Raw genomic sequence first — 144179 nt, 5'->3', positions numbered from 1 at the left:
CACGCGCTTTCTCAAGTCCAACAAACCTAACCCTCCCCTACATACCGGCAATGTCACTACCTCCCTTCGCAACCAGTTGCAACCTGAGCCCCACAAAAATTTGAACACCATTCTAAGAATACTCGTGATCGCCGCTCCTGTTAACGGCATCACAGCCGAAACAAACCAGACTTTACTATATAGTAATACATTGATGACGATTGCACGTTGCCTAAGGGTTAAATGGTGAGGTCGCAGCATTCCCAAACGTCGCTGCACCTGTTCCACCATCCTATTCGAATTGCTAATCCTTGCAGCACTCAGGTCAGCCTCATAAACGACACCACAGATTTTCAGACTCCTGGTTCTCCGCTGCACAAAATCACATCCCCAATCTAATCTCCCTGCCCACTCTCCCAACCCCATTATCATTGACTTTTCCAGATTTACCTTCATCCCAGTAGCTCTCCCAAAATTGTGTCCAACTTCCTCCAAAAGTCCTAACCGTGTCTCCTCACTCACCAAAACAGTTGTATCATCAACATAGCCCACCAAACCAGGCCAAGGCTTCTGCTCACCATCCCCATCCCCTGTCCTTAGACGATCCTCCACCATCCTATAAAAGGGATCCTGAACACATGCAAACAAAAGTTGTGATAATGGACATCCCTGCCGAAGACCCCGCTCCATGGTGACTCCCTCCCCCACACACCCATTGATTTGCACCCTTACCTTCGCGTTTGAATACAACGTATCCACCCACCCCACTATTTCTTCGCCAAACCCCTGTCGTAGGAGAATATCCCTCAAAGCCTTTCTTTCCACCCTGTCATAAGCCCCTTGCCAATCCAACGCCACCAACGCCCCTCTTCCTCTTTCCATGTCCTCCAGGAACCCCTTTATGATCCCGTGGCCCTCGCCCATTGACCTACCAGGCAACCCAAACTGAGACTCAAACACGACCCTCCCCACAACACAAAAGACTTGGCAGACGATGCAACATCCCCCCACTGAAAAGCAGGGGTGTCACTAGCACGTTAAGAGACCATACAATAAGTGTCAGGGGCCCGAGACTGTTCAACTGCCTCCCAGCACACATAAGGGGGATTACCAACAGACCCCTGGCAGTCTTCAAGCTGGCACTGGACAAGCACCTAAAGTCGGTTCCTGATCAGCCGGGCTGTGGCTCGTACGTTAGTTTGCATGCAGCCAGCAGCAACAGCCTGGTTGATCAGGCTCTGATCCACCAGGAGGCCTGGTCACAGACCGGGCCGCGGGGGCGTTGACCCCCGGAACTCTCTCCAGGTAAACATAGAAACATGAAACATACTCTAAAATTAATAAAATAGGCCATAATATGAAGAGTTGTCGCAACCGTATAAATTATTACCTTTTCTAAACGTTTTCTTTGATTTTGAGTAAGAAAAAACGGAGAGTTTGTTAGGCTAACTTCACTAGATCGGAAGATATTTATTATTGAGGCTTAATTCAGGGAACTGGAGCACTGATCCAATTCCCTAGATCAAGAGCCCCACTCATCAACGTCAGGAGCCTGGCTGGGTGACCCCGTGGCCTGGCTGGGTGACCCCGTGGCCTGGCTGGGTGACCCCGTGGCCTGGCTGGGTGACCCCATGGCCTGGCAGGGTGACCCCGTGGCCTGGCTGGGTGACCCCATGGCCTGGCTGGCAAGGCTCTCGCTTCACACACGGAGGTCCTGGGTTCGATTCCTGGTGAGGTAGAAACATTTCGACGAGTTAATGGACTGGTGTGGGTCACATCCTGGGTGTTAGTGGACTGGTGTGGGTCACATCCTGGGTGTTAGTGGACTGGTGTGGGTCACATCCTGGGTGTTAGTGGACTGGTGTGGGTCACATCCTGGGTGTTAGTGGACTGGTGTGGGTCGCATCCTGGGTGTTAGTGGACTGGTGTGGGTGGCATCCTGGGTGTTAGTAGACTGGCAGGGGTGTCACTAGCACGTTAAGAGACCATACAATAAGTGTCAGGGGCCCGAGACTGTTCAACTGCCTCCCAGCACACATAAGGGGGATTACCAACAGACCCCTGGCAGTCTTCAAGCTGGCACTGGACAAGCACCTAAAGTCAGTTCCTGATCAGCCGGGCTGTGGCTCGAACGTTGGTTTGCGTGCAGCCAGCAGCAACAGCCTGGTTGATCAGGCGCTGATCCACCAGGAGGCCTGGTCACAGACCGGGCCGCGGGGGCGTTGACCCCCGAAACTCTCTCCAGGTAAACTCCAGGTAAACTGGTGTGGGTCACATCCTGGGTGTTAGTGGACTGGTGTGGGTCACATCCTGGGTGTTAGTGGACTGGTGTGGGTCACATCCTGGGTGTTAGTGGACTGGTGTGGGTCACATCCTGGGTGTTAGTGGACTGGTGTGGGTCACATCCTGGGTGTTAGTGGACTGGTGTGGGTCACATCCTGGGTGTTAGTGGACTGGTGTGGGTCACATTCTGGGTGTTAGTGGACTGGTGTGGGTCACATCCTGGGTGTTAGTGGACTGGTGTGGGTCACATCCTGGGTGTTAGTGGACTGGTGTGGGTCACATCCTGGGTGTTAGTGGACTGGTGTGGGTCACATCCTGGGTGTTAGTGGACTGGTGTGGGTCACATCCTGGGTGTTAGTGGACTGGTGTGGGTGGCATCCTGGGTGTTAGTGGACTGGTGTGGGTGGCATCCTGGGTGTTAGTGGACTGGTGTGGGTGGCATCCTGGGTGTTAGTGGACTGGTGTGGGTGGCATCCTGGGTGTTAGTGGACTGGTGTGTGTCACATCCTGGGTGTTAGTGGACTGGTGTGGGTCACATCCTGGGTGTTAGTGGACTGGTGTGGGTCGCATCCTGGGTGTTAGTGGACTGGTGTGGGTGGCATCCTGGGTGTTAGTGGACTGGTGTGGGTGGCATCCTGGGTGTTAGTGGACTGGTGTGGGTCACATCCTGGGTGTTAGTGGACTGGTGTGGGTCACATCCTGGGTGTTAGTGGACTGGTGTGGGTCACATCCTGGGTGTTAGTGGACTGGTGTGGGTCACATCCTGGGTGTTAGTGGACTGGTGTGGGTCACATCCTGGGTGTTAGTGGACTGGTGTGGGTCACATCCTGGGTGTTAGTGGACTGGTGTGGGTCACATCCTGGGTGTTAGTGGACTGGTGTGGGTCACATCCTGGGTGTTAGTGGACTGGTGTGGGTGGCATCCTGGGTGTTAGTGGACTGGTGTGGGTCACATCCTGGGTGTTAGTGGACTGGTGTGGGTCTCATCCTGGGACAAAAGTGACCTAATTTGCACAAATATACAGATAAAGATATTACCATTATTATGTCAGAGTGTAGCTCCTGAGCCCAGCTACAACATCATGGGAAGGTTAGCATGAGCCACCATTGTGACCTCAAATATAAGTTATCACAGATAATTTTCCGGGAGTCTAATTGTGACGAACTCTAGCTCATGTCCCCTCAAAACTCTCATCATGACTCACGATTGTAAACAAACCACTGGACCGGTGGGGCTCGAACTCGCGGCAAGTGAGTTGTAAAACTTGACACAGACAGCAGAGAAATTTGTGTTTCCTGACTTTTTTGGATTATCCTGGATAATTTATGTTATTATGTATGATAATTTGGTTAACTAATTATTTGTACATTAACAAACTTGTGAAAATAATTATTATATTAGTTTACGATTTAAAATGTTAGCAAATATTTCCAAAAATCTGGAATATTTGTTAAATATTAAATTATCAAAAAGTCCTGATAGTTATAATATTTTTCTTTTATAGAAAAAAAAACAATGATAAGAATGCTAAAAACTACCATAAAAATTTTTGTTAAATTATTAACATTTTTAAGATATTTACATAAAATATTTAAACTATTATAAACTGGGTAAAAAAAATAAATTTATTCTCTCTCACTCTGGAGTTGTTATACATTTAATTTTAATATACCTGGAGAATATACCTGGTATTTTTTAAGGGAATGTTAAATTCCTGTTAATTAGCAAGGTTTAGCGCTTCATGTTGGTTATAATAACGTAGATGATCGCTGGAGCTGATGTGTGAGTTAATTATCACTGTGATTGTCACTTCTCGTTCTTATGTGAGGACGTAATAAGAACTATTGTAGACCTCTGGCTGTCTTCAAGACCCCTGGCTGTCTTTAAGACCCCTGGCTGTCTTTAAGACCCCTGGCTGTCTTTAAGACCCCTGGCTGTGTTTAAGACCCCTGGCTGTCTTTCAGACCTCTGGCTGTCTTCAAGACCCCTGGCTGTCATTAAGACCCCTGGCTGTCTTCAAGAAGGAGCTGAACAGATACCTAAAGCCAGCACTTGATCAGTCAGGCTGTGATTGTTACACTCAAGTATGAGCGGGCATCAGTTTTTTTTATATTTTATTTAAAAACTTCATGTACAGATATTAATAGGTACATATATAAAAAAATGATCAAGGACAACATCAGTAAAACAATATATAAACACAAAACAATCCAGGCAACATCTGACAGTCTACTATATACAAGTTTTTATAACATATCACAATTTAAGAAGGAATAAAGTTATAATAACAAAGGCCACAAAATGGCTATTAATAAAACTCCTAAAATTACAACCTCAACACAATAATGCTCCAAGCTTAATGACAATCACCCATAATACCACTCGCAACAAATACACCAGACCTACAATATGCCTTATTAAGAAACCTGTGCTGCAACACAGGTGACCCATCATCCCTCCCCCCCCCACTCACACACACACATTGAAAACTAACCCCATCACCAACCTGAATAATCATGACATTAATTATCCTCAATTTAGGATTATTATGACACATGTCACTTGAGGAAGCATTATTTACAACCATGAATGGTACAGGACTACCTAAATTACAATACCTTAAATAAGAACAATAATAATAGGTAATTACTACCAAAACTGATGCTGGCCCACGTTACAATAAAACAAAAATAACTCAGTGCTTCAAGGAAATAGTGAAAGGAAAACCCTCTCAAGAAAATTCAAATTCAATTGCAATACCAGTGCAAGTGGAACATAATACTCTACCAAAGAAATATACATGTTATATAATTTATAGGTTATACATTAATACATGTTATATATTTAATCTGCTCCTTACACCTTCCCCATCAAGGGAACTAAGCAAAACTTATCTTGCACAACCTCTCATCTGGTCACACACTAGTACCTCCAATCACACCCAACCACATCACTGCATTCCCAAGGAGGTGAGCCCGTTGAAATCCCCTGAACCCCCCCCCCCTTTTACCAACCCACTCACCCCGGCAGTTAAAGCCCCTTATAACGCCAATAAATTCCCTATTGTTAGTCCTCTATAACCTTCAGAAAAATACTCTTCCCACCTTTTCCCAAAAATGTCTCTGTTGCGACACAAAGTTCGATAAAACGTCGCCGCCAAAGTCCTTCTCAGCACATCCCCACCCACCTTCCCCCTCATACCCCATAAAACATATATGTAGTCCACGATGACATATGCTAAACCTCTTACCACACTCTCCTCCACACCACTCATATCAAGACTCAACGCTCGCAATACCGACACACCTTGGCCCCCCACCCTCACCACTACCTTACGCATCCATACCCTGATGCACTCCAAACCTTCACAAAAATAGACGACATGATACGCAGTCTCTTCCCCACTGCATCTGCCACACCCCCCACCCTCAATAACCCTCCTGTCTCGGAGCATCGCTCCCGTTGGCAAAATCCCATGCAGGAAACGGTACATAACCTCACGCGCCCTAGGTCGTATCCTTAATTTACTAAACCTTCGCCATATTACATCCCATGCATACATGGGGTAGATCCCTTCAACCGGCGCCACTACATGTCTCTCTAACAATTTACACAAAGTTCCCACCTTTACTTTTCCTGGTTCCCTGGCTAACATTAAGGCGCGTAACACTGTCTCGCATTCCTTCATTTCCGCCCCTCCATACCATTTCCTCAGGTGAGCATGTACCTTATCTAGCTGACCCTCCCTCCATCCACCTGCACTCATCACTTCCCTCTTAATAAACACACATTTCACGCGCTTTCTCAAGTCCAACAAACCCAACCCTCCCCTACATACCGGCAATGTCACTACCTCCCTTCGCAACCAGTTGCACCCTGAACCCCACAAAAATTTGAACACCATTCTAAGAATACTCGTGATCGCCGTTCCTGTTAACGGCATCACAGCCGAAACAAACCAGACTTTACTATGTAGTAATACATTGATGACAATTACACGCTGCCTAAGGGTTAAATGGTGAGGTCGCAGCATTCCCAACCGTCGCTGCACCTGTTCCACCATCCTATTCGAATTGCTAACCCTTGCAGCACTCAGGTCAGCCTCATACATGACACCGCAGATTTTCAGACTCCTGGTCCTCCGCTGCACAACATCACATCCCCACTCTAATCTCTCTGTCCACTCTCCCAGCCCCATGATCATTGACTTTTCCAGATTTACCTTCATCCCAGTAGCTCTCCCAAAAGTGTGTACAACTTCCCCCAAAAGTCCTAACCGTGTCTCCTCACTTGCCAAAATAGTGGTATCATCAACATAGCCCACCAAACCAGGCCATGGCTTCAGCTCACCATCCCTCCCCCCCGGCCTTAGACGATCCTCCACCATCCTATAAAAGGGATCCTGAACACATGCAAACAATATTTGTGATAAAGGACATCCCTGCCGAAGACCCCTCTCCATGTTGACACCCCCCCCCACACACCCATTGATTTGCACCCTTACCTTCGCATTTGAGTACAGCGTATCCACCCACCCCACTATTTCTTCGCCAAACCCCTGTCGTAGGAGAATATCCCTCAAAGCCTTTCTTTCCACCCTATCATAAGCCCCTTGCCAATCCAACGCCACCAACGCTCCTCTTTCCCTTTCCATGTCCTCCAGGAACCCCTTGATAATCCCGTGGCCCACGCTCATTGACCTACCAGGTAAACCAAACTGAGACTCAAACACGACCCTCCCCACAACACATTTAAGCCGATTCCCAAGAATTTTCGCAAATAATTTATAATCAGCACAAAGCAATGAAATGGCTCGATAATCCCGAAGGGTACTCTGCTGTTTACCCTTTGGGACCAACACCACCACCGCCGTTGCCTGAGATTCTCCCATCTTACCTCCGTCTTTCATGGCATTCATTAACCTTACTAGGAAACCCCTAAGCAGACCCCAGTGCTGTACATAAAATTCACTAGGTAAACCATCGATCCCGGGTGCCTTACCCTTCATGTCCATAAGGGCTCTCCATATTTCCCCCTCCTCAATGACCCCACCCAGTGCCTCCCGATCACTCCTCCCCAGTTTACACGGCACATACTCACATACCTTCCCAAGAACCTCACCATCCACCCCACTACTTTTCCCATATTCCTCAAACCATCTATCTGCATATGCACTCGTCCCCTTGGTGTCCCTTAATACCTGACCCTCTCTAAAACCCCCCACAGAAGATATGACTTGCAAACCTGGTATTGTAGTCGTTCGCTGTCGTACCTTCTGTCCTCGCAGCACACAAGCTGATGGCTTGTCGCCCCAGAGTACTTCGTCTAACCCCGCCTGTACCCGTACAGCTGCAAAACGTTCTTCTTGCAAATCCCGTATTCTGTCCTTCAACATGTGTATATCCTCCACCGGGTACTCCCCGGCCACCGCCCCCCCCTCGTAACAATTCCGTAATCTAGATTCTAAGTAATTTGACAAACCATACCGCAATTGATTAATGCGTTTGCCCTCCCTCACATAAAAATGACATATTCGTAACTTAGCCACACTATCCCACCATCCTACCACGTCTTCCTCAGTTCTTCTGTCGGCACAGAGCTGTTCCCAAAATATTGCAAACGCTTCCACTCCCTCCCTATCCCCCAAAACCATCGTGTTCAGTTTCCAATAACTTCCCTGCCTACGAGCCAAAGCATCCCATCCCACCTCCACTAATACCGCCCTATGATCAGAAGACACCATCTCTATAGTTTTAAAAGACTCTACCAAAACCCTCCGAGATAAATATAACCTGTCCAAACGAGCCGCATATCCCCTTCTTATAAACGTATGTTCCACCTCCCACAGACCTCCCCCGAAAGCATCACGTAACTGAAGATCTCTAAGCAGGCCCCCCAAGACTGAGGAAAAATATCCCGCTCCTCTGGGTTCCACGTCTGTCTTCTTAATTACACAATTCCAATCCCCCCCCACAATCGCGACAGACGGTAACGTGCGTAGGTAATACACGAGCTCCTCCCGCACAAAATCCATCTTCACTTTCACGTCACTTTCTGCTGGGGCATACACACACACAAACGCCACTCTCTCTCCCATCCACCATCCTTCCACACGTAATACTCTCCCCCCTCCCCCCCTCTTTCCTATGCAATACAAACGGGCCCGCCTCCCTGATCAACACACCCACTCCTCCTTTTAAACGCTCAGACGGCAACACATAAGCCTGATACCCAGGGACCACTAATTCACGACCAAGCTTAAAATTGTGCTCCTGCACAAAAGCTACGTCAACCTTATACCTATTCAAAAACATCCTGAAGCACTCCCGTTTAACACCATCACACAGACCATTAATATTTATTGTTACACACCTGAGGCCAGCTTAAGGTTTCCTTCCCCGCCTCATGTCAAGATTCTTCCCTTTCAGACTGTTCCCCTGGACTGTGCCTTTGCCACAGTTTCCCCCCTCCTTCCCAACCATCCCCCCCCCCTTCTGTTGTGGCCCTCTCGCAGAGTCACTCTGGGTACCAGAACCCCATGTCTTTTTCCCCGGCCTTTGCGCCGGTGTCAGAACATCGTCCGAATCTGACGCTGCTGCCCTTTTCCTTGTAGCTCCCTCAGTTTCCATATCTGAGTCCTGGGAGCCAGCACAATGGACTTCCACCTCTACCACCCTTAATCTGCCTCCATGCCCCTCCATGGCACTCGCACTGTCCACCACAGGTGCCACCTGATCCTCCCCTTCCCCACACACACCTTCTACCCTGATCCCAGGGTCTTGTTCGCTGTAACTCTCCACCTCCGTAGACTGCAACATAGCCTGTATCACCGTCTCCAACTCCTCCTCAATAGCCTTCACTGCTGCGCCCTCCTGTACCTCCTCACTTGACAACTGTACTGTTGATGGGCCAGGTGATTCATGGATCACCACTTCTTCCGATTCCCCAGGAGGAGCCACCACCACTTCACTCCACATGCGACCACGCCCTCCTCCTTGCACCCGTTCTTCCTTAGGCATTGGGTGCTCATGCGCAGGTGCTCCGCCCCTTGCCGGCCCAGGAGCCACTGTTGATGGGCCAGGTGATTCATGGATCACCACTTCTTCCGATTCCACTGGAGGAGCCACTACCTCTTCACTCCACATGCGACCACGCCCTCCTCCTTGCCCCCGTTCTTCCTTAGGCATTGGGTGCTCATGCGCAGGTGCTCCGCCCCTTGCCGGCCCAGGAGCCATACTCCGCTTGCCACAGTCTGCCGCCATATGGTCAAATTCGCCACACAGTCGGCACGTACGTCTCTGCCCCGCATACGCTACCATCACCTGGGTTCTAAACTCTTCGAGATATACATACGAGGGTATAGGATGCCTAAGCGTCATCTTGAGATTAAAAGAACCCTCAGGAAATCCTGTGTAAGCACCTTTTACCCATTTGCCAGGTTGGGCCAGATGTACAGTTCCATAACGTTCGAAAACATTTCGAATATCTACCTCATCAGCCTCAAAAGGCACGTTGCGGAGCTTAACCCACGAATAATGTCGTGATACATCAATCAACTTGACCCTCACTGCCGGTGTTACAGTAATGCTGACATCTTGGTAACGATCAACCAAAGCCTCGTATACTTGAGCAGTTAGCACTTTCACGAAAATTCTATATACACCGTTCAGTGCCACTCCATATAAATCCTCGTCTCTGATGCCATATGTCTCTCGTATAATTTTGGGCAATAACACATCGACTGACGTAGGTGTTAAAGCCCCACTAATAAGTTCAATGCCCACAGTATTCACTCTCCTGCGAACACCTGGCGCCATGTCGTTGACTGATTAGCTCGTCTGGGAAACAGTAGAGGGGTGCAAAGCACATCCGCACTACCTCATCCAGGCAGCGAATGCACAACACCTCCTCGTACCACTGCTGTCAGGTTACTGAGGAGCGTCAGGCAAGGGGGTCTGCACGGCCCAATTGCGATGCAGACAATAAGCGGGCATCAGTAACGGAATGGTAGATCAGGTCCTGATTCACCGGAGGCCTGATCAACGACTGAGCCGCGGGGGCGCTGACCCCCAGAACAGTCACTCCGGACTTCTTATACAACATATGTCAGGTTCAGTTTAGACTATGCAACACCTGCAAGGAATCAACACCTGCAAGGAATCAACACCTGCAAAACATGTTAAGAAACTAGAGAGAGTGCAAAGGTACACAACAAGACTAGTCCCAGAGATAATTACAGGTGTGAGTAATGGTAAATGAACGATACACTGCCTAATTACCACCTCAGCTACCCAGGCCTCAGGCCTAATAATTATTGCAACCATTACAATAAGCCTCCGGAACTGAAACAGTAAGACCACACCTTGATTGCCAGGTACTCACACCTTGATACGCAGGTACTCACGATCATACCACTAGCGTGGTATGATCGTGGGTACCTGCGTACGCAGGCACAGGTACCCACAACAACGTACACGCCCTGTAGAGTGCCATATAATGGTACTTTGTAGGGAAAACCAGGAACTACGCTACCATACACACTAGAACCAGCCCCCCACGTACACCCCACCCCCTTTGAGAGGTGCACACCCCTTTGAGAGGTGCACTCCCGTTTGAGAGGTGCACACCCTTTGAAAGGTGCAAACCCCTTGAGAGGTGCACACACCTTTGAGAGGTGCACACCCCTTTGAGAGGTGCACACCCCTTTGAGAGGTGCACACCCCTTTGAGAGGTGCACACTCCTTTGAGAGGTGCACGCCCCTTTGAGAGGTGCACGCCCCTTTGAGAGGAGCACGCCCCTTTGAGAGGTGCACGCCCCTTTGAGAGGAGCACGCCCCTTTGAGAGGTGCACATCCCTTGAGAGGTGCACATCCCTTGAGAGGTGCACACCCCTTTGAGAGGTGCACACCCCTTTGAGAGGTGCACACACCTTGAGAGGTGCACACACCTTGAGAGGTGCACACACCTTGAGAGGTGCACACACCTTGAGAGGTGCACACACCTTGAGAGGTGCACACACCTTGAGAGGTGCACACCCCTTGAGAGGTGCACACCCCTTGAGAGGTGCACACACCTTGAGAGGTGCACACACCTTGAGAGGTGCACACCCCTTGAGAGGTGCACACCCCTTGAGAGGTGCACACCCCTTGAGAGGTGCACACCCCTTGAGAGGTGCACACCCCTTGAGAGGTGCACACACCTTGAGAGGTGCACACACCTTGAGAGGTGCACACACCTTGAGAGGTGCACACACCTTGAGAGGTGCACACACCTTGAGAGGTTCACACACCTTGACAGGTGCACACACCTTGACAGGTGCACACACCTTGACAGGTGCACACACCTTGACAGGTGCACACACCTTGACAGGTGCACACACCTTGATAGGTGCACACACCTTGATAGGTGCACACACCTTGATAGGTGCACACACCTTGAGAGTGTTTAATGAGATTATTTGTTAAGTCGTGGTGGGTACACAGGCTTGTGTGTTGTGCCCATGGCCAGGGAGGGCCATGCCCACGAGGGAGAGAGAGTAGGCCTTCTTGTCTGCATGATGAGTGTGGCCAGAGTGAGAGCATGGCAAGGGCGGGCAGGCTGGCGTGCCCACCGAGAGGCCTGGCTACAGAGGGCAGCACCTTAGTGCCGTGAAATATGAACTAAGCTGGCAAACAGCATAGGCTGTCTGTGCAGACAGTACAGTCTAAGCGTTCCCAGGCTTGTTTCTCTACATATAACTGCACTCTAAAGGTCTGGAGGTGAAGTGAAACAAATCTTGATGGGAATCGTAGCAGGTACAATTCTGCAGAACATCACGAGCGACGAGCATAAAAGCTTTCTGTACAAGAGGGCTCGGTCACTCGGGGCTGTCTGATAGCTGTCAAACGCACTGGTCACATAGGGTGACTTATAACAGTGGTGCTGCTCAGGTCTGGCTCAGACCTCACTGGACACACGGAAACTTTAAACACACCTGCGGTACATGTGGTACACCAATATGAGAACACTGACTGAGAGGAATTAATTAACACATGACATATATCTTCTCTCAATCTTCTCGACAATACTGAAATATTTACTGGAAACACTCGATGTGACATCATGTGATGTCAGGCGTGATGTCGCGAGTTGACGTCAGCAGCACTGACGTCAGCAGACATCTTGAGGTGACGTCAGGCAGACATCGTGAAGTCATGAAGTCGGGCAGCATCGTGGGTGACGTCAATGTGATGCAGGCAGCAGACCACAGCATGTGGCCTGGGACATCTGGCTCCGTAACTCACGTGGCTCGTAGGTCTACGTGACATCGCCCACACCCACGTGGTGTCGGGATCCACGTGGCGTGCTGATCTACTTGACTTGCTGATCCAGGGGGCTTAGTGATCCACGTAGCTTCGAGTGGTCTCGGGCACTCGGATACACAGCTCTGGCAATGAATTGACATGGAAAACGGCAGAAAACACAGCAGAGGGAGTGGGCAGTGGTGAGTGTATGGTAGTGTGGTGGCGAGGAGCGTGGGTGAGTGGAGGCGAGGGAGGCATATGGCCACTTCCTCCTCTCCCACAAACACGTGGAGAAGCTCACACTGGATGCAGAAATCACCACAAAACTCACCTCTGGCTTGCTGAAACAGCTGTGCTGAGCTGACCAACAACAGCAGCATACAAGTGACGCTGAACACGTGACTTGAGAAACAGCGTGGGACGCTGTAACGTGGGGTCACTGGGATGCCACTTACAAGAGGTGCACACACCTTGAGAGGTACACACACACCTTGAGAGGTACACACACACCTTGAGAGGTACACACACACCTTGAGAGGTACACACACACCTTGAGAGGTGCACACACACCTTGAGAGGTGCACACACACCTTGAGAGGTGCACACACACCTTGAGAGGTGCACACACACCTTGAGAGGTGCACACACACCTTGAGAGGTGCACACACACCTTGAGAGGTGCACACACACCTTGAGAGGTGCACACACACCTTGAGAGGTGCACACACACCTTGAGAGGTGCACACACACCTTGAGAGGTGCACACACACCTTGAGAGGTGCACACACACCTTGAGAGGTGCACACACCTTGAGAGGTGCACACATGGAAAGAATAGATGAGACGGGAGAAAGAGACTACATAGCAGGTACACTTCAGTCTGGGGAACACAAAGTGGTCATTGCAGTGATGTATAATCCACCACAGAACTGCAGGAGGCCAAGAGAGGAATATGAAGAGAGCAACAGAGCAATGGTGGACACACTTGCTGAGGTGGCAAGAAGAGCTCACTCCAGCAGAGCAAAGTTGCTGGTTATGGGGGATTTCAACCACAGGGAGATCGACTGGGAAAACCTGGAGCCACATGGGGGTCCCGAAACATGGAGAGCCAGGATGTTGGACGTGGTGCTGGAAAACCTCATGCACCAACATGTTAAGGACACTACCAGAGTGAGAGGGGAGGATGAACCAGCAAGATTGGACCTTGTGTTCACCCTGGGCAGCTCAGACATTGAGGACATCAAGTATGAGAGTCCCCTAGGAGCTAGCGACCACGTGGTTCTGTGCTTTGAATACATAGTAGAGCTGCAAGTGGAGAGAATAACAGGAGTTGAATGGGAAAAGCCTGACTATAAAAGAGGGGACTACATAGGGTTGAAGAACTTCCTGCAGGAGGTCCAGTGGGACAGAGAACTGGCAGGAAAGCCAGTAAATGAAATGATGGAATATGTAACAACAAAATGCAAGGAGGCAGTGGAAAGGTTTATTCCCAAGGACAACAGTAACAACGGGAAGACAAGAACGAGCCCCTGGTTTATCCGAAGGTGTAAGGAGGCAAAAACAAAGTGCAATAGAGAATGGAAAAAGTACAGAAGGCAGAGAACACACGAAAATAGGGAGATCAGTCGCAGAGCCAGGAATGAGAACGCACAGGTAAGGAGGGAGGCCCAGCGACAGTATGAAAATGACATAGCATCGAGAATCAAGACTGACCCGAAACTGTTGTATAGCCACATCAGGAGGAAGACAACAGTCAAAGACCAGGTGATCAGATTAAGGACAGAAGGTGGAGAACTCACAAGAAATGATCAGGAGGTATGTGAGGAGCTGAACAGGAGATTTAAGGAAGTTTTTACAGTAGAGACAGGAAGGGCTGTGGGAAGACAGCACAGAAGGGAACATCAAGAGGGAATATACCAACAAGTGTTGGATGACATACGAACAACTGAGGAGGAGGTGAAGAAGCTCTTAAGTGACCTTGACACCTCAAAGGCGATGGGACCGGACATCTCCCCATGGGTCCTTAGAGAAGGAGCAGAGATGCTGTGCATGCCTCTAACCACAATCTTCAACACATCCCTTGAAACTGGGCAACTACCTGAGAAATGGAAGACAGCTAATGTAGTCCCCATATTTAAGAAAGGAAACAGAAACGAGGCACCAAACTACAGACCTGTGTCTCTGACATGTATTGTGTGCAAAGTTATGGAGAAGATTATCAGGAGGAGAGTGGTCGAACACCTGGAAAGGAACAAGATTATAAATGAAAACCAGCATGGGTTCATGGAAGGCAAATCCTGTATCACAAACCTCCTGGAGTTTTATGGCAAGGTAACAGAAGTAAGACACGAGAGAGAGAGGGGTGGGTAGATTGCGTTTTCCTAGACTGCAGGAAGGCCTTTGACACAGTTCCCCACAAGAGATTAGTGCAGAAGGTGGAGGATCAGGCGCATGTAAAAGGGAGGGCACTGCAATGGATAAGGGAATACCTGACAGGGAGGCAGCAACGAGTCATGGTACGTGAAGAGGTATCACAGTGGGCGCCTGTTACGAGCGGGGTCCCATAGGGGTCAGTTCTAGGACCAGTGCTATTTTTGATATATGTGAACGACATGATGGAAGGAATAGACTCTGAAGTGTCCCTGTTCGCAAATGATGTGATGTTGATGAGAAGAATTAAATCGGACGAGGATGAGGCAGGACTGCAAAGAGACCTGGACAGGCTGGACATGTGGTCCAGTAACTGGCTTCTCGAATTCAATCCAGCCAAATGCAAAGTCTAGAAGATTGGGGAGGGGCAAAGAAGACCGCAGACAGAGTATAGGCTAGGTGGACAAAGACTACAGACCTCACTCAGGGAGAAAGACCTTGGGGTGACCATAACACCGAGCACATCACCGGAGGCACACACATTACCAAATAACCGCTGGAGCATACTGGCGCCTGGCAAACCTGAGAATAGCGTTCCGATACCTTAATAAGGAATCGTTCAAGACACTGTACACTGTGTATGTTAGGCCCATACTGGAGTATGCAGCACCAGTCTGGAACCCACACCTGGTCAAGCACGTCAAGAAGGTAGAGAAAGTACAAAGGTTTGCAACAAGGCTAGTCCCAGAGCTCAAGGGAATGTCGTACGAGGAAAGGTTAAGGGAAATCGGACTGACGACACTAGAGGACAGAAGGGTCAGGGGAGACATGATAACGACATACAAGATACTGCGGGGAATAGACAAGGTGGACAGAGATGGGATGTTCCAGAGAGGGGACACAGGGACAAGGGGTCACAACTGGAAGCTCAAGACTCAGACGAGTCACAGGGACGTTAGGAAGTATTTCTTCAGTCATAGAGTTGTCAGCTAGTGGAATAGCCTAGCAAGTGAAGTAGTGGAGGCAGGAACCATACATAGTTTTAAGAAGAGGTATGGCAAAGCTCAGGAAGCAGAGAGAGAGAGAGGACCCAGTAGCGATCAGTGAAGAGGCGGGGCCAGGAGCTGAGTCTCGACCCCTGGAACCACAATTAGGTGAGTACAATTAGGTGAGTACACACATTGAGAGGTACGCACACACCTTGAGAGGTACACACACCTTGAGAGGTACACACACCTTGAGAGGTACACACACCTTGAGAGGTACACACACCTTGAGAGGTACACACACCTTGAGAGGTACACACACCTTGAGAGGTACACACACCTTGAGAGGTACACACACCTTGAGAGGTACACACATCTTGAGAGGTACACACACCTTGAGAGGTGCACACACCTTGACAGGTGCACACACCTTGACAGGTGCACACACCTTGAGAGGTACACACACCTTGAGAGGTGCACACACCTTGAGAGGTGCACACACCTTGATAGGTATACACACCTTGAGAGGTACACACACCTTGAGAGGTACACACACCTTGAGAGGCACACATACCTTGAGAGGTGCACACACCTTGAGAGGTACACACGCCTTGAGAGGTACACACACCTTGAGTGGTGCACACACCTTGAGAGGTACACACACCTTGAGAGGTGCACACACCTTGAGATGTACACACACCTTGAGAGGTGCACACACCTTGAGAGGTACACGCATCTTGAGAGGTACACACACCTTGAGAGGTGCACACACCTTGAGAGGTACACACACCTTGATAGGTATACACACCTTGAGAGGTACACACACCTTGAGAGGTACACACACCTTGAGAGGTACACACACCTTGAGAGGTATACACACCTTGAGAGGTACACACACCTTGAGAGGTACACACACCTTGAGAGGTACACACACCTTGAGAGGTACACACACCTTGATAGGTATACACACCTTGAGAGGTACACACACCTTGAGAGGTACACACACCTTGAGAGGTGCACACACCTTGAGAGGTACACACACCTATAGAGGTACACACACCTTGAGAGGTACACACACCTTGAGAGGTACACACACCTTGAGAGGTGCACACACCTTGAGAGGTACTCGCACCTTGAGAGGTACAAACACCTTGAGAGGTACACACACCTTGAGAGGTACACACACCTTGAGAGGTACACACACCTTGAGAGGTACACACACCTTGAGAGGTACACACACCTTGAGAGGTACACACCTTGAGAGGTACACACATCTTGAGAGGTACACATACCTTGAGAGGTGCACACACCTTGACAGGTGCCGTTTCTGGTATTTGTGAACGACATGACGGAAGGAATAAACTCCGAGGTGTCACTGTTTGCAGATGACATGAAGTTGATGAGAAGAATTCACTCGATCGAAGACCAGGCAGAACTACAAAGGGATCTGGACAGGCTGCAGACCTGGTCCAGCAACTGGCTCCTGGAGTTCAATCCCACCAAGTGCAAAGTCATGAGGATTGGGGAAGGGCAAAGAAGACCGCAGATGGAGTACAGTCTAGTGGGTCAGAGACTACAAACATCACTCAAGGAAAAAGATCTTGGGGTGAGTATAACACCAGGCACATCTCCTGAAGCGCACATCAACCAGATAACTGCTGCAGCATATGGGCGCCTGGCAAACAGCATTCCGACATCTTAATAAGGAATCATTCAGGACCCTGTACACCGTGTACGTTAGGCCCATATTGGAGTATGCGGCACCAGTTTGGAACCCACACCTAGCCAAGCATGTAAAGAAACTAGAGAAAGTGCAAAGGTTTGCAACAAGACTAGTCCCAGAGCTAAGAGATATGTCCTATGAGGAGAGGTTATGGGAAATCAACCTGACGACACTGGAGAACAGGAGAGATAGGGGGGACATGATAACGACATACAAAATACTGAGAGGAATTGACAAGGTGGACAAAGACAGGATGTTTCAGAGATTGGACACAGTAACAAGGGGACACAGTTGGAAGTTGAAGACACAGATGAATCAAAGGGATGTTAGGAAGTATTTCTTCAGCCACAGAGTAGTCAGGAAGTGGAATAGTTTGGGAAGCGATGTAGTGGAGGCAGGATCCATACATAGCTTTAAGTAGAGGTATGATAAAGCTCACGGCTCAGGGAGAGTGACCTAGTAGCGACCAGTGAAGAGGCGGGGCCAGGAGATTGGACTCGACCCCTGCAACCTCAACTAGGTGAGTACAACTAAGTGAGTACACCTTGACAGGTGCACACACCTTGAGAGGTGCACACACCTTGAGAGGTGCACACACCTTGAGAGGTGCACACACCTTGAGAGGTGCACACACCTTGATAGGTACACACACCTTGAGAGGTGCACACACCTTGAGAGGTACACGCACCTTGAGAGGTACACACACCTTGAGAGGTGCACACACCTTGATAGGTACACACTCCTTGAGAGGTGCACACACCTTGAGAGGTACACACACCTTGAGAGGTACACACACCTTTAGAGGTACACACACCTTGAGAGGTGCACACACCTTGAGAGGTACACACCTTGAGAGGTGCACACATCTTGAGAGGTACACACACCTTGAGAGGTATACACACCTTGAGAGGTACACACACCTTGAGAGGTACACACACCTTGAGAGGTGCACACACCTTGAGAGGTACACACACCTTGAGAGATACACACACCTTGAGAGGTGCACACACCTTGAGAGGTACACACACCTTGATAGGTACACACACCTTGAGAGGTACACACACCTTGAGAGGTACACACACCTTGAGAGGTGAACACACCTTGAGAGGTACACACACCTATAGAGGTACACACACCTTGAGAGGTACACACAACTTGAGAGGTACACACACCTTGAGAGGTGCACACGCCTTGAGAGGTACACACACCTTGAGAGGTACACACACCTTGAGAAGTACCCACACCTTGAGAGGTACACACACTTTGAGAGGTACACACACCTTGAGAGGTACACACACCTTGAGAGGTGCACACGCCTTGAGAGGTACACACACCTTGAGAGGTACACACACCTTGAGAGGTACACACACCTTGAGAGGTACACACACCTTGAGAGGTACACACACCTTGAGAGGTACACACACCTTGAGAGGTACACACACCTTGAGAGGTACACACACCTTGAGAGGTACACACACTTTGAGAGGTACACACACCTTGAGAGGTACACACACCTTGAGAGGTACACACACCTTGAGAGGTACACACACTTTGAGAGGTACACACACCTTGAGAGGTACACACACCTTGAGAGGTACACACACCTTGAGAGGTACACACACCTTGAGAGGTACACACACCTTGAGAGGTACACACACCTTGAGAGGTACACACACCTTGAGAGGTACACACACTTTGAGAGGTACACACACCTTGAGAGGTACACACACCTTGAGAGGTACACACACCTTGAGAGGTACACACACTTTGAGAGGTACACACACCTTGAGAGGTACACACACCTTGAGAGGTACACACACCTTGAGAGGTACACACACCTTGAGAGGTACACACACCTTGAGAGGTACACACACTTTGAGAGGTACACACACCTTGAGAGGTACACACACCTTGAGAGGTACTGTTGAGAAATGGCATTACCAGCTAAGTTTAAATATAGGGAAAACTTAACTTAGAAAGACAACTCATCGCCTGCACAGCCGCCCCTGCAGACGAGGTCTTGAGAAGCTGTCGAAGTCATTCCTCAACGGGCTGAAATGAGTTATAATTTGTAAGATTATAAATTACCCCTAGGGGGTGTTATGTCAGCATATTTCATTCACTGATGGCTGACAAACTTACTTGTGTGGACTCAAAAGTCCGCCCCTTACTGCCGACTATAGGTTGATTACAAACTCCTTGCGACTCAAGAACTGCGCAGTCCCCCGTACTACAAGAAATTCGTAACCTACCTTGCGCTTGTAGCGTGAGCTATGGTGTTCTTCACACCTTCGACAGATATCGGTGACTTGATAGAAGCTGAAGTGTCCTTGGATGTCCACGTCTTCCATAGTCTAGGAATACGCACACTGGTACACTATGTTCCACAAGATTTGTCTTTATTGTTCACAATCTTATCACTAAAGAAGCTGATCACACTTCTCTTAAGTGTTTATTGTGTTTTATGAGATACTTTGTTCACACTAACACACAGATCGTTCTTTGTTGGTTATCCTGGCGTCAGTGTCACTCTCAGTAGAGTCAAAAGTAATCTGAAGACGCCACAGCACCCCACGCCATTACTACCCCCAGCACAAAGGAAAAGCTGACCTAGTACTTTTGCTTCCTTGCCACTTCCTCGATGAAGCAAAGCAGAAGGTTTAAATCTTGCTGTCTTAAGCATAGACAACAATGTCCACTATCTTTACTATGGTAATAAAATGGGAGCAGGATTTTCCTTAATTGTCCTGCTAAAGTAAGAGATGTACTGTCTCTTATTAAAATACACTCTGCAACACTGGACTGCAAGGAGCAGCGGTCGCTTGACCACGTCACATACTCGTACTGCATCTGCGATCAATTACTCACTGTAGCAGTAAACAAGACTCTTGCCCCTTCTGAGAGGGCTGGGCCCCTTGGGGCTGAAAGGGCTGAAAGGGGCTGAAGGGGGCTGATAACCCCCTCCTGGAGAAAATTTCTCCACAGGTACACACACCTTGAGAGGTACACACTAAGTCACTTACCATGTCTCAACCAACTAATTTAACCACAAAATACTCATTAAATATTGAAGACAGAAAAGACAGTCACTAGAGCGCGGTGTATTTCTGTCAGTAATGAGCTGTTGGGGAGATCGGATGTCAGGTAGTATTTCTTCAGTCTCTGGATGGCTCCTCAAGTGGAGTAACCCATACCCATGGGTGGTACTTACACCACTCACATCCTCTGGGTAGTAGTTACACCATACCCATCCTGTGGGTAGTAGTTACACCATACCCATCCTGTGGGTGGTATTTCACCATACCCATCCTGTGGGTGGTACTCTCACCATACCCATCCTGTGGGTGGTAGTCTCACCATACCCATCCTGTGGGTGGTACTCTCACCATACCCATCCTGTGGGTGGTACTCTCACCATACCCATCCTGTGGGTGGTAGTCTCACCATACCCATCTTGTGGGTGGTAGTCTCACCATACCCATCTTGTGGGTGGTTGTCTCACCATACCCTTCCTGTGGGTGGTAGTTACACTATACCCATCCTATACTCCATCCTATGGAGAGGGAGCATGGACACAGGGGTCGTCCCACAGTTACTAAAAACAACAGACATAGCCCCACTCCACAAAGGGGGCAGTAAAGCAACAGCAAAGAACTACAGACCAATAGCACTAACATCCCATATCATAAAAATCTTTGAAAGGGTCCTAAGAAGCAAGATCACCACGCATCTAGAAACCCATCAGTTACACAACCCAGGGCAACATGGGTTTAGAACAGGTCGCTCCTGTCTGTCTCAACTATTGGATCACTACGACAAGGTCCTAAATGCACTAGAAGACAAAAAGAATGCAGATGTAATATATACAGACTTTGCAAAAGCCTTCGACAAGTGTGACCATGGCGTAATAGCGCACAAAATGCGTGCTAAAGGAATAACAGGAAAAGTCGGTCGATGGATCTATAATTTCCTCACTAACAGAACACAGAGAGTAGTCGTCAACAGAGTAAAGTCCGAGGCAGCTACGGTGAAAAGCTCTGTTCCACAAGGCACAGTACTCGCTCCCATCTTGTTCCTTATCCTCATATCCGACATAGACAAGGATGTCAGCCACAGCACCGTGTCTTCCTTTGCAGATGACACCCGAATCTGCATGACAGTGTCTTCCATTGCAGACACTGCAAGGCTCCAGGCGGACATCAACCAAATCTTTCAGTGGGCTGCAGAAAACAATATGAAGTTCAACGATGAGAAATTTCAATTACTCAGATATGGTAAACATGAGGAAATTAAATCTTCATCAGAGTACAAAACAAATTCTGGCCACAAAATAGAGCGAAACACCAACGTCAAAGACCTGGGAGTGATCATGTCGGAGGATCTCACCTTCAAGGACCATAACATTGTATCAATCGCATCTGCTAGAAAAATGACAGGATGGATAATGAGAACCTTCAAAACTAGGGAGGCCAAGCCCATGATGACACTCTTCAGGTCACTTGTTCTATCTAGGCTGGAATATTGCTGCACTCTAACAGCACCTTTCAAGGCAGGTGAAATTGCCGACCTAGAAAATGTACAGAGAACTTTCACGGCGCGCATAACGGAGATAAAACACCTCAATTACTGGGAGCGCTTGAGGTTCCTAAACCTGTATTCCCTGGAACGCAGGAGGGAGAGATACATGATTATTTACACCTGGAAAATCCTAGAGGGGCTAGTACCGAACTTGCACCCGAAAATCACTCACTACGAAAGCAAAAGACTTGGCAGACGATGCACCATCCCCCCAATGAAAAGCAGGGGTGTCACTAGCACGTTAAGAGACCATACAATAAGTGTCAGGGGCCCGAGACTGTTCAACTGCCTCCCAGCACACATAAGGGGGATTACCAACAGACCCCTGGCAGTCTTCAAGCTGGCACTGGACAAGCACCTAAAGTCAGTTCCTGATCAGCCGGGCTGTGGCTCGTACGTTGGTTTGCGTGTAGCCAGCAGCAACAGCCTGGTTGATCAGGCGCTGATCCACCAGGAGGCCTGGTCACAGACCGGGCCGCGGGGGCGTTGACCCCCGAAACTCTCTCCAGGTAAACTCCAGGTAATAGTACTAAGATCATTCACTCCCCCTAGTACTAAGATCATTCTCTCCCCCTAGTACTAAGATCATTCTCTCCCCCTAGTACTAAGATCATTCTCTCCCCCTAGTACTAAGATCATTGTCTCCCCCTAGTACTAAGATCATTCTCTCACCCTAGTACTATGATCATTCTCTCCCCCTAGTACTAAGATCATTCTCTCCCCCTAGTACTAAGATCATTCACTCCCCCTAGTACTAAGATCATTCTCTCCCCCTAGTACTAAGATCATTCTCTCCTCCTAGTACTAAGACCATTCACTCCCCCTAGTACTAAGATCATTCTCTCCCCCTAGTACTAAGATCATTCTCTCCCCCTAGTACTAAGATCATTCTCTCCCCCTAGTACTAAGATCATTCTCTCCCCTTAGTACTAAGATCATTCTCTCCCCCTAGTACTAAGATCATTCTCTCCCCCTAGTACTAAGATCATTCTCTCCCCCTAGTACTAAGATCATTCTCTCCCCCAAGTACTAACATCATTCTCTGCCCCTAGTACTAACATCATTCTCTCCCCCTAGTACTAAGATCATTCTCTCCCCCTAGTACTAAGATCATTCTCTCCCCCTAGTACTAACATCATTCTCTCCCCCTAGTACTATGATCATTCTCTCCCCCAAGTACTAACATCATTCTCTCCCCCTAGTACTAACATCATTCTCTCCCCCTAGTACTAAGATCATTCTCTCCCCCTAGTACTAAGATCATTCTCTCCCCCAAGTACTAACATCATTCTCTCCCCCTAGTACTAACATCATTCTCTCCCCCTAGTACTAAGATCATTCTCTCCCCCTAGTACTAACATCATTCTCTCCCCCTAGTACTATGATCATTCTCTCCCCCAAGTACTAACATCATTCTCTCCCCCTAGTACTAACATCATTCTCTCCCCCTAGTACTAAGATCATTCTCTCCCCCTAGTACTAACATCATTCTCTCCCCCTAGTACTAACATCATTCTCTCCCCCTAGTACTAAGATCATTCTCTCCCCCTAGTACTAAGATCATTCTCTCCCCCTAGTACTAAGATCATTCTCTCCCCCAAGTACTAACATCATTCTCTCCCCCTAGTACTAACATCATTCTCTCCCCCTAGTACTAAGATCATTCTCTCCCCCTAGTACTAACATCATTCTCTCCCCCTAGTACTATGATCATTCTCTCCCCTTAGTACTAAGATCATTCTCTCCCACTAGTACTAACATCATTCTCTCCCCCAAGTACTAAGATCATTCTCTCCCCCAAGTACTAACATCATTCTCTCCCCTTAGTACTAAGATCATTCTCTCCCCCAAGTACTAAGATCATTCTCTCCCCTTAGTACTAAGATCATTCTCTCCCCCAAGTACTAACATCATTCTCTCCCCCTAGTACTAAGATCATTCTCTCCCCCAAGTACTAACATCATTCTCTCCCCTTAGTACTAACATCATTCTCTCCCCCAAGTACTAAGATCATTCTCTCCCCCTAGTACTAACATCATTCTCTCCCCCAAGTACTAAGATCATTCTCTCCCCCTAGTACTAACATCATTCTCTCCCCCAAGTACTAAGATCATTCTCTCCCCCAAGTACTAACATCATTCTCTCCCCTTAGTACTAACATCATTCTCTCCCCCTAGTACTATGATCATTCTCTCCCCCAAGTACTAACATCATTCTCTCCCCTTAGTACTAACATCATTCTCTCCCCCTAGTACTAAGATCATTCTCTCCCCCTAGTACTATGATCATTCTCTCCCCCAAGTACTAACATCATTCTCTCCCCCTAGTACTATGATCATTCTCTCCCCCAAGTACTAACATCATTCTCTCCCCCTAGTACTAAGATCATTCTCTCCCCCAAGTACTAACATCATTCTCTCCCCTTAGTACTAACATCATTCTCTCCCCCTAGTACTATGATCATTCTCTCCCCCAAGTACTAACATCATTCTCTCCCCTTAGTACTAACATCATTCTCTCCCCCTAGTACTAAGATCATTCTCTCCCCCTAGTACTATGATCATTCTCTCCCCCTAGTACTAAGATCATTCTCTCCCCCTAGTACTAAGATCATTCTCTCCCCCTAGTACTAAGATCATTCTCTCCCCCTAGTACTAAGATCATTCTCTCCCCCTAGTACTATGATCATTCTCTCCCCCAAGTACTAACATCATTCTCTCCCCCTAGTACTAAGATCATTCTCTCCCCCTAGTACTAAGATCATTCTCTCCCCCTAGTACTATGATCATTCTCTCCCCCTAGTACTAAGATCATTCTCTCCCCCTAGTACTAAGATCATTCTCTCCCCCTAGTACTAAGATCATTCTCTCCCCCTAGTACTAAGATCATTCTCTCCCCCTAGTACTAAGATCATTCTCTCCCCCTAGTACTATGATCATTCTCTCCCCCTAGTACTAACATCATTCTCTCCCCCTAGTACTAAGATCATTCTCTCCCCCTAGTACTATGATCATTCTCTCCCCCTAGTACTATGATCATTCTCTCCCCCTAGTACTATGATCATTCTCTCCCCCTAGTACTAAGATCATTCTCTCCCCCTAGTACAAAGATCGTTCTCTCCCCCTAGTACTAAGATCAATCTCTCCCCCTAGTACTAAGATCAATCTCTCCCCCTAGTACTAAGATCATTCTCTCCCCCTAGTACTAATATCATTCTCTCCCCCTAGTACTAAGATCATTCTCTCCGCCTAGTACTAAGATCATTCTCTCTCCCTAGTACTAAGATCATTCTCTCCCCCTAGTACTAAGATCATTCTCTCCCCCTAGTACTAAGATCATTCTCTCCCCTTAGTACTATGATCATTCTCTCCCCCTAGTACTAAGATCATTCTCTCCCCCTAGTACTAAGATCATTCTATCCCCCTAGTACTATGATCATTCTCTCCCCCTAGTACTAAGATCGTTCTCTCCCCCTAGTACTAAGATCATTGTCTCCCCCTAGTACTAAGATCATTCTCTCCCCCTAGTACTAAGATCGTTCTCTCCCCTAGTACTAAGATCATTCTCTCCCCCTCGTACTAAGATCATTCTCTCCCCCTAGTACTAAGATCATTCTCTCCCCCTAGTACTAAGAACATTCTCTCCCCCTAGTACTAAGATCATTCTCTCCCCCTAGTACTAAGATCATTCTCTCCCCCTAGTACTAAGATCATTCTCTCCCCCTAGTACTAAGATCATTCTCTCCCCCTAGTACTAAGATCATTCTCTCCCCCTAGTACTAAGATCATTCTCTCCCCCTAGTACTAAGATCATTCTCTCCCCCTAGTACTAAGATCATTCTCTCCCCTAGTACTAAGATCATTCTCTCCCCCTCGTACTAAGATCATTCTCTCCCCCTAGTACTAAGATCATTCTCTCCCCCTAGTACTATGATCATTCTCTCCCCCTAGTACTAAGATCATTCTCTCCCCCTAGTACTAAGATCATTCTCTCCCCCTAGTACTAAGATCATTCTCTCCCCCTAGTACTATGATCATTTTCTCCCCCTAGTACTAAGATCATTCTCTCGCCTAGTACTAAGATCATTCTCTCTCCCTAATACTAAGATCATTCTCTCCCCCTAGTACTAAGATCATTCTCTCCCCCTAGTACTAAGATCATTCTCTCCCCTTAGTACTATGATCATTCTCTCCCCCTAGTACTAAGATCATTCTCTCCCCCTAGTACTAAGATCATTCTATCCCCCTAGTACTATGATCATTCTCTCCCCCTACTACTAAGATCATTCTCTCCCCCTAGTACTAAGATCATTCTCTCCCCCTAGTACTAAGATCATTCTCTCCCCCTAGTACTATGATCATTCTCTACCCCTTGTACTAAGATCATTCTCTCCCCCTAGTACTAAGATCATTCTCTCCTCCTAGTACTAAGATCATTCTCTCCCCCTAGTACTATGATCATTCTCTACCCCTTGTACTAAGATCATTCTCTCCCCCTAATACTAAGATCATTCTCTCCCCCTAGTACTCTGACCATTCTCTCCCCCTAGTACTATGATCATTCTCTCCCCTAGTACTAAGATCATTCTCTCCCCTAGTAATAAGATCATTCTCTCCCCTAGTACTATGATCATTCTCTCCCCCTAGTACTAAGATCGTTCTCTCCCCCTAGTACTAAGATCATTCTCTCCCCCTAGTACTAAGATCATTCTCTTCCCTAGTACTAAGATCATTCACTCCCCGTAATACTAAGATCATTCTCTCCCCTAGTACTAAGATCATTGTCTCCCCCTAGTACTAAGATCATTCTCTCCCCCTAGTACTAAGATCATTCTCTCCCCCTAGTACTAAGATCGTTCTCTCCCCCTAGTACTAAGATCATTCTCTCCCCCTAGTACTAAGATCATTCTCTCCCCTAGTACTAAGATCATTCTCTCCCCCTAGTACTAAGATCATTCTCTCCCCCTAGTACTATGATCATACTCTCCCCTAGTACTAAGATCATTCTCTCCCCTAGTACTAAGATCATTCTCTCTCCTAGTACTATGATCATTCTCTCCCCTAGTACTAAGATCATTCTCTCCCCTAGTAATAAGATCATTCTCTCCCCTAGTACTATGATCATTCTCTCCCCCTAGTACTAAGATCGTTCTCTCCCCCTAGTACTAAGATCATTCTCTCCCCCTAGTACTAAGATCATTCTCTCCCCTAGTACTAAGATCATTCACTCCCCGTAATACTAAGATCATTCTCTCCCCTAGTACTAAGATCATTGTCTCCCCCTAGTACTAAGATCATTCTCTCCCCCTAGTACTAAGATCATTCTCTCCCCCTAGTACTAAGATCGTTCTCTCCCCCTAGTACTAAGATCATTCTCTCCCCCTAGTACTAAGATCATTCTCTCCCCTAGTACTAAGATCATTCTCTCCCCCTAGTACTAAGATCATTCTCTCCCCCTAGTACTATGATCATACTCTCCCCTAGTACTAAGATCATTCTCTCCCCTAGTACTAAGATCATTCTCTCTCCTAGTACTAAGATCATTCTCTCCCCTAGTATTGAGATCATTCTCTCCCCTAGTACTATGATCATTCTCTCCCCTAGTACTAAGTTCATTCTCTCCCCTAGTACTAAGATCATTCTCACACCTTAGTACTAAGATCATTCTCTCCCCCTAGTACTAAGATCATTCTCTCCCCTAGAACTAAGATCATTCTCTCCCCTAGTACTAAGATCATTCTCTCCCCCTAGTACTAAGATCATTCTCTCCCCTTAGTACTAAGATCATTCTCTCCCCCTAGTACTAAGATCGTTCTCTCCCCTAGTACTAAGATCATTCTCTCCCCCTAGTTCTAAGATCATTCTCTCAACCTAGTACTAAGATCATTCTCTCTCCCTAGTACTAACATCATTCTCTCCCCCTAGTACTAAGATCATTCTCTCCCCCTAGTACTAAGATCATTCACTCCCCCTAGTACTAAGATCATTCTCTCCCCCTATTACTAAGATCATTCTCTCCTCCTAGTACTAAGATCATTCACTCCCCCTAGTACTAAGATCATTCTCTCCCCCTGGTACTAAGATCATTCACTCCCCCTAGTACTAAGATCATTCTCCCCCACTAGTACTAAGATCATTCTCTCCCCTAGTACTAAGATCATTCTCTCCCCCTAGTACTATGATCATTCTCTCCCCCTAGTACTAAGATCATTCTCTCCCCCTAGTACTAAGATCATTCTCTCCACCTAGTACTAAGATCATTCTCTCCCCCTAGTACTAAGATCATTCTCTCCCCTAGTACTAAGATCATTCACTCCCCCTAGTACTAAGATCATTCTCTCCCCCTAGTACTTTGATCATTCTCTCCCCCTAGTACTTTGATCATTCTCTCCCCCTAGTACTATGATCATTCTCTCCCCCTAGTACTATGATCATTCTCTCCCCCTAGTACAATGATCATTCTCTCCCCCTAGTACTTTGATCATTCTCTCCCCCTAGTACTTTGATCATTCTCTCCCCCTAGTACTATGATCATTCTCTCCCCCTAGTACTATGATCATTCTCTCCCCCTAGTACTTTGATCATTCTCTCCCCCTAGTACTATGATCATTCTCTCCCCCTAGTACTATGATCATTCTCTCCCCCTAGTACTTTGATCATTCTCTCCCCCTTGTACTATGATCATTCTCTCCCATAGTACTAAGATCATTCTCTCCCCCTAGTACTAAGATCATTCTCTCCCCCTGGTACTAAGATCATTCACTCCCCCTAGTACTAAGATCATTCTCCCCCCCTAGTACTAAGATCATTCTCTCCCCTAGTACTAAGATTATTCTCTCCCCCTAGTACTATGATCATTCTCTCCCCCTAGTACTAAGATCATTCACTCCCCCTAGTACTAAGATCATTCTCTCCCCCTGGTACTAAGATCATTCACTCCCCCTAGTACTAAGATCATTCTCCCCCCCTAGTACTAAGATCATTCTCTCCCCTAGTACTAAGATCATTCTCTCCCCCTAGTACTATGATCATTCTCTCCCCCTAGTACTAAGATCATTCTCTCCCCCTAGTACTAAGATCATTCTCTCCCCCTAGTACTAAGATCATTCTCTCCCCCTAGTACTATGATCATTCTCTCCCCCTAGTACTAAGATCATTCTCTCCCCCTAGTACTAAGATCATTCTCTCCCCCTAGTACTAAGATCATTCTCTCCCCCTAGTACTAAGATCATTCTCTCCCCCTAGTACTAAGATCATTCTCTCCCCCTAGTACTAAGATCATTCTCTCCCCCTAGTACTAAGATCATTCTCTCCCCCTAGTACTAAGATCATTCTCTCCCCTAGTACTAAGATCATTCTCTCCCCCTAGTACTAAGATCATTCTCTCCCCCTAGTACTAAGATCATTCTCTCCCCCTAGTACTAAGATCATCCTATCCCCCTAGTACTATGATCATTCTCTCCCCCTAATACTCTGATCATTCTCTCCCCCTAGTACTAAGATCATTCTCTCCCCCTAGTACTAAGATCATCCTATCCCCCTAGTACTATGATCATTCTCTCCCCCTAGTACTCTGATCATTCTCTCCCCCTAGTACTATGATCATTCTCTCCCCCTAGTACTATGATCATTCTCTCCCCCTAGTACTATGATCATTCTCTCCCCCTAGTACTCTGATCATTCTCTCCCCCTAGTACTAAGATCATTCTCTCCCCCTAGTACTAAGATCATCCTATCCCCCTAGTACTATGATCATTCTCTCCCCCTAGTACTAAGATCATTCTCTCCCCCTAGTACTATGATCATTCTCTCCCCCTAGTACTAAGATCATTCTCTCCCCCTAGTACTACATGCCCAGGTAAGTGGGGTATGATCACTGAGATCATTAACAATTTTTCAGAGTCTGCCCAGCTGTGTCATACCCTCTCTGGCAGCAACAAGGGCAGTTTGGAATAGGCTCAGCATTCCAGGGATACGATATTTTATAGGCCTAGTCTGCGGGCAGTGTGTTTCAGTGCTTTGGATCGTTGTAATAAGTATGGTTTTTATAGCAGGTATGATTGTTATGGAAATTAGTTGGGTTTACAGCACCTTACTCACTAAATCGTAATAACGCGATTGGAAGCAAACCATACCACGGGCGGGGATAGAACCCGCGGTCAGAGAGTCATAAAACTCCAGACCGACGCCTTAGCCACTGGGTCAGCTGGTTACAATAACATCTAACTAGGTTTATTAATACACCATAGGAAAGTTAGTATAGGCCCCCACTGTGACCAAAAATGCAAGTTTTTACAAGCGAATCTCCAGCTAGCGTGGCCGTGACGAACTCTAGCTCAAGTCCCCTCAAAGCCGTCAACATGACACACGAAATCGTTATGACATGATTGTGGTCACAGTGGTGGCCTATGCTAACCTTCCTATGGTGTAGAAACATACCTAGTTGGATGTTATTGTAGCCAACTGACCCAGTCGCTAAAGCGTCGGTCTGGAGTTTTATGACTCTCTGACCGCGGGTTCTAACCCCACCCATTGTATGGTTTAGAGTACCAGGTTTGAGTGGCAGCTCTAAGTTATTGTTAAAGGTCTCTCAACAGTTACAGTCATAGGAATTATACCAGTCAGTCACATGATCAGCAGGAACATTATACCAGTCAGTCACATGATCAGCAGGAACATTATACCAGTCAGTCGCATGATCAGCGGGAACATTATACCAGTCAGTCACATGATCAGCAGGAACATTATACCAGTCAGTCACATGATCAGCGAGAACATTATACCAGTCAGTCACATGATCAGCAGGAACATTATACCAGTCAGTCACATGATCAGCAGGAACATTATACCAGTCAGTCACATGATCAGCAGGAACATTATACCAGTCAGTCACATGATCAGTGGGAACATTATACCAGTCAGTCACATGATCAGCAGGAACATTATACCAGTCAGTCACATGATCAGCAGGAACATTATACCAGTCAGTCACATGATCAGCAGGAACATTATACCAGTCAGTCACATGACCAGCAGGAACATTATACCAGTCAGTCACATGATCAGCAGGAACATTATACCAGTCAGTCACATGATCAGCAGGAACATTATACCAGTCAGTCACATGATCAGTGGGAACATTATACCAGTCAGTCACATGATCAGCGAGAACATTATACCAGTCAGTCACATGACCAGCAGGAACATTATACCAGTCAGTCACATGACCAGCTGGAACATTATACCAGTCAGTCACATGATCAGCAGGAACATTATACCAGTCAGTCACATGATCAGCAGGAACATTATACCAGTCAGTCACATGATCAGTGGGAACATTATACCAGTCAGTCACATGATCAGCAGGAACATTATACCAGTCAGTCACATGACCAGCTGGAACATTATACCAGTCAGTCACATGATCAGCAGGAACATTATACCAGTCAGTCACATGATCAGTGGGAACATTATACCAGTCAGTCACATGATCAGTGGGAACATTATACCAGTCAGTCACATGATCAGCGGGAACATTATACCAGTCAGTCACATGATCAGCAGGAACATTATACCAGTCAGTCACATGATCAGTGGGAACATTATACCAGTCAGTCACATGATCAGTGGGAACATTATACCAGTCAGTCACATGATCAGCAGGAACATTATACCAGTCAGTCACATGATCAGTGGGAACATTATACCAGTCAGTCACATGATCAGCTGGAACATTATACCAGTCAGTCACATGATCAGCAGGAACATTATACCAGTCAGTCACATGATCAGTGGGAACATTATACCAGTCAGTCACATGATCAGTGGGAACATTATACCAGTCAGTCACATGACCAGCTGGAACATTATACCAGTCAGTCACATGACCAGCAGGAACATTATACCAGTCAGTCACATGATCAGTGGGAACATTATACCAGTCAGTCACATGACCAGCAGGAACATTATACCAGTCAGTCACATGATCAGTGGGAACATTATACCAGTCAGTCACATGACCAGCAGGAACATTATACCAGTCAGTCACATGACCAGCTGGAACATTATACCAGTCAGTCACATGACCAGCAGGAACATTATACCAGTCAGTCACATGATCAGTGGGAACATTATACCAGTCAGTCACATGATCAGCAGGAACATTATACCAGTCAGTCACATGATCAGCGGGAACATTATACCAGTCAGTCACATGATCAGCGGGAACATTATACCAGTCAGTCACATGATCAGCAGGAACATTATACCAGTCAGTCACATGATCAGTGGGAACATTATACCAGTCAGTCACATGATCAGCAGGAACATTATACCAGTCAGTCACATGACCAGCTGGAACATTATACCAGTCAGTCACATGATCAGCAGGAACATTATACCAGTCAGTCACATGATCAGCAGGAACATTATACCAGTCAGTCACATGATCAGCAGGAACATTATACCAGTCAGTCACATGACCAGCTGGAACATTATACCAGTCAGTCACATGATCAGCAGGAACATTATACCAGTCAGTCACATGATCAGCGGGAACATTATACCAGTCAGTCACATGACCAGCTGGAACATTATACCAGTCAGTCACATGATCAGCAGGAACATTATACCAGTCAGTCACATGATCAGCAGGAACATTATACCAGTCAGTCACATGATCAGTGGGAACATTATACCAGTCAGTCACATGACCAGCTGGAACATTATACCAGTCAGTCACATGATCAGCAGGAACATTATACCAGTCAGTCACATGATCAGCAGGAACATTATACCAGTCAGTCACATGATCAGTGGGAACATTATACCAGTCAGTCACATGACCAGCTGGAACATTATACCAGTCAGTCACATGATCAGCAGGAACATTATACCAGTCAGTCACATGATCAGCAGGAACATTATACCAGTCAGTCACATGATCAGTGGGAACATTATACCAGTCAGTCACATGACCAGCTGGAACATTATACCAGTCAGTCACATGATCAGCAGGAACATTATACCAGTCAGTCACATGATCAGCGGGAACATTATACCAGTCAGTCACATGACCAGCTGGAACATTATACCAGTCAGTCACATGATCAGTGGGAACATTATACCAGTCACATGATCAGCGGGAACATTATACCAGTCAGTCACATGATCAGTGGGAACATTATACCAGTCACATGATCAGCGGGAACATTATACCAGTCACATGATCAGCGGGAACATTATACCAGTCAGTCACATGATCAGCGGGAACATTATACCAGTCAGTCACATGACCAGCTGGAACATTATACCAGTCAGTCACATGATCAGTGGGAACATTATACCAGTCAGTCACATGATCAGCAGGAACATTATACCAGTCAGTCACATGATCAGCAGGAACATTATACCAGTCAGTCACATGACCAGCTGGAACATTATACCAGTCAGTCACATGATCAGTGGGAACATTATACCAGTCACATGATCAGCGGGAACATTATACCAGTCACATGATCAGTGGGAACATTATACCAGTCAGTCACATGATCAGCAGGAACATTATACCAGTCAGTCACATGATCAGCAGGAACATTATACCAGTCAGTCACATGACCAGCTGGAACATTATACCAGTCAGTCACATGATCAGTGGGAACATTATACCAGTCACATGATCAGCGGGAACATTATACCAGTCACATGATCAGTGGGAACATTATACCAGTCAGTCACATGATCAGCAGGAACATTATACCAGTCAGTCACATGATCAGCAGGAACATTATACCAGTCAGTCACATGATCAGCGGGAACATTATACCAGTCAGTCACATGACCAGCTGGAACATTATACCAGTCAGTCACATGATCAGCGGGAACATTATACCAGTCAGTCACATGATCAGCAGGAACATTATACCAGTCAGTCACATGATCAGCAGGAACATTATACCAGTCAGTCACATGATCAGTGGGAACATTATACCAGTCAGTCACATGATCAGCAGGAACATTATACCAGTCAGTCACATGACCAGCTGGAACATTATACCAGTCAGTCACATGATCAGTGGGAACATTATACCAGTCAGTCACATGATCAGCAGGAACATTATACCAGTCAGTCACATGACCAGCTGGAACATTATACCAGTCAGTCACATGATCAGCAGGAACATTATACCAGTCAGTCACATGATCAGCAGGAACATTATACCAGTCAGTCACATGATCAGTGGGAACATTATACCAGTCAGTCACATGATCAGTGGGAACATTATACCAGTCAGTCACATGATCAGCAGGAACATTATACCAGTCAGTCACATGATCAGCAGGAACATTATACCAGTCAGTCACATGATCAGCAGGAACATTATACCAGTCAGTCCCGTGATCAGTGGGAACATTATACCAGTCAGTCACATGATCAGTGGGAACATTATACCAGTCAGTCACATGATCAGTGGGAACATTATACCAGTCAGTCACATGATCAGTGGGAACATTATACCAGTCAGTCACATGATCAGTGGGAACATTATACCAGTCAGTCACATGATCAGCAGGAACATTATACCAGTCAGTCACATGATCAGCAGGAACATTATACCAGTCAGTCACATGATCAGCAGGAACATTATACCAGTCAGTCACGTGATCAGTGGGAACATTATACCAGTCAGTCACATGATCAGTGGGAACATTATACCAGTCAGTCACATGATCAGTGGGAACATTATACCAGTCAGTCACATGATCAGTGGGAACATTATACCAGTCAGTCACATGATCAGTGGGAACATTATACCAGTCAGTCACATGATCAGCAGGAACATTATACCAGTCAGTCACATGATCAGCAGGAACATTATACCAGTCAGTCACATGATCAGTGGGAACATTATACCAGTCAGTCACATGATCAGCAGGAACATTATACCAGTCAGTCACATGATCAGTGGGAACATTATACCAGTCAGTCACATGATCAGTGGGAACATTATACCAGTCAGTCACATGATCAGCAGGAACATTATACCAGTCAGTCACATGATCAGCGGGAACATTATACCAGTCACATGATCAGTGGGAACATTATACCAGTCAGTCACATGATCAGAAGGAACATTATACCAGTCAGTCACATGATCAGAAGGAACATTATACCAGTCAGTCACATGATCAGCAGGAACATTATACCAGTCAGTCACATGACCAGCAGGAACATTATACCAGTCAGTCACATGACCAGCAGGAACATTATACCAGTCATATATGGGAAGAAGTGGCTTATATACTGTAGGTAGGTGAGGTACAGCAGTCGTAGGTGATATTACGTTTGACCAATATGGAAGTAGGTCAGATGTAACACCACCTACGACTGCTGTACCTCACCTACCTACAGTATATAAGCCGCTTCTTCCCACATATGCTGTATTCCTTTCAATATTGATGGAGTGACCACATCGACTCAAGGCTGAGGGACTGATTACCTCAAACTCCTCCTGTTGTTCACCATTCTCCTTTGTATGGACTGATGAAGCCACTGTGTGGAGAAACATTTACTAGATAAAGGTACCCAAGAGCTGCACGAGTGTATAATTAATCAACTTGTCGGTTCTATGAACCATTCGTCTACAAGAAACAGTAGATTGAAGGTTATAGGTCAAAAAAAAAAAGAATAATTTAGAGGGTTGGGATTTATAATTTATTTAGTTACCAGTGTTTTACCTAATGTATTAAACTATATTATAGCACCGAGCCAGAGCATAAGGAAGGAGGAGCACTGCAATAGGCCTGCTGGCCCATACTAGGCAGAATAACTGCTACCCAAGCAACAAGCGTTGATGATTCCATTTACTCACGAGTACGACCCACTCATAACCAACCCGTCTCACTCCTGTATTATCTCTGGTTCTTACCTGGTTCCACAACCTCACTACTTTACCAATATCACCTTTGTTTATGCCCATCATCCGCTTATACATAAGAACATAAGGAGGCGCACTGCAGAAGGCCTGTTAGCCCATTTTAAGCAGGTCCTAGTATGGGCTAACAGATATGTCCCTTCACCCTACTTATCTCCAGAGAGACGTAGGGTAGACTTAGTCTATCTTCATATGGGAGATTCCTTATATAGTAAGGGGTCAACGCCCCCGCGGCCCCGTCTATGGCCAGGTCTGGAAACATATACACATACGTAGTTTAATGTGATCCTTTACTGACAACGTTTCGCCCACACAGTGGGCTTCTTCAAGTCACAAACAAATCTACCTAGATCTGTTTGTGACTTGAAAAAGGCCACTGTGTGGGCGAAACGTTGTTAATACACTGCATATGTGTTTATGTTTCCATTGTGTCGGTATTTTATACCATTTATTTCCATCATGACCAGGTCTCATGGTACCATCAATCCCAGACATGATACAGTGAATCAGACGACCTTAGACCTTCATGTTAGCAAGGGCACTGATAATGGTCTTGTAGATCTCAATGCCACGTAGAAATACTTTCTCGTTGAGGAATTCATTGTGGTCGTGAAGAAGAATTGGTGTCCGGTTCATAGGGGAGAAACCAAGAGCTGGAATGTTGACCTGGGGAGAACACGATGCTAGGAATTAGACTCATGGGGGAGAAACCAAGAGCTGGAATGTTGACCTGGTGAGAACACAATGCTAGGAATTAGATTCATGGGGAGAAACCAAGAGCTGGAATGTTGACCTGGTGAGAACACAATGCTAGGAATTAGATTCATGGGGGAGAAACCAAGAGCTGGAATGTTGACCTGGTGAGAACACAATGCTAGGAATTAGATTCATGGGGGAGAAACCAAGAGCTGGAATGTTGACCTGGTGAGAACACAATGCTAGGAATTAGATTCATGGGGGAGAAACCAAGAGCTGGAATGTTGACCTGGGGAGAACACTAGTAATTACCAGCTAAATCTGAAATATTTAAAAATTACCATCTGCAAATATATAAAAAAAATATTCTTGTCAGGTATTAAATTAGATTCTTGTGCAATACATGGGAATCTTCACTGAAGAAACGTTTCGCCACATAGTGGCATCGTCAGTCCAACACAAAGCAGGAAGGTGTAAGCAGAGGAGGAGTTTGAGGTAATCAGTCCCTCAGCCTGGAGTCGATGTGTTCAGTCCACCAGTCTTGTAGAAAGTACAGCATAGTGTCAGTCAGGTAAGTGGAACCCGGAGTAGGCGGGATCACAGTGGAACCTGCCACTAGTAACTAGATGGTCAGACACTGCAACATGATGGGATCTTGATACAAGGAATTCTTCAACACTTGTCCAACCTTTCTGGATTGTATTTGACTGATAAAGCCACTGTGTGGAAATGTTTCTCCAGTAAACATTCCCATATGTTAGATAAGTGTATCTGTCAGACACTGCAACATGATGGGATCTTGATACAAGGAATTCTTCAACACTTGTCTAACCTGTGGACGAAGATCTACTGACACTAGTGGCAGGTTCCACTGTGATCCAGCCTCCTCCTGCTGCCACTCACCTGACTACAGGATATAAGCCACCTCTCTGGCCCTGTGCTCTACTTTCTACAAGATTGATGGACTGAACACATCGACTCCAGGCTGAGGGACTGATTACCTCAAACTACTACTCTCCTTACACCTTCCTGCCTTGTATTGGACTGATGAAGACACTGTGTGGCGAAACGTTTCTTCACTAAAGATTCCCTTATATTGCAAAAGTGTCTCAATTCTTCAAGTCCTGGTATAAAATCTTTGCTTCAAAGAAACAGTCGTGTCTAGATCAATACCATCTCACGTAGTCTAAGCATCCCTTCTCTTCATCTTACGTAGTCTAAGCATCCCTTCTCTTCATCTCACGGAGTCTAAGCATCCCTTCTCTTCATCTCACGGAGTCTAAGCATCCCTTCTCCTCATCTTACGTAGTCTAAGCATCCCTTCTCTTCATCTCACGTAGTCTAAGCATCCCTTCTCTTCATCTTACGTAGTCTAAGCATCCCTTCTCTTCATCTCACGTAGTCTAAGCATCCCTTCTCTTCATCTCACGTAGTCTAAGCATCCCTTCTCTTCATCTCACGTAGTCTAAGCATCCCTTCTCTTCATCTCACGGAGTCTAAGCATCCCTTCTCTTCATCTTACGTAGTCTAAGCATCCCTTCTCTTCATCTCACGTAGTCTAAGCATCCCTTCTCTTCATCTTACGTAGTCTAAGCATCCCTTCTCTTCATCTCACGTAGTCTAAGCATCCCTTCTCTTCATCTTACGTAGTCTAAGCATCCCTTCTCTTCATCTCACGTAGTCTAAGCATCCCTTCTCTTCATCTCACGTAGTCTAAGCATCCCTTCTCTTCATCTTACGTAGTCTAAGCATCCCTTCTCTTCATCTCACGTAGTCTAAGCATCCCTTCTCTTCATCTCACGTAGTCTAAGCATCCCTTCTCTTCATCTCACGTAGTCTAAGCATCCCTTCTCTTCATCTCACGTAGTCTAAGCATCCCTTCTCTTCATCTCACGTAGTCTAAGCATCCCTTCTCTTCATCTCACGTAGTCTAAGCATCCCTTCTCTTCATCTCACGTAGTCTAAGCATCCCTTCTCTTCATCTCACGTAGTCTAAGCATCCCTTCTCTTCATCTCACGTAGTCTAAGCATCCCTTCTCTTCATCTCACGTAGTCTAAGCATCCCTTCTCTTCATCTCACGTAGTCTAAGCATCCCTTCTCTTCATCTCACGTAGTCGAAGCATCCCTTCTCTTCATCTCACGGAGTCTAAGCATCCCTTCTCTTCATCTCACGTAGTCTAAGCATCCCTTCTCTTCATCTTACGTAGTCTAAGCATCCCTTCTCTTCATCTCACGGAGTCTAAGCATCCCTTCTCTTCATCTCACGTAGTCTAAGCATCCCTTCTCTTCATCTCACGTAGTCTAAGCATCCCTTCTCTTCATCTCACGTAGTCTAAGCATCCCTTCTCTTCATCTCACGTAGTCTAAGCATCCCTTCTCTTCATCTCACGTAGTCTAAGCATCCCATCTCTCCTGCCACTTACCACTACCTACGAGAGTGCATGGAAGACCTACTATCAGTCTGCTCCAAAGACTCTTTTTATGTTACAGCCCGAGTTAGTCTACGTGGAAGTTCTTTCCACTTACAACTCTACTGCCAAACCAGTACCTCTCAATAACCTTTCTAAACACAAATTTCTCCACCTTGAATCCATTATTGCGACTCCTATCTTGGTTATTCATGTTGTTATATACTACAGTCACATCTCCCCTAATTCTACGTCTTTCCAAAGATTTAGGTTTGGATTTTGCCACCGAAATGGCTAGTTTATTGTACACTCCCACACTATCTTGTGGACGGTAGCACAAGAGCATATGGATACACAAAAGGTCCAGGAACTAGACTGCAAAAGCGTTAACAGGTGTACATTTGGATTTATATCAACAAATTTAGGAAATTTGCTTGTAACAGACAAGTGAACTGTAGAAATAAATCCAAATGCTACGCAGGTACCTCTATATTCCTCTGTACCTTTCTTAAGACTACCTGTTTAATGGCTGCCGCAAATTCTTGTAAAAATGGCCCCTTATAAAAAAAATCAAATTCCCTGACCATCTCTGCACTTTATCCAGCGTATTTATACTAATCCTGTAACTTGAAGACCAGAACTATACATACAAACAGATTAATCTAAAGTAACAATTACAAAAATAAAGAAAAAATGTAATTATAACGTCTTACCTGCCTCAGAAATTTGCTGTCAGTACCACCAGGAAATATTTGCTTGTCGAGATTTATGTCTCTGAAAGATCAGACCGATATTAGTCATCATGTTGATGTTTACTCTGTTTCTGTCATTGTATCTCTCATGTTGATGTTTACTCTGTTTCTATCATTGTATCTCTCAAGTTGATGACTTAGACACATGTGCAGTGTTGTTTATTGTCTACACAGTAGACTTCTTCAGTCAGACACCGAGGTACCGGCGGTGGTAGTGTGATGTAATCAGTCCCTCGAAATGGCATTTGAGAAATATAATTTTAAATACTGGAGTTTACCAGGAGTTTACCAGGAGTTTACCAGGAGTTTACCAGGAGTTTACCAGGAGTTTACCAGGAGTTTACCAGGAGTTTACCAGGAGTTTACCAGGAGTTTACCAGGAGTTTACCAGGAGTTTACCTGGAGTTTACCAGGAGTTTACCAGGAGTTTACCTGGAGTTTACCTGGAGTTTACCAGTTTACCTGGAATTTACCAGTTTACCTGGAGTTTACTTGGAGTTTACCTGGAGTTACCTGGAGTTTACCAGTTTACCTGGAGTTTACCAGTTTACCTGGAATTTACCAGTTTACCTGGAGTTTACTTGGAGTTTACCTGGAGTTACCTGGAGTTTACCAGTTTACCTGGAGTTTACCTGGAGTTACCTGGAGTTTACCTGGAGTTTACCTGGAGTTTACCAGTTTACCTGGAATTTACCAGTTTACCTGGAGTTTACTTGGAGTTTACCTGGAGTTACCTGGAGTTTACCAGTTTACCTGGAGTTTACCAGTTTACCTGGAATTTACCAGTTTACCTGGAGTTTACTTGGAGTTTACCTGGAGTTACCTGGAGTTTACCAGTTTACCTGGAGTTTACCTGGAGTTACCTGGAGTTTACCTGGAGTTTACCAGTTTACCTGGAGTTTACCTGGAGTTACCTGGAGTTTACCAGTTTACCTGGAGTTTACCAGTTTACCTGGAGTTTACCAGTTTACCTGGAGTTTACCTGGAGTTACCTGGAGTTTACCTGGAGTTACCTGGAGTTTACCTGGAGTTACCTGGAGTTTACCAGTTTACCTGGAGTTACCTGGAGTTTACCTGGAGTTACCTGGAGTTTACCAGTTTACCTGGAGTTTACCAGTTTACCTGGAGTTTACCTGGAGTTACCTGGAGTTTACCAGTTTACCTGGAGTTTACCAGTTTACCTGGAGTTTACCTGGAGTTACCTGGAGTTTACCAGTTTACCTGGAGTTTACCAGTTTACCTGGAGTTTACCTGGAGTTACCTGGAGTTTACCTGGAGTTTACCAGTTTACCTGGAGTTTACCTGGAGTTACCTGGAGTTTACCAGTTTTCCTGGAGTTTACCAGTTTACCTGGAGTTTACCTGGAGTTACCTGGAGTTTACCTGGAGTTACCTGGAGTTTACCTGGAGTTACCTGGATTTTACCAGTTTACCTGGAGTTTACCAGTTTACCTGGAGTTTACCTGGAGTTACCTGGAGTTTACCAGTTTACCTGGAGTTTACCAGTTTACCTGGAGTTTACCTGGAGTTACCTGGAGTTTACCAGTTTACCTGGAGTTTACCAGTTTACCTGGAGTTTACCAGTTTACCTGGAGTTTACCAGTTTACCTGGAGTTTACCAGTTTACCTGGAGTTACCTGGAGTTTACCTGGAGTTACCTGGAGTTTACCTGGAGTTACCTGGAGTTTACCAGTTTACCTGGAGTTTACCAGTTTACCTGGAGTTTACCTGGAGTTACCTGGAGTTTACCTGGAGTTACCTGGAGTTTACCTGGAGTTACCTGGAGTTTACCTGGAGTTACCTGGAGTTTACCAGTTTACCTGGAGTTTACTTGAAGTTTACATGGAGTTTACCTGGAAAGGGTTTCGGGGGTCAACGCCCCCGTGGCCCCGTCTGTGATCAGGCCTTATGGTGGATCAGGGTCTAATCAACCAGGCTGTTACTGCTGGCCGCACGAAAGCTGACATACGAACCACAGCCTGGTTGGTCAGGTACTGACTTTAGGTGCCTGTCCAGTGCCTTCTTGAGGACAGCCAGGGGTCTTGAAGACAGCCAGGGGTCTTGAAGACAGCCAGGGGTCATGAAGACAGCCAGGGGTTTTGAAGACAGTCATGGATCTTGAGGACAGCCAGGGGTCTTGAAGAAAGTCAGGGGTCTTGAAGACAGCCAGGGATCTTGAAGACAGCCAGGGGTCTGGAAGACAGCCTGGGGTCTTGAGGACAGCCAGGGGTCTTGAAGACAGCCAGGGATCTTGAAGACAGCCAGGGGTCTTGAAGACAGCCAGGGGTCTTGAAGACAGCCAGGGATCTTGAAGACAGCCAGGGGTCTTGAAGACAGCCAGGGATCTTGAAGACAGCCAGGGGTCTGGAAGACAGCCTGGGGTCTTGAGGACAGCCAGGGGTCTTGAGGACAGCCAGGGGTCTTGAAGGCAGCCAAGGGTCTTGAAGACAGCCAGGGGTCTTGAAGACAGCCAGGGGTCTTGAAGACAGCCAGGGATCTTGAAGACAGCCAGGGGTCTTGAAGACAGCCAGGGGTCTTGAAGACAGCCAGGGATCTTGAAGACAGCCAGGGGTCTGGAAGACAGCCTGGGGTCTTGAAGACAGCCAGGGGTCTTGAAGACAGCCAGGGGTCTTGAAGACAGCCAGGGATCTTGAAGACAGCCAGGGGTCTTGAAGACAGCCAGGGGTCTTGAAGACAGCCAGGGATCTTGAAGACAGCCAGGGGTCTTGAAGACAGCCAGGGGTCTTGAAGACAGCCAGGGATCTTGAAGACAGCCAGGGGTCTGGAAGACAGCCAGGGGTCTTGAAGACAGCCAGGGGTCTTGAAGACAGCCAGGGGTCTTGAAGACAGCCAGGGATCTTGAAGACAGCCAGGGGTCTGGAAGACAGCCTGGGGTCTTGAGGACAGCCAGGGGTCTTGAGGACAGCCAGGGGTCTTGAAGGCAGCCAGGGGTCTTGAAGACTGCCAGGGGTCTTGAAGACCGTCAGGGGTCTTGAAGACAGCCAGGGGTCTTGAGGACAGCCAGGGGTCTTGAGGACAGCCAGGGGTCTTGAGGACAGCCAGGGGTCTATTGGTAATCCCCATTATGTATGCTGGGAGGTAGTTGAACAGTCTTGGGCCCCAGACACCTATTGTGTTGTCTCTCAGTGTACTAGTGACACCCTTGCTTTTCATCGGGGGGGATGTTGCATCTCCTCCCAAGTCTTTTGCTTTCATGTGGAGTGATTTTCGCGTGCAGGTTTGGTACCAATCCCTCCAGGACCTTCATGTATCTCGCCTGCGTTCCAGGGAATACAGACCAAGGACCTTCAACCATTCCCAGTAATTTAGGTGCCTTATCGCACTTTTGTGTGCCGTGAAAGTTCTTTGAACACTCTCCCTGTACGATCCACAGTAAAACATTTTAATTTTAACAATTGGTTGAGGCCATCAGGCTTCCCCAACATTGTCTCTGGGCCCTGTGTGGGTGGCCGGGAAAACTTGCAACAGCATGTGATGGCTCAGGGGTAATACGGGATGTGCTGCTGTGTTCTCTTGGACTACAATGGTCCTTACTGGTAACTGTTGTGGTGCTGTGGTTGGCGCTCTGGGTGTAACTTGCTGTTGCATTTTGGGGCCCATTGGCTGCCGTTGATGGATGGGAGTTTGGTCAATAGTATCAGAAGCTGGATGAGGAAGGGCGTGACCCAGTCACTCATGTTTCCTGGCCCCTGGATCTACTGCTACTGTAGCCGTTTCTGGACGAGGCTGCTGCTCAGAGGTGAGGGTTCTGGAAATTTAAACACATACGCAGTATAATGTGACCCATTATTGACAACGTTTCGCTCACACAGTGAGCTTTTTCAAGTCACAAACAGATCTACCTGGGTGAAAGGTAAGCGAGTACCCCAGGTTTGTGACTTGATAAAGTCACAGATTTGAGGACACTAATATCTTCAAGTGATATTTCTTCTCGAAGTGAATTATAGCAGAATACGTAGCGTCGTGAAGTTGTTTTCTTATGAACTTAAATTTCTCGCCTGGAAATTACTTGGCTTTCCAGATCTAAGGTATGGAAACTTAATGTCTTCTTTGGGACTTCGGGGCGCCTGTTGCCTGCAGCCTTCTTTATCCAGTATATCTGGGGTTGGGCTGAGCGTTCCTTCGCTGTCCCAAGAGCCCAGGAGTCCAGAGTCCTGAAGCTCCATCGCCAGAACTGCGTCCCACATATCCGAGTCCTCAGTTGAGTCACTGGAACATCGTGTCATCTTCCTTTCGGAAGGAGCCATGTGCTTCCATGTGCCTGTCTGGTGACTCGATGGATGGATGGATGGATGTCTCCTCTGTCCAGAGTGGATGAGCTGAAGCATGATAATGTATTCTTAAATACATAAGAACATAAGAGAGAAGGAACACTGCAGCAGGCCTACTGGCCCATGTGAGGCAGATCCATCTCTTCTACCGGCTTAAGTCAATGCCCTAACCTAGTCAGGTCAGGTCACATTTAATTAAGGAAGGAGCACGGCATCTGACCTAGTAGCACAAGCTAGTCAGGTCCAACTCACATCCACCCACACCCACTCATGTATTTATCTAACCTATTTTTAAAACTACACAACGTTTTAGCCTCTATAGCTGTACTGGGGAGTTTGTTACACTCATCCACAACTCTATTACCAAACCAGTGCTTTCCTATATCCTTCCTGTGAGGTAGAAGATCTCGAAGACACTGTAGGGGCTGGGGCTGACTAGTAGAAGTAAGAAGGCAGGTCCCTCTAGAATCCAACCCTAATCACCAATCCCCTGTAATGTCTTCAAGATCACCCACCTCACCTTCGACGGAACTTAAGACAATGGAACTGAACTCTTCTCCAGGCTGAGGGACTGACCACCTCAAATACCATTTCTCCGAGGTTAATGGACTGATTACACCATCTTCATTTCACTACTACACCTGCTGCCTCTATATTTGACTGAAGAAGCCTATTATGTAGGTGATATGTTACAAGACACAAGTGCACCTACTGTGACTTTTATTGTAGCTACATTTCACATTATATTAGCTGCACTTGTGTCCTTTTACCTAACACATTGTGGGTAATTCTGCCAACATTAGTACATATATATCTTATGTCTTAGGTAAGGTTGGTCAGGAAACAATACAAGTGTCAGCAACTGTCAGCATTCCCCTCAAAATCCTGACAGTTGTCTATAAGATTCCTTGTAAAACATGCGATAAAGTTTACCATGGCCAAACTGGTAAAAATCTTGAACTAAGATTAAACCAACATATATATAGCATTAAAACTGGACAAGATTCTATTGATCTGTTTACTCACATGACAGATTTTAACCATCCGATTGATTTTCAAGAGGCTGGGAAATAACATTCAGTGAGAGTGAACATTCTTCAATGGATCACCATATGGTTGTGATCAACAACACTTATACAAAACACAGAGGAGGAAGAGAAGTTACCTGTAATAACATTAAATTAAATAAATAAGATAAAATAACGTACTCATCTTCACAAGCCTGAGAGAAAGCGTCCCACCAAGGATTCTGACCATCTTCCACACAGGTCAGCTGGTTCTGAAAAGTTAGGTTATACTTTTTAATTCAAATCACATTTTATGTGTTAGGTTAGGTTAGGTTAGGTCAGGTCAGGTCAGGTTAGGTTAGGTTAGGTTAGGTTAGGTTAGGTTAGGTTAGGTTAGGTCAGGTCAGGTCAGGTTAGGTTAGGTTAGGTCAGGTCAGGTTAGGTTAGGTTAGGTTAGGTTAGGTTAGGTTAGGTCAGGTCAGGTCAGGTTAGGTTAGGTTAGGTCAGGTCAGGTTAGGTTAGGTTAGGTTAGGTTAGGTTAGGTTAAGTTAGGTTAGGTTAGGTTAGGTTAGGTTAGGTTAGGTTAGGTTAGGTTAGGTTAGGTTAGGTTAGGTTAGGTTACGTTAGGTCAGGTTAGGTTAGGTTAGGTTAGGTTAGGTTAGGTTAGGTTAGGTTACGTTAGGTCAGGTTAGGTTAGGTTAGGTTAGGTTAGGTTAGGTTAGGTTAGGTTAGGTCAGGTCAGGTTAGGTTAGGTTAGGTTAGGTTAGGTTAAGTTAGGTTAGGTTAGGTTAGGTTAGGTTAGGTTAGGTTAGGTTAGGTTAGGTTAGGTTAGGTTAAGTTAGGTTAGGTTAGGTTAGGTTAGGTTAGGTTAAGTTAGGTTAGGTTAGGTTAGGTTAGGTTAGGTTAGGTTAGGTTAGGTTAGGTTAGGTCAGGTTAGGTTAGGTTAGGTTAGGTTAGGTTACGTTAGGTCAGGTTAGGTTAGGTTAGGTTACGTTAGGTCAGGTTAGGTTAGGTTAGGTTACGTTAGGTCAGGTTAGGTTAGGTTAGGTTAGGTTAGGTTAGGTTAGGTTAGGTTAGGTTAGGTCAGGTTAGGTTAGGTTAGGTTAGGTTAGGTTAGGTCAGGTCAGGTTAGGTTAGGTTAGGTTAGGTTATGTTAGGTTAGGTTAGGTTAGGTTAGGTTACGTTAGGTCAGGTTAGGTTAGGTTAGGTTAGGTTAGGTTAGGTTAGGTTAGGTTAGGTCAGGTTAGGTTAGGTTAGGTTAGGTTAGGTCAGGTCAGGTTAGGTTAGGTTAGGTTACGTTAGGTCAGGTTAGGTTAGGTTAGGTCAGGTTAGGTCAGGTTAGGTTAGGTTAGGTTAGGTTAGGTTACGTTAGGTCAGGTTAGGTTAGGTTAGGTTAGGTTAGGTTAGGTTAGGTTAGGTTAGGTTAGGTTAGGTTAGGTCAGGTTAGGTTAGGTTACGTTAGGTCAGGTTAGGTTAGGTTAGGTTAGGTTAGGTTAGGTTAGGTCAGGTCAGGTTAGGTTAGGTTAGGTTAGGTTAGGTTAGGTTAGGTTAGGTTAGGTTAGGTTAGGTTAGGTTAGGTTAGGTTAGGTTAGGTCAGGTTAGGTTAGGTTACGTTAGGTCAGGTTAGGTTAGGTTAGGTTAGGTTAGGTTAGGTTAGGTTAGGTTAGGTTAGGTCAGGTTAGGTTAGGTCAGGTCAGGTTAGGTTAGGTTAGGTTAAGTAATATTCGTCAATAAACATGACATGTGTTCCCTGACGCTGGTTTTAGCCACACAGTGACCAAGAGCTAGAGCTTTTGGTCAGCTGGCCGAGTTCTTCACCAATTTAAAAACTAAGAACATTAGTTTTTAGATCTTTAAGAAGTATATAGATATTACTCAAATCACTTAACTAATTAAACCCCGTTAGAAAAGATATATTAATACATTTACAAATTTATTCAGTAACACTTCACCAATATTGATCAATATTGATCAGTATTTTGTCTCATATTTCCCACTTCAAGACAATAATCAAATCATTATTTACATCATTAGTTTCGTTCACAGTAATTATAATTAATGAATCTACAGTCATGAAAGAACCGTAAACTGATGACAGATAATTGAAGAATTATCTGTTTATTCCTCTGTAAAGATCACAGTGTTGGGTTTACCTGTTGTAAAATATTAATTACAGTTTGTGGTTTACCTATAAGAGATTAATTACAAAGGTCACTAAGCATGTTGTGCAAGCCGAACAGGGGAGTTTGGCCAATTTGCCATTTACTGTCAAATAGCCAGAGTAAAAAATTTCTATCATCTTTAACTCTGCCAAATTCTATCTGAGGATAACGGTGGACCCTCGCTTTACGACCACCTCCCAATGCGACCAATTATGTAAGTGTATTTATGTAAGTGTGTTTGTACGTGTATGTTTGGGGGTCTGAAATGGACTAATCTACTTCACAATATTCCTTATGGGAATAAATTCGGTCAGTACTGGCACCTGAACATACTTCTGGAGTGAGATAATATCGTTAACCGGGGGTAAATAATATATAAATGAAAATTGACCTATGATATATATAGCAGAACTTAGCTAAAAAAAACTTAGTTTAAGTGAGGTTATGCAAGGCGTCTAAGTTAGTTTTGATCCAAAAATAAAAAAAACTTTATTTTACATCAATGTTTGTAAAGAAAATATCGGTCATTCTGTAAAAAATAATTTTTTAATTATTTTTAAAGGAGCTAGGCCTATTCAGCAAGTTTAGGCTTAATAGGCTGACATACAGAAATTAGGAAGTATAATTTCTGATGAGTTAATTTCTTGCAAAGATAAAGTTCCATTTATCTCCTGTGAAAATTATTCCGTAAAGAAACTACATAAATTACCAAACTATACCACAGGTGGGGTTAAAACCCGCGATCACTCATGAAAGTCCAAACGGACGCATCAACCACTGGCGCAGTGGCTAGCGCAGCAGTCTGGAGCTCCACAACTGTTTGATAGCGGGTTCTAACCCCGCCTGTGATATACAATCGTGTCATCACAGTTTCGTCAGTACATAGATTACCTGTCTCTCTGAAGGTTCGGGGATCTTATTCACCACAAACTCGTAAGTAACATCATCTCCAGCAGCCTTACAAAGGCTCGTTATCTTCTGCTCAAATTCCGTCAAGTCTTGAGAGGGAGTAACACGAATATCAAAGCCAACGCTGAGTTCTGCTGGAACTACGTTATACTGAACACCTCCCTGGAAAATATTCTCAGAGTAATCAATACGATTCTGAAAGTATTTAAGTACATCTGGGAACGGATGGAGTTTGAACCCATGGCAAGTGAGAGCTGTAACACAGAGGCCAGTGTGTTAACCACTGGGCCACCTGGCTTTAATAACCTTCATCTAACTAGATATATTTCTATACATCATATTCAGGTTAGCATGGGCCACAACTGTGACCACAAACACAGGTTTTTTTACACATAAATCCCACTGGCATGTCAGTTTTAGGCCTCACTTGCCTTGGATTCAAACCCCATCCCTTCCCAGATTACCTTACAACCATCTTATGAGTTAATATTGATAGCATAATATTAACCACATGATAACGGAACAATGTAAACACAATAATAATTATAATATCTAGAGTAAACACTGTTTATATAACTTTACCAGCAGAAAATATCATAGATTTTTTTTATCAGGATTTGTACGAATGTTTATTAGTTAGAGATCCAATGTATTACTAAGGGGAAGACTGTAAAAAATGTGTGGTGACCCATTAGACTCGAAACTCCTAGCAATTATTAGCTAGTTTAATATCTTAATTATGTGCCCCATACCCATCCTGTGGGTGGTAGTCACCCCATACCCATTCTGCGGGCAGTAGTAACCCCATTCCCATCCTGTGGGCGGTAGTCACCCCATACCCATCCTGTGGGCGGTAGTCACACTATACCCATCCTGTGGGTGGTAGTCACCCCATACCCATCCTGAGCGCGGTAGTTACGCCATACCTATCCTGCGGGCGGTAGTTACACCATACCCATCATGTGGGCGGTAGTTAAAGATTACCGAGATGTGATGAATGGTTTGAAAAACCGACAAGTTGAAGATTGAGACACTTATGCAGCATATGGGAATCTTTATTCAGGAAACGTTTCGCCACACAGTGGCTTCATCAGTCCAATACAAAGAGGAAGGCAGCATCATGGGGTCTTGTTACAAAGAATTCTTCAACACTTGTTCAACCTTTGGACGAAGACCTACTTCGACTAGTGGATGGTACCACTATAACACCGCCTCCGCCTGCTTCACCTCACCTGACTACTTCGACTAGTGGATGGTACCACTATGACCCCGCCTCCTCCTGCTTCACCTCACCTGACTACTTCGACTAGTGGATGGTACCACTATGACGCCGCCTCCTCCTGCTTCACCTCACCTGACTACTTCGACTAGTGGATGGTACCACTATGACCCCGCCTCCTCCTGCTTCACCTCACCTGACTACTTCGACTAGTGGATGGTACCACTATAACACCGCCTCCTCCTGCTTCACCTCACCTGACTACTTCGACTAGTGGATGGTACCACTATAACACCACCTCCTCCTGCTTCACCTCACCTGACTACTTCGACTAGTGGATGGTACCACTATGACCCCGCCTCCTCCTGCTTCACCTCACCTGACTACTTCGACTAGTGGATGGTACCACTATGACGCCGCCTCCTCCTGCTTCACCTCACCTGACTACTTCGACTAGTGGATGGTACCACTATGACCCCGCCTCCTCCTGCTTCACCTCACCTGACTACTTCGACTAGTGGATGGTACCACTATGACCCCGCCTCCTCCTGCTTCACCTCACCTGACTACTTCGACTAGTGGATGGTACCACTATGACCCCGCCTCCTCCTGCTTCACCTCACCTGACTACTTCGACTAGTGGATGGTACCACTATGACCCCGCCTCCTCCTGCTTCACCTCACCTGACTACTTCGACTAGTGGATGGTACCACTATGACCCCGCCTCCTCCTGCTTCACCTCACCTGACTACTTCGACTAGTGGATGGTACCACTATGACCCCGCCTCCTCCTGCTTCACCTCACCTGACTACTTCGACTAGTGGATGGTACCACTATGACGCCACCTCCTCCTGCTTCACCTCACCTGACTACTTCGACTAGTGGATGATACCACTATGACCCCGCCTCCTCCTGCTTCACCTCACATGACTACTTCGACTAGTGGATGGTACCACTATGACCCCGCCTCCTCCTGCTTCACCTCACCTGACTACTTCGACTAGTGGATGATACCACTATGACCCCGCCTCCTCCTGCTTCACCTCACCTGACTACTTCGACTAGTGGATGGTACCACTATGACCCCGCCTCCGCCTGCTTCACCTCACCTGACTACTTCGACTAGTGGATGGTACCACTATGACCCCGCCTCCTCCTGCTTCACCTCACCTGACTACTTCGACTAGTGGATGGTACCACTATGACCCCGCCTCCTCCTGCTTCACCTCACCTGACTACTTCGACTAGTGGATGGTACCACTATGACGCCGCCTCCGCCTGCTTCACCTCACCTGACTACTTCGACTAGTGGATGGTACCACTATGACCCCGCCTCCTCCTGCTTCACCTCACCTGACTACTTCGACTAGTGGATGGTACCACTATGACCCCGCCTCCTCCTGCTTCACCTCACCTGACTACTTCGACTAGTGGATGGTACCACTATGACGCCGCCTCCGCCTGCTTCACCTCACCTGACTACTTCGACTAGTGGATGGTACCAATATAACCCCGCCTCCTCCTGCTTCACCTCACCTGACTACTTCGACTAGTGGATGGTACCACTATAACACCGCCTCCTCCTGCTTCACCTCACCTGACTACTTCGACTAGTGGATGGTACCACTATGACGCCGCCTCCTCCTGCTTCACCTCACCTGACTACTTCGACTAGTGGATGGTACCACTATGACCCCGCCTCCTCCTGCTTCACTTCACCTGACTACTTCGACTAGTGGATGGTACCACTATGATCCCGCCTCCTCCTGCTTCACCTCACCTGACTACTTCGACTAGTGGATGGTACCACTATGACCCCACCTCCTCCTGCTTCACCTCACCTGACTACTTCGACTAGTGGATGATACCACTATGACCCCGCCTCCTCCTGCTTCACCTCACCTGACTACTTCGACTAGTGGATGATACCACTATGACCCCGCCTCCTCCTGCTTCACCTCACCTGACTACTTCGACTAGTGGATGGTACCACTATGACGCCACCTCCTCCTGCTTCACCTCACTCTACTTCGACTAGTCCACTATGACCCCGCCTCACCTCACCTGACTACTTCGACTAGTGGATGGTACCACTATGACCCCGCCTCCTCCTGCTTCACCTCACCTGACTACTTCGACTAGTGGATGATATCACTATGACCCCGCCTCCTCCTGCTTCACCTCACCTGACTACTTCGACTAGTGGATGGTACCACTATGACCCCGCCTCCGCCTGCTTCACCTCACCTGACTACTTCGACTAGTGGATGGTACCACTATGACCCCGCCTCCTCCTGCTTCACCTCACCTGACTACTTCGACTAGTGGATGGTACCACTATGACCCCGCCTCCTCCTGCTTCACCTCACCTGACTACTTCGACTAGTGGATGGTACCACTATGACGCCGCCTCCGCCTGCTTCACCTCACCTGACTACTTCGACTAGTGGATGGTACCACTATGACCCCGCCTCCTCCTGCTTCACCTCACCTGACTACTTCGACTAGTGGATGGTACCACTATGACCCCGCCTCCTCCTGCTTCACCTCACCTGACTACTTCGACTAGTGGATGGTACCACTATGACCCCGCCTCCTCCTGCTTCACCTCACCTGACTACTTCGACTAGTGGATGGTACCACTATGACCCCGCCTCCTCCTGCTTCACCTCACCTGACTACTTCGACTAGTGGATGGTACCACTATGACCCCGCCTCCTCCTGCTTCACCTCACCTGACTACTTCGACTAGTGGATGGTACCACTATGACCCCGCCTCCTCCTGCTTCACCTCACCTGACTACTTCGACTAGTGGATGGTACCACTATGACCCCGCCTCCTCCTGCTTCACCTCACCTGACTACTTCGACTAGTGGATGGTACCACTATGACCCCGCCTCCTCCTGCTTCACCTCACCTGACTACTTCGACTAGTGGATGGTACCACTATGACCCCGCCTCCTCCTGCTTCACCTCACCTGACTACTTCGACTAGTGGATGGTACCACTATGACCCCGCCTCCTCCTGCTTCACTTCACCTGACTACTTCGACTAGTGGATGGTACCACTATGACCCCGCCTCCTCCTGCTTCACCTCACCTGACTACTTCGACTAGTGGATGGTACCACTATGACCCCGCCTCCTCCTGCTTCACCTCACCTGACTACTTCGACTAGTGGAAGGTACCACTATGACCCCGCCTCCTCCTGCTTCACCTCACCTGACTACTTCGACTAGTGGATGGTACCACTATGACCCCGCCTCCTCCTGCTTCACCTCACCTGCTACTCGACTAGTGGATGATACTATGACACCTCACATGACTACTTCGACTAGTGGATGGTACCACTATGACCCCGCCTCCTCCTGCTTCACCTCACCTGACTACTTCGACTAGTGGATGATACCACTATGACCCCGCCTCCTCCTGCTTCACCTCACCTGACTACTTCGACTAGTGGATGGTACCACTATGACCCCGCCTCCGCCTGCTTCACCTCACCTGACTACTTCGACTAGTGGATGGTACCACTATGACCCCGCCTCCTCCTGCTTCACCTCACCTGACTACTTCGACTAGTGGATGGTACCACTATGACCCCGCCTCCTCCTGCTTCACCTCACCTGACTACTTCGACTAGTGGATGGTACCACTATGACCCCGCCTCCGCCTGCTTCACCTCACCTGACTACTTCGACTAGTGGATGGTACCACTATGACCCCGCCTCCTCCTGCTTCACCTCACCTGACTACTTCGACTAGTGGATGGTACCACTATGACCCCGCCTCCTCCTGCTTCACCTCACCTGACTACTTCGACTAGTGGATGGTACCACTATGACCCCGCCTCCTCCTGCTTCACCTCACCTGACTACTTCGACTAGTGGATGGTACCACTATGACCCCGCCTCCTCCTGCTTCACCTCACCTGACTACTTCGACTAGTGGATGGTACCACTATGACCCCGCCTCCTCCTGCTTCACCGCCTCCTCCTGCTTCACCTCACCTGACTACTTCGACTAGTGGATGGTACCACTATGACGCCGCCTCCTCCTGCTTCACCTCACCTGACTACTTCGACTAGTGGATGGTACCACTATGACCCCGCCTCCTCCTGCTTCACCTCACCTGACTACTTCGACTAGTGGATGGTACCACTATGACCCCGCCTCCTCCTGCTTCACCTCACCTGACTACTTCGACTAGTGGATGGTACCACTATGACCCCACCTCCTCCTGCTTCACCTCACCTGACTACTTCGACTAGTGGATGATACCACTATGACCCCGCCTCCTCCTGCTTCACCTCACCTGACTACTTCGACTAGTGGATGGTACCACTATGACCCCGCCTCCTCCTGCTTCACCTCACCTGACTACTTCGACTAGTGGATGGTACCACTATGACCCCACCTCCTCCTGCTTCACCTCACCTGACTACTTCGACTAGTGGATGGTACCACTATGACCCCGCCTCCTCCTGCTTCACCTCACCTGACTACTTCGACTAGTGGATGGTACCACTATGACCCCGCCTCCTCCTGCTTCACCTCACCTGACTACTTCGACTAGTGGATGATACCACTATGACCCCGCCTCCTCCTGCTTCACCTCACCTGACTACTTCGACTAGTGGATGGTACCACTATGACCCCGCCTCCGCCTGCTTCACCTCACCTGACTACTTCGACTAGTGGATGGTACCACTATGACCCCGCCTCCTCCTGCTTCACCTCACCTGACTACTTCGACTAGTGGATGGTACCACTATGACCCCGCCTCCTCCTGCTTCACCTCACCTGACTACTTCGACTAGTGGATGGTACCACTATGACCCCGCCTCCGCCTGCTTCACCTCACCTGACTACTTCGACTAGTGGATGGTACCACTATGACCCCGCCTCCTCCTGCTTCACCTCACCTGACTACTTCGACTAGTGGATGGTACCACTATGACCCCGCCTCCTCCTGCTTCACCTCACCTGACTACTTCGACTAGTGGATGGTACCACTATGACCCCGCCTCCTCCTGCTTCACCTCACCTGACTACTTCGACTAGTGGATGGTACCACTATGACCCCGCCTCCTCCTGCTTCACCTCACCTGACTACTTCGACTAGTGGATGGTACCACTATGACCCCGCCTCCTCCTGCTTCACCTCACCTGACTACTTCGACTAGTGGATGGTACCACTATGACCCCGCCTCCTCCTGCTTCACCTCACCTGACTACTTCGACTAGTGGATGGTACCACTATGACCCCGCCTCCTCCTGCTTCACCTCACCTGACTACTTCGACTAGTGGATGGTACCACTATGACCCCGCCTCCTCCTGCTTCACCTCACCTGACTACTTCGACTAGTGGATGGTACCACTATAACCCCGCCTCCTCCTGCTTCACCTCACCTGACTACTTCGACTAGTGGATGGTACCACTATAACCCCGCCTCCTCCTGCTTCACCTCACCTGACTACTTCGACTAGTGGATGGTACCACTATAACCCCGCCTCCTCCTGCTTCACCTCACCTGACTACTTCGACTAGTGGATGGTACCACTATAACCCCGCCTCCTGCTGCTTCACCTCACCTGACTACTTCGACTAGTGGATGGTACCACTATGACCTCGCCTCCTCCTGCTTCACCTCACCTGACTACTTCGACTAGTGGATGGTACCACTATGACGCCGCCTCCTCCTGCTTCACCTCACCTGACTACTTCGACTAGTGGATGGTACCACTATGACCCCGCCTCCTCCTGCTTCACCTCACCTGACTACTTCGACTAGTGGATGGTACCACTATAACCCCGCCTCCTGCTGCTTCACCTCACCTGACTACTTCGACTAGTGGATGGTACCACTATAACTCCGCCTCCGCCTGCTTCACCTCACCTGACTACTTCGACTAGTGGATGGTACCACTATAACACCGCCTCTGCCTGCTTCACCTCACCTGACTACTTCGACTAGTGGATGGTACCACTATGACCCCGCCTCCTCCTGCTTCACCTCACCTGACTACTTCGACTAGTGGATGGTATCACTATGACCCCGCCTCCTCCTGCTTCACCTCACCTGACTACTTCGACTAGTGGATGGTACCACTATGACCCCGCCTCCTCCTGCTTCACCTCACCTGACTACTTCGACTAGTGGATGGTACCACTATGACCCCGCCTCCTCCTGCTTCACCTCACCTGACTACTTCGACTAGTGGATGGTACCACTATGACCCCGCCTCCTCTTGCTTCACCTCACCTGACTACTTCGACTAGTGGATGGTACCACTATGACCCCGCCTCCTCCTGCTTCACCTCACCTGACTACTTCGACTAGTGGATGGTACCACTGTGACCCCGCCACCTCTTGCTTCACCTCACCTGACTACTTCGACTAGTGGATGGTACCACTATGACCCCGCCTCCTCCTGCTTCACCTCACCTGACTACTTCGACTAGTGGATGGTACCACTATGACCCCGCCTCCGCCTGCTTCACCTCACCTCTCTACAGTATATAAGCCACGTCTACGGCCCTATGCTGTACATTCTACAAGATTGATGGACTGAACACATCGACTCCAGGCTGAGGGACTGATTACCTCAAACTCCTCCTCTCCTTACGCCTTCCTCTTTGTATTGGACTGATGAAGCCACTGTGTGGCGAAACGTTTCCTGAATAAAGATTCCCATATGCTGCATAAGTGTCTCAATCTTCAACATTACCGAGATATATAATGGGTCCAGGGACTGTACCTCAACATTACAGAGGTACATAATGGGTCCAGGGACTGTATCTCAACATTACAGAGGTACGTAATGGGTCCAGGGACTGTACCTCAACATTACAGAGGTACATAATGGGTCCAGGGACTGTACCTCAACATTACAGAGGTACATAATGGGTCCAGGGACTGTACCTCAACATTATAGAGGTACATAATGGGTCCAGGGACTGTACCTCAACATTACAGAGGTACATAATTGGTCCAGGGACTGTACCTCAACATTACAGAGGTACATAATGGGTCCAGGGACTGTACCTCAACATTACAGAGGTACATAATGGGTCCAGGGACTGTACCTCAACATTACAGAGGTACATAATGGGTCCAGGGACTGTACCTCAACCTTACAGAGGTACATAATGGGTCCAGGGACTGTACCTCAACATTACAGAGGTACATAATGGGTCCAGGAACTATACCTCAACATTACAGAAGTACATAATGGGTCCAGGGACTGTACCTCAACATTACAGAGGTACATAATGGGTCCAGGGACTGTACCTCAACATTACAGAGGTACATAATGGGTCCAGAGACTGTACCTCAACATTACAGAGGTACATAATGGGTCCAGGGACTGTACCTCAACATTACAGAGGTACATAATGGGTCCAGGGACTGTACTTCAACATTACGCAGGTACATAATGGGTCCAGGGACTGTACTTCAACATTACGCAGGTACATAATGGGTCCAGGGACTGTACCTCAACATTACAGAGGTACATAATGGGTCCAGGGACTGTACCTCAACATTACAGAGGTACATAATGGGTCCAGGGACTGTACTTCAACATTACAGAGGTACATAATGGGTCCAGGGACTGTACCTCAACATTACAGAGGTACATAATGGGTCCAGGGACTGTACCTCAACATTACAGAGGTACATAATGGGTCCAGGGACTGTACTTCAACATTACAGAGGTACATAATGGGTCCAGGGACTGTACCTCAACATTACAGAGGTACATAATGGGTCCAGGGACTGTACCTCAACCTTACAGAGGTACATAATGGGTCCAGGGACTGTACCTCAACATTACAGAGGTACATAATGGGTCCAGGAACTATACCTCAACATTACAGAGGTACATAATGGGTCCAGGGACTGTACGTCAACATTACAGAGGTACATAATGGGTCCAGGGACTGTACCTCAACATTACAGAGGTACATAATGGGTCCAGGGACTGTACCTCAACATTACAGAGGTACATAATGGGTCCAGGAACTATACCTCAACATTACAGAGGTACATAATGGGTCCAGGGACTGTACCTCAACATTACAGAGGTACATAATGGGTCCAGGGACTGTACCTCAACATTACAGAGGTACATAATGGGTCCAGGGACTGTACCTCAACATTACAGAGGTACATAATGGGTCCAGGGACTGTACCTCAACATTACAGAGGTACATAATGGGTCCAGGGACTGTACCTCAACATTACAGAGGTACATAATGGGTCCAGGAACTATACCTCAACATTACAGAGGTACATAATGGGTCCAGGGACTGTACCTCAACATTACAGAGGTACATAATGGGTCCAGGGACTGTACTTCAACATTACACTTTTACATAATGGGTCCAGGGACTGTACCTCAACATTACGCAGGTACATAATGGGTCCAGGGACTGTACCTCAACATTACGCAGGTACATAATGGGTCCAGGGACTGTACCTCAACATTACGCAGGTACATAATGGGTTCAGGGACTGTACCTCAACATTATGCAGGTACATAATGGGTCCAGGGACTGTACCTCAACATTACAGAGGTACATAATGGGTCCAGGGACTGTACCTCAACATTACAGAGGTACATAATGGGTCCAGGGACTGTACCTCAACATTACAGAGGTACATAATGGGTCCAGGGACTGTACCTCAACATTACAGAGGTACATAATGGGTCCAGGGACTGTACCTCAACATTACAGAGGTACATAATGGGTCCAGGGACTGTACCTCAACATTACAGAGGTACATAATGGGTCCAGGGACTGTACCTCAACATTACAGAGGTACATAATGGGTCCATGGACTGTACTTCAACATTACGCAGGTACATAATGGGTCCAGGGACTGTACCTCAACATTACAGAGGTACATAATGGGTCCATGGACTGTACTTCAACATTACGCAGGTACATAATGGGTCCAGGGACTGTTTGCCCCTCGGGCTATAATTTGGAATGTCCGTTTTAGCGAGTCACTGTCAACTAAAACGCTGTAAAGTGGGACCCTCCTGCACCTCAAGCAAATGTTCAGAAGATGCTTATAATACCAATAATAATAATAATCATTATTTCTAAATGATATAACTTATACAAACCATAGAAAGTCCCTTAGTAAGCAGAACATTTCCCTCAAATTAGGTTAATTTTGACCCCAGGATGCGACCCACACCATTCGGGTGTGGGGGGTTTGCATCCTACTGTCTGCTAGGTGAACATGGGCAACAGGTGTCTTAAGGAAAGACGCCCTAATATTTCTACCCGTACCGGGGATCGAACCCCGGACATCAATATAAGAGGTGAGTGCGCTACCAACCCAGCTCTGGGACACCTATGTTATTACCTCCGGCATTGTGAGGTTAACAATGTTAACAACGTTAAAATTCTCCTAGACGCAGGAAACTCATTACCTCCAGCATTGTGAGGTTAACAACGTTAACAATGTTAACATCTCCAAGAGGCAGGAAAAGCAGTAATTACCTCCAGCATCGTGAGGTTAACAGTGTTAACATCTCCAAGACGCAGGTTCTTGTTCTCCTTCAGTAAGCGTTCTTGTTCATCTCTATAACCCAGGAAAGAGTCAATGACCTTCTGGAGTGTTTTTCCTGCAGTGTTGGTCAGGAACTGTGACCCGTGACCTGGCTGACCTGGACACTTCACTTTTACCCCTGTAATTGTAACATTAATATATTCAAAATGGTTGGGATCCTCTCCAAGATACGATACTACGTGCCGCAAACTGCCCTTCTCACACTATACCATTCACTTATATATCCATACCTCACCTATGCTATTTGTGCTTGGGGATCAACTGCAGCAACACACCTAAAGCCAATAATAACCCAACATAAAGCTGCAGTAAGAATAATCACTAAATCCCATCCCTGGCAACACACCCCCCCCACTCTTCATAGATCTAAACTTACTCCCTGTTCAGTACATCCACACTTACTACTGTGCAAGCTACATCTACAGGACCTTAAATTCCAATATTAACCTTGACCTAAAATGCTTTCTTGATAGTTGTGACAGAACCCACAGGCATAACACCAGACACAAACATCTCTACGACATTCCCCGTGTCCGACTAAACCTTTACAAAAATTCAATGTATGTCAAAGGCCCTAAAATCTGGAATACCCTACCTGAGAACTCTAGAACTGCAGACACATTCATCACCTTCAAAACTACAGTTAGACAACATCTTATCTCCCTGATCCACCCCGAGAACTAACTACATGATAACCACCTGGTGGTTCACAATTACACTCACTCACCCACTGACTATAAACCCAGAAATACTAATCTTAATCTTAAAATAATAAATCCTAACTAGTCATAAGTTTGTCTATGATACTCCAATATAGACACCTTGTATTGTGCCAAAACAAAATCATTCACATTGCTAAACTCACAAATTATGATGTAGTCACTTAGCCTTAATACTATAACCTGTAAGGATTTAATGTTAAGAATTAATCTAAGTCTGCTGGAAATACCTAGCCATGCTAGGTGTCCTAGTGCCCCCCTCTGTAATACCTAGCCATGCTAGGTGCCCTAGTGCCCCCCTCTGTAATACCTAGCCATGCTAGGTGCCCTAGCGGCCCCCTCTGTAATGCCTAGCCATGCTAGGTGTCCTAGTGGCACCCTCTGTAATTAGTATTTTATAACATGTAAACCACACAATACCCAAAACCTGTAAACTCCACATTGTAACACTTATAGAGAATAAACTTGAATTGAATTGAATTGAATAAAAAAACGTAAACAAAGGCACCCAAGCTGACCATTCTTATAAGATATTTCTGTGAGCTTTCGCGGTTTTTCACATTATCAGAGGATGTAAGAAATGTTGAAAGTTCTTATACTTTCATTATTCTTCGCTGAGATTATTCTGCCTATTGTGATATCACCTATTTAAGGTAATGTTATTGTATATTTCTGTAAGAAATTATTCATTCTGGCCATCACGTATGTACCGAACATTATTGTTATTGTTAGTAGTGTGGGAACTTGTAAGATGTCCACTCTGGCATCACTGTTGGCACTCTGGCATCACTGTTGGCACTCTGGCATCACTGTTGGCACTCTGGCATCACTGTTGGCACTCTGGCATCACTGTTGGCACTCTGGCATCACTGTTGGCACTCTGGCATCACTGTTGGCACTCTGGCATCACTGTTGGCACTCTGGCATCACTGTTGGCACTCTGGCATCACTGTTGGCACTCTGGCATCACTGTTGGCACTCTGGTATCACTGTTGGCACTCTGGTATCACTGTTGGCACTCTGGTATCACTGTTGGCACTCTGGTATCACTGTTGGCACTCTGGTATCACTGTTGGCACTCAAGCATCAGTGTTGACACTCTGGGAGCCACTGTTGACACTCTGGCAGTCACTGTTGGCACTCTGGCATCACTGTTGGAACTCTGGCATCACTGTTCGCACACTGGCATCACTGTTAACACTCTGGTATCACTGTTGGCACTCTGGTATCGCTGTTGGCACTCTGGTATCACTGTTGGCACTCTGGCAGTCACTGTTGGCACTCTAGCATCACTGTTGACACTCTGGGAGTCACTGTTGACACTCTGGCAGTCACTGATGGCACTCTGGCAGTTACTGTTGGCACTCTGGCATCACTGTTGACACTCTGGCATCACTGTTGGCACTCTGGCAGTCACTGTTGACACTCTGGCATCACTGTTGACACTCTGGGAGTCACTGTTGACACTTCGGCAGTCACTGATGGCACTCTGGAAGTTACTGTTGGCACTCTGGCATCACTGTTGACACTCTGGCATCACTGTTAGCACTCTGGCAGTCACTGTTGACACTCTGGCATCACTGTTGACACTCTGGTATCACTGTTGGCACTCTGGCATCACTGTTGGCACTCTGGGAGTCACTGATGACACTCTGGCAGTCACTGTTGACACTCTGGCAGTCACTGTTGACACTCTGGCAGTCACTGTTGACACTCTGGCAGTCACCGTTGTCACTCTGGCAGTCACTGTTGACACTCTGGCAGTCACTGTTGACACTCTGGCATCACTGTTGGCACTTTGGGAGTCACTGTTGGCACTCTGGCAGTCACCGTTGACACTCTGGCAGTTACTGTTGACACTCTGGCAGTCACTGTTGGCACTCTGGCAGTCACTGTTGGCACCCTGGCATCACTGTTGGCACTCTGGCATCACTGTTGACACTCTGGCATCACTGTTGACACTCTGGCATCACTGTTGGCACTCTGACAGTCATTGTTGGCACTCTGGCATCACTGTTGGCACTCTGGCATCACTGTTGACACTCTGGCATCACTGTTGACACTCTGGCATCACTGTTGACGCTCTGGCAGTCACTGTTGACACTCTGGCATCACTGTTGGCACTCTGGGAGTCACTGTTGACACTCTGGCATCACTGTTGGCACTCTGGCATCACTGTTGACGCTCTGGCATCACTATTGGCACTCTGGGAGTCACTGTTGACACTCTGGCATCACTGTTGACACTCTGACATCACTGTTGGCACTCTGGGAGTCACTGTTGACACTCTGGCAGTTACTGTTGACACTCTGGCATTACTGTTGGCACTCTGGCAGTCACTGTTGACGCTCTGGCATCACTGTTGTCACTCTGGCACCACTGTTGACACTCTGGCAGTCACTGTTGACACTCTGGCATCACTGTTGACACTCTGGCAGTCACTGTTGACACTCTGGCAGTCACTGTTGGCACTCTGGCATCACTGTTGACACTGGCAGTCACTGTTGACACTCTGGCAGTCACTGTTGGCACTCTGGCAGTCACTGTTGTCACTCTGGCAGTCACTGTTGACACTCTGGCAGTCACTGTTGACACTCTGGCAGTCACTGTTGACACTCTGGCAGTCACTGTTGACACTCTGGCAGTCACCGATGACACTGGCAGTCACTGTTGACACTCTGGCAGTCACTGTTGACACTCTGGCAGTCACTGTTGACACTCTGGCAGTCACTGATGACACTCTGGCAGTCACTGCTGACACTCTGGCAGTCACTGCTGACACTCTGGCAGTCACTGTTGACACTCTGGCAGTCACTGTTGACACTCTGGCAGTCACTGTTGACACTCTGGCAGTCACTGTTGACACTCTGGCAGTCACTATTGACACTCTGGCAGTCACTGTTGAATCTGGCAGTCACTGCTGACAGTCTGGCATCACTGTTGATACTCTTGCAGTCACTGTTGACACTGTGGCAGTCTCTGTTGACACTGTGGCAGTCACTGTTGACACTCTGGCAGTCACTGTTGACACTCTGGCAGTCACTGTTGACACTCTGGCAGTCACTGTTGACACTCTGGCAGTCACTGCTGACACTCTGGCAGTCACTGCTGACACTCTGGCAGTCACTGCTGACACTCTGGCAGTCACTGTTGACACTCTGGCAGTCACTGCTGACACTCTGGCAGTCACTGCTGACACTCTGGCAGTCACTGTTGACACTCTGGCAGTCACTGTTGACACTCTGGCAGTCACTGCTGACACTCTGGCAGTCACTGTTGACACTCTGGCAGTCACTGTTGACACTCTGGCAGTCACTGTTGACACTCTGGCAGTCACTGTTGACACTCTGGCAGTCACTGTTGACACTGTGGCAGTCACTGTTGACACTCTGGCAGTCACTGTTGACACTGTGGCAGTCACTGTTGACACTCTGGCAGTCACTGTTGACACTCTGGCAGTCATTGTTGACACTCTGGCAGTCACTGCTGACACTCTGGCAGTCACTGTTGACACTCTGGCAGTCACTGTTGACACTCTGGCAGTCACTGCTGACACTCTGGCAGTCACTGTTGACACTCTGGCAGTCACTGTTGACACTCTGGCAGTCACTGCTGACACTCTGGCAGTCACTGCTGACACTCTGGCAGTCACTGTTGACACTCTGGCAGTCACTGCTGACACTCTGGCAGTCACTGTTGACACTGGCAGTCACTGTTGTCACAGATAACACTTGTTAGCGCAAGTACAAATTAAGCAGTCTGTCCCAGCTAGAAATCACCTGATTCTACCCATGCTAGACTGCTAGTAATCTCTCTCTCTCTCTGTCTGTCTGTCTGTCTGTCTGTCTGTCTGTCTGTCTGTCTGTCTCTCTCTCTCTCTCTCTCTCTCTCTCTCTCTCTCTCTCTCTCTCTCTCTCTCTCTCTCTCTCTCTCTCTCTCTCTCTCTTTCTCTCTCTCTCTCTCTCTCTCTCTCTCTCTCTCTCTCTCTCTCTCTCTCTCTCTCTCTCTCTCTCTCTCTCTCTCTCTCTCTCTCTCTCTCTCTCTCTCTCTCTCCCTCTCTCTCTCTCTTGGATGTCATGTGCATGGAGGAATGATCCATGGAAGCAGTTAGTAAATGTTAGTAATCCCAGCATACACTCTAGGGGTCCCTGTGTTCACTAGGGTTTCCTTAATTAATATTTATGCACCCAGAAAGATCACTGGCTTCTGGCCTAATATTTAAAGAATGATAACTCAGCAGTCTTGGCTGCTATGTACCTAGGATTGGGCACTGTGCCCACTCCATAGCTAAATTACCTTGTGTTCCCAAAAGTAACGTCAGTCGAATAATCTTATAATTGGCCTGGAGTGTGACTGAATATCCATGGTATGTCGGGAGGCGTCCACTACATATTCTCAGGCTGCCAGGCAGAGTATTTTGTCAACAGCATGGGATGCTGAGCTGGGAGCTCTTGTGAGTTATTTTCCCAACCATTCCTAATGCCAGAAAAACGATCCTGCATTTTGTAAACCCCATCTCACTTACCTTGCTCAGAGATGCTGGCTTTCACAATATGTCTAATCTCATTACATAATATAACATGATATTAATGTCTAAGCCTACATAATTAATTCTAATATTATTTACAAAAGATTCAAGCCTTCCTGAATCATTCATAAGGCCTAAATCTATCAATTTGTATACTATTCTCTTTGGGTGTAAAGGTGCTACAAGTCTCCCTGCGACTACGATACTGAAATATATACATATGACCCAAGCAATAAGAATATTTGATACAAATAAATTTCTACATCATCCTGCCAGCAAAGGTAGATGCTAAGTCTAGATCAAGTTCACTTCTCACAAGTCCCCCCAAGTGGGCCCTGGACATGAGCACTGTCCGGTCACTCTCATCGAGGAGACGCTGGTCTAACTTTGCCCGTCCAGTTTCCAATGTTTGTATTCTCTCTGACAGAAGCTTCTTAGTTCCGATTGTCTTATCAGCCTTGTTTTAATTTTAACTTCTCGCACATATCTAGCCTTATCTGCACTTCCCCACCCAGTGACTCGTATGCCCTGGTATCTTTCCTTCCCACTAATATGAGCTTCCTGGGTTTAATGACAACCTATTTCTCTTTTGGGGTGCCCCTTAGAAGTATTTTCTCAAGGTGGTTGAGTGTCCGTCAATCCCTCCCTGGTTCGGCTTACCTGGTGGTTGAAGACTGAGACACTTATGCAATATAAGGGAATCTTTACACAGTGTCTTCATCAGTCCAATACAAGGCAGGAAGGTGTAAGCAGAGGAGGAGTTTGAGGTAATCAGTCCCTCAGCCTGAAGTCGATGAGTTCAGACCATCAATCTTGCAGAAAGTAGAGCACAGGGCCAGAGAGGTGGCTTATATATATAGGAGGCGGGATCACAGTGGAACCTGCCACTAGTGTAAGTAGATCTTCGTCCACAGGTTAGAAAAGTGTTGAAGAATTCCTTGTATCAAGATCCCATCATGTTGCAGTGTCTGACAGATGTGATAATTGGTTTAAAACCGACAAGTTGAAGATTGATACACTTATGCAAGATAAGGAAATCTTTTCTGAAGATAAGTTTCCTCAGTAAAGATTCCCATATGTTCCATAAGTGTCTCAATCTTCAGTTTGTCGGTTTTAAAACCATTTATTATACCTGGTGGTTCATCATGTGTTCCAGTACTCTTCGTTATTGTGGTTCCTGCTGTCAGAGTTATGGGTCTCCCATCCTCTCTGGCGTTGCTGGGAATAAGGGTGGAATCTTGTCTCTTCAACTTGGGACCTGTATAATCAAATATCTTCGTAAATAGTCTGTCTTCTGGTGAGGAAGTCAACCACTTGATCGGTTCCCACCAGAATACCAACCTCTCTACTGTGTCAGTGGTAATACCAGATTACTACCAAGACTGTAATACCTCTTCGATGGCCACCGTTAATACATCGTAAGTCCTGGGTGGGTCCTGACTTACAGCTCCTCCCAGAGCCATACTAATTTTAGCCACCAGCTTCTCTGTTATCATAGATACTTGTCTTATGAACTTTAGATTTATCTTCTAATTGTTCAGAGTGATAATCTGGTTCATTATAGGCTGGTGACTCTTCTCTGTCACCTATGCTGGGAGGAGAAACAAGTCTCCCAACCCCTCAGTGATTTGTTTTAGTTAGTCTGATATTTCAGAAGTTACTCACGGTATTTGAAGCTGTGTGTGAGTCTTATGACCTCAGTCCTTGGCAAGCTTGTAATTGGCATCCGTGATTGGGTAGGGTCTGACCAGGTCTAGGGCCCTGGATCGTAAATACTATAGTATGGCAGCATCCGTCATATCCATCCTGTCGTCTATCTGGGCCCTGAACTGCTCGCAAAATGCGAGGTACTCTGTTAGGGTAAATTTTGTTGCAGTAATCAAGGTAACAAATTGACTGGAGTGTGACTGCCTTTACCTCCAGCCGTATTAGTCTCCTTAAACAAACCATACCAATGGTAGGGTTAGAACCCGCGGTCAGAGAGTCATAAAACTCCAGACCGACGCGTTAGCCACTGGACCAGCTGGCTACAATAAGATTAATCCAACTAGGTATATTTCTACATCATAGGAAGGTTAGCATAGGCCACCACTGTGACCACAAATGCAAGTTTTTACAGACGAATCTCCCGCCAGTGTGGCCGTGACGAACTATAGTTCAAGTTCCCTCAAAGCCGTCAACATGACTCACGAAATCGTAATGACACGATTGCAAACAAACCATACCACGGGCAGGGTTAGAACCCACGATCAGAGAGTCACAAAACTACAGACTCTCCTAACCTGAAGTTTTGGAGTCAAATCAATGGGCCTACTGGCCTATGCCAGCCCAGTCCATCTACCCTCAGCAATACTACTGTACTGGTATCACCTCTCTGCACCTCACCCCTGCCACTATATATACCCTCCCTGTGGTTACCTTTGCACCTCACCCCTGCCACTACATAAACCCTGCTTGTAGTTATCTTTGCACCTCACCCCTGCCACTATATATACCCTCCCTGTGGTCACCTTTGCACCTCACCCCTGCCACTATATAAACCCTGCCTGTGGTTACCTTTGCACCTCACCCCTGCTACTATATAAACCCTGCCTGTGGTTACCTTTGCACCTCACCCCTGCCACTATATATACCCTCCCTGTGGTCACCTTTGCACCTCACCCCTGCCACTATATAAACCCTGCCTGTGGTTACCTTTGCACCTCACCCCTGCCACTATATAAACCCTGCCTGTGGTTACCTTTGCACCTCACCCCTGCCACTATATAAACCCTGCCTGTGGTTACCTTTGCACCTCACCCCTGCCACTATATAAACCCTGCCTGTGGTTACCTTTGCACCTCACCCATGCCACTATATAAACCCTGCCTGTGGTTACCTTTGCACCTCACCCCTGCCACTATATAAACCCTGCCTGTGGTTACCTTTCCACCTCACCCCTGCCACTATATAAACCCTGCCTGTGGTTACCTTTGCACCTCACCCCTGCCACTATATAAACCCTGCCTGTGGTTACCTTTGCACCTCACCCATGCCACTATATAAACCATGCCTGTGGTTACCTTTCCACCTAACCCCTACCACTACTTTTTACATACACTAAATAAAAATCAAAGCACCGAATAAGTCTAGCCAGCAGAATACATCTGCTACACTACAATAACATTCATAAATCTTAACCCATAACAGGGAAAACGAGCGGTATCTTTACATAACACGGTTCTCTCTCCGTAGAACACGTAGAAGTTGTCAGTCGGGTTGGCATATCCCTCGTCCAGGGCGAAGCCGACATTCATCTTCTGGAAGGCGTCACTCCTGACGAATTTCTTCATGCCGTTTAGTCCACCAATCTCCTCGTCTGCAAATAAATCCATACTGAAAATATACATTTAATTGCCAACACTTTAGGGTGACCAGTAGGAGTGGGTAAGACTGACAGTAAGATCACCAGTAGGATCAAGCAACACTTACAGTAAGATCACCAGTAGGATCAAGCAGCACTTACAGTAAGATCACCAGTAGGATCAAGCAACACTGACAGTAAGATCACCAGTAGGATCAAGCAACACTGACAGTAAGATCACCAGTAGGATCAAGCAACACTGACAGTAAGATCACCAGTAGGATCAAGCAACACTGACAGTAAGATCACCAGTAGGATCAAGCAACACTGACAGTAAGTCACCAGTAGGATCAAGCCAACACTGACAGTAAGATCACCAGTAGGATCAAGCAACACTGACAGTAAGATCACCAGTAGGATCAAGCAACACTGACAGCAAGATCACCAGTAGGATCAAGCAACACTGACAGTAAGATCACCAGTAGGATCAAGCAACACTGACAGTAAGATCACCAGTAGGATCAAGCAACACTGACAGTAAGATTGGGTAACTGCAAGGTCACAAGGCTACACAGAGAGCACTGCCCATACAATGGAACCTTGGTAGTCGACCTTAATTCATTCCAGAAGGCTGTTCGTGTGCCGATCTGTTCGAGTACCGAATTTTTCCCATAAGGAATAATGTCAATTAGATTAATCCATTTCAGACCCCAAAAATACACTTCCAGCGACTTTGTGGTGAATTTTCGTACGGTATTTATAATTGTATTTTCAATTTCTTGGTCTCATTTGATAGAATGAAAATATTCTACCGATATTGAAATAATTTTGGATGTTTCACATACTGAAAGTACCTTGAAACTGAGCTCAAAGTAGCGGAAATATTAGATTTCAAGAGTAAACAAATCACGCCACGCGTCCAATACACGTCAACTGGTGAGTAATATGCTGTCTCAATTGCGCTGATATTATTTATACCCTTTTTTCAATAACACAGTAGTCTGCATAACAGTAAATCTTCTATTTTTTGTGTGAATAAAAATTTAAAATGGAAGGCAAGTGTAATATAAGAGGGACTCGAAGTGGGAGGAGCTATAAGAGAGGGAGGGATGGGCCAGCAGAAGGAACATTCAGTGTCTGATAAGCCGTCTTGATAGCCTGATACTAGCGGTGGCGCCAATATAATGTTGTGTAATAACGCTAATATTAGTAATAAAGGCTTTCTATCATATTTACTCCAACTTGATATCAGAAACACGATAGATAACTGTTACAAAAAACGCGATTCTAAAAGCTTAGGGATCTCCAGTGAATACTAGAAAGGACTGCCCTTCTAGCATCCAGCCTGTTACTGGGTTTTCGTAACAAGTAGTCAGTATCCTTGTCCAATTATCCATTAAAATTCAGTATGGTTCAATAGTGCTTTAGGATTACAACTGGTAGGCTACTAACTAGAGAAATTAAAATTTAATAAATTTATTGATTAAGTTGTCTAGGCGTATATCAAATTAAATTAAATTAATCACAGTAATCAAAATAATATTAATCACTTCTCTCGTGTACAATATTATTGTGCTGAAAGCACATATCACATTTATAATTCTTAAGTACCGTCTGGTACATTAACATTTAATAAGATATTGCAAATATGTACAAGTAAGTTTGTGTGTATGTGTGTAAGTGCTCTAAGTAGTTCGCTATGTCTCACGACTCGACTAGACTTAAACAAGTGACTGACAAAGTCCTCACATAAGCTAACTTCTTGACCAACTGGCAGTCAGAAAAGTCTGCTTGAACAATAAAAGAATGCTAAGCCCAATAGCAATGTAACAAGCAACTGCGACACAGAATCAGGAACAAGGAGATAATATAACGACACTAAGTAGGGACCATCAGCAGATCCTCCACAAAAGTCACAAAACTCCCATACTACTGAATCTAAGTTCAGCATAAGAAAATCCCCGACTGTGATAATACACAGATACCAGTACAAGTTAGGTCAGAAGCTACAGCTCAGGACCTGAGTTACTCAGAGTGTCTATGAGACACATAACCTCAATACAACATCGAAAATCACTAAGTCTATACAATGTTCTGTGAACAGAGTCTCACAGAACCTATAAGAAAGCTAGAGATGATCTTCCAACAAGGGCCTATAAGGGAGATTTAGGCACTTGTCAGGGATACTACGTCCAACCACCAAGCGAGTCTAGACCAGACTGAATACTTCAAGCGAGGTGTGGACACCCCCCTCGATCACGTGATAGCTCCGTGGACAGCTGCAGCTCAGCAAGAGAAGCCGGCAGAGTAACGAGCCACAAGAGATAATTACAGTAGTTAGACAATCAAGACTTGAACTGAGCACATAATAATATGTTACATCCTACCTAACAAAAGGAAACTAAGTCAAATAATAATATAAAGCAATATATTTACAATTTAGCTATTATCGCAAATATAAGCAATATAAATTATATGAAAAGGTAAGACCTGGGAGTGATCATGTCGGAGGATCTCACCTTCAAGGACCATAACATTGTATCAATCGCATCTGCTAGAAAAATGACAGGATGGATAATGAGAACCTTCAAAACTAGGGATGCCAAGCCCATGATGACACTCTTCAGGTCACTTGTTCTATCTAGGCTGGAATATTGCTGCACACTAACAGCACCTTTCAAGGCAGGTAAAATTGCTGACCTAGAAAATGTACAGAGAACCTTCACGGCGCGCAAAACGGAGATAAAACACCTTAATTACTAGGAGCGCTTGAGGTTCCTGAACCTGTATTCCCTGGAATGCAGGCGGGAGAGATACATGATTATATACACCTGGAAAATCCTAGAGGGACTAGTACCGAACTTGCACACAAAAATCACTCACTACGAAAGCAAAAGACTTGGCAGACGATGCAACATCCCCCCAATGAAAAGCAGGGGTGTCACTAGCACGTTAAGAGACCATACAATAAGTGTCAGGGGCCCGAGACTGTTCAATTGCCTCCCAGCATACATAAGGGGGATTACCAACAGACCCCTGGCAGTCTTCAAGCAGGCACTGGACAAGCACCTAAAGTCGGTTCCTGACCAGCCGGGCTGTGGCGTGTACGTTGGTTTGCGTGCAGCCAACAGTAACAGCCTGGTTGATCAGGCTCTGATCCACCAGGAGGCCTGGTCACAGACCGGGCCGCGGGGGCATTGACCCCCGGAACTCTCTCCAGGTCTCCAGGTATGCATGTAATATATATACATACATTGTAACCCATTCAGGGGTTGCAACAATAACCTAGAAGCTGAAATTAATAATGAAAGGCATATTATATGGAGAGGTGGAGGCGGTGTTTACATCAGGGCAAACACACTCTAACCAATTTTCTGTTTGATTGGCTGTTATCACTAATCTTCTTAGTCCCCATTACCTGGAGTTTACCTGCAGTTTACCCATGGTGACTTATAAAAAAAAGCACCCAAAAAAAAAAAACACGAAATAGTTTACAGTGAAGGTCAGAGGAATATTGCACTGAGTGACAACTACGGGGAGACTGATGCACATGTTCTCACAGGTCGTGTTTGGTCGAGTACCGAACAAAAGGTCGACTACCGAGCGATTTTTTTTTTACCAAGCAAAGCGTTCAAGTACGGAACTATTCGAGTTCCGAGGTTCCACTGTATTTCTAGTGCTCGTCTGTGAGACACAGAAAGTTACAGGTTTGAGAAGATGAATCAAAAAGTATTTAGGGAAATAAAGGTGGCAATTGTATAATAATTGCAAGTATGAATTATTAAGATTTGTCTAATATCTCAATTAAAAATGCCTTGGCAGTGAAAAAGTCGGGATAATTGACCGTAATGGTCAATAAATATTTATCCAACTGTCTCCGTACACCTCAGCTGTCTCTCACTGAGGTAGAGTGACCCACAAAAAGAAACACATGCATCATCACTCAGTCAGTAACCCTGTAAACTGCAACATCCATCCTTCAGAGTGCAGACAATGTACACTTGTGTGCTGGAATATCATGCTTCCAGCTCGCAAAAACCATCCTGGAATGACCTTGCCCATCGTTCCTTTCACCCTAGATTTCTAAACTCTTTTGGCAGTCATGTTCTATTTGCGTGACCCTGTGACCTGCCTGGCAAAGCTCTCGCCTCACACACGGAGGGCACGGGTTCGATTCCCAGCAAGGTGCAAACATTTCGATGTGTTTCCTTACACCTGTTGTCCTGTTCACCTAGCAGCAAATAGGTACCTGGGTGTTAGTGGACTGGTGTGGGTGGCATCCTGGGGGACAAGATTGAGGACCACAATGGAATGTGGTCCTCAATGTTAGCCACCCATTGGGTGGCTAACATTCCGGGGTTAAAAATCCGAACGAAATCTTATCTTAAAAGGAGAAGAGATAAAATTCCATTATCAGTTTTGATGGAGGTAAACTTTTGTATAGGTCAACCATGACTTAATAATCCTGGAGGGCCACAAGAGTCTTGTGCTTTAAACCCACAGGGGCCATAAGTGCCTTAGGAATGAAAAACAGGCAGGTTTAATCCAAGGAAGGAGAAAAATAGCTCCATTACCATAGATCAAAAGCACTTCAATGGTGCCTTGAAGGAGGCAGCATCTCGCAGACACCAGAAAGTAATTCCAGGTAACAGAAAACGGGGAACCGGCACTGATGTTATTTTTTAAGGGGCAACTAAAGTGTTTTGACTACCACCAGGCCTAGTGGTGGTTACTAGGCCTAGTGGTGGTTGCTAGGCCTAGTGGTGGTTACTAGGCCTAGTGGTGGTTGCTAGGCCTAGTGGTGGTTACTAGGCCTAGTGGTAGTTACTAGGCTTAGTGGTGGTTACTAGGCCTAGTGGTGGTTACTAGGCCTAGTGGTGGTTACTAGGCCTAGTGGTGGTTGCTAGGCCTAGTGGTGGTTACTAGGCCTAGTGGTGGTTACTAGGCCTAGTGGTGGTTACTAGGCCTAGTGGTGGTTACTAGGCCTAGTGGTGGTTACTAGGCCTGGTGGTAGTTACTAGGCTTAGTGGTGGTTACTAGGCTTAGTGGTGGTTACTAGGCCTAGTGGTGGTTACTAGGCCTAGTGGTGGTTACTAGGCCTAGTGGTGGTTACTAGGCATGGTGGTAGTTACTAGGCTTAGTGGTGGTTACTAGGCCTAGTGGTGGTTACTAGGCCTAGTGGTGGTTACTAGGCCTAGTGGTGGTTACTAGGCCTAGTGGTGGTTACTAGGCCTAGTGGTGGTTACTAGGCCTAGTGGTGGTTACTAGGCCTGGTGGTGGTTACTAGGCCTAGTGGTGGTTACTAGGCTTGGTGGTGGTTACTAGGCCTAGTGGTGGTTACTAGGCCTAGTGGTGGTTGCTAGGCCTAGTGGTGGTTACTGGACCTGGTGGTGGTTACTAGGCCTAGTGGTGGTTGCTAGGCCTAGTGGTGGTTACTAGGCCTAGTGGTGGTTACTAGGCCTGGTGATGGTTACTAGGCCTAGTGGTGGTTACTAGACCTGGTGGTGGTTACTAGGCCTGGTGGTGGTTACTAGGCCTGGTGGTGGTTACTAGGCCTGGTGGTGGTTACTAGGCCTGGTGGTGGTTACTAGGCCTAGTGGTGGTTACTAGGCCTGGTGGTGGTTACTAGGCCTGGTGGTGGTTACTAGGCCTGGTGGTGGTTACTAGGCCTAGTGGTGGTTGCGAGGCCTAGTGGTGGTTACTAGGTCTAGTGGTGGTTACTAGGCCTGGTGGTGGTTACTAGGCCTAGTGGTGGTTGCTAGGCCTAGTGGTGGTTACTAGGCCTAGTGGTGGTTACTAGGCCTGGTGGTGGTTACTAGGCCTAGTGGTGGTTAATAGGCCTGGTGGTAGTTACTAGGCTTGGTGATGGTTACTAGACCTGGTGGTGGTTACTAGGCCTGGTGGTGGTTACTAGGCCTGGTGGTGGTTACTAGGCCTGGTGGTGGTTACTAGGGCTGGTGGTGGTTACTAGGCCTGGTGGTGGTTACTAGGCCTGGTCGTGGTTACTAGGCCCGGTCGTGGTTACTAGGCCTGGTGGTGGTTACTTGGCCTGATGGTGGTTAATAGCCCTGGTGGTGGTTACTAGCCCTGGTGGTGGTTACTAGGTCTGGTCCACTAGCACCCAGGATGCGACCCACACCAGACCTCTAACACCAAGGATGTGACCCACACCAGTCCACTAACACCCAGGACGTGACCCACACCAGTCCACTAACACCCAGGATGTGACCTGGACCAGTCAACTAACACCCAGGATGAGACCCACACCAGTCCACTAACATCCAGGGTGAGACCCACACCAGTCCACTAACACCCAGGATGCGACCCACACCAGTCCACTAACACCCAGGATGTCACCCACACCAGTCCACTAACACCCAGAGTATGACCCACACTAGTCCACTAACACACAGGATGTGACCTGGACCAGTCAACTAACACCCAGGATGAGACCCACGCCAGTCCAGTAACACCCAGGATGCGACCCACACCAGTCCGCTAACACCCAGGATGTGACCCACACCAGTCCACTAACACCCAGGATATGACCCACACCAGTCCACTAACACCCAGGATGTGACCCACACCAGTCCACTAACACCCAGGATGAGACCCACACCAGTCCACTAACACCCAGGATATGACCCACACAAGTCCACTAACACCCAGGATGTGACCCACACCAGTCCACTAACACCCAGGATGTGACCCACATCAGTCCACTAACACCCAGGATGTGACCCACACCAGTCCACTAACACCCAGGATGCCACCCACACCAGTCCACTAACATCCAGGATGTGACCCACACCAGTCCACTAATACCAAGGATGCGGCCCACAGCAGACTACTAACACCCAGGATGTGACCCACACCAGTCCACTAACACCCAGGATGCGACCCATACCAGACTACTAACACCTAGGATGTGACCCACACCAATCCACTAACACCTAGGATGTGACCCACACCAGTCCACTAATACCCACGATGTGGCCCACACAATCCACTAACACCCAGGATGTGGCGCACACCAGTCCACTAACACCCAGGATATGACCCACACCAGTCCACTAACACCCAGAATGTGACCCACACCAGTCCACTAACACCCAGAATGTGACCCACACTAGTCCACTAACACCCAGGATGCGACCCACACCAGTCCACTAACACCCAGGTGCCCATTATACTGATGGGTGAACATAAACAAGCGGTGTCTTACAGAAACACTCCCTAATGCTTTTCATCCTTACCTGGGATTCGATCTCCGGACCTCAATGTGTGAGTGCGCTTCCGTTCAAGCTGCGGGACACCAGTTAATTAATTCAGGTACAGTCCCTGGACCCATTATGTACCTCAGTAATGTTGAGGTACAGTCCCTGGACCCATTATGTACCTCAGTAATGTTGAGGTACAGTCCCTGGACCCATTATGTACCTCAGTAATGTTGAGGTACAGTCCCTGGACCCATTATGTACCTCTGTAATGTTGAGGTACAGTCACTGGACCCATTATGTACCTCAGTAATGTTGAGGTACAGTCCCTGGACCCATTATGTACCTCTGTAATGTTGAGGTACAGTCACTGGACCCATTATGTACCTCTGTAATGTTGAGGTACAGTCCCTGGACCCATTATGTACCTCTGTAATGTTGAGGTACAGTCCCTGGACCCATTATGTACCTCTGTAATGTTGAGGTACAGTCACTGGACCCATTATGTACCTCTGTAAAGTTGAGGCATAGTTCCTTGAGCCATTATGTACCTCTGTAATGTTGAGGTACAGTCACTGGACCCATTATGTTCCTCTGTAATGTTGAGGTACAGTCCCTGGACCCATTATATACCTCTGTAATCCTTTAAGTACCGCCCACATAATTGGATTGGGGCACATAATACAGCTGTTACTGACTAACTTACCATGGGTTCGAACCTCCTTCTCCTTTCCTGATTTTCCTAGTCAGGAAAGAGGACAAGTGTGTCCTGACGCGGGTCAGAACACACTAGCAGCTACAACTCTAGTCAACTGACCGATACCTTCCCCTGGCTTACCAATCCACCCCCTTTCAAAATTATCATCATAATTATTTCTTGGATAACTGTTCCCCTCAAGGAAGGTTCCTTGATGTTGGTGAGGGGCTCTTGATTTAGGGAATTGGATCTGTGCTCCAGTTCCCCGAATTAAGCCTGAATGCCTTCCACATCCTCCCCCCAGGCGCTGTATAATCCTCCAGGTTTAGCGCTTCCCCCTTGATTATAACAATAATTATTGGATAATTCTTACCTGGTACAAACGAAATGTAAATTGTCCTGAGGAACTTGTGTCCATCTTTCCTGAGACTTTTCAGAGCTTCTAAATACTGGACTCCGACACACTTCATGTCTTGTGTACCACGACCATATATATCACCGTTGTCGTCTTTGTGACCACTGAATGGGTCGTATTTCCAGTGTTCCTGAGCAGGAGATAAAAGATTTATAATCTGCATTAATACATTTTAGCAGAGGTGTCACCAGAGCTGCAGAATTATGTGCATATCAAGCCATATCATGGGTGAGGTTAGAACCAGCGATAAGAGAGTCATAAAACTCCAAACCGACGCCTTAGCCACTGGACCAGCTGGTTACAATAAGATGCATCCAACTGGGTATATTTCTGCATCATAGGAAGGTTAGTATAGGCCACCAGTGTGACCACAATCGCTTCATAATAATTTCGTGAGTCAGGTTGACGGCTTTGAGGGAACTTGAGCTAGAGCTCGTCACGGCCACACTAGCGGGAGATTCGTCTGTAACAACTTGGATTTGTGGTCACAGTGGTGGCCTATACTAACCTTCCTATGGTGTACAAATATACCTAGTTGGATGCATCTTATTGTAACCAGCTGGTCCAGTGGCTAAGGCGTCGGTCTGGAGTTTCATGACTCTCTGACCGCGGGTTCTAACCCGACCCATTTGTAATCGTGCCATTACGATTTCATAAGTCGAGTTATGTACATACACTGTAAATATTGATCAGGGAGACCCTGACGATTAAGGGACAATCTTGCAGGTTGATTACTAACTTAATACTGTTTATGCAGAGGCTGGTAATAATTTACATAAATGTTATTATGTATGAGAGCTTGCCTACCTATGCCTATTAAACTTACTTAAGTAACCTATATAGGTGCTGGGGTTATTATTATTTGATAGGTTTAGGCCTTTCGTGTTGCAATCAACACATCATCAGGAGCTTGCCAGGTTGTTGAGCCCAGATCATGTTGGCTGGGACATCCCCTGGGATCATGTTGGTTGGGACATCCCCTGGGATCATGTTGGCTGGGACATCCCCTGGGATCATGTTGGTTGGGACATCCCCTGGGATCATGTTGGTTGGGACATCCCCTGGGATCATGTTGGTTGGGACATTCCTTGGGTTCATGTTGGCTGGGACATCCCCTGGGTTCATGTTGGCTGGGACATCCCCTGGGATCATGTTGGTTGGGACATCCCCTGGGATCATGTTGGCTGGGACATCCCCTGGGTTCATGTTGGCTGGGACATCCCCTGGGATCATGTTGGTTGGGACATCCCCTGGGATCATGTTGGCTGGGACATCCCCTGGGATCATGTTGGTTGGGACATCTCCTGGGATCATGTTGGCTGGGACATCCCCTGGGATCATGTTGGCTGGGACATCCCCTGGGATCATGTTGGCTGGGACATCCCCTGGGATCATGTTGGCTGGGACATTCCCTGGGTTCATGTTGGCTGGGACATCCCCTGGGATCATGTTGGCAGGGACATCCCCTGGGATCATGTTGGTTGGGACATTCCTTGGGTTCATGTTGGCTGGGACATCCCCTGGGATCATGTTAGCTGGGACATCCCCTGGGTTCATGTTGGCTGGGACATCCCCTGGGATCATGTTGGCTGGGACATTCCCTGGGTTCATGTTGGCTGGGACATCCCCTGGGATCATGTTGGCTGGGACATCCCCTGGGATCATGTTGGCTGGGACATCCCCTGGGTTCATGTTGGCTGGGACATCCCCTGGCATCATGTTGGTTGGGACATCCCCTGGGATCATGTTGGCAGGGACATCCCCTGGGATCATGTTGGCTCTGACATCCCCTGGGATCATGTTGGCTCTGACATCCCATGGGATCATGTTGGCTGGGACATCCCCTGGGATCATGTTGGCTGGGACATCCCCTGGGATCATGTTGGTTGGGACATTCCTTGGGTTCATGTTGGCTGGGACATCCCCTGGGATCATGTTAGCTGGGACATCCCCTGGGTTCATGTTGGCTGGGACATCCCCTGGGATCATGTTGGCTGGGACATTCCCTGGGTTCATGTTGGCTGGGACATCCCCTGGGATCATGTTGGCTGGGACATCCCCTGGGATCATGTTGGCTGGGACATCCCCTGGGTTCATGTTGGCTGGGACATCCCCTGGGATCATGTTGGCTGGGACATCCCCTGGGATCATGTTGGCAGGGACATCCCCTGGGATCATGTTGGCTCTGACATCCCCTGGGATCATGTTGGCTCTGACATCCCATGGGATCATGTTGGCTGGGACATCCCCTGGGATCATGTTGGCTGGGACATCCCCTGGGATCATGTTGGCAGGGACATCCCCTGGGATCATGTTGGCTCTGACATCCCCTGGGATCATGTTGGCTGGGACATCCCCTGGGATCATGTTGGCTGGGACATCCCCTGGGATCATGTTGGCTGGGACATCCCCTGGGATCATGTTGGCTGGGACATCCCCTGGTATCATGTTGGCTGGGACATCCCCTGGGATCATGTTGGCTCTGACATCCCCTGGGATCATGTTGACTGGGACATCCCCTGGGATCATGTTGGCTGGGACATCCCCTGGGATCATGTTGGCTGGGACATCCCCTGGGATCACGTTGGCTGGGACATCCCCTGGTATCACGTTGGCTGGGACATCCACTGGGATCATGTTGGCTGGGACATCCCCTGGGATCATGTTGGCTGGGACATCCCCTGGGATCATGTTGGCTGGGACATCCCTTGGGATCATGTTGGCTGGGACATCCCCTGGGATCATGTTGGCTGGGACATCCCCTGGTATCATGTTGGCTGGGACATCCCCTGGGATCATGTTGGCTCTGACATCCCCTGGGATCATGTTGGCTGGGACATCCCCTGAGATCATGTTGGCTGGGACATCCCCTGGGATCATGTTGGTTGGGGCATCCTCTGGGATCATGTTGGCTCTGACATCCCCTGGGATCATGTTGGCTGGGACATCCCCTGGGATCATGTTGGCTGGGACATCCCCTGGGATCATGTTGGTTGGGACATCCCCTGGGATCATGTTGGCTCTGACATCCCCTGGGATCATGTTGGCTGGGACATCCCCTGGGATCATGTTGGCTGGGACATCCCCTGGGATCATGTTGGCAGGGACATCCCCTGGGATCATGTTGGCTCTGACATCCCCTGGGATCATGTTGGCTGGGACATCCCCTGGGATCATGTTGGCTGGGACATCCCCTGGGATCATGTTGGCTGGGACATCCCCTGGGATCATGTTGGCAGGGACATCCCCTGGGATCATGTTGGCTCTGACATCCCCTGGGATCATGTTGGCTGGGACATCCCCTGGGATCATGTTGGCTGGGACATCCCCTGGCATCATGTTGGTTGGGACATCCCCTGGGATCATGTTGGCTCTGACATCCCCTGGGATCATGTTGGCTGGGACATCCCCTGGGATCATGTTGGCTGGGACATCCCCTGGGATCATGTTGGCAGGGACATCCCCTGGGATCATGTTGGCTCTGACATCCCCTGGGATCATGTTGGCTGGGACATCCCCTGGGATCATGTTGGCTGGGACATCCCCTGGGATCATGTTGGCTGGGACATCCCCTGGGATCATGTTGGCAGGGACATCCCCTGGGATCATGTTGGCTCTGACATCCCCTGGGATCATGTTGGCTGGGACATCCCCTGGGATCATGTTGGCTGGGACATCCCCTGGGATCATGTTGGCTGGGACATCCCCTGGGATCATGTTGGCAGGGACATCCCCTGGGATCATGTTGGCTCTGACATCCCCTGGGATCATGTTGGCTTGGACATCCCCTGGGATCATGTTGGCTGGGACATCCCCTGGGATCATGTTGGCTGGGACATCCCCTGGGATCATGTTGGTTGGGACATCCCCTGGGATCATGTTGGCTCTGACATCCCCTGGGATCATGTTGGCTTGGACATCCCCTGGGATCATGTTGGCTGGGACATCCCATGGGATCATGTTGGCAGGGACATCCCCTGGGATCATGTTGGCTCTGACATCCCCTGGTATCACGTTGGCTGGGACATCCCCTGGGATCATGTTGGCAGGGACATCCCCTGGGATCATGTTGGCTCTGACATCCCCCTGATAATGTGTTGCTCGCATCACGAGAGGTCTAGACCCATCATTCTACACCCCCCTGGAAGTATCGCACTCACCAAATTGTGGTTGCAGGGGTCGAGACTCAGCTCCTGGCCCCACCAGGATATTACAATTACTTTGACTTAAAAGCAACGATAACCCCAGTTATCTGCAGTTCTTATAAATGATAATTTATCAGTTTAATTATGTATAACTGAGGTATACAGTGGACGGTGGATAAAAGATACTTGTCACAGGTGCTGCTTTATTGTCCTGTTTAACAGAAGGTACGTATAAACTGTACAACAAATACTCTTAACATTAATTTTGTAAATACTCTACTGTACCTCATACCTGGAGTATACCTGGAGTATACCTGGAGTATACCTGGAGTATACCTGGAGTATACCTGGAGTATACCTGGAGTATATCTGGAGTATACCTGGAGTATACCTGGAGTATACCTGGAGTATACCTGGAGTATACCTGGAGTATACCTGGAATATATCTGAAGTATACCTGGAGTATATCTGGAATATTCCTGGAGTATACCTGGAGTATACCTGGAGTATATCTGGAGTATACCTGGAGTATACCTGGAGTATACCTGGAGTATACCTGAAGTATATCTGAAGTAAACCTAGAGTATACCTGGAGTATACCTGGAGTATACCTGGAGAATACCTGGAGTATACCTGGAGTATACCTGGAGTATATCTGAAGTATACCTGGAGTATATCTGGAATATTCCTGGAGTATACCTGAAGTATACCTGGAGTATACCTGGAGTATACCTTGAGTATACCTGGAGAATACTTGGAGTATACCTGGAGTATACCTGGAGTATACCTGGAGTATACCTGGAGTATATCTGGAGTATACCTGGAGAATACCTGGAGTATACCTGGAGTATACCTGGAGTATATCTGGAGTATACCTGGAGAATACCTGGAGTATACCTGGAGTATACCTGGAGTATACCTGGAATATACCTGGAGTATACCTCGAGTATACCTCGAGTATACCTGGAGTATACCTGGAGTATATCTGAAGTATACCTGGAGTATACCTGGAGTATACCTGGAGTATACCTGGAGTATACCTGGAGTATATTTGAAGTATACCTCGAGTATACCTGGAGTATACCTGGAATATATTTGAAGTATACCTGGAGTATACCTCGAGTATACCTGGAGTATACTTGGAGTATATCGGAAGTATACCTGGAGTATACCTGGAGTATACCTGTAATATACCTGGAGTATACCTGGAGTATATCTGAAGTATACCTGGAGTATACCTGAAGTATACCTGGAGTATATCTGAAGTATACCTGGAGTATACCTGGAGTATACCTGGAGTATACCTGGAGTATATCTGGAGTATACCTGGAGAATACCTGGAGTATACCTGGAGTATACCTGGAGTATACCTGGAATATACCTGGAGTATACCTCGAGTATACCTCGAGTATACCTGGAGTATACCAGGAGTATATCTGAAGTATACCTGGAGTATACCTGGAGTATACCTGGAGTATACCTGGAGTATACCTGGAGTATACCTCGAGTATACCTCGAGTATACCTGGAGTATACCTGGAGTATATTTGAAGTATACCTGGAGTATACCTCGAGTATACCTGGAGTATACCTGGAGTATACCTGTAGTATACCTGGAGTATACCTGGAGTATATCTGAAGTATACCTGGAGTATACCTGAAGTATACCTGGAGTATATCTGAAGTATACCTGGAGTATACCTGGAGTATACCTGGAGTATACCTGGAGTATATCTGAAGTATACCTGAAGTATACCTGGAGTATACCTGGAGTATATCTGGAGTATACCTGGAGTATACCTGGAGTATACCTGGAGTATACCTCGAATATACCTGGAGTATACCTGGAGTATATCTGAAGTATACCTGGAGTATACGTGGAGTATATCTGAAGTATACCTGGAGTATACCTGGAGTATACCTGGTGTATACCTGAAGTATACCTGGAGTATACCTGGAGTATACCTGGAGTATACCTGGAGTATATCTGAAGTATACCTGGAGTATACCTGGAGTATACCTGGAGTATACCTGGAGTATACCTGGAGTATATCTGAAGTATACCTGGAGTATACCTGGAGTATACCTGGAGTATACCTGGAGTATATCTGAAGTATACCTGGAGTATACCTGGAGTATACCTGGAGAATACCTGGAGTATACCTGGAGTATACCTGGAGTATATCTGAAGTATACCTGGAGTATATCTGGAATATTCCTGGAGTATACCTGAAGTATACCTGGAGTATACCTGGAGTATACCTTGAGTATACCTGGAGAATACTTGGAGTATACCTGGAGTATACCTGGAGTATACCTGGAGTATACCTGGAGTATACCTGGAGTATATCTGGAGTATACCTGGAGAATACCTGGAGTATACCTGGAGTATACCTGGAGTATACCTGGAATATACCTGGAGTATACCTCGAGTATACCTCGAGTATACCTGGAGTATACCTGGAGTATATCTGAAGTATACCTGGAGTATACCTGGAGTATACCTGGAGTATACCTGGAGTATACCTGGAGTATACCTCGAGTATACCTCGAGTATACCTGGAGTATACCTGGAGTATATTTGAAGTATACCTGGAGTATACCTCGAGTATACCTGGAGTATACTTGGAGTATATCGGAAGTATACCTGGAGTATACCTGGAGTATACCTGTAGTATACCTGGAGTATACCTGGAGTATATCTGAAGTATACCTGGAGTATACCTGAAGTATACCTGGAGTATATCTGAAGTATACCTGGAGTATACCTGGAGTATACCTGGAGTATACCTGGAGTATACCTGGAGTATATCTGGAGTATACCTGGAGAATACCTGGAGTATACCTGGAGTATACCTGGAGTATACCTGGAATATACCTGGAGTATACCTCGAGTATACCTCGAGTATACCTGGAGTATACCTGGAGTATATCTGAAGTATACCTGGAGTATACCTGGAGTATACCTGGAGTATACCTGGAGTATACCTGGAGTATACCTGGAGTATACCTCGAGTATACCTCGAGTATACCTGGAGTATACCTGGAGTATATTTGAAGTATACCTGGAGTATACCTCGAGTATACCTGGAGTATACCTGGAGTATACCTGTAGTATACCTGGAGTATACCTGGAGTATATCTGAAGTATACCTGGAGTATACCTGAAGTATACCTGGAGTATATCTGAAGTATACCTGGAGTATACCTGGAGTATACCTGGAGTATACCTGGAGTATATCTGAAGTATACCTGAAGTATACCTGGAGTATACCTGGAGTATATCTGGAGTATACCTGGAGTATACCTGGAGTATACCTGGAGTATACCTCGAATATACCTGGAGTATACCTGGAGTATATCTGAAGTATACCTGGAGTATACCTGGAGTATATCTGAAGTATACCTGGAGTATACCTGGAGTATACCTGGTGTATACCTGAAGTATACCTGGAGTATACCTGGAGTATACCTGGAGTATACCTGGAGTATATCTGAAGTATACCTGGAGTATACCTGGAGTATACCTGGAGTATACCTGGAGTATACCTGGAGTATATCTGAAGTATACCTGGAGTATACCTGGAGTATACCTGGAGTATACCTGGAGTATATCTGAAGTATACCTGGAGTATACCTGGAGTATACCTGGAGTATACCTGTAGTATACCTGGAGTACATCTGAAGTATACCTGGAGTATACCTGGAGTATACCTGGAGTATACCTGGAGTACATGTGAAGTATACCTGGAGTATATCTGGAGTATATCTGGAATATTCCTGGAGTATACCTGGAGTATATCTGGAATATACCTGAAGTATACCTAGAATATACCTGGAATATTCCTGGAGTATACCTGGAATGTACCTGAAGTATACCTGGAATATACCTGAAGTATACCTGGAGTATACTTGGAGTATATCTGGAGTATATCTGGAATATACCTGGAGTATACCTGGAGCATATCTGAAGTATACCTGGAGTATACCTGGAGTATACTGGAGTATACCTGGAGTATATATGGAATATACCTAAGGTATACCTGGATCATATCTGGAATATACCTGAAGTATACCCGGAATATACCTGGAGAATACCTGTTATGTACCTGAAGTATACCTGGAGCATACCTGTAGAGGATATCGATGGCCAACGCCCCCAGGCCCGGTCTGTGACCAGGCCTCCTGGTGGATCAGCACCTAATCAACCAACCTGTTACTGCTGGCCACACACAACTGACGTACGATACATCTGGAGTCAGTTACTAGACTGTAACGTGTCAACTAATCTCTAACCTAACAAAGTGGCTCTCAAAACTGAGAAATAACTTTGAGATTATGGCTAAGGTTGCTAGATATGGACGTCTATGTTGAGTCAGATGTATGATACCCAGGAACATGACTCACGAAATCGTAATGACATGATTGCAAACAAACCATACCACGGGCGGGGATAGAATCCGCGGTCAGAGAGTCTCAAAACTCCAGACCGTCGCGTTAGTTGGTCCAGTGGCTAACGCAACGGTCTGGAGTTTTGAGACTCTCTGACCGCGGGTTCAATCCCGCCCGTGGTGTGGTTTTTTTTACCCAGGTACATGATTACCTGGTACCTGAGTACGGATACCAAGGCGTCTTAGTACGGATACCAAGGCATCTTAGTAGGGATACCAAGGCATCTTAGTATGGATACCAAGACGTCTTAGTAGGGATACCAAGACGTCTTAGTACTGACACCAAGACGTCTTAGTAGGGATACCAAGACGTCTTAGTAGGGATACCAAGACGTCTTAGTAGGGATACCAAGACGTCTTAGTAGGGATACCAAGACGTCTTAGTAGGGATACCAAGACGTCTTAGTAGGGATACCAAGACGTCTTAGTAGGGATACCAAGACGTCTTAGTAGGGACACCAAGACGTCTTAGTAGGGATACCAAGGCTTCTTAGTACGGACACCAAGGCTTCTCAGTAGGGATACCAAGGCTTCTTAGTAGGGATACCAAGGCGTCTTAGTAGGGATACCAAGACGTCTTAGTAGGGATACCAAGGCTTCTTAGTACGGACACCAAGGCTTCTCTGTAGGGATACCAAGGCTTCTTAGTAGGGATACCAAGGCGTCTTAGTAGGGATACCAAGACGTCTTAGTAGGGATACCAAGGCTTCTTAGTACGGACACCAAGGCTTCTCAGTAGGGATACCAAGGCTTCTTAGTAGGGATACAAAGACGTTTTAGTAGAGACACCAAGACGTCTTAGTAGGGATACCAAGACGTCTTAGTAGGGATACCAAGACGTCTTAGTAGGGATACCAAGACGTCTTAGTAGGGACGCCAAGACGTCTTAGTAGGGATACCAAGACGTCTTAGTAGGGATACCAAGACGTCTTAGTAGGGACACCAAGACGTCTTAGTAGGGATACCAAGACGTCTTAGTAGGGATACCAAGACGTCTTAGTAGGGACACCAAGACATCTTAGTAGGGATACCAAGGATACCTGGATAGTGGTAAAATATGAACCAGAATGAGGGTTTCCTGTAGCTGATCTTAGACACGTGAGAACCCACAGCTGGAACTTTTGGTCATCTGACAGAGACCTTCCACCGGCTCTCCTCAGACCCCTTTAAATAATATAATTATAATTATGAAGAAGAATAATAGAAGATAAACATGGGCAGGATAATAGACTCACAGGATAATAGACTCACAGGATAATAGACTCACAGGATAATAGACTCACAGGATAATAGACTCACAGGATAATAGACTCACAGGATAATAGACTCACAGGATAATAGACTCACAGGATAATAGACTCACAGGATAATAGACTCACAGGATAATAGACTCACAGGATAATAGACTCACAGGATAATAGACTCACAGGATAATAGACTCACAGGATAATAGACTCACAGGATAATAGACTCACAGGATAATAGACTCACAGGATAATAGACTCACAGGATAATAGACTCACAGGATAATAGACTAACAGGATAATAGACTCAGAGGATAATAGACTCACAGGATAATAGACTCACAGGATAATAGACTCACAGGATAATAGACTCACAGGATAATAGACTCACAGGATAATAGACTAACAGGATAATAGACTCAGAGGATAATAGACTCACAGGATAATAGACTAACAGGATAATAGACTCACAGGGTAATAGACTCACAGGATAATAGACTCACAGGATAATAGACTCACAGGATAATAGACTAAAAGGATAATAGACTCACAGGGTAATAGACTCACAGGATAATAGACTCACAGGATAATAGACTAACAGGATAATAGACTAACAGGATAATAGACTCACAGGATAATAGACTCACAGGATAATAGACTCACAGGATAATAGACTCAGAGGATAATAGACTCACAGGATAATAGACTCAGAGGATAATAGACTCACAGGATAATAGACTCAGAGGATAATAGACTCACAGGATAATAGACTCACAGGATAATAAACTCACAGGATAATAGACTCACAGGATAATAGACTCACAGGATAATAGACTCACAGGATAATAGACTCACAGGATAATAGACTCACAGGATAATAGACTCACAGGATAATAGACTCACAGGATAATAGACTAACAGGATAATAGACTAACAGGATAATAGACTCACAGGATAATAGACTCACAGGATAATAGACTCACAGGATAATAGACTCAGAGGATAATAGACTCACAGGATAATAGACTCAGAGGATAATAGACTCACAGGATAATAGACTCAGAGGATAATAGACTCACAGGATAATAGACTCACAGGATAACAGACTCACAGGATAATAGACTCACAGGATAATAGACTCACAGGATAATAGACTCACAGGATAATAGACTCACAGGATAATAGACTCACAGGATAATAGACTCACAGGATAATAGACTCACAGGATAATAGACTCACAGGGTAATAGACTCACAGGATAATAGACTCACAGGATAATAGACTAACAGGATAATAGACTAACAGGATAATAGACTCACAGGATAATAGACTCACAGGATAATAGACTCACAGGATAATAGACTCAGAGGATAATAGACTCAGAGGATAATAGACTCAGAGGATAATAGACTCACAGGATAATAGACTCAGAGGATAATAGACTCACAGGATAATAGACTCACAGGATAACAGACTCACAGGATAATAGACTCACAGGATAATAGACTCACAGGATAATAGACTCACAGGATAATAGACTCACAGGATAATAGACTCACAGGATAATAGACTCACAGGATAATAGACTCACAGGATAATAGACTCACAGGATAATAGACTCACAGGATAATAGACTCACAGGATAATAGACTCACAGGATAACAGACTCACAGGATAACAGACTCACAGGATAATAGACTCACAGGATAACAGACTCACAGGATAACAGACACACAGGATAATAGACTCACAGGATAATAGACTCACAGGATAATAGACTCACAGGATAATAGACTCACAGGATAATAGACTCACAGGATAATAGACTCACATGATAATAGACTCACAGGATAATAGACTCACAGGATAATAGACTCACAGGATAATAGACTCACAGGATAATAGACTCACAGGATAATAGACTCACATGATAATAGACTCAGAGGATAATAGACTCACAGGATAATAGACTCACAGGATAATAGACTCACAGGATAATAGACTCACAGGATAATAGACTCACAGGATAATAGACTCACAGGATAATAGACTCACAGGATAATAGACTCACAGGATAACAGACTCACAGGATAACAGACTCACAGGATAATAGACTCACAGGATAACAGACTCACAGGATAACAGACACACAGGATAATAGACTCACAGGATAATAGACTCACAGGATAATAGACTCACAGGATAATAGACTCACAGGATAATAGACTCACAGGATAATAGACTCACATGATAATAGACTCAGAGGATAATAGACTCACAGGATAATAGACTCACAGGATAATAGACTCACAGGATAATAGACTCACAGGATAATAGACTCACATGATAATAGACTCAGAGGATAATAGACTCAGAGGATAATAGACTCACAGGATAATAGACTCACAGGATAATAGACTCACAGGATAATAGACTCACAGGATAATAGACTCACATGATAATAGACTCACAGGATAATAGACTCACAGGATAATAGATTCACAGGATAATAGACTCACAGGATAATAGACTCACAGGATAATAGACTCACAGGATAATAGACTCACAGGATAATAGACTCACATGATAATAGACTCACAGGATAATAGACTCACAGGATAATAGACTCACAGGATAATAGACTCACAGGATAATAGACTAACAGGATAATAGACTCACAGGATAATAGACTCACAGGGTAATAGACTCACAGGATAATAGACTCACAGGATAATAGACTCACAGGATAATAGACTCACAGGATAATAGACTCACATGATAATAGACTCACAGGATAATAGACTCACATGGATAATAGATTCACAGGATAATAGACTCACAGGATAATAGACTCACAGGATAATAGACTCACAGGATAATAGACTCACAGGATAATAGACTCACAGGATACTAGACTCACAGGATAATAGACTCACATGATAATAGACTCACAGGATAATAGACTCACAGGATAATAGACTCACAGGATAATAGACTCACAGGATAATAGACTCACAGGATAATAGACTCACAGGATAATAGACTCACAGGATAATAGACTCACAGGATAATAGACTCACAGGATAATAGACTCACAGGATAATAGACTCACAGGATAATAGACTCACAGGATAACAGACTCACAGGATAACAGACTCACAGGATAATAGACTCACAGGATAACAGACTCACAGGATAACAGACACACAGGATAATAGACTCACAGGATAATAGACTCACAGGATAATAGACTCACAGGATAATAGACTCACAGGATAATAGACTCACAGGATAATAGACTCACATGATAATAGACTCACAGGATAATAGACTCACAGGATAATAGACTCACAGGATAATAGACTCACAGGATAATAGACTCACAGGATAATAGACTCACATGATAATAGACTCAGAGGATAATAGACTCACAGGATAATAGACTCACAGGATAATAGACTCACAGGATAATAGACTCACAGGATAATAGACTCACAGGATAATAGACTCACAGGATAATAGACTCACAGGATAATAGACTCACAGGATAACAGACTCACAGGATAACAGACTCACAGGATAATAGACTCACAGGATAACAGACTCACAGGATAACAGACACACAGGATAATAGACTCACAGGATAATAGACTCACAGGATAATAGACTCACAGGATAATAGACTCACAGGATAATAGACTCACAGGATAATAGACTCACATGATAATAGACTCACAGGATAATAGACTCACAGGATAATAGACTCACAGGATAATAGACTCACAGGATAATAGACTCACAGGATAATAGACTCACATGATAATAGACTCAGAGGATAATAGACTCAGAGGATAATAGACTCACAGGATAATAGACTCACAGGATAATAGACTCACAGGATAATAGACTCACAGGATAATAGACTCACATGATAATAGACTCACAGGATAATAGACTCACAGGATAATAGATTCACAGGATAATAGACTCACAGGATAATAGACTCACAGGATAATAGACTCACAGGATAATAGACTCACAGGATAATAGACTCACATGATAATAGACTCACAGGATAATAGACTCACAGGATAATAGACTCACAGGATAATAGACTCACAGGATAATAGACTAACAGGATAATAGACTCACAGGATAATAGACTCACAGGGTAATAGACTCACAGGATAATAGACTCACAGGATAATAGACTCACAGGATAATAGACTCACAGGATAATAGACTCACATGATAATAGACTCACAGGATAATAGACTCACATGGATAATAGATTCACAGGATAATAGACTCACAGGATAATAGACTCACAGGATAATAGACTCACAGGATAATAGACTCACAGGATAATAGACTCACAGGATACTAGACTCACAGGATAATAGACTCACATGATAATAGACTCACAGGATAATAGACTCACAGGATAATAGACTCACAGGATAATAGACTCACAGGATAATAGACTCACAGGATAATAGACTCACAGGATAATAGACTCACAGGATAATAGACTCACATGATAATAGACTCACAGGATAATAGACTCACAGGATAATAGACTCACAGGATAATAGACTCACAGGATAATAGACTAACAGGATAATAGACTCACAGGATAATAGACTCACAGGGTAATAGACTCACAGGATAATAGACTCACAGGATAATAGACTCACAGGATAATAGACTCACAGGATAATAGACTCACATGATAATAGACTTACAGGATAATAGACTCACAGGATAATAGACTCACAGGATAATAGACTCACAGGATAATAGACTCACAGGATAATAGACTCACAGGATAATAGACTCACAGGATAATAGACTCACATGATAATAGACTCACAGGATAATAGACTCATAGGATAATAGACTCACAGGATAATAGACTCACAGGATAATAGACTCACAGGATAATAAACTAACAGGATAATAGACTCACAGGATAATAGACTCACAGGATAATAGACTCACAGGATAATAGACTCACAGGATAATAGACTCACAGGATAATAGACTCACTGGATAATAGACTCACAGGATAATAGACTCACAGGATAATAGACTTACAGGATAATAGACCCACAGGATAATAGGCTCACAGGATAATAGACTCACAGGATAATACACTCAAAGGATAATAGACTCACAGGATAATAGACTCACAGGATAATAGACTCACAGGATAATAGACTCACAGGATAATAGACTCACATGATAATAGACTCGCATGATAATAGACTCACAGGATAATAGACTCAGAGGATAATAGACTCACTGGATAATAGACTCACAGGATAGTAGACTCACAGGATAATAGACTCACAGGATAATAGACTCACAGGGTAATAGACTCACAGGATAATAGACTCACATGATAATAGACTCACAGGATAATAGACTCACAGGATAATAGACTCACTGGATAATAGACTCACAGGATAATAGACTCACAGGATAATAGACTCACAGGATAATAGACTCACATGATAATAGACTCACAGGATAATAGACTCACATGATAATAGACTCACGGGATAATAGACTCACAGGATAATAGACTCACTGGATAATAGACTCACAGGATAATAGACTAACATGATAATAGACTCACAGGATAATAGACTCACAGGATAATAGACTCACTGGATAATAGAGTCACAGGATAATAGACTCACATGATAATAGACTCACAGGATAATAGACTCACAGGATAATAGACTCACATGATAATAGACTCACAGGGTAATAGACTCACAGGATAATAGACTCACATGATAATAGACTCACAGGATAATAGACTCACAGGATAATAGACTCACAGGATAATAGACTCACAGGATAATAGACTCACATGATAATAGACTCACAGGATAATAGACTCACAGGATAATAGACTCACAGGATAATAGACTCATATGATAATAGACTCACAGGATAATAGACTCACAGGATAATAGACTCACAGGATAATAGACTAACAGGATAATAGACTCACAGGATAATAGACTCACAGGATAATAGACTCACTGGATAATAGACTCACAGGATAATAGACTCACAGGATAATAGACTCACTGGATAATAGACTCACAGGATAATAGACTCACAGAATAATAGACTCACAGGATAATAGACTCACAGGATAATAGACTCACAGGATAATAGACTCACAGGATAATAGACTCACAGGATAATAGACTCACTGGATATTAGACTCACAGGATAATAGACTAACAGGATAATAGACTCACAGGATAATAGACTCACAGGATAATAGACTCACATGATAATAGACTCACAGGATAATAGACTCACTGGATAATAGATTCACAGGATAATAGACTCACAGGATAATTAGACTCACAGGATAATAGACTCACAGGATAATAGACTCACAGGATAATAGACTAGCAGGATAATAGACTCACAGGATAATAGACTCACTGGATAATAGACTCACTGGATAATAGACTCACAGGATAATAGACTCACAGGATAATAGACTCACTGGATAATACACTCACAGGATAATAGACTCACAGAATAATAGACTCACAGGATAATAGACTCACAGGATAATAGACTCACAGGATAATAGACTCACAGGATAATAGACTCACAGGATAATAGACTCTCAGGATAATAGACTCACAGGATAATAGACTCACAGGATAATAGACTCACAGGATAATAGACTCACATGATAATAGACTCACAGGATAATAGACTCACTGGATAATAGATTCACAGGATAATAGACTCACAGGATAATTAGACTCACAGGATAATAGACTCACAGGATAATAGACTCACAGGATAATAGACTAACAGGATAATAGACTAACAGGATAATAGACTCACTGGATAATAGACTCACTGGATAATAGACTCACTGGATAATAGACTCACAGGATAATAGACTCACAGGATAATAGACTCACAGGATAATAAGCTCACAGGATAATATACTCACAGGATAATTAGACTCACAGGATAATAGACTCACAGGATAATAGACTAACAGGATAATAGACTAACAGGATAATAGACTAACAGGATAATAGACTAACAGGATAATAGACTCACTGGATAATAGACTCACAGGATAAGAGACTCACATGATAATAGACTCACAGGATAATAGACTCACATGATAATAGACTCACAGGATAATAGACTCACTGGATGATAGATTCACAGGATAATAGACTCACAGGATAATTAGACTCACAGGGTAGTAGACTCACAGGATAATAGACTCACAGGATAATAGACTAACAGGATAATAGACTCACAGGATAATAGACTCACTGGATAATAGACTCACTGGATAATAGACTCACAGGATAATAGACTCACAGGATAATAGACTCACTGGATAATAGACTCACAGGATAATAGACTCACAGGATAATAGACTCATATGATAATAGACTCACAGGATAATAGACTCACAGGATAATAGACTCACAGGATAATAGACTAACAGGATAATAGACTCACAGGATAATAGACTCACAGGATAATAGACTCACTGGATAATAGACTCACAGGATAATAGACTCACAGGATAATAGACTCACTGGATAATAGACTCACAGAATAATAGACTCACAGGATAATAGACTCACAGGATAATAGACTCACAGGATAATAGACTCACAGGATAATAGACTCACCGGATAATAGACTCACTGGATAATTGACTCACAGGATAATAGACTAACAGGATAATAGACTCACGGGATAATAGACTCACAGGATAATAGACTCACATGATAATAGACTCACATGATAATAGACTCACAGGATAATAGACTCACTGGATAATAGATTCACAGGATAATAGACTCACAGGATAATTAGACTCACAGGATAATAGACTCACAGGATAATAGACTCACAGGATAATAGACTAGCAGGATAATAGACTCACAGGATAATAGACTCACTGGATAATAGACTCACTGGATAATAGACTCACAGGATAATAGACTCACAGGATAATAGACTCACTGGATAATACACACACAGGATAATAGACTCACAGAATAATAGACTCACAGGATAATAGACTCACAGGATAATAGACTCACAGGATAATAGACTCACAGGATAATAGACTCACAGGATAATAGACTCACAGGATAATAGACTCACAGGATAATAGACTCACAGGATAATAGACTCACAGGATAATAGACTCACAGGATAATAGACTCACAGGATAATAGACTCACAGGATAATAGACTCACAGGATAATTAGACTCACAGGATAATAGACTCACAGGATAATAGACTCACAGGATAATAGACTAACAGGATAATAAATTAACAGGATAATAGACTCACTGGATAATAGACTCACTGGATAATAGACTCACTGGATAATAGACTCACAGGATAATAGACTCACAGGATAATAGACTCACAGGATAATAAGCTCACAGGATAATATACTCACAGGATAATTAGACTCACAGGATAATATACTCACAGGATAATATACTAACAGGATAATAGACTAACAGGATAATAGACTAACAGGATAATAGACTAACAGGATAATAGACTCACTGGATAATAGACTCACAGGATAAGAGACTCACATGATAATAGACTCACATGATAATAGACTCACATGATAATAGACTCACAGGATAATAGACTCACTGGATAATAGATTCACAGGATAATAGACTCACAGGATAATTAGACTCATAGGGTAATAGACTCACAGGATAATAGACTCACAGGATAATAGACTAACAGGATAATAGACTCACAGGATAATAGACTCACTGGATAATAGACTCACTGGATAATAGACTCACAGGATAATAGACTCACAGGATAATAGACTCACTGGATAATAGACTCACAGGATAATAGACTCACAGAATAATAGACTCACAGGATAATAGACTCACAGGATAATAGACTCACAGGATAATACTCGCAGGATAATAGACTCACAGGATAATAGACTCACTGGATAATAGACTCACAGGATAATAGACTCACAGGATAATAGACTCTCAGGATAATAGACTCACAGGATAATAGACTCACAGGATAATAGACTCACATGATAGTAGACTCACAGGATAATAGACTCACTGGATAATAGATTCACAGGATAATAGACTCACAGGATAATTAGACTCACAGGATAATAGACTCATAGGATAATAGACTCACAGGATAATAGACTAACAGGATAATAGACTAACAGGATAATAGACTCACTGGATAATAGACTCACTGGATAATAGACTCACTGGATAATAGACTCACAGGATAATAGACTCACAGGATAATAAGCTCACAGGATAATATACTCACAGGATAATTAGACTCACAGGATAATAGACTCACAGGATAATAGACTAACAGGATAATAGACTAACAGGATAATAGACTAACAGGATAATCGACTAACAGGATAATAGACTCACTGGATAATAGACTCACAGGATAATAGACTCACACGATAATAGACTCACAGGATAATAGACTCACAGGATAATAGACTCACAGGATAATAGACTCACAGGGTAATAGACTCACAGGATAATAGACTCACAGGATAATAGACTCACAGGATAATAGACTCACAGGATAATAGACTCACATGATAATAGACTCACAGGATAATAGACTCACATGGATAATAGATTCACAGGATAATAGACTCACAGGATAATAGACTGACAGGATAATAGACTCACAGGATAATAGACTCACAGGATAATAGACTCACAGGATACTAGACTCACAGGATAATAGACTCACATGATAATAGACTCACAGGATAATAGACTCACAGGATAATAGACTCACAGGATAATAGACTCACAGGATAATAGACTCACAGGATAATAGACTCACAGGGTAATAGACTCACAGGATAATAGACTCACATGATAATAGACTCACAGGATAATAGACTCACAGGATAATAGACTCACAGGATAATAGACTTACAGGATAATAGACCCACAGGATAATAGGCTCACAGGATAATAGACTCACAGGATAATACACTCAAAGGATAATAGACTCACAGGATAATAGACTTACAGGATAATAGACCCACAGGATAATAGGCTCACAGGATAATAGACTCACAGGATAATACACTCAAAGGATAATAGACTCACAGGATAATAGACTCACAGGATAATAGACTCACAGGATAATAGACTCACAGGATAATAGACTCACATGATAATAGACTCGCATGATAATAGACTCACAGGATAATAGACTCAGAGGATAATAGACTCACTGGATAATAGACTCACAGGATAGTAGACTCACAGGATAATAGACTCACAGGATAATAGACTCACAGGGTAATAGACTCACAGGATAATAGACTCACATGATAATAGACTCACAGGATAATAGACTCACAGGATAATAGACTCACTGGATAATAGACTCACAGGATAATAGACTCACAGGATAATAGACTCACAGGATAATAGACTCACATGATAATAGACTCACAGGATAATAGACTCACATGATAATAGACTCACGGGATAATAGACTCACAGGATAATAGACTCACTGGATAATAGACTCACAGGATAATAGACTAACATGATAATAGACTCACAGGATAATAGACTCACAGGATAATAGACTCACTGGATAATAGAGTCACAGGATAATAGACTCACAGGATAATAGACTCACAGGATAATAGACTCACAGGATAATAGACTCACATGATAATAGACTCACAGGGTAATAGACTCACAGGATAATAGACTCACATGATAATAGACTCACAGGATAATAGACTCACAGGATAATAGACTCACAGGATAATAGACTCACAGGATAATAGACTCACATGATAATAGACTCACAGGATAATAGACTCACAGGATAATAGACTCACAGGATAATAGACTCATATGATAATAGACTCACAGGATAATAGACTCACAGGATAATAGACTCACAGGATAATAGACAAACAGGATAATAGACTCACAGGATAATAGACTCACAGGATAATAGACTCACTGGATAATAGACTCACAGGATAATAGACTCACAGGATAATAGACTCACTGGATAATAGACTCACAGGATAATAGACTCACAGAATAATAGACTCACAGGATAATAGACTCACAGGGTAATAGACTCACAGGATAATAGACTCACAGGATAATAGACTCACAGGATAATTAGACTCATAGGGTAATAGACTCACAGGATAATAGACTCACAGGATAATAGACTAACAGGATAATAGACTCACAGGATAATAGACTCACTGGATAATAGACTCACTGGATAATAGACTCACAGGATAATAGACTCACAGGATAATAGACTCACTGGATAATAGACTCACAGGATAATAGACTCACAGAATAATAGACTCACAGGATAATAGACTCACAGGATAATAGACTCACAGGATAATACTCGCAGGATAATAGACTCACAGGATAATAGACTCACTGGATAATAGACTCACAGGATAATAGACTCACAGGATAATAGACTCTCAGGATAATAGACTCACAGGATAATAGACTCACAGGATAATAGACTCACATGATAGTAGACTCACAGGATAATAGACTCACTGGATAATAGATTCACAGGATAATAGACTCACAGGATAATTAGACTCACAGGATAATAGACTCATAGGATAATAGTCTCACAGGATAATAGACTAACAGGATAATAGACTAACAGGATAATAGACTCACTGGATAATAGACTCACTGGATAATAGACTCACTGGATAATAGACTCACAGGATAATAGACTCACAGGATAATAAGCTCACAGGATAATATACTCACAGGATAATTAGACTCACAGGATAATAGACTCACAGGATAATAGACTAACAGGATAATAGACTAACAGGATAATAGACTAACAGGATAATCGACTAACAGGATAATAGACTCACTGGATAATAGACTCACAGGATAATAGACTCACACGATAATAGACTCACAGGATAATAGACTCACAGGATAATAGACTCACAGGATAATAGACTCACAGGGTAATAGACTCACAGGATAATAGACTCACAGGATAATAGACTCACAGGATAATAGACTCACAGGATAATAGACTCACATGATAATAGACTCACAGGATAATAGACTCACATGGATAATAGATTCACAGGATAATAGACTCACAGGATAATAGACTGACAGGATAATAGACTCACAGGATAATAGACTCACAGGATAATAGACTCACAGGATACTAGACTCACAGGATAATAGACTCACATGATAATAGACTCACAGGATAATAGACTCACAGGATAATAGACTCACAGGATAATAGACTCACAGGATAATAGACTCACAGGATAATAGACTCACAGGGTAATAGACTCACAGGATAATAGACTCACATGATAATAGACTCACAGGATAATAGACTCACAGGATAATAGACTCACAGGATAATAGACTTACAGGATAATAGACCCACAGGATAATAGGCTCACAGGATAATAGACTCACAGGATAATACACTCAAAGGATAATAGACTCACAGGATAATAGACTTACAGGATAATAGACCCACAGGATAATAGGCTCACAGGATAATAGACTCACAGGATAATACACTCAAAGGATAATAGACTCACAGGATAATAGACTCACAGGATAATAGACTCACAGGATAATAGACTCACAGGATAATAGACTCACATGATAATAGACTCGCATGATAATAGACTCACAGGATAATAGACTCAGAGGATAATAGACTCACTGGATAATAGACTCACAGGATAGTAGACTCACAGGATAATAGACTCACAGGATAATAGACTCACAGGGTAATAGACTCACAGGATAATAGACTCACATGATAATAGACTCACAGGATAATAGACTCACAGGATAATAGACTCACTGGATAATAGACTCACAGGATAATAGACTCACAGGATAATAGACTCACAGGATAATAGACTCACATGATAATAGACTCACAGGATAATAGACTCACATGATAATAGACTCACGGGATAATAGACTCACAGGATAATAGACTCACTGGATAATAGACTCACAGGATAATAGACTAACATGATAATAGACTCACAGGATAATAGACTCACAGGATAATAGACTCACTGGATAATAGAGTCACAGGATAATAGACTCACAGGATAATAGACTCACAGGATAATAGACTCACAGGATAATAGACTCACATGATAATAGACTCACAGGGTAATAGACTCACAGGATAATAGACTCACATGATAATAGACTCACAGGATAATAGACTCACAGGATAATAGACTCACAGGATAATAGACTCACAGGATAATAGACTCACATGATAATAGACTCACAGGATAATAGACTCACAGGATAATAGACTCACAGGATAATAGACTCATATGATAATAGACTCACAGGATAATAGACTCACAGGATAATAGACTCACAGGATAATAGACAAACAGGATAATAGACTCACAGGATAATAGACTCACAGGATAATAGACTCACTGGATAATAGACTCACAGGATAATAGACTCACAGGATAATAGACTCACTGGATAATAGACTCACAGGATAATAGACTCACAGAATAATAGACTCACAGGATAATAGACTCACAGGGTAATAGACTCACAGGATAATAGACTCACAGGATAATAGACTCACAGGATAATAGACTCACTGGATATTAGACTCACAGGATAATAGACTAACAGGATAATAGACTCACAGGATAATAGACTCACAGGATAATAGACTCACATGATAATAGACTCACAGGATAATAGACTCACTGGATAATAGATTCACAGGATAATAGACTCACATGATAATTAGACTCACAGGATAATAGACTCACAGGATAATAGACTCACAGGATAATAGACTAGCAGGATAATAGACTCACAGGATAATAGACTCACTGGATAATAGACTCACTGGATAATAGACTCACAGGATAATAGACTCACAGGATAATAGACTCACTGGATAATACACTCACAGGATAATAGACTCACAGAATAATAGACTCACAGGATAATAGACTCACAGGATAATAGACTCACAGGATAATAGACTCACAGGATAATAGACTCTCAGGATAATAGACTCACAGGATAATAGACTCACAGGATAATAGACTCACAGGATAATAGACTCACATGATAATAGACTCACAGGATAATAGACTCACTGGATAATAGATTCACAGGATAATAGACTCACAGGATAATTAGACTCACAGGATAATAGACTCACAGGATAATAGACTCACAGGATAATAGACTAACAGGATAATAGACTAACAGGATAATAGACTCACTGGATAATAGACTCACTGGATAATAGACTCACTGGATAATAGACTCACAGGATAATAGACTCACAGGATAATAGACTCACAGGATAATAAGCTCACAGGATAATATACTCACAGGATAATTAGACTCACAGGATAATAGACTCACAGGATAATAGACTAACAGGATAATAGACTAACAGGATAATAGACTAACAGGATAATAGACTAACAGGATAATAGACTCACTGGATAATAGACTCACAGGATAAGAGACTCACATGATAATAGACTCACAGGATAATAGACTCACATGATAATAGACTCACAGGATAATAGACTCACTGGATAATAGATTCACAGGATAATAGACTCACAGGATAATTAGACTCACAGGGTAGTAGACTCACAGGATAATAGACTCACAGGATAATAGACTAACAGGATAATAGACTCACAGGATAATAGACTCACTGGATAATAGACTCACTGGATAATAGACTCACAGGATAATAGACTCACAGGATAATAGACTCACTGGATAATAGACTCACAGGATAATAGACTCACAGGATAATAGACTCATATGATAATAGACTCACAGGATAATAGACTCACAGGATAATAGACTCACAGGATAATAGACTAACAGGATAATAGACTCACAGGATAATAGACTCACAGGATAATAGACTCACTGGATAATAGACTCACAGGATAATAGACTCACAGGATAATAGACTCACTGGATAATAGACTCACAGAATAATAGACTCACAGGATAATAGACTCACAGGATAATAGACTCACAGGATAATAGACTCACAGGATAATAGACTCACAGGATAATAGACTCACTGGATAATTGACTCACAGGATAATAGACTAACAGGATAATAGACTCACAGGATAATAGACTCACAGGATAATAGACTCACATGATAATAGACTCACAGGATAATAGACTCACTGGATAATAGATTCACAGGATAATAGACTCACAGGATAATTAGACTCACAGGATAATAGACTCACAGGATAATAGACTCACAGGATAATAGACTAGCAGGATAATAGACTCACAGGATAATAGACTCACTGGATAATAGACTCACTGGATAATAGACTCACAGGATAATAGACTCACAGGATAATAGACTCACTGGATAATACACACACAGGATAATAGACTCACAGAATAATAGACTCACAGGATAATAGACTCACAGGATAATAGACTCACAGGATAATAGACTCACAGGATAATAGACTCACAGGATGATAGACTCACAGGATAATAGACTCACAGGATAATAGACTCACAGGATAATAGACTCACAGGATAATAGACTCACAGGATAATAGACTCACATGATAATAGACTCACAGGATAATAGACTCACAGGATAATTAGACTCACAGGATAATAGACTCACAGGATAATAGACTCACAGGATAATAGACTAACAGGATAATAGACTAACAGGATAATAGACTCACTGGATAATAGACTCACTGGATAATAGACTCACTGGATAATAGACTCACAGGATAATAGACTCACAGGATAATAGACTCACAGGATAATAAGCTCACAGGATAATATACTCACAGGATAATTAGACTCACAGGATAATATACTCACAGGATAATATACTAACAGGATAATAGACTAACAGGATAATAGACTAACAGGATAATAGACTAACAGGATAATAGACTCACTGGATAATAGACTCACAGGATAAGAGACTCACATGATAATAGACTCACAGGATAATAGACTCACATGATAATAGACTCACAGGATAATAGACTCACTGGATAATAGATTCACTGGATAATAGACTCACAGGATAATTAGACTCATAGGGTAATAGACTCACAGGATAATAGACTCACAGGATAATAGACTAACAGGATAATAGACTCACAGGATAATAGACTCACTGGATAATAGACTCACTGGATAATAGACTCACAGGATAATAGACTCACAGGATAATAGACTCACTGGATAATAGACTCACAGGATAATAGACTCACAGAATAATAGACTCACAGGATAATAGACTCACAGGATAATAGACTCACAGGATAATACTCGCAGGATAATAGACTCACAGGATAATAGACTCACTGGATAATAGACTCACAGGATAATAGACTCACAGGATAATAGACTCTCAGGATAATAGACTCACAGGATAATAGACTCACAGGATAATAGACTCACATGATAGTAGACTCACAGGATAATAGACTCACTGGATAATTGATTCACAGGATAATAGACTCACAGGATAATTAGACTCACAGGATAATAGACTCATAGGATAATAGACTCACAGGATAATAGACTAACAGGATAATAGACTAACAGGATAATAGACTCACTGGATAATAGACTCACTGGATAATAGACTCACTGGATAATAGACTCACAGGATAATAGACTCACAGGATAATAAGCTCACAGGATAATATACTCACAGGATAATTAGACTCACAGGATAATAGACTCACAGGATAATAGACTAACAGGATAATAGACTAACAGGATAATAGACTAACAGGATAATCGACTAACAGGATAATAGACTCACTGGATAATAGACTCACAGGATAATAGACTCACACGATAATAGACTCACAGGATAATAGACTCACAGGATAATTAGAGTCACAGGATTATAGACTCACACGATAATAGACTCACAGGATAATAGACTCACAGGATAATTAGAGTCACAGGATTATAGACTCACAGGATAATAGACTCACTGGATAATAGACTCACAGGATAATAGACTCAGAGGATAATTAGACTCACAGGATAATAGACTCACAGGGTAATAGACTCACAGGATAATAGACTAACAGGGTAATAGACTAACAGGATAATAGACTCACTGGATAATAGACTCACTGGATAATAGACTCACTGGATAATAGATTCACAGGATAATAGACTCACAGGATAATAGGCTCACAGGATAATACTCTCAGGATAATTAGACTCACAGGTTAGTAGACTCACAGGATAATAGACTCACATGATAATTAGAGTCACAGGATAATAGACTCACAGGATAATAGACTAACAGGATAATAGACTCACTGGATAATAGACTCACTGGATAATAGACTCACATGTAATAGGCTCACAGGATAATAGACTCACAGGATAATAGACTCACAGGATAATAGACTTACAGGATAATAGACTCACAGGATAATAGACTCACAGGATAATCGACTCACAGGATAATTAGAGTCACATGATATTAAACTCACAGGATAATAGACTCACAGGTAATAGACTCACAGGTAATAGACTCACAGGATAATAGACTCACAAGATAAATAGATTCACAGGATAATAGACTCACATGATAATAGACAGGATAGTTACACTCACAGGATAGTTAGACTCACAGGATAGTTAGGCTCACAGGATAGTTAGACTCACAGGATAGTTACTCACAGGATAACAGACCCACAGGATAACAGACTCACAGGATAGTTAGACTCACAGGATAATTAGAGTCACAGGATAATAGACTCACAGGATAATAGACTCACATGTGATAGAGTCACAGGATAATAGACTCACATGATAATAGACAGGATAGTTACACTCACAGGATAGTTAGACTCACAGGATAGTTAGGCTCACAGGATAGTTAGACTCACAGGATAGTTACTCACAGGATAACAGACTCACAGGATAACAGACTCACAGGATAGTTAGACTCACATGATAACAGACTCACAGGATAGTTACACTCACAGGATAGTTAGAGTCACAGGATAGTTACACTCACAGGATAACAGACTCGCAGGATAGTTACACTCACAGGATAGTTACACTCACAGGATAACAGACTCACAGGATAGTTACACTCACAGGATAGTTAGACTCACAGGATAGTTAGACTCACAGGATAACAGACTCACAGGATAATTACACTCACAGGATAGTTAGACTCACAGGACAGTTACTCACAGGATAACAGACTCACAGGATAACAGATTCACAGGATAGTTAGACTCACGGGATAACAGACTCACAGGATAGTTTGACTCACAGGATAGTTAGACTCACATGATAACAGACTCACAGGATAGTTAGACTCACAGGATAACAGACACACAGGATAGTTACACTCACAGGATAGTTAGACTCACAGGATAGTTAGACTCACAGGATAACAGACTCACAGGATAATTATACTCACAGGATAGACTCACAGGACAGTTACTCAGAGGATAACAGACTGACAGGATAGTTAGACTCACAGGAAACACTGGAACAACGTCAGTGTGAGAGTTAAGCAGCAGTGATGGCAGACTTGGGTCTTGTCCTGCCAGTGTCATCAGCACAACGGGGATCCCAGGAACATATTCCATCACCTCACACTTGGCACCTAATTCCTTGGCTTGTTCCTGCAGGAATCTGGTGCAGGAAGCTGTCCGGGAGAAGCATTTCAATGACAAACTGTAATGAATCATGGAACTGGTGGGGGATAGAACCCATGGCAAGTTAGTCGTCAAACTCCAGCTATGGGTTCTAAACCCAACAGTTCCGTGGGTTGTCTGCAGTTGTGTTGTGATTTTGTGAGACAAAGTGTATTGCTAATATAATATATTGTATTTCAATTCTATATATATATATATATATATATATATATATATATATATATATATATATATATATATATATATATACATATATATATATATATATATATATATATATATATATATATATATACTAAAATAATAAATTATAATTAACATTTGTACAGTAATAATCAACTGTATTCTCTGTGTCACACGACACTCCTACTCTCTGTGTCACACGACACTCCTACTCTCTGTGTCACACGACACTCCTACTCTCTGTGTCACACGACACTCCTACTCTCTGTGTCACACGACACTCCTACTCTCTGTGTCACACGACACTCCTACTCTCCGTGTCACACGACACTCCTACTCTCTGTGTCACACGACACTCCTACTCTCCGTGTCACACGACACTCCTACTCTCCGTGTCACACGACACTCCTACTCTCTGTGTCACACGACACTCCTACTCTCCGTGTCACACGACACTCCTACTCTCTGTGTCACACGACACTCCTACTCTCTGTGTCACACAACACTCCTACTCTCCGTGTCACACGACACTCCTACTCTCCGTGTCACACGACACTCCTACTCTCCGTGTCACACGACACTCCTACTCTCTGTGTCACACGACACTCCTACTCTCCGTGTCACACGACACTCCTACTCTCCGTGTCACACGACACTCCTACTCTCTGTGTCACACGACACTCCTACTCTCCGTGTCACACGACACTCCTACTCTCTGTGTCACGCGACACTCCTACTCTCCGTGTCACACGACACTCCTACTCTCCGTGTCACACGACACTCCTACTCTCTGTGTCACACGACACTCCTACTCTCTGTGTCACACGACACTCCTACTCTCCGTGTCACACGACACTCCTACTCTCCGTGTCACACGACACTCCTACTCTCTGTGTCACACGACACTCCTACTCTCCGTGTCACACGACACTCCTACTCTCTGTGTCACACGACACTCCTACTCTCTGTGTCACACGACACTCCTACTCTCCGTGTCACACGACACTCCTACTCTCTGTGTCACACGACACTCCTACTCTCTGTGTCACACGACACTCCTACTCTCCGTGTCACACGACACTCCTACTCTCTGTGTCACACGACACTCCTACTCTCTGTGTCACACGACACTCCTACTCTCTGTGTCACACGACACTCCTACTCTCTGTGTCACACGACACTCCTACTCTCTGTGTCACACGACACTCCTACTCTCTGTGTCACACGACACTCCTACTCTCTGTGTCACACGACACTCCTACTCTCTGTGTCACACGACACTCCTACTCTCTGTGTCACACGACACTCCTACTCTCTGTGTCACACGACACTCCTACTCTCTGTGTCACACGACACTCCTACTCTCTGTGTCACACGACACTCCTACTCTCTGTGTAACACGACACTCCTACTCTCTGTGTCACACGACACTCCTACTCTCTGTGTCACACGACACTCCTACTCTCCGTGTCACACGACACTCCTACTCTCTGTGTCACACGACACTCCTACTCTCCGTGTCACACGACACTCCTACTCTCCGTGTCACACGACACTCCTACTCTCCGTGTCACACGACACTCCTACTCTCCGTGTCACACGACACTCCTACTCTCTGTGTCACACGACACTCCTACTCTCCGTGTCACACGACACTCCTACTCTCCGTGTCACACGACACTCCTACTCTCTGTGTCACACGACACTCCTACTCTCTGTGTCACACGACACTCCTACTCTCTGTGTCACACGACACTCCTACTCTCCGTGTCACACGACACTCCTACTCTCCGTGTCACACGACACTCCTACTCTCTGTGTCACACGACACTCCTACTCTCCGTGTCACACGACACTCCTACTCTCCGTGTCACACGACACTCCTACTCTCCGTGTCACACGACACTCCTACTCTCCGTGTCACACGACACTCCTACTCTCTGTGTCACACGACACTCCTACTCTCCGTGTCACACGACACTCCTACTCTCCGTGTCACACGACACTCCTACTCTCTGTGTCACACGACACTCCTACTCTCCGTGTCACACGACACCCTCGTCTCTGCGTCGCACACTATCACCCACAGCGTCTTATCAGAGGCCAGTCACATGACACTATTCAGTGTACACTACAACCTGACCATCTTCAGTGTCACACCACACCCTTTTCTTCTCAGTGTTCCACTACGGTCCTGTAGCATATCTCAGTGTGATACTCCATCATACTTCCTTAAGTGTCACACTACGGTCCCAGCCGAGTTCAGTGTCACACTACGGTCACAGCCCAGTTCAGTGTCACACTACGGTCACAGCCCAGTTCAGTGTCACTCTCCAACCTCTTCTTCACGTAGTGTCTGTTGCAACCCCTGAATGGGTTGCAATGTCTATTATTTATATATAATACATGTGTATTACCTTTTCATATAATTTTATATTGCTTATATTTGCGATAATAGCTAAATTGTGATTATATTGCTTTATATTATTATTTGACTTAGTTATGTTGTTAGGTAGGATGTAGCATATTATGTGCTCATAGTTCAAGTCTTGATTGTCTAACTACTGTAATTATCTCTTGTGGCTCGTTACTCTGCCGGCTTCTGTTGCTGAGCTGCAGCTGTCCACGGAGCTGTCACGTGATCGAGGGGGGTATCCTCACCTCGCCTGAAGTATTCAGTCTGGTCTAGACTCTCTTGGTGGTTGGACGTATTCCAGACAAGAAGTGCCTAAATCTCCCTTATTGGCCCTTGTTGGAAGATCGTCTCTGTCTCATTGTTGTAGGTTTTGTGGAACTCTGTTCACAGAACTTTGTATAGACTTAGTGATTTTCGATGTTGTACTGAGGTTGTGTGTCTCATAGACACTCTGAGTAACTCAGGTCCTGAGCTGTAGCTTCTGACCTAACTTGTACTGGTATCTGTATATTATCACAGTCGGGGATTTTCTTATGCTGAACTTAGATTCAGTATTATGGGAGTTTTGTAACTTTTGTGGAGGATCTGCTGATGGTCCCTACTTAGTGTCGTTATATTATCTCCTTGATCCTGATTCTGTGTCGCAGTTGCTTGTTATATTGCTATTGGGCTTAGCATTCTTTTATTGTTCAAGCAGACTGTTCTGATTGCCAGTTGGTCAAGGAGTTAGTTTATGTGAGGACTTTGTCAGTCACTTGTTTAAGTCTAGTAGAGTCTTGAGACAAAGAACTACTTAGAGCACTTACACACATACACACAAACTTACTTGTACATATTTGTAATATCTTATTAAATGTTAATGTACCAGACGGTACTTAAGAATTATAAATGTGATATGTGCTTTCAGCACAATAATATTGTACACAAGAGAAGTGATTAATATTATTTTGATTACTGTGATTAATTTAATTTAATTTGATATACCTCTAGACGATAATTAATAAATTTATTAAATTTTAATTTCTCTAGTTAGTAGCCTACCAGTTGTAATCCTGAAGCACTATTGAATCATACTGAATTCTAATGGATAATTGGACAAGGATACTGACTACTTGTTACGAAAACCCAGTAACAGGCTGGATGCTAGAAGGGCAGTCCTTTCTAGTATTACCTGGAGATCTAAAAGCTTTTAGAATCGCGTTTTTTGTAACAGTGTCCCACTAAAACAGCATCCGATGACTCAGCTCACAGTTGACCAACTAGGCGGTGATTCTGCAGACATCACCTGTCCTGTAAATACTCTCTAAAGCCGGTAAAAGTACACGGTAAGATGGTCTGGTGAGTACTGTCTACCGTCTTCACGACCAGTTGACACACCGCAAGGTGGTCTAGTTAATACTGCTAGCAGAACACCATGCTGCGAGCTCACTGAGTGCGGCCGTCAGTGCTAGCAGAACACCATGCTGCGACCTCACTGAGTGCGGCCGTCAGTGCTAGCAGAACACCATGCTGCGAGCTCACTGAGTGCGGCCGTCAGTGCTAGCAGAACACCATGCTGCGAGCTCACTGAGTGCGGCCGTCAGTGCTAGCAGAACACCATGCTGCGAGCTCACTGAGTGCGGCCGTCAGTGCTAGCAGAACACCATGCTGCGAGCTCACTGAGTGCGGCCGTCAAATAACTGAGCCCATCAGACTCAGTGAGCTGCGGTGAGCGGCTCTTCTAAAATCAGTAGAAGTCAGTAGAATACTCTCTACTGCCAGTAGATATGTACCATTAGGTGTTCTGGTAACTACTGCTTCTAAAGCCGGCTCAGCAGTCCCCACATTGGGTTTGATGACGTACCCATGGTACTGCCGGCCGGCAGTACCGTATATATATATATATGGGAGTCTACTATATATATATATATATATGGGAGTCTACTGCATATTGTGGGGTGGGACTTGTGAGTGTGGGTTGTGGCTAGAGAGAATATAGTTCCTTGATAATATGAGAAGTCACGAAAACGCTTGGAATTTCACTACTCTTTCACAGTCGTTGGTTTGTATATATATATATATATATATATATATATATATATATATATATATATATATATATATATATATATATATATATATATATATATATATATATATATATATATAGATATATATATATACATATATATATATATATATATACACACATATATATATACACATATATATATATATATATACACACATATATATATACACATATATATATATATATATACACACATATATATATATACACATATATATATATATATACATATATATATTATTTTATTTTTTTTATTATCACACCGGCCGATTCCCACCAAGGCAGGGTGGCCCGAAAAAGAAAAACTTTCACCATCATTCACTCCATCACTGTCTTGCCAGAAGGGTGCTTTACACTACAGTTTTTAAACTGCAACATTAACACCCCTCCTTCAGAGTGCAGGCACTGTACTTCCCATCTCCAGGACTCAAGTCCGGCCTGCCGGTTTCCCTGAATCCCTTCATAAATGTTACTTTGCTCACACTCCAACAGCACGTCAAGTATTAAAAACCATTTGTCTCCATTCACTCCTATCAAACACGCTCACGCATGCCTGCTGGAAGTCCAAGCCCCTCGCACACAAAACCTCCTTTACCCCCTCCCTCCAACCCTTCCTAGGCCGACCCCTACCCCGCCTTCCTTCCACTACAGACTGATACACTCTTGAAGTCATTCTGTTTCGCTCCATTCTCTCTACATGTCCGAACCACCTCAACAACCCTTCCTCAGCCCTCTGGACAACAGTTTTGGTAATCCCGCACCTCCTCCTAACTTCCAAACTACGAATTCTCTGCATTATATTCACACCACACATTGCCCTCAGACATGACATCTCCACTGCCTCCAGCCTTCTCCTCGCTGCAACATTCATCACCCACGCTTCACACCCATATAAGAGCGTTGGTAAAACTATACTCTCATACATTCCCCTCTTTGCCTCCAAGGACAAAGTTCTTTGTCTCCACAGACTCCTAAGTGCACCACTCACTCTTTTTCCCTCATCAATTCTATGATTCACCTCATCTTTCATAGACCCATCCGCTGACACGTCCACTCCCAAATATCTGAATACGTTCACCTCCTCCATACTCTCTCCCTCCAATCTGATATTCAATCTTTCATCACCTAATCTTTTTGTTATCCTCATAACCTTACTCTTTCCTGTATTCACCTTTAATTTTCTTCTTTTGCACACCCTACCAAATTCATCCACCAATCTCTGCAACTTCTCTTCAGAATCTCCCAAGAGCACAGTGTCATCGGCAAAGAGCAGCTGTGACAACTCCCACTTTGTGTGTGATTCTTTATCTTTTAACTCCACGCCTCTTGCCAAGACCCTCGCATTTACTTCTCTTACAACCCCATCTATAAATATATTAAACAACCACGGTGACATCACACATCCTTGTCTAAGGCCTACTTTTACTGGGAAAAAATTTCCCTCTTTCCTACATACTCTAACTTGAGCCTCACTATCCTCGTAAAAACTCTTCACTGCTTTCAGTAACCTACCTCCTACACCATACACTTGCAACATCTGCCACATTGCCCCCCTATCCACCCTGTCATACGCCTTTTCCAAATCCATAAATGCCACAAAGACCTCTTTAGCCTTATCTAAATACTGTTCACTTATATGTTTCACTGTAAACACCTGGTCCACACACCCCCTACCTTTCCTAAAGCCTCCTTGTTCATCTGCTATCCTATTCTCCGTCTTACTCTTAATTCTTTCAATTATAACTCTACCATACACTTTACCAGGTACACTCAACAGACTTATCCCCCTATAATTTTTGCACTCTCTTTTATCCCCTTTGCCTTTATACAAAGGAACTATGCATGCTCTCTGCCAATCCCTAGGTACCTTACCCTCTTCCATACATTTATTAAATAATTGCACCAACCACTCCAAAACTATATCCCCACCTGCTTTTAACATTTCTATCTTTATCCCATCAATCCCGGCTGCCTTACCCCCTTTCATTTTACCTACTGCCTCACGAACTTCCCCCACACTCACAACTGGCTCTTCCTCACTCCTACAAGATGTTATTCCTCCTTGCCCTATACACGAAATCACAGCTTCCCTATCTTCATCAACATTTAACAATTCCTCAAAATATTCCTTCCATCTTCCCAATACCTCTACCTCTCCATTTAATAACTCTCCTCTCCTATTTTTAACTGACAAATCCATTTGTTCTCTAGGCTTTCTTAACTTGTTAATCTCACTCCAAAACTTTTTCTTATTTTCAACAAAATTTGTTGATAACATCTCACCCACTCTCTCATTTGCTCTCTTTTTACATTGCTTCACCACTCTCTTAACTTCTCTCTTTTTCTCCATATACTCTTCCCTCCTTGCATCACTTCTACTTTGTAAAAACTTCTCATATGCTAACTTTTTCTCCCTTACTACTCTCTTTACATCATCATTCCACCAATCGCTCCTCTTCCCTCCTGCACCCACTTTCCTGTAACCACAAACTTCTGCTGAACACTCTAACACTACATTTTTAAACCTACCCCATACCTCTTCGACCCCATTGCCTATGCTCTCATTAGCCCATCTATCCTCCAATAGCTGTTTATATCTTACCCTAACTGCCTCCTCTTTTAGTTTATAAACCTTCACCTCTCTCTTCCCTGATGCTTCTATTCTCCTTGTATCCCATCTACCTTTTACTCTCAGTGTAGCTACAACTAGAAAGTGATCTGATATATCTGTGGCCCCTCTATAAACATGTACATCCTGAAGTCTACTCAACAGTCTTTTATCTACCAATACATAATCCAACAAACTACTGTCATTTCGCCCTACATCATATCGTGTATACTTATTTATCCTCTTTTTCTTAAAATATGTATTACCTATAACTAAAACCCTTTCTATACAAAGTTCAATCAAAGGGCTCCCATTATCATTTACACCTGGCACCCCAAACTTACCTACCACACCCTCTCTAAAAGTTTCTCCTACTTTAGCATTCAAGTCCCCTACCACAATTACTCTCTCACTTGGTTCAAAGGCTCCTATACATTCACTTAACATCTCCCAAAATCTCTCTCTCTCCTCTGCATTCCTCTCTTCTCCAGGTGCATACACGCTTATTATGACCCACTTCTCGCATCCAACCTTTACTTTAATCCACATAATTCTTGAATTTACACATTCATATGAGAAGTCACGAAAACGCTTGGAATTTCACTACTCTTTCACAGTCGTTGTTTTGTATATATATATATATATATATATATATATATATATATATATATATATATATATATATATATATATATATATATATATATATATATATATATATATATATATATATATATATATATATATATATATACAAAACAACGACTGTGAAAGAGTAGTGAAATTCCAAGCGTTTTCGTGACTTCTCATATTATCAAGGAACTATATTCTCTCTAGCCACAACCCACACTCACAAGTCCCACCCCACAATATGCAGTAGACTCCCATAGCACCCTGTCAGGGCCAAAAACCCCACCCTTTACAACCTCCTCCCCAGAAATAGTGTTGGAAAGGAGACTCAAGGTATACCAATGGTGTTGGTATAACCAATAAGCGGGAGGAGTGGCACGAAAGAATCACAGACGCATCACCAGACGTCATAGCTCTCACAGAAACCAGAATGATAGCAAATGCCATTTTTCCATATGGATATCAGATTCTGAGGAAAGACAGAAGGAATGGGGTGGGGGAGGGTGGAGGAATGTCACTACTCATCTAAAGCTAATGGGATTTTGAGGAGTTGGAGAGAGAGAAGACAGAGGAGAAGCAAGGAACTACTTAACAGGAACACTTCAGACTGTGGTCCAAAGGTGGTGATTGCAGCGATGTATAACCCTCCACAGAATAGCAGGAGGCCAAAGCAAGAATATGATGAGAATAACAGAGAGATGGTTGACATGCTGGCTGAAGTGGCAGGGCAAAACTGTTGGATTTGGGTGACTTTAATCTGGAGCCAAATGGTGGCCCTGATACATGGAAGGCTAAGATGTTGGAGGTGGCACTGAGAAACCTCATGCATCAACACATTAGGGAGACTACCAGAGAGAGAGAGGAGAGGATGAACCAGCAAGACTGGACCTAGTATTCACCTTGAACATTGCAGATATTGAGGACATCACATATGAAAGCCCCTTCGGAGCTAGTGATTACGTGGTTCTAAGCTTCGAATACACAGTAGAGCAACAAGTGGAGAGGGAAGCAGGAAGGGAAAAACAAATGAACGAAAGCTACAAGAGAAAGGACTAGACGGGCATGAGAAATTTCCTGCAAGGGGTTCAGTGGGTCGGAGATCTGGCAGGGAAATCAGTAAGTGAGATAACAGATTATGTGATAACAATATGCAAAGAAGCGGAGGAGAGGTTTGTGTCCTTGGGCAACAGACATAATGAGAAGGCCAGGAGGAGCCCGTGGTTCACGGGCTCCTCCTGAAAGGAATTGACAAGGTGGACAAAGACGGGATGTTCCAGAGATGTGACACAGCAACAAGGGGACACAGTTGGAAGTTGAAGACTCAGATGAATCACAGGGATGTTAGGAAGTATTTCTTCAGCCACAGAGTAGTCAGGAAGTGGAATAGTCCGGAATATGATGAAGTGGAGACAGGTTCCGTACATAGCTTTAAGAAGAGGTATGACAAAACTGACGGAGCAGGGAGTGAACCTAGTGGCTACCAGTGAAGAGGCGGGGCCAGGAGCTGTGACTCGACCCCTGCAACCACAGCTAGGTGAGTACACACACACAGAAGTGGAATAATCTGGAGAGTGAAGTAGTGGAAGCAAGTTCCATACATAGCTTTAAGAAGAGGATGATAATGCTCATGGAGCAGGGAGAGAGTGAATTAGTATCGACCAGTGAGGAGGCGAGGCCAGGAGTTATGAATCGACCTCTGCAACCACATATAGGTGAATACACACACATATATATACATATATATATATATATATATATATATATATATATATATATATATATATATATATATATATATATATATATATATATATATATATATGTAAGTATATGTGTGTGTGTGTGTGTGTGTGTGTGTGTAAAGAGAGAGAGAAAGAAAGAAAGAGAGAGAGAGAGAGAGAGAGAGAGAGAGAGAGAGAGAGAGAGAGAGAGAGAGAGAGAGAGAGAGAGAGAGAGAGAGAGAGAGAGAGAGAGAGAGAGAGAGAGAGAGAGAGAGAGAGAGAGAGAGAGAGAGAGAGAGAGAGAGAGAGAGAGAGAGAGAGAAAGAGAGAGAGAAAGAGAGAGAGAGAGAGAGAGAGAACACAGCAAGAATGGAACCTACTTCAGGGAGACTGGCAAGGTCCCTCAAGTGACACTTTAGACCACTCCGCCACAACAACCCATAAAATAACCAATTTCCACAATAATTACCTGTTCTTTGCATCACCAGCAACATGACCTTAAGCTTCGTACTCACCAACTGACGCACCTTACTTGCAGTAGTCATTTATAGGCCTAGGCAGTGCAGCCTAGGCATATCAAATTTCTCCTTACTCATTATATCGACAATGTCATTTAAATTCTTATATATTTCTGACTTGTCTGTAATTTTAAAAGTATTTTGAGGTAATATAAATGGTAAGGATTATAAGTTGTATTTAGTGAATTGTGACGAAGTCAAATATAATGAAAATATAATGACAAATATAATGCTTTCAAAATAGACGTCTTAAGAAGCATAAATAAGGTCGAAAGTGGGAGAACACTTGGTTCATTATATCTAAAGTGACAGAACACTTGGTTCATTATATCTAAAGTGGCAGAACACTTGGTTCATTATATCTAAAGTGGCAGAACACTTGGTTCATTATATCTAAAGTGGCAGAACACTTGGTTCATTATATCTAAAGTGACAGAACACTTGGTTCATTATATCTAAAGTGGCAGAACACTTGGTTCATTATATCTAAAGTGACAGAACACTTGGTTCATTATATCTAAAGTGACAGAACACTTAGTTCATTATATCTAAAGTGACAGAACACTTGGTTCATTATATCTAAAGTGACAGAACACTTGGTTCATTATATCTAAAGTGGCAGAACACTTGGTTCATTATATCTAAAGTGGGAGAACACTTGGTTCATTATATCTAAAGTGACAGAACACTTGGTTCATTATATCTAAAGTGACAGAACACTTGGTTCATTATATCTAAAGTGACAGAACACTTGGTTCATTATATCTAAAGTGGCAGAACACTTGGTTCATTATATCTAAAGTGACAGAACACTTGGTTCATTATATCTAAAGTGACAGAACACTTGGTTCATTATATCTAAAGTGGCAGAACACTTGGTTCATTATATCTAAAGTGGCAGAACACTTGGTTCATTATATCTAAAGTGGCAGAACACTTGGTTCATTATATCTAAAGTGACAGAACACTTGGTTCATTATATCTAAAGTTGCAGAACACTTGGTTCATTATATCTAAAGTGACAGAACACTTGGTTCATTATATCTAAAGTGGGAGAACACTTGGTTCATTATATATAAAGTGGGAGAACACTTGGTTCATTATATCTAAAGTGGCAGAACACTTTGTTCATTATATATAAAGTGACAGAACACTTGGTTCATTATATCTAAAGTGGGAGAACACTTGGTTCATTATATATAAAGTGGCAGAACACTTGGTTCATTATATCTAAAGTGACAGAACACTTGGTTCATTGTATCTAAAGTGGGAGAACACTTGTTTCATTATATCTAAAGTGGTAGAACACTTGATTCATTATATCTAAAGTGACAGAACACTTGGTTCATTATATCTAAAGTGGCAGAACACTTGGTTCATTATATCTAAAGTGGTAGAACACTTGGTTCATTATATCTAAAGTGACAGAACACTTGGTTCATTATATCTAAAGTGACAGAACACTTGGTTCATTATATCTAAAGTGACAGAACACTTGGTTCATTATATATAAAGTGACAGAACACTTGGTTCATTATATATAAAGTGGTAGAACACTTGGTTCATTATATCTAAAGTGGCAGAACACTTGGTTCATTATATCTAAAGTGACAGAACACTTGGTTCATTATATATAAAGTGACAGAACACTTGGTTCATTATATCTAAAGTGACAGAACACTTGGTTCATTATATTTAAAGTGGCAGAACACTTGGTTCATTATATCTAAAGTGGCAGAACACTTGGTTCATTATATCTAAAGTGGTAGAACACTTGGTTCATTATATCTAAAGTGGCAGAACACTTGGTTCATTATATCTAAAGTGGGAGAACACTTGGTTCATTATATCTAAAGTGACAGAACATTGGTTCATTATATATAAAGTGGGAGAACACTTGGTTCATTATATCTAAAGTGGGAGAACACTTGGTTCATTATATCTCAAGTGACAGAACACTTGGTCCATTATATCTAAAGTGGGAGAACACTTGGTTCATTATATCTCAAGTGACAGAACCCTTGGTTCATTATATCTAAAGTGACAGAACACTTGGTTCATTATATCTAAAGTGACAGAACACTTGGTTCATTATATCTAAAGTGACAGAACACTTGGTTCATTATATCTAAAGTGACAGAACACTTGGTTCATTATATCTAAAGTGGCAGAACACTTGGTTCATTATATCTAAAGTGACAGAACACTTGGTTCATTATATCTAAAGTGACAGAACACTTGGTTCATTATATCTAAAGTGACAGAACACTTGGTTCATTATATCTAAAGTGGCAGAACACTTGGTTCATTATATCTAAAGTGACAGAACACTTGGTTCATTATATCTAAAGTGGCAGAACACTTGGTTCATTATATCTAAAGTGACAGAACACTTGGTTCATTATATCTAAAGTGACAGAACACTTGGTTCATTATATCTAAAGTGACAGAACACTTGGTTCATTATATCTAAAGTGGCAGAACACTTGGTTCATTATATCTAAAGTGACAGAACACTTGGTTCATTATATCTAAAGTGACAGAACATTGGTTCATTATATATAAAGTGGGAGAACACTTGGTTCATTATATCTAAAGTGGCAGAACACTTGGTTCATTATATCTAAAGTGACAGAACACTTGGTTCATTATATCTAAAGTGGCAGAACACTTGGTTCATTATATCTAAAGTGACAGAACACTTGGTTCATTATATCTAAAGTGACAGAACACTTGGTTCATTATATCTAAAGTGACAGAACACTTGGTTCATTATATCTAAAGTGGCAGAACACTTGGTTCATTATGTCTAAAGTGGCAGAACACTTGGTTCATTATATCTAAAGTGACAGAACACTTGGTTCATTATATCTAAAGTGGCAGAACACTTGGTTCATTATATCTAAAGTGGCAGAACACTTGGTTCATTATATCTAAAGTGACAGAACACTTGGTTCATTATATCTAAAGTGGCAGAACACTTGGTTCATTATATCTAAAGTGACAGAACACTTGGTTCATTATATCTAAAGTGACAGAACATTGGTTCATTATATATAAAGTGGGAGAACACTTGGTTCATTATATCTTAAGTGGGAGAACACTTGGTTCATTATATCTAAAGTGACAGAACACTTGGTTCATTATATCTAAAGTGGGAGAACACTTGGTTCATTATATCTAAAGTGGGAGAACACTTGGTTCATTATATCTAAAGTGACAGAACATTGGTTCATTATATATAAAGTGGGAGAACACTTGGTTCATTATATCTAAAGTGACAGAACACTTGGTTCATTATATCTAAAGTGGGAGAACACTTGGTTCATTATATCTTAAGTGGGAGAACACTTGGTTCATTATATCTAAAGTGACAGAACACTTGGTTCATTATATCTAAAGTGGGAGAACACTTGGTTCATTATATCTAAAGTGACAGAACATTGGTTCATTATATATAAAGTGGGAGAACACTTGGTTCATTATATCTAAAGTGGGAGAACACTTGGTTCATTATATCTAAAGTGACAGAACACTTGGTTCATTATATCTAAAGTGACAGAACACTTGGTTCATTATATCTAAAGTGACAGAACACTTGGTTCATTATATCTAAAGTGGGAGAACACTTGGTTCATTATATCTAAAGTGACAGAACATTGGTTCATTATATATAAAGTGGCAGAACACTTGGTTCATTATATCTAAAGTGGGAGAACACTTGGTTCATTATATCTAAAGTGGCAGAACACTTGGTTCATTATATCTAAAGTGACAGAACACTTGGTTCATTATATCTAAAGTGACAGAACACTTGGTTCATTATATCTAAAGTGGGAGAACACTTGGTTCATTATATCTAAAGTGGCAGAACACTTTGTTCATTATATCTAAAGTGGCAGAACACTTGGTTCATTATGTCTAAAGTGGCAGAACACTTGGTTCATTATATCTAAAGTGACAGAACACTTGGTTCATTATATCTAAAGTGACAGAACACTTGGTTCATTATATCTAAAGTGGGAGAACACTTGGTTCATTATATCTAAAGTGGGAGAACACTTGGTTCATTATATCTAAAGTGGGAGAACACTTGGTTCATTATATCTAAAGTGGGAGAACACTTGGATCATTATATCTAAAGTGGGAGAACACTTGGTTCATTATATCTAAAGTGACAGAACATTGGTTCATTATATATAAAGTGGCAGAACACTTGGTTCATTATATCTAAAGTGACAGAACACTTGGTTCATTATATCTAAAGTGACAGAACACTTGGTTCATTATATCTAAAGTGGCAGAACACTTGGTTCATTATATCTAAAGTGACAGAACACTTGGTTCATTATATCTAAAGTGACAGAACACTTGGTTCATTATATCTAAAGTGGCAGAACACTTGGTTCATTATATCTAAAGTGACAGAACACTTGGTTCATTATATCTAAATATTCGTGTGACCTTGATGCGTTCAGAGAACTTGTGCTTGACGGTGACTGTCACTGTCTGTGTTGAGATGCCAGGGGATGAGAGGCCAGGGGATGAGAGGCCAGGGGATGAGATGCCAGGGGATGAGATGCCAGGGGATGAGACGCCAGGGGATGAGATGCCAGGGGATGAGAGGCCAGGGGATGAGATGCCAGGGGATGAGATGCCAGGGGATGAGATGCCAGGGGATGAGATGCCAGGGGATGAGAGGCCAGGGGATGAGATGCCAGGGGATGAGATGCCAGGGGATGAGATGCCAGGGGATGAGATGCCAGGGGATGAGATGCCAGGGGATGAGAGGCCAGGGGATGAGAGGCCAGGGGATGAGATGCCAGGGGATGAGAGGCCAGGGGATGAGATGCCAGGGGATGAGAGGCCAGGGGATGAGAGGCCAGGGGATGAGATGCCAGGGGATGAGAGGCCAGGGGATGAGATGCCAGGGGATGAGATGCCAGGGGATGAGATGCCAGGGGATGAGATGCCAGGGGATGAGAGGCCAGGGGATGAGATGCCAGGGGATGAGATGCCAGGGGATGAGATGCCAGGGGATGAGATGCCAGGGGATGAGATGCCAGGAGATGAGAGGCCAGGGGATGAGAGGCCAGGGGATGAGAGGCCAGGGGTTGTGGGTGGAGTGAGGGGCCAGGGGTTGTGGGTGGAGTGAGTTGCCAGGGGTTGTGGGTGGAGTGAGGGGCCAGGTGTTGTGGGTGGAGTGAGGGGCCAGGGGTTGTGGGTGGAGTGAGGGGCCAGGGGTTGTGGGTGGAGTGAGGGGCCAGGGGTTGTGGGTGGAGTGAGGGGCCAGTGATTAAGGGCGCAGAGGTTTGAAGGGCTAGAGAATGAGGGGCCAGGGGATGAGGACCCAGAGCATGAGGGGCCAAGGGATGAAGGGCCAGGAGGGGCCATGAGATAAGGAGCCACAAGATGAGGGGCCATGGCTGGAAGTTCATGGGATGAGGGGCCAGGGGATGAGGAGCCATGGTATGAGAGGCTAGGGGTTGAAGGGCCATGGGATCAGGGGCCCCACAGGATGATGAGCCAAGGGTTGAAGGGCCATGGGATCAGGGGCCCCACAGGATGATGGGCCAGGGGTTGAAGGGCCATGGTATGATCGGCCTCGGGATCAGGGGCCTGGGGATGAGCTGCCAGGAGATGAAGGGCCAGGAGGAGCCAGGAGGGGCCAGGAGGGGCCAGGAGGGGCCAGGAGGGGCCAGGAGGGGCCAGGAGGGGCCAGGAGGGGCCATGAGGGGCCAGGAGGGGCCATGAGGGACCAGGAGGGGCCAGGAGGGGCCAGGAGGGGCCAGGAGGGGCCAGGAGGGGCCAGGAGGGACCAGGAGGGGCCAGGAGGGGCCAGGAGGAGCCAGGAGGGGCCAGAAGGGGCCAGGAGGGGCCAGGAGGGGCCAGTTGGGGCCAGGAGGGCCCAGGAGGGGCCAGGAGGAGCCAGGAGGGGCCAGGAGGGGCCAGGAGGGGCCAGGAGGGGCCTGAAGGGGCCAGGAGGGGCCAGGAGGGGCCAGGAGGGGCCAGAAGGAAATATGACATCTCAGAGTTTACATCTCAAATATTCCGTCTAGCTCCACAGTGGTGGGTTGTGTGCCCAGAATGCTGCAAGCATTTCCTCTCTGGATCGCATCACTGCATCTCCAGAAAAGGAAGCTGTTTGCTCTGAGGTCTTTGGCTTCTGTAATGAGTTTGTCACCCAACTTTTAACGGAATTTGAGCGCATACTTGCTCCATGCTCCCAGGGGGTCTTCGATCCTATTGGGACAACGTCATAGGATGGTGCCAACCCCGTGTATTTATCTTCTGTGTCTTCCTGAGCCTAGTGGCACTCCTTCAACTTCAGAGTATTATGTCTCAGCCAATGGAGAGACACAGTTATAATCTCATGCAATCTGCTTCCCATCCTTCCAGGGTAATTCTGTCTGGACGCTTCTGACTTCAATGAAGCCTCAGTACCTGCAGTTCCCATTCTGCTGGGCAACGGCAGTGGTGACACTTTCCCCGATGTCACTGACATTCCTGTGTAACATACCATGTTTTGTCCGTCATATGTTGGAATGGAGGTATGTATATGACAGCAGGTGAATGGGAAGTTACATTAATCCGAATTTCCTGAGGGTCGAGGCGAGTGCCCAAAGCGGAATTAGGGGACGCCAAAAGAAAATCTCTTGAATACTTTGAGCATTAGTTGGGTGATTTTTCTCCAAGGTGGTTTGTCCCAGTGGGACTGATTGTGATCTCGAGGGGAAGATGGTCTACTTCAAGAGTCTGCAAGGCGCTCCCACTGTCCTGAGATTGTACAACACATATCAAGCATTCAGGGACTGTCTCCCTCCTTAGTTCACTGGATGCAATACACTAGGACAGACAAACAGGTAATGTTACCTGTGTTGCCTTGCTCACTTACAGTGCTAGTCACGGCTTTATGCCGGGTGAGCGCCCTAGAATAATGCCGTGACTTGTGGTGTATATAACGTCCAGTCGCACTGGAAGTGTTGCCTGATTCCACTGGTGATCTTTCAGGAACAAAATCGGTGCCTTCCTAAAGATTGATCTCAGGAGTACGTCATATTCACTCAATATTGAGCCATCGATGGAGGGTAAACACCTCGAGGAATTGGTTAGTCTAGGCAGAGTTTAAAACCTTGTGAGGAGACACAGGGCGCCGTGACCATCCTTCTCACGTCCTTCAGTTTGCCTTCGAAGACTCTGTCGATAATCCGACTACCCAACAGTGCTCCCATTAGGTTTCTCATAGGAATGTAATTATTTCCCGGTTTGTCAGGATAAATTTACACTACGAAGTATTGAGTATGAGTCCCAAAGCTTCTCCCTGTGATTTCACCCATCGAAGGTCCTCTGCCTGACAAGGTGGCATCACCCACTGCAACACAAGGGTATCTTGGTACAGACCTGCAATCAACTTCGACAACTTCCACTAGTGAGAGCGGCTGGATTTGAGAGGGACCTGACCTTTCAACATCTGAGTTCTTACCTCTCCTAGTGGCCTACGTCTCACCTCTTGGCGCTATAAAAAGCTCCATCCTGTCACTTCTTCTCCATATTGTTTCATACTATGGAACAATGTTCTTCTCCAGACTGAGGGACTGACCACCTCAAAACTTTAAGGGTGATGGACTGATTACATCGTCTTCAAGTATCTTCTGCTTCTATCAACTTTTCTGTACTTGACTGAAGAAGCCTACTGTGTAGGCGAAACGTTTCATAATAAAGATACCTAACTGTTGCATATGTGTCTTACCTAACAACCTGTCGGTATTTTATACCATTTTATTGTTCACCAGATATCGAGTTCGCTGTGAAACCTCTATGTGAACTCTCTTACCTCTGTACAGAAGAGAAATCGGGTGGGTCTTTCTGCTGAATTCCCTCTGATGAGAGAACATACTCGCCGAATTAAACAATTGAATTCTTGATGTAGCCAGATCAAACAAAGGCTAAAAGAATAGGGAACTGCTCTCAAACGGCTGCCAAGACCACATCTCTTTTCGCCATATTAAAATCAGTCTTAAAGCCTAGTTTTCCCAAGGACTTGCCTTCTTGTAGGTCCATGATGTGTGAATCACTGCCACTTCACTGCCTTGAGAGACCCCAAAGCCAAGTTGGTTTGGCTGGAGAAAGATGGCGGCTTCCGTGAAATATTTCTCACTGCTGCTTTGACAACAAGATGGTGAAAGGTGTTACCAACAGCAATGAGTCTGATTCCCTCATCGTTCTTTGTCAAAGCACGTAATGATGCTCCCCCTCCCCCAAATGGCTTGATTTCCTCAGGAATTCACCCCGGAAGACAGTTGTTTACCAGGGTTATAAATTTCGTGATCCCAAGCACTGGATTTACCATCTTCATATACTGTGATCGTATTCCAGTGTAGCTTCCTGGAGATCCCTCTGGAAATGACACAACCACGTCATAAACTTCTGATTCTAACAAAATTAATGGTCCAGTGATGGGATCACCATCAGTAGAGTTGTTGATGGTATGACTGGTCTCCCTGGTTGGGTTGAACTGTGGCCTCATCTCTGGCAGCAACTGTGTCGCCACTCGTCATTATTCTGAATGTTTGGGCTGTTGCCTTCAGTTTGTCCTCGCTAACTTGCACTCTGGTCTGCCTCAGCAATTCATGCGATTATGGGGCAGAAGGATACAATTATCTATAATAGCATAGTTCTATCCAGCTCTGACTGATGTGGTTAGCAATTCGCAGAAACTGCTACACAGTCATTTGCAAATAGAAGCAATTCAATTCAATTCAGGTTTATTCTCTATAAAGATTACAATGTTGAATTTACAGAATTTGGTTGTTGTGTGGTTTACATGTAGTTAAATAATGATTACAGAGTGTACCACTAGAACGCTTAGCATGGCTAGGTATTACAGAGTGTACCACTAGAACGCCTAGCATGGCTAGGTATTACAGAGTGTACCACTAGAACGCTTAGCATGGCTAGGCATTACAGAGTGTACCACTAGAACGCTTAGCATGGCTAGGTATTACAGAGTGTACCACTAGAACGCCTAGCATGGCTAGGCATTTCGGGCAGGTTGCGCCATGTTGCAATGGTGCCCCGGGGTTGTAAGTTGGTGGAATCTCTATTTACCTGCTTCACAAGACCTGCGAATTTCCCTGAGGGACCTGAACGACTAGTTGTAGGGACATAAAATAGGGTCCTACTAGAAGCAGATTTCAATGACATCAGATCAGCATCAGTGGAGTTCTCAGCTGCATGTGGAGGCTGTGGGATGCTCTCTGCTGGTAATAAATATTACTCAGCAGAGCCATTGTGTCCTTAAATAATGCCACTCGTAATGACGGCTGACATGCTGACATGCTCTCCAGGTAAACTCCAGGTAGCCAGCTTTCCTGGCTGGCTAACCTGGAGTTTACCTGGAGAGGGTTTCAGAGGCCAACGCTCCCTGGGAACGGTCTGAGACCAGGCCTCATGGTGGATCAGGGTCTGATAGCTGTGCCATCCCTGAGCTACAGGAGTAAAGACAGGTGTGGGTGAAGGTACACTGAGTGGGTGCCTCACTGTGGGGGCAGAAGACCTAGATGGGAGAGAGTGATCCCACATATTGAGACTGACGGCGTCATAAACAAGTGGGAGAAGAGGGACTAGCGCAGGACTAGCCTCGTTTACGCTATTTAATCTCCACACAACACATGACTAGCTAGATCCCTAGTGCACTAAGAGACTGGAGAACATTAGCAGATGTTTGAATAAGACATCTACAGTCCCTGTTCACCCATCAGTATAAAATGAGTACGTGGGTGTTAGTGGACTGGTGTGGGTGGCATCCTGGGTGTTAGTGAGCTGGTGTGGGCGGCATCCTGGGTGTTAGTGAGCTGGTGTGGGTGGCATCCTGGGTGTTAGTGAGCTGGTGTGGGCGGCATCCTGGGTGTTAGTGAGCTGGTGTGGGTGGCATCCTGGGTGTTAGTGGGCTGGTGTGGGTGGCATCCTGGGTGTTAGTGGACTGGTGTGGGTGGCATCCTGGGTGTTAGTGGACTGGTGTGGGTGGCATCCTGGGTGTTAGTGGACTGGTGTGGGTGGCATCCTGGGTGTTAGTGAGCTGGTGTGGGTGGCATCCTGGGTGTTAGTGGGCTGGTGTGGGTGGCATCCTGGGTGTTAGTGGACTGGTGTGGGTGGCATCCTGGGTGTTAGTGGGCTGGTGTGGGTGGCATCCTGGGTGTTAGTGGGCTGGTGTGGGTGGCATCCTGGGTGTTAGTGAGCTGGTGTGGGCGGCATCCTGGGTGTTAGTGAGCTGGTGTGGGTGGCATCCTGGGTGTTAGTGGGCTGGTGTGGGTGGCATCCTGGGTGTTAGTGGACTGGTGTGGGTGGCATCCTGGGTGTTAGTGGACTGGTGTGGGTGGCATCCTGCGTGTTAGTGGGCTGGTGTGGATGGCATCCTGGGTGTTAGTGGGCTGGTGTGGGTGGCATCCTGGGTGTTAGTGGGCTGGTGTGGGTGGCATCCTGGGTGTTAGTGGGCTGGTGTGGGTGGCATCCTGGGTGTTAGTGAACTGGTGTGGGTGGCATCCTGGGTGTTAGTGGACTGGTGTGGGTGGCATCCTGGGTGTTAGTGGGCTGGTGTGGGTGGCATCTTGGGTGTTAGTGAGCTGGTGTGGGCGGCATCCTGGGTGTTAGTGAGCTGGTGTGGGCGGCATCCTGGGTGTTAGTGAGCTGGTGTGGGCGGCATCCTGGGTGTTAGAGGACTGGTGTGGGTGGCATCCTGGGTGTTAGTGGACTGGTGTGGGTGGCATCTTGGGTGTTAGTGAGCTGGTGTGGGCGGCATCCTGGGTGTTAGTGAGCTGGTGTGGGCGGCATCCTGGGTGTTAGTGGACTGGTGTGGGTGGCATCCTGGGTGTTAGTGAGCTGGTGTGGGCGGCATCCTGGGTGTTAGTGGACTGGTGTGGGTGGCATCCTGGGTGTTAGTGGGCTGGTGTGGGCGGCATCCAGGGTGTTAGTGGACTGGTGTGGGTGGCATCCAGGGTGTTAGTGGGCTGGTGTGGGCGGCATCCAGGGTGTTAGTGGGCTGGTGTGGGTGGCATCCTGGGAGTTAGTGGGCTGGTGTGGGTGGCATCCTGGGTGTTAGTGGACTGGTGTGGGTGGCATCCTGGGTGTTAGAGGACTGGTGTGGGTGGCATCCAGGGTGTTAGTGGACTGGTGTGGGTGGCATCCAGGGTGTTAGTGGGCTGGTGTGGGCGGCATCCAGGGTGTTAGTGGGCTGGTGTGGGTGGCATCCTGGGAGTTAGTGGGCTGGTGTGGGTCGCATCCTGGGTGTTAGTGGACTGGTGTGGGTCGCATCCTGGGTGTTAGAGGACTGGTGTGGGTGGCATCCTGGGTGTTAGTGGGCTGGTGTGGGTGGCATCCTGGGTGTTAGTGGACTGGTGTGGGTGGCATCCTGGGTGTTAGTGGACTGGTGTGGGTAGCATCCTGGGTGTTAGTGGGCTGGTGTGGGTGGCATCCTGGGTGTTAGTGGACTGGAGTGGGTGGCATCCTGGGTGTTAGTGGGCTGGTATGGGCGGCATCCTGGGTGTTAGTGGGCTGGTGTGGGTATCATCCTGGGTGTTAGTGGGCTGGTGTGGATGGCATCCTGGGTGTTAGTGGGCTGGTGTGGGCGGCATCCTGGGTGTTAGTGAGCTGGTGTGGGCGGCATCCTGGGTGTTAGTGGGCTGGTGTGGGTGGCATCCTGGGTGTTACTGGACTGGTGTGAGTGGCATCCTGGGTGTTAGTGGACTGGTGTGAGTGGCATCCTGGGTGTTAGTGGGCTGGTGTGGGTGGCATCCTGGGTGTTAGTGGGCTGGTGTGGGTGGCATCCTAGGTGTTAGTGTGCTGGTGTGGGTGGCATCCTGGGTGTTAGTGGACTGGTGTGGGTGGCATCCTGGGTGTTAGTGGACTGGTGTGGGTGGCATCCTGGGTGTTAGTGGGCTGGTGTGGGTGGCATCCTGGGTGTTAGTGGGCTGGTGTGAGTGGCATCCTGGGTGTTAGTGAGCTGGTGTGGGTGGCATCCTGGGTGTTAGTGTGCTGGTGTGGGTGGCATCCTGGGACAAAACTGACCTAATTTACCTCAAATGCTCAGCACACACGCACGCAGGAACCACTCAGCACACACGCACGCAGGAACCACTCAGCACACACGCACGCAGGAACCACTCTTACATACACAAATCCCTCAGGAAACGTTAAAGAAAATCGACTTGACGACACTGGAGGACAGGAGAGATGGGGAGACATGATAACGACATCTAAAATACTGAGAGGAATTGACTTGGTAGACAGAGACAGGATGTTCAAGAGATTGGACACAGTAACAAGGGGACACAGTTTGAAGTTGAAGTCAGAGATGAGTCACAGGGATGTTAGGAAGTATTTCTTCAGTCACAGAGTAGTCAGGAAGTGGAATGGTTTGGGAAGCGATGTAGTGGAGGCAGGGTCCATACATAGCTTTAAGCAGAGGTATGATAAAGCTCATGATGCAGAGAGAGTAACCCAATAGCGGCCAGTGAAGAGGCGGGGCCAGGAGCTATGACTCGACCCCTGGAATCACAACTAGGTGAGTACACACACACTCACTCTGTCGGACTGTCTCACTCTCACACTTTTACTGGCTCTCTCTCTCTCTCTCTCTCTCTCTCTCTCTCTCTCTCTCTCTCTCTCTCTCTTTTTTACACAGGGTTTGACAAGGTTAAGGATCCCTAGCTTTATTGACAAGCTAAGAGCTGTTACCTACATCAGCTCATTTGAAAGCATTTTTATTGTTATGAGACATACAAGTAGGGAACAGGATGAAGTTAGAGCCATCTGTGGGCCAGCATTTTCATTTGATCAGCTGACTTTATCTCGTTGACATCATTATGCTGTACGAATGTGTTCCATACTCGAGTCATCCTGGGTATATGTGATCACAGATGGAGTGATGTTCTGGAGAAGGGTACAGCCAGAGTGAAGTTGCTGCTTTCTGCCCGTCTTGTGGCATAAAAGCTTGTTTCACGCTGTTCTCGAAGTGGATCCAAGTGTGGTATTTTGACAATATTGGCCTTGTACATAACAGTAAGGCCACCCACATCCCTCCTATGTTGAAGGCTCTGCTGAAATGACAGATCTATCCAGGATGGGTCCAGGCGAGAGATGAGACGTCTTGCTCTGTTCTCTACTCTGTCAAGCAGTCGCAGATGAGAGGGGGGGCAGGCAAACCAAGAAAGTGGAGCATACTCAAGGTGTGAGCGTACTTGTGCCTCGTACAGGATCTTGCAACCCCTACTGTCAAGCAGATGCGAGATACGGCGAAGTGCTGTAAGCTTCCTGGCTGCCTTGTTTACAAGATTTACAACATGGTTCTTCATGGTTAGTTTGGAGTCAAATTTCACCCCAAATTTCTTCTCCAGGTGTCAACATCCTCCCATTCATCCTTACTACTGCACCAGCATTACCATCATGGTGCCTAGAGACCATCATCATTTGCGTTTTCTCAGGTGCAAATGTTACTTGCCATCTATTTCCTCAAGCTGATATAGCTCTAAGCTGGTGATTGATGTAGCTTAGAGCAGCTGGCATTTCTTCTCTTGGATAAGTGAATGTCAGTGTACAGTCGTCTGCATATGCATGTGATTCTGGGATGAGATGAAGAAGGTCGTTGAAGTAGACATTCCATAACAATGGTCCCAGCACGCTTCCTTGTGGAACACTTGCCCCAATAGGATGTCTTGCTGATTCCGTTCCACTGAGAACTACACTTAGAGATCTACCATGAAGGTAATCACTGAGGAGACAACGTAGAGCCTGCAATTCCCAGTGCTTGAAGTTTTGCTAAGAGGCCCTGGTGCCACACCCGGTCGAAAGCGCCAGCAATGTCCAGTGCTACCACACAGCTGACTTTGGATTCATCCAGTGACTGGTGCCACTTAGTGGAGAGGTTTAACAACAGATCAGCAGCAGAGTAACCTTTCCTGAAGCCATATTGACGATCACAAAGTAGTGAGTGGTAGTCAAAAAACTCTGTCATTTGTCTTGAGATTATTGTCTCAAGGATCTTACCAGTGATTGACAGGAGTGACACTGATCAGTAGTTGCTGATTTCTGCTCTGCTCTTCTTTTTGTGAACAGGGACTACATTTGCCTCTTTCCATAGAGAGGGCCATTTACACTGTACTAGGCAGTGCTGAAAGATGCGAGTTAGAGGTGCTGCTAGCTGGTCTGCACATCTTCTCAACAATCTTGGGCTCAACTTGCCTGGGTCCACAGCCTTTTCTTGTCCAGTAATTTAAGAAGGAAATGCACCTCCTCCTGCCTTATTGTCACCACTGACAGTTTTGGCACAGTTCTTGCAGCTAGCCAAGGAGGGTCCCTTGCTGGATCAGGAACTTGCATTTTGGTAGCAAAGTGTTCAGCAAAGAGGTCCGCCTTCTCTTGACTACTAGTAGAGGTGGTCCCATCCTGTCGATTTAGAGGTGGAATAAGTTCATCAGGCAGATAACCTTGTCTGTCCTTGACCAGGGACCACCAGGTTTTGGAGCCTACCCTACCTGATGCTAGCTTTCTTTTAGTGTCCACCTCCCATTTAGCAATGGCCCACTTTTGAACGTCACCCATATGCCTACAGGCTTGCCTGTGCAAGTTCCTGTTATAGGTGGTAGGATGTCTCTTATACCTTCGCCGTGCTTTGTACTTAGCAGTAGCAGCCTCTCTACAACGAAAGCCAAACCAAGGCTGATCTGTAGGCTTCGTCACATATTGCCTGTGAGGAATGTGTTCTTGTTGTAGATTAAGGATGTGTCCAGTGAAGGCTTTCACTTGGTTGTCAACATCCCCCTGGAGAAGAGCATTCCAGTCGGTGGTGGCGAGCTCAGAGCAAAGGGCTGGCCAATTACCTCTTTCCCATAGCCAGGTTGTGCGTGTGGACTCCTTACCTCGTTCTGTTGGGATCTTAAGTGTGGTAAAAACAGCCTTGTGGTCAGACGATCCAACGTAGCCGAGGGGTTGACAAGTGACTATGCCTTCTGCCAGATCACTCACTACTGGGTCAAGGGAGGAGCCAGAGATATGAGTAGGGAAATCAACAAAGTTTCTCATGTCAAACACTGCAAGAAGGTCATCAAAGTCCCTCTGTATAAGGTGCTGGTTGAGGTCACCAACAATTATAATATGTTGACAGTTGTGTTGTAGCAGAAGGGAGTCAATATTTTCCATTAGGAAGTTGATGGGGTCTGCATGTTGCCACTGAGGTCTGTACATTGCACATGCTAGTACAAAGGTACTAGTGTTTATGTTGCCACTGAGGTCTGTACATTGCACATGCTAGTACAGAGGTACTAGTGTTTATACAGAGCTTGAAGAACATCATTTCAAGATGTGTAGGGGTGGCAACATCAATGTGCTGGGCATGAACACTTTTAGAGAAGCACACAGCAACACCTCCTCCTTGCCCTTGCCTGTCTCTTCTCATCCATGAGGTGTAGCCAGCAATTCTTGCAAAATTTTCTGGAGTCCTGTCATCCAAAAATGTTTCAACATCAGCTATCATGTCGGGACGTCGAGTGTTCACCAAACTATGTGTGAGCTCTCCAACATTAGTAATGAAACCTCTAATGTTGGCCGACAGAATGCTGATAGACTGACTCCTCATGATGATGTGGTCAGCTTGAGGTGGTGGGTGTGTAGGGAATGTAAGGTGCCTGCCCTTGAGAGAGGTAGGGTACTGAGGCAGCTGCAGGGATGTAGGTCTGTGGTCTTGTATAAGGCACAATCCCACCTGCTGGGCTGGGATAGGAGTAGCTGAGTGGGTGACGTGTGAGAGTGTTCACTAATTCAGAGATCCTGCTGGTTTGTTCTGAGAACAGGTCTCTAAACAGGTGGCCCTGTCTGTCAAGTTCCTTTTTCTTCCGACACTGGTCCTCCTGATGTCCTTTCTTGTAGCAGTAATTGCACCTGATATCTCGCAGGCAGTTGCTGGCAGAGTGCCCCTTCCGGTGACAGCGAGAGCACAGCCTAGGTGCCTGGGAGGGTGGACTAGGATTTGTTGCACCTCCTGTGTTTTGCAGATTTGTCCTCAGGTTCTGCCGCTGGAACTGTGTTAGTGGAGGGTGAGACGGCTGTAGATGTCTTCCTCTTCCACGTCCTCTGCCCCGTCCTCTGCCCCGTCCTCTACCAGTTCTGACAGATGTGTCCCTGCTGTTTGTACTTTGGCGCAGTAGGTGATCAGGTGAAGTGATAGTTCCCTGATTATTAAAATAGTGTCGGCAGGTGTGCTGACAGGTGTAGGATCCGAGATGGTATGTGCACTGTCAAGTGGACTGGCAGTGGCTGAAGCAGAGATGTCAGGTGTAGGAGAATTAACAGATCCAAGGTTTCCTTCGTTGCTGGGAAGAGGATTTGTTCCCTCTGTGGTGGTCAGATGAATTGTGTTAGAATTCCCAAAGGTAGTGTTTTGAACTCTGTCAGTCTGTGGGACCTTAGCGATGACAGAATTCCACTAGTTGTTTACCCCTGAGTTAAGCTCAGTGTGGGACTTTCAGTCTTTGTCAATAGTGTCGCCATCAACTGAGCAGCTTACGTCACTTGATGTAGGCTTGCACTGACCTTCTACAATAGCTTGTAGGTTATCTAATGATTTGAGGAGCTCATGAAGTGCTTCCCTGTGATGGATTATCTTAGCTGCAACTTTACAACACAGCCCAAGAGGGCAGTCTTGATCTTTGGACAGGAGTCCCTGAGGCAGGACTTCTGAACCTTCCTCCTGTAGCTCCAGGCTTGTATCCACATATACCACAGGATTATGGATATCCTTAAATTTTCTGAAATTTTCAACCTGGCTGCAACAAAATTCTTCTTCTGGAATGCAATCTGTGTGGCAGTAGTTGGAACAAGTAGGCTCCTTACATCTAAGAAGAATTTTGTCCCTTGTGGTATACCCACAAACACTGCAGTATCTACTGGGACAATAGCCAGATAGCGTAAATATTCTTGCTATTTTGCGATGTGAAGTCATCCCAGAGGAGGCTTGTAGGTTTGAAGTTCACAGGAGAGAGAGGGTGGGTGGTGGTATCGTGGGTGGGGTGGAGTATCGTGGGTGGGGTGGAGTATCGTGGGTGGGGTGGTGGTATCGTGGGTGGGGTGGAGTATCGTGGGTGGGGTGGAGTATCGTGGGTGGGGTGGAGTATCGTGGGTGGGGTGGTGGTATCGTGGGTGGGGTGAAGTATCGTGGGTGGGGTGGAGTATCGTGGGTGGGGTGGAGTATCGTGGGTGGGGTGGTGGTATCGTGGGTGGGGTGGAGTATCGTGGGTGGGGTGGAGTATCGTGGATGGGGTGGAGTATCGTGGGTGGGGTGGTGGTATCGTGGGTGGGGTGGAGTATCGTGGGTGGGGTGGAGTATCGTGGGTGGGGTGCAGTATCGTGGGTGGGGTGGAGTATCGTGGGTGGGGTGAAGTATCGTGGGTGGGGTGGAGTATCGTGGGTGGGGTGGAGTATCGTGGGTGGGGTGGAGAATCGTGGGTGGGGTGGAGTATCGTGGGTGGGGTGGAGTATCGTGGGTGGGGTGGAGTATCGTGGGTGGGGTGTAGTATCGTGGGTGGGGTGAAGTATCGTGGGTGGGGTGGAGTATCGTGGGTGGGGTGGAGTATCGTGGGTGGGGTGGAGAATCGTGGGTGGGGTGGAGTATCGTGGGTGGGGTGGAGTATCGTGGGTGGGGTGGATTATGGTGGGTGGGGTGGAGTATCGTGGGTGGGGTGGAGTATCGTGGGTGGGGTAGAGTATCGTGGGTGGGGTGGAGTATCGTGGGTGGGGTGGAGTATCGTGGGTGGGGTGGAGTATCGTGGGTGTGGTGGAGTATCGTGGGTGGGGTGGAGTATCGTGGGTGGGGTAGTGTATCGTGGGTGGGGTGGAGTATCGTGGGTGGGGTGGAGTATCGTGGGTGGGGTGGAGAATCGTGGGTGGGGCGGAGTATCGTGGGTGGGGCGGAGTATCGTGGGTGGGGTGGAGTATCGTGGGTGGGGTGGAGTATCGTGGGTGGGGTGGAGTATCGTGGGTGGGGTGGAGTATCGTGGGTGGGGTGGAGTATCGTGGGTGGGGTGGAATATCGTGGGTGGGGTGGAATATCGTGGGTGGGGTGTATTATGGTGGGTGGGGTGGTGTATCGTGGGTGGGGTGGAGTATCGTGGGTGGGGTGGAGTATCGTGGGTGGGGTGAAGTATCGTGGGTGGGGTGGAGTATCGTGGGTGGGGTGGAGTATCGTGGGTGGGGTGGAGTATCGTGGGTGGGGTGAAGTATCGTGGGTGGGGTGGAGTATCGTGGGTGGGGTGGAGTATCGTGGGTGGGGTGGAGTATCGTGGGTGGGGTGGAGTATCGTGGGTGGGGTGGAGTATCGTGGGTGGGGTGGAGTATCGTGGGTGGGGTGGAGTATCGTGGGTTGGGTGGAGTATCGTGGGTGGGGTGGAGTATCGTGGGTGGGGTGGAGGATCGTGGGTGGGGGTGTTTATAGCGGGGTGGGTTGTGAGGGCAGGCAGTGGCCGACCAGCTGGAAGTGTTGCCTTCTAAGTAAGTAAGTAAGTTTATTCAGGTATACACAAATACAGTTACATAGAATTATCATACATAGCAGCATATATGTGTAGATAACCTGGGATAACCCAAAAAAGTCAGACTGAGTGACTTATTTCCATTGTGGTCCTTAACAAACACTGTTTGTGCTATCCACTTTTCCTCTAATGGAAGATGTTACACAAATCAGTGTTGCATTGCACCAGTCACGTCTACTCTCTCTCTCTCTCTCTCTCTCTCTCTCTCTCTCTCTCTCTCTCTCTCTCTCTCTCTCTCTCTCTCTCTCTCTCTCTCTCTCCACACCTCCCCATCACTCTCCCTGCCCCCCTCCCTCCCTCTCCCCATCTCTCTTCTCCTCTTCTCCTTGCCCAGAAGAGACATGGCATCTGAAGCAGGTACACCCTATTGAATGAGGAGCCCAGCAGAAAGGAAGGAGACAAGTCTTACAGTAAAGCCCTATCAGTCCAACAAGCAGGAACGAGGAATGAAGGAGAGGTGTTATGAGCAGGGATAGCAGTAAATGAAGGAGGAGAAGATGGCAGGTCCCGTGCAAAGGCATGACCATGCTGCCAAGAGTTATAGGAAAAAATAAGGCGGACAATGGCTATGTACAAATGGGACCCAGAGACACAAAGCAAAAGGCAATGGGAGGAGAAGGAGAAGTCAGTGAGCTTCAGGAGAGTGAAGGGAGGATACACAATGAAAGATGCCAGAAAGAAAAACAGGAGATTGAAAATATCATCAAAGAAATATGCGAGGAGGACATGACTGAGATAGAAAATTTTCAGAGAATAGGGGGGGGGGTACTTGAAGGGAAGAAATCAGCCAGTCAAACTGATTTTCAAGACAGAAACAGTGTTCTGCAAGAGATCCTGTAAGAATGTAATAACCGAGAGGCATGTGACCTCTCAGTGATTACATTCTTACTTCTACTAGTAGCCTACATCTCACCTCCTGACAGTATATAAGGCTCCATACTGTCACTTCAACTTCACATTGTTTCAGACTGTGGAACAGATACTCTGCTCCAGGCTGAGGGACTGACCACCTCAAAACTACGTCTTCAAGGGTGATGGACTGATTACATCTTCTTCACATCTCTTCAGCTTCTATCAACTTTTCTGTACTCGACTGAAAAAGCCTAGTGTTTAGGCGAAACATTTCGGGATAAAGATACCTAACTGTTGCATATGTGTCTTACCTAACAACCTGTCAGTATTTTATACCATTATAATATTCATTCAAGAGAAGCCACGGCTGAAGGAATCATCAACATACAAGAGAGTGTTTCTAGACCACAACAGAACATGAACAGAATGATAGCAGCTGAGGGAAAGGACACAGAAATAAAAAGGGGGTAGGAAGACAAGGAGGGAGTCAGCAGATGACAACCAGAGCAGGGCAGAGCAACAAGCACAAGCATACACAGAACCACTCTTAGAACCCCACAGCCAAACTCGCTATCCCAACACAACAAACAATCCACACATACAGCCCCACACTATGTCATTGAATCCCACAGTACACTGCCAAGTCCCCCACCCCCACAGACCCCCCAGTGTTGGAGGGGAAACTGAAGGTATGGTACACCAATGCTGATGGAATAACAAATAAACCGCAGGAGTGGCACGAAAAACTCAAAGAGGCATCACCTGACATCATAATTCTCACAGAAACCAAGCTCACAGGAATGATAACAGATGCCATCTTTCTAACAGGATATAAGATCCTGAGGAGTGACAGAGGGAACAGATGGGGTGGAGTGGCACTGTTAACCCACCACAGAACAGCAGGAGGTCAAGGCAAGAGTATGATGAGAGTAATGGAGCGATAGTTGACACATTGGCTGAAGTGGCCAGAAGGGCTAATGTGAGCAGGGCAAAGCTGCTGATTGTGGGTGACTTCAGTCACAAGGAAATTGATCTGGAGAATCTGGAGCCACATGGGGGCCAAGAAACGTGAAGGGCTAAGATGATGGAGGTGGTAGTGGTAAACATTATATACCAACATTTAAGGGACACTACCGGAGAGAGAGGAGAGGATGAATCAGCAAGACTGGACCTAGAATTCACCTTGATCAGTGCAGATATTGAGGACATCACATATGAAAGACCCCTCTGGGTCAGTGACCAAGTGGTTCTGAGCTTCAAATACATAGTAGAGTTACAAGTGGAGAGGGAAGCAGGAAGAGCAAGACAAATGAAGCCAAGCTACGAGAGAGGGGACTACACAATTATGAAGAATTTCCTGCATGAGGTCCAGTGGAACAAAGAACTGGCAGGAAAGTCAGTAAATGTGATGATGGAATATGTGACAATAATATGCAAGGAAACCATACCACGGGCGGGATTTGACCGCGTGTTCAAATCCCGCCCGCGGTATGGTTTGTTTGCAATCGTGCCATTACGATTTCGTGAGTCATATGCAATGAAGCTGAGGAGAGGTTTGTACCCAAGGGTAACAGAAATAACAAGAAAGCCAGGATGAGCCCATGGTTCACCCAAAGGTGTAAAGAGGTCAAAATAAAATGTACTAGAGAATGGAAGAAGTATAGAAGGCAAAGGACCCGGGAGAATAAAGAGAGCAGTCGAAGAGCCAGAAATGAATATGCACAGGTAAGAAGGGAGGCCCAACGATAATACCAAAATGACATAGGAGCGAAAGCCAAATCTGACCTGAAGCTGTTATACAGCCACATCAGGAGGAAAACAACAGTCAAGGACCAGGTAATCAGGCTAAGGAAGGAAGGAGGAGAGACAACAAGAAATGACCGTGAAGTATGTGAGGAACTCAACAAGAGATTCAAAGAAGTGTTCACAGAGGAGACAGAAGGGACTCCAGAAAGACGGAGAGGTGGGGTGCACCACCAAGTGCTGGACACAGTGCACACAACCCAGGAAGAAGTGAAGAGGCTTCTAACCGAGCTAGATACCTCACCATTTTCAGGGGAATTTTTATCAAAACTTTTGAACTGTACCAAGATTTTCAATTACAATTTTGATACCAAAATTCTTAAGTAGAGAAAACATAACCAAGTCTTCAAGGTAAGGGAGAACCAACATATTTTAAGTTGAATAAAACTGGTTGTCTCTTCTCGAATTACAAGAAGTATTTCTAGCTATTTCAAAGGATCTCTCAACAAAGTTTCTTGGGTATGTTAGATCATTAACTCACTCACAAGTTTATATATATATATATATATATATATATATATATATATATATATATATATATATATATATATATATATATATATATATATATATTGTAGTGAGTACACAATGATGTGTATTTTTTTAGTGTATATATACTGAAGTGTATATTACTATACACATTAATATGCACTAAGTAGTGTATAATAGTGTACATACACTGATGTGTACACTACTGCAGTGAATTTACATTACTATAGTGTATATATCCTAGTGTGTATACCGAGAAATATATTACTGCAATGTATACACATATATAAATGTATACTAGTGTATATACACTGAGATGTGTGTATTACTGTAGTATATATACACTAAGAGATGCTAAATACTATAGTGTGTATACTCTAAGTGATGCACATTACCGCAGTGTATATATATACACTAGAAGTATATATATACACTAGAAGTATATATATACACTAGAAGTATATATATACACTAGAAGTATATATATACACTAGAAGTATATATATACACTAGAAGTATATATATACACTAGAAGTATATATATACACTAGAAGTATATATATACACTAGAAGTATATATATATATACACTAGAAGTATATATATACACTAGAAGTATATATATATACACTAGAAGTATATATATACACTAGAAGTATATATATACACTAGAAGTATATATATACACTAGAAGTATATATATACACTAGAAGTATATATATACACTAGAAGTATATATATACACTAGAAGTATATATATACACTAGAAGTATATATATATACACTAGAAGTATATATATACACTAGAAGTATATATATATACACTAGAAGTATATCTCAGTTTACAGTTTACACTAAACTTTGAACGTAAGTTCTGTGCCTCTGTAGACTTAATTTCCGTAGGAAGGGAGAAGCACTGCAGGAGGCCTACTGGCCCATACTAGGTGGGTCTTACTTAAACCCATTGGAAATAGATGACTTTGACTGCCTTTTTCGGTTATCCCAGCTGGGGATACCAGAAGGGGATCCCAGAAGGGGATCCCAAAAGAGGATACCAGAAGGGGATACCAGAAGGGGATCCCAGAAGGGGATCCCAGAAGGGGATACCAGAAGGGGATACCAGAAGGGGATCCCAGAAGGGGATACCAGAAGGGGATCCCAGAAGGAGATACCAGAAGGGGATCCCAGAAGGGGATACCAGAAGGGGATACCAGAAGGGGATACCAGAAGGGGATCCCAGAAGGGGATACCAGAAGGGGATTCCAGAAGGGGATCCCAGAAGGGGATCCCAGAAGGGGATCCCAGAAGGGGATCCCAGAAGGGGATACCAGAAGGGGATACCAGAAGGGGATCCCAGAAGGGGATACCAGAAGGGGATCCCAGAAGGAGATATCAGAAGGGGATCCCAGAAGGGGATACCAGAAGGGGATACCAGAAGGGGATCCCAGAAGGGGATCCCAGAAGGGGATACCAGAAGGGGATACCAGAAGGGGATCCCAGAAGGGGATCCCAGAAGGGGATCCCAGAAGGGGATCCAAGAAGGGGATACCAGAAGGGGATCCAAGAAGGGGATACCAGAAGGGGATCCCAGAAGGGGATCCCAGATGGGGATCCCAGAAGGGGATACCAGAAGGGTAAGATAAGATAAGATAAGATTTCGTTCGGATTTTTAACCCCGGAGGGTTAGCCACGCAGGATAACCCAAGAAAGTCAGTGGGTCATCGAGGACTGTCTAACTTATTTCCATTGGGGTCCTTAATCTTGTCCCCCAGGATGCCACCCACACCAGTCCACTAACACCCAGGTACCTATTTGCTGCTAGGTAAACAGGGAATCGAACCCGGGCCCTAACTGAACACAGAAATGTTAATTATACTTTAATTATTCAGTTTACACTATGTATGATAATCATACTTAAATATAACTGGCCTGTATACCTGGAGGGAGTTTCGGGGGTCAACGCCCCCTCTCCTGGTCCATCACCAGGTCACACAACAAACTTTATCCTAACTTACTAACCATGGTCTGGATTAGGAGGAACAGTTTTAATCCTGATGTAGTTACGGAAGTTGGTAACAGCCGGATGCTCCATGGATGCTGGACGGGAGATGAGAGAGTTAACCCAGCGAGAGAGAGACTGCCAGCCACTTTATCTCCCTGGGAGACAGACTGCACCGGGGATAATGATGCTCTGCCAAGCTTAGTGTTGCCACCTCCTACATTTACGTTCCTCTTAGACTTAATATTTCCCGTCTCTTTTCTCCCTTATTTCCTCTCCTTTTCATCTAATTTCTCTAGTTCCACCTCTCGCAATATTTGGAGTTTACCTGGAGTTTACCTGGAGTTTACCTGGAGTTTACCTGGAGTTTACCTGGAGTTTACCTGGAGTTTACCTGGAGTTTACCTGGAGTTTACCTGGAGTTTACCTGGAGTTTACCTGGAGTTTACCTGGAGTTTACCTGGAGTTTACCAGGAGTTTACCTGGAGTTTACCTGGAGTTTACCTGGAGTTTACCAGAAGTTTACCTGGAGTTTACCTGGAGTTTACCTGGAGTTTACCAGGAGTTTACCTGGAGTTTACCTGGAGTTTACCTGGAGTTTACCAGGAGTTTACCTGGAGTTTACCTGGAGTTTACCTGGAGTTTACCTGGAGTTTACCTGGAGTTTACCTGGAGAGAGTTCCGGGGGTCAACGCCCCCGCGGCCCGGTCTGTGACCAGGCCTCCTGGTGGATCAGAGCCTGATCAACCAGGCTGTTGCTGCTGGCCGCACGCAAACCAACGTACGAGTCACAGCCCGGCTGATCAGGAACTGACTTTAGGTGCTTGTCCAGTGCCAGCTTGAAGACTGCCAGGGGTCTGTTGGTAATCCCCCTTATGTGTGCTGGGAGGCAGTTGAACAGTCTCGGGCCCCTGACACTTATTGTATGGTCTCTTAACGTGCTAGTGACACCCCTGCTTTTCATTGGGGGGATGTTGCATCGTCTGCCAAGTCTTTTGCTTTCGTAGTGAGTGATTTTCGTGTGCAAGTTCGGTACTAGTCCCTCTAGAATTTTCCAGGTGTATATAATCATGTATCTCTCCCTCCTGCGTTCCAGGGAATACAGGTTTAGGAACCTCAAGCGCTCCCAGTAATTGAGGTGTTTTATCTCCGTTATGCGCCCCGTGAAAGTTCTCTGTACATTTTCTAGGTCGGCAATTTCACCTGCCTTGAAAGGTGCTGTTAGTGTGCAGCAATATTCCAGCCTAGATAGAACAAGTGACCTGAAGAGTGTCATCATGGGCTTGGCATCCCTCGTTTTGAAGGTTCTCATTATCCATCCTGTCATCCAGGTCATTTCCGACATTACTCTCATTCCTTGTTGTAATGTTGTCACTATAACCATCTATATCTACCAGTATCTTTATCTTATCTCTACTACACCTGCAATTCATCCCGGCCTTCTATTTACCTTATCTTTTCACCCTTATCTCATCCTCCCAACACCTCCAGTTTCTTATCTTCAACTCATCTCCTCGTTATCTTAGTTTCCACTTGTTCCGCTCCTCCCTTATTCAATGTTCCACTGTAACATCACAGTACACTGTAACATCACAGTACACTGTAACATCACACTGTAACATCACACAGTACACTGTAACATTACAGTACACTGTAACATCACAGTACACTGTAACATTACAGTACACTGTAACATCACAGTACACTGTAACATCACAGTACACTGTAACATTACAGTACACTGTAACATTACAGTACACTGTAACATTACACAGTACACTGTAACATTACAGTACACTGTAACATTACACAGTACACTGTAACATTACAGTACACTGTAACATTACACAGTACACTGTAACATTACAGTACACTGTAACATCACAGTACACTGTAACATTACACAGTACAGTACACTGTAACATTACAGTACACTGTAACATCACAGTACACTGTAACATTACAGTACACTGTAACATTACAGTACACTGTAACATTACAGTACACTGTAACATTACAGTACACTGTAACATCACAGTACACTGTAACATTACAGTACACTGTAACATCACAGTACACTGTAACATTACAGTAAACTGTAACATCACAGTACACTGTAACATCACAGTACACTGTAACATTACAGTAAACTGTAACATTACAGTACACTGCAACATTACAGTACACTGTAACATTACAGTACACTGTAACATCACAGTACACTGTAACATTACAGTACACTGTAACATCACACTGTAACATTACAGTACACTGTAACATCACACTGTAACATCACAGTACACTGTAACATCACACTGTAACATCACAGTATACTGTAACATCACACTGTAACATCACAGTACACTGTAACATCACACTGTAACATCACACTGTAACATCACAATACACTGTAACATCACAGTACACTGTAACATCACAGTACACTGTAACATTACAGTACACTGTAACATCACAGTACACTGTAACATCACAGTACACTGTAACATCACAGTACACTGTAACATCACAGTACACTGTAACATCACACTGTAACATCACACAGTACACTGTAACATTACAGTACACTGAAACATCACAGTACACTGTAACATCACAGTACACTGTAACATCACAGTACACTGTAACATCACAGTACACTGTAACATCACAGTACACTGTAACATCACACTGTAACATCACAGTACAGTAACATCTGTAACATCACACAGTACACTGTAACATCACAGTACACTGTAACATCACACAGTACACTGTAACATCACAGTACACTGTAACATCACAGTACACTGTAACATCACAGTACACTGTAACATCACACAGTACACTGTAACATCACAGTACACTGTAACATCACAGTACACTGTAACATCACAGTACACTGTAACATCACAGTACACTGTAACATCACAGTACACTGTAACATCACAGTACACTGTAACATCACACTGTAACATCACACAGTACACTGTAACATCACACAGTACACTGTAACATCACAGTACACTGTAACATCACACAGTACACTGTAACATCACAGTACACTGTAACATCACACAGTACACTGTAACATCACACAGTACACTGTAACATCACACAGTACACTGTAACATCACAGTACACTGTAACATCACACAGTACACTGTAACATCACACAGTACACTGTAACATCACACAGTACACTGTAACATCACAGTACACTGTAACATCACACAGTACACTGTAACATCACAGTACACTGTAACATCACACAGTACACTGTAACATCACAGTACACTGTAACATCACACAGTACACTGTAACATCACAGTACACTGTAATATCACACAGTACACTGTAACATCACACAGTACACTGTAACATCACAGTACACTGTAACATCACAGTACACTGTAACATCACACAGTACACTGTAACATCACAGTACACTGTAACATCACAGTACACTGTAACATCACACTGTAACATCACACAGTACACTGTAACATCACACAGTACACTGTAACATCACACAGAACACTGTAACATCACACAGTACACTGTAACATCACACAGTACACTGTAACATCACAGTACACTGTAACATCACACAGTACACTGTAACATCACACAGTACACTGTAACATCACACTGTACTCTGTCCTGATCGTATTTTCAAAGTCACAGGAGCCAAGTGCTTAATTATTCACTTATCGAATAATGTAGATACCCAGGATGTGACCCACACCAGTCGACTAACACCCAGGATGTGACAACCACCAGTCCACTAACACCCAGGATGTGACCCACTCCAGTCCACTAACACCCAGGATGTGACAACCACCAGTCCACTAACACCCAGGATGTGACCCACTCCAGTCCACTAACACCCAGAATGTGACCCACACCAGTCCACTAACACCCAGGATGTGACCCACACCAGTCCACTAACACCCAGGATGTGACCCACACCAGTCCACTAACACCCAGGATGTGACCCACAACAGTCCACTAACACCCAGGATGTGACCCACACCAGTCCACTAACACCCAGGATGTGACCCACACCAGTCCACTAACACCCAGGATGTGACCCACACCAGTCCACTAACACCCAGGATGTGACCCACACCAGTCCACTAACACCCAGGATGTGACCCACACCAGTCCACTAACACCCAGGATGTGACCCACACCAGTCCACTAACACCCAGCATGACCCACACCAGTCCACTAACACCCAGGATGTGACCCACACCAGTCCACTAACACCCAGGATGTGACCCACACCAGTCCACTAACTCCCAGGATGTGACCCACACCAGTCCACTAACACCCAGGATGTGACCCACACCAGTCCACTAACACCCAGGATGTGACCCACACCAGTCCACTAACACCCAGGATGTGACCCACACCAGTCCACTAACACCCAGGATGTGACCCACACCAGTCCACTAACACCCAGGATGTGACCCACACCAGTCCACTAACACCCAGGATGTGACCCACACCAGTCCACTAACACCCAGGATGTGACCCACACCAGTCCACTAACACCCAGGATGTGACCCACACCAGTCCACTAACACCCAGGATGTGACCCACTCCAGTCCACTAACACCCAGGATGTGACCCACACCAGTCCACTAACACCCAGGATGTGACCCACAATAGTCCACTAACACCCAGGATGTGACCCACACCAGTCCACTAACACCCAGGATGTGACCCACACCAGTCCACTAACACCCAGGATGTGACCCACACCAGTCCACTAACACCCAGGATGTGACCCACACCAGCCCACTAGCACCCAGGATGTGACCCACACCAGTCCACTAACACCCAGGATGTGACCCACACCAGTCCACTAACACCCAGGATGTGACCCACACCAGCCTACTAACACCCAGGATGTGACCCACACCAGTCCACTAACACCCAGGATGTGACCCACACCAGTCCACTAACACCCAGGATGTGACCCACACCAGTCCACTAACACCCAGGATGTGACCCACACCAGTCCACTAACACCCAGGATGTGACCCACACCAGTCAACTAACACCCAGGATGTGACCCACACCAGTCCACTAACACCCAGGATGTGACCCACACCAGCCCACTAACACCCAGGATGTGACCCACACCAGTCCACTAACACCCAGGATGTGACCCACACCAGTCCACTAACACCCAGGATGTGACCCACACCAGTCCACTAACACCCAGGATGTGACCCACACCAGTCCACTAACACCCAGGATGTGACCCACACCAGTCCACTAACACCCAGGATGTGACCCACACCAGTCCACTAACACCCAGGATGCCACCCACACCAGTCCACTAACACCCAGGATGTGACCCACACCAGTCCACTAACACCCAGGATGTGACCCACACCAGTCCACTAACACCCAGGATGTGACCCACACCAGTCCACTAACACCCAGGATGTGACCCACACCAGTCCACTAACACCCAGGATGTGACCCACACCAGTCCACTAACACCCAGGATGTGACCCACACC

General features: G+C 45.3%; 1 protein-coding gene across 1 annotated transcript; it reads right to left on the bottom strand.

Annotated features, from left to right (window-relative positions):
* Nucleotides 1-36508: 36508 nt before the first annotated feature.
* LOC128697156 (aminoacylase-1) lies at nt 36509-138823 on the bottom strand. Its single transcript, XM_070104221.1, has 9 exons — nt 138664-138823; nt 104600-104769; nt 76051-76222; nt 67632-67778; nt 59104-59291; nt 48343-48522; nt 45491-45561; nt 39953-40013; nt 36509-36800 (listed from the first exon to the last, which is right to left on the bottom strand). The coding sequence occupies exons 1-9, from the start codon at nt 138734-138736 to the stop codon at nt 36651-36653; spliced, it is 1212 nt and encodes a 403-aa protein (XP_069960322.1). The 5' UTR covers nt 138737-138823; the 3' UTR covers nt 36509-36650.
* Between the last annotated feature and the right edge of the window lie 5356 nt (nt 138824-144179).

This window comes from Cherax quadricarinatus, chromosome 89, assembly GCF_038502225.1.
Source record: "Cherax quadricarinatus isolate ZL_2023a chromosome 89, ASM3850222v1, whole genome shotgun sequence".
NCBI classification, from domain to species: Eukaryota; Metazoa; Arthropoda; class Malacostraca; order Decapoda; family Parastacidae; genus Cherax; species Cherax quadricarinatus.
Note: the sequence above shows the minus strand (reverse complement) of the source record. Positions and strands in the feature narration are given on the sequence as shown.

Coding starts and splice junctions, on each gene's coding strand:
- LOC128697156 (XM_070104221.1), bottom strand. CDS start 138,736: ATGGAGCATCCGGCTGTTACCAACTTCCGTAACTACATCAGGATTAAA. Junction 76,223..104,599: donor ACGTTGTTCCAGTGTTTCCT/GTGAGTCTAACT, acceptor TCTCCTGCTCAG/GAACACTGGAAATACGACCC. Junction 40,014..45,490: donor TCTCAGGCTTGTGAAGATGA/GTACGTTATTTT, acceptor CTGATCTTTCAG/AGACATAAATCTCGACAAGC.